Here is a 144,179-nt window from a genome sequence, read left to right on the forward strand (position 1 = left end):
AAACTCCTTTATATATTTAGCATACCCGTATATGCATGTCTGTCCGTGTGTGTGAAAAAAAAACTAAAGAACCACTTCCTGGACCATCACCAATTTGGTCAAAATATAGTGTCAAAAGTCAGGAATTGAGTGTGTTCTTAAAACCATGTACTCAAACAGGAAGGGTTTAAATAATCCATTTCCGGTTTGATCATTGATCACCATAAATCGAAAACGATAATATGTAGTGAGATCCGGTTTTGTGCTTTGTAAGAGCACATTATCTCTACTACTAACTCTCTACCAAAACCGAAAATGATTCAACTTAACGATAATTCATGGTTTCAATAAATATTGATCTACCAAGACCAAAAACGGTAAAAAAAAAAGATAGATGAAAGCGGTTTCCTCCAATCGAGTAGCTCTCAAGCGAGTAGTATTGGCCCCACTTTACCGCACTCTCGATTATCCAATTTTGGGTCCCCATGGACCATAGTGAATGAATCAGGGATGCTTTGGCCCGGGATTGCGTCACCTATTGAAATTTTGCTTATGCTTATTCAGGGGCCACACGTTGGTGTAAATGAATCAGAGGTACCTTGGTCCTGCTATGACGTAATAGAATTGGGAGTATTGGATCAGAGGTCATGATGATTCTTTAAAGTTACTAAAAATATGGTCTTGATGATTCATTACGTTATGAAATAGTACAGGTTTACGAATGCTTTCGCTCCCTTTTATGGCATAAAATTTGGAGATTGTTATATCTTTGATGAGATGGACTAACACGGGTGCAAATGAAAGTGTGGGAAAAATGTAGCATAATGTTGCCCTTCACAAAACTATTTCGCGGGGGTTTGAACTAGGGACCCCATACATCAGAGGTGAACGCTCTACCACTGAGCCACCGCACCTTTACTGGTATGAATGAATTAGAGGTAGTTGGTTCGAACTAATATGTTCGTTTGACGTCACTGAACTGGGATTTTTAGCTTGGAGCTTATGATGGCTTGTTTCGTTCCCTTTTATGGGTATAAAATTACCAAAACAGGGTTTGATCTCTTTCTTGATGATCTATTACATTATGAATTAGTAGACCCCAGTAATAGTATAAATTAGTATTAATATGAAACTCGAAAATTTTGGAGTTCCTTTGTGGCTAACCGGTTAGCGTATGCGCCTTTAACGTGGGAGACCAGGGTTCGATTCCCGGCAGGAGCTCATGCGGTTCGGATTGTTATCCCTTTGATGTGATGGACTAACACTGGTGCAAATGAAATCTTTAGTTGTACGTCCCACGATTGGGCTAAAGGAGACGGTGACGATGAGAAAGGAATGAAAGTATGGGAGAAAATTGAAGCATAATGTTACCCACCACAAAATTACTTTCGCGGAGTTTGAACCAGGGACCCCATACAGCAGAGGTGAACGCTCTACCATTGAGCCACCACGTCCCTTATTGGTGCGAATGAAGTAGAGGTATTTGGTTTGAGCTAATGTGATTGTTTGACGTCGGGGTGACCCTATTTCACTTTTGGGACCCCCCCCCCACATGGAGTATAGCGAATGAGTTAGAGATGCTTTGGCCCGGGATTGCATTACCTATTGACATTTTTGCTTATGTTTACTCAGGGGCAGGGATCACTCAGGACACATAAGATCACATTGATTTACATCAGGAGTTGGGGGAGGGAGGGGAGTATCGCACCTCGTACTCTTTGATGAGTATAAAAATATTAAAATTTGGACGTTTTTAACTTATCCTATTATCTTTCACGAGACATTTTTTGTTGTATAATAGAGTACAATGGTTTATTTTTGGGGAGTTGTCGTTCCCTTTGGAGCCTTATTACGTTATATGGAGGCATATTTAAAATGATTTCCTTAAATTTGATAAGTACTTTGTGATCCATTTTGTTCCGCTTAAGGTGTGAACATGGATACCTTGCAATCGTCCCGAGGTCGATTCTTGGTGCTAGTTTAGGAAATGTTGAATTTAATGTCCCCCCGTGAAAACGATGGTAATGAGAAATGGAAAACATGAACTTCCTTGACTGAGGATTGAAGCAGGGTCCTCACACACTAGAGGGAAGCGCTAAGCGACCGTACACGTGTGTTGATTACTATGCAATGGTCCCGAGTTTGATTCTTGGTGTTAGTGTTAGAAAATGTTAACGTCCCACTTGAAACGATGATTAGAAATGATGAAATGAGAAAACATCATAAACTTACTTGCTTGCGGATTGAAGCAGAGACCTCACACATAAGAAAAAAACGCTGAGCCACCATGCCAACTTCAGTGCGAGCAGTTTTGCGTATGAAAAGAACATGGACAGATTATGTTACATTACTACACATTTCTGATCGTTGTTAAGCATCGAAGTTTGTTATTGTGAAATTGCAGAATCTGCTTATACTACATCAGCATTTTTTCTCAGCTGACGGACTTTTAAAGCTTAACTTTACATTTATGTCAAAGACAGTTTCGTAACATATCGATGAGTGTTACATTTTTTCAATCAAGTTTAAGGAAAATGAATCACATTTTAGATGTGGTAATTTGAATGTCGTAAGAAACTAACGAGTCAACGGTATGATGTCATGATCAAAATTGCGATACTAGATGTCGTAACGAATGATGTGTAAGGAGAAAAACGTGAATAATGTCACAACCAATCAGATTGTTTCTTACATCACGTTTTGGCTCATGATACATGATGAAAGCTGTGTTTTCATTGGGTCCCCGTGATGTCATTGATTCATTTCCTCGTTTTTGATTGGCTGATAGTGTTGTCACTTTATAGTTGAACACGTTTTAGATCTAAATAAAATTCTTAATTTCATTTTCAAGTCCTACTTCCACGAAGATCGTGAATGAACGAAGGTGTACCTCTTGTATCAGCGTGACTTTACTCCGTTCCTTGAATTTGAGGTAAGTATCAACCGCGTTTCTTAATATCAATGGAGTGCTTTTGCATGAGGATAACATTGTCATCACTGTTTTTATTTTAGCATAAAATATTTAGCAAATGGAAGAATAACCCTCACTTACTTGACCGGGGATCGAATTAGGAATCCCACACATTAGAAGTTAGCACAAGAAATTTATTGATTTTGGTTTAGCGTCCCTTCAGTAGTGAGGCTAGGAATACAGCTTAATGTTGAATTTGAGCGCATACTCGGTGTTGAACCCGGGCCACATCCCACACATTAGAAGTAAGCACGAGAAATTTGTTGATTTTGGTTTTAGCGTCCCTTCAGTAGTGGGGGGCTAGGAATACAGCTTAATGTTGAATCTGAGCGCATACTGGGTGTTGAACCCGGGCCAGAAGTGCGTAACGCTAACCACTTAGCTCAGTTTCTGAAAGTTACCATTAACGTAAACAAAGAAACTACGCACAAATTTGTTCCCTACAACGTGAGACGTGGACTTGCAGTTTAATGTGGGATCTGATCTCCCGCCGAGAAACGAATTCGAGTCTTTCTTGTCTTAGCTCGAGAAAAGCAAGCACATGAGATTTTGTTTCCGTTTCATGTTCGTTATACGTTTTAAAGTTCAGTGTCAGGGGAAAATGCTTACTACAATGATTTTCTCAGCTGAGTTGGAAAACAATTTCATTCATTCTTTTTATCACTACACAATCTTAGGTCAATTACATGTTGATGTTGGTCCCGGGTTTGATTTCCAGTATAACGACAATAAAAATTTTTAACAGTAGAACTATTTGAGATATGATAATTCTTTTAGGATTGATCGTGTAGTCATTTTGATACAGTTAAACGTGTTAGCGATCTCTGAATTCAATTTTAATTCGTGTTTTTTTTCTTTCTTCTCGTTTTAGATAATTGTTTTCTTTGCCTATTCCTTTTTGCTTACCTTACCTTTTTCCTATTTGAATATGGCTACTTCTGGCTTTACTGTCTTGCGAGAAATCAATAGACATTATCGGCGTTTTAATCTTGAAGGACGAATGCTGGAAATTCAAATTAATGCACCGACCAGTGACACCGATATTGTTGAGTGGGTTCAGACCTCCTTTCAACAGATGTTGGATTACTTATTGGAAAATGTCGACGAATTATAGATGGTTGGATTATCAATTTTATCTCATGATGAGAAGAACAAACCGTTTTATTTATCTTTTCGGCGTGCAAGTAATTTGACACTGGAGACTTTATGGGCTTCCTTTGATCGCATTCTTCAAAGTAACGATAGTTTTCTCATGAACGAACCGTTCATTGTACATTTTCATCATGTGGATGTGCCCCGTGGATTTGGATTAGTGCGTCGAGGTCTTTTATCAAACGACGAATTATTAAAGTGCAAGAAAGGCATCCTACAAGTAAAAAACACCGACAAGAATTGCTTGGCTTATGCGATTGTGATTGCTATTGGTTTAAAGAAATATAAGGATACGAACAAGAAACTGTACAGACAATATAACGACCAAAGAAAGTGTGTCGTTCTCCCAGCCGTACATGAACTTTTGTCGAGATCATCAGTGAATTTAGAGCATGGGGGATCCGTGGAAGAATTGCGACAATTGCAACGTTACTTGACAAATTATAAACTTACCGTATACACCAGCTTTTCAGGAGAAGATATTCTGTATGAAGGGCCTGGTGGCGAAGACAAAATTCCAATCAATTTAATGTGCATCAATTCTCATTATGAAATCATCACGTCATTAACAGCCGTTTTTTCTACTGATTACTATTGTGTTGCATGCCACAAAAAATATGATCATCTTAATAGACACGTCAAGAACTGTTCGGCCATATGTGAGAAATGTTTGCAGAAACCGCCATGCAGTAAGACCAATACGGAGAAGCAGTGTCCAGAATGCAATCGTGAATTTTATGGTGAAACATGCTATACAAATCATCTGACTGTACCATACCATAAGGGCCAGCCAATATGCAAGATGGTGAAACAGTGTTCCAAATGTCTACGCATTTATTCGTTTGTCCATACAGGGGAAAGAAAACATGATTGTACAGATTATTTTTGTAATGTGTGTCGTAAACACGTTACGTCTACCCACCAATGCTACATGAAGCCTGATACGACTCAATTAAAACCTGGAGTTCCATCAGTGTTACATGCCAAGAAGGCTATGATTGTCTTCTATGATATCGAAGCCACACAGGATACTTTCTTTGATGAAGACACATTCATTCATAAGCCCAATTTACTGGTGGCCCAACAAGTATGTTACAACTGTGTTCAAGATGAAGATATACATCATCCGTGTGAAGTTTGTGGACAGCGGGAACATATTTTTCAAGATGATCCGATCAGTGCCTTTCTTGCGTATTTACGTCAACCACGACCCAACATCAAACTTATTGTATCTTTGGCACATAACTCTAAGGGATATGATGGTCATTTTATTCTTAAATCTTTAGTGGAAGAACATGAATTGAAACCTACTTTGATCTTGAACGGAGCAAAAATTTTAAGCATGAAAGTGAATCACTTATCGTTTATTGACTCCTTAAATTTTATGCCAATGGCTTTAAGTAAATTATCCAAGGCATTTCATTTACCAGCGACCAAAGGATATTTTCCACACTTTTTTAATACTGCTGCAAATCAAGCGTATGTGGGAAAATTACCGGACATCCATTATTATGGTGCAGATGAAATGAAAGTGGATGAACGAGAAAAATTCATGACATGGTACAACGAACACCAGAACACCAGAGGGCCATCCAATTTTGCATGCGGCAAAAGGGAAAGAAGTTTATGTTGCTGGTTTTCATCTGGACGGCTACTACAAAGATCCCGACACTAAAGAGGAACACGTGTATGAGTTTCAAGGTTGCAGAATTCATGGCTGTACTCTATGTGTCCCTACAGGCCGTGATCAGCCCATTTATGAGAACTCCGAAGAAACGATGAACTATCGCTACGAGAGAACACAGCGTAAAATGAAATTATTACGATCCATGGGATATAAAGTACATGACATGTGGGAATGTGAATTTCGTCAAGTGTTAAAATCCAATCCAGCATTGGCCTCTTCTTTAAGCACACATCCTTATATTAATAAGACACCATTAAATCCAAGAGACAGTTTCTATGGTGGTCGTGTTAATGCCATTAAATTGTACCACGTCGCAAATGAAAATGAAGGCGAAGAAATAAAATTCTTGGATATCGTTTCCCTGTATCCTTATGTGAATAAATGTGGACGGTATCCAATAGGGCATCCACGAATATATCTACAGGGAGATCCAGAAATGCCCGACATTCAAGATGTCAACGGATTAGTCAAGTTGAAGATTTTGCCTAGCAGAAATGTGTTTCATCCAGTACTGCCATTTCGCTCAAATAAGAAGTTGTTGTTTCCACTTTGTGCTGCCTGTGTCACAGCATTAAATCAAGATTCTGAATGTGCACATTCGGACAGTGAACGAAGTCTAACAGGAACGTGGGTGTCCTATGAAATTCAAAAAGCCATTGAACTTGGGTATCAAGTCATTGAAATTTACGAAATTTGGGATTACGACATCACCGTATATGATCCAGAAACCAAGACTGGCGGATTATTCAGCGAATACATTAACACATTTTTGAAATCGAAGCTGGAAGCTTCTGGATGGCCTGCCAATTGCGTCACCGAAGAAGAAAAGCAGCAGTATATTCAAATGGTACAACAACGGGAAGGCATAACTTTGAATGCAGCAAATACAATGACAAATTCAGCACGTCGTAGTCTTGCAAAACTCTGTTTGAATGCCTTCTGGGGACGACTCGCTATAAGAGACAATTTCAGCCAAACGACCATCATTAACGACCCCAAAGAACTGTATCAGAAATTAACTGCTCCAGACATAAAAGTCAACCAAATTTTACCTGTTAATGATTCGTTGTTATACCTTTATTGGCAGTATGAAGATGATGTTCCAGTACAAAGTAACAATGCTAATGTTATCCTTGGAGCATTTACAACGTGTCAAGCTCGTCTGGAACTCTACAAATATTTAGAATTGCTGCAAGAAAGAGTACTATATTTCGATACAGATTCCGTAATATTCACGCAGCGACCATCACAGCCCACAATAGAACCAGAAGTATTTCTTGGTTCAATGTCAAATGAACTGGAATCAATTGGACCAAAAGCATACATTAAAAAATTCGTGTCTGGTGGCCCAAAACAGTACGCCTTGGAAATCTACGACCCCGACACGAAATCAACCAGTTATGTATGCAAAATTCGTGGATTCACACTCAATTATACTGCAAGTCAAAAGTTAAATTTCAATAGTCTGGAGCAAATGATCATAAATCAATCGAGTGAAAAAATCTCCATTAGCACGCCGCACAAAATTTACAGAACCCACGATCATCATCTTGTCACAAAACCTGAAGAGAAGAAGTACAGTTTCAACTATAAAAAACGCCGATTAATACCAGACACATACGAGACATTGCCCTATGGGTATAAAAAAGCCAGAACAGAATAACAGCCATATTTTTCCCTAATTCCAACCAACATCACCTTTCAAAGATGGCAAAGAATCAAGACGGTGCACGGGACATGCTTCAACGATGCACAAACGGAGACAAACTCAGATGACATCACCTTGCAGAAACCAGTGGAGAAAAAAAGGAAATCAGGTACGTCACATTTGCTTTTCTTTTTCTCACCTCACTCTCTCTTGATCAGTTAGTTCGATATTAATAATCTGTTTTTCTTCTTTCACAGGAAACAAAATAAATATTATCATGTATATTCATATGTTTTTATTTTCTCTTTACAGAATTTGTACCCGTCACGGACACGTCTTCCTTTGAAGAAAAAGAAATTCTGTATTCTGTTTCACATGCTAAAAATAAATGTACAAAAACATGATTCTGTGTTTTATTTCACATCCTAAAATCAAATTCTTTTCCTGTACTGCGATTTCAATTTCTTTTTTTCTGAATCAGTTTACCGATAAAATAAAATTTCCAAAAAATGTTTTATGAAAAAAAATCAAACTAAATTTTTTGTTTCAGAACTTTTTTTTCGTGTACGAAATAAAAAAATGTGTACAAAATAAAATTCTGTTTCAGAAAATTTTTAGTGTACGAAACAAAAACTGATTCAGAAAATTTTTGTACGAAAAAAAATGTTTACAGAAAAATTTTTGTGTACGAAAACAAAATTCTGTTTCAGAAATTTTTTTGTATACAAAACAAAAACTGTTTCAGAAAAAAATTTTTATGTACAATCAAAATTCTGTTTCAGAAAAAATTTTTATGGACAAACAAAATTCTGATTCAGAAAAAAATTTTGTGTGCAAAACAAAAATCAGTTTTCGTCACGAAACTGCTCTGACTAAATGAATCGATTCATTCTGATAGTGTTGGCAACACTGGAAAATTTCGGTAAGTATCGCTCAGGCACTGAGTTACAGCGAACACAACTAGATTCGAACCAACAACCTTAAATGTCTGATTCATCTCTAAATACAGCCAACTAAACAATAAGATTATGTGTATACGTCAATGCTTAGCACTGAGTCAGCAAGGTTTTCTTCAAGGTCAAAGTCGCACACGAAGTAAAAAGATGACAACACAGATCTTCTATCTTTCTATATGAAACATAAACCTAGTGTAATCTGCTCGCACTGAAATGTGTAAGGTAACATAATCTGCTCGTCTTCTTTTCATACGCGAAACTGTTCGCACTGAATGGAGTACGGTGGCTCAGCGCTTGTCTGTAACGTGTGAGGTTCCTGCTTTAATTCACAATGAAGTAAGTTCATGTTTCCTCCTATCATTTTTCATCATCGTTTCAAGGGGACGTTAAACTCAACATTTCCTGAAACTAACACAAAAAATCGAACTCGGGACCATTACATAGTAATCAACAAACTGAACTTCTCAATGAAGTATGGTGACTCAGATGTGTGAGGTCTCTGCTTCAATCCGCAAGCAAGTAAGTTTATGATGTTTTCTCATTTCATCATTTCTCATCATCGTTTCAAGGGGACGTTAAATTTCCTGAAACTAGTACCAAGAATCAAACTCGGGACCATTGCATAGTAATCAGCACACGTGTACGGTCGCTTAGCGCTTCCCTCTAGTGTGTGAGGACCCTGCTTCAATCCTCAGTCAAGGAGGTTCATGTTTTCCCCCATTTCTCATTACCATCGTTTTCACGGGGGGACATTAAATTCAACATTTCCTAAACTAGCACCAAGAATCGACCTCGGGACGATTGCAAGGTATCCATGTTCACACCTTAAGCGGAACAAAATGGATCACAAAGTACTTATCAAATTTAAGGAAATCATTTTAAATATGCCTCCATATAACGTAATAAGGCTCCAAAGGGAACGATAACTCCCAAAAAATAAACCGTTGTACTCTATTATACAACAAAAAATGTCTCGTGAAAGATAATAGGATAAGTTAAAAACGTCCAAATTTTAATATTTTTATACTCATCAAAGAGTACGAGGTGCGATACTCCCCTCCCTCCCCCAACTCCTGATGTAAATCAATGTGATCTTATGTGTCCTGAGTGATCCCTGCCCCTGAGTAAACATAAGCAAAAATGTCAATAGGTAATGCAATCCCGGGCCAAAGCATCTCTAACTCATTCGCTATACTCCATGTGGGGGGGGTCCCAAAAGTGAAATAGGGTCACCCCGACGTCAAACAATCACATTAGCTCAAACCAAATACCTCTACTTCATTCGCACCAATAAGGGACGTGGTGGCTCAATGGTAGAGCGTTCACCTCTGCTGTATGGGGTCCCTGGTTCAAACTCCGCGAAAGTAATTTTGTGGTGGGTAACATTATGCTCCAATTTTCTCCCATACTTTCATTCCTTTCTCATCGTCACCGTCTCCTTTAGCCCAATCGTGGGACGTACAACTAAAGATTTCATTTGCACCAGTGTTAGTCCATCACATCAAAGGGATAACAATCCGAACCGCATGAGCTCCTGCCGGGAATCGAACCCTGGTCTCCCACGTTAAAGGCGCATACGCTAACCGGTTAGCCACAAAGGAACTCCAAAATTTTCGAGTTTCATATTAATACTAATTTATACTATTACTGGGGTCTACTAATTCATAATGTAATAGATCATCAAGAAAGAGATCAAACCCTGTTTTGGTAATTTTATACCCATAAAAGGGAACGAAACAAGCCATCATAAGCTCCAAGCTAAAAATCCCAGTTCAGTGACGTCAAACGAACATATTAGTTCGAACCAACTACCTCTAATTCATTCATACCAGTAAAGGTGCGGTGGCTCAGTGGTAGAGCGTTCACCTCTGATGTATGGGGTCCCTAGTTCAAACCCCCGCGAAATAGTTTTGTGAAGGGCAACATTATGCTACATTTTTCCCACACTTTCATTTGCACCCGTGTTAGTCCATCTCATCAAAGATATAACAATCTCCAAATTTTATGCCATAAAAGGGAGCGAAAGCATTCGTAAACCTGTACTATTTCATAACGTAATGAATCATTAAGACCATATTTTTAGTAACTTTAAAGAATCATCATGACCTCTGATCCAATACTCCCAATTCTATTACGTCATAGCAGGACCAAGGTACCTCTGATTCATTTACACCAACGTGTGGCCCCTGAATAAGCATAAGCAAAATTTCAATAGGTGACGCAATCCCGGGCCAAAGCATCCCTGATTCATTCACTATGGTCCATGGGGACCCAAAATTGGATAATCGAGAGTGCGGTAAAGTGGGGCCAATACTACTAAGCGTCTCAAGTCTACCTTTCATCTCCTCTTTTGATCCTCAATTGAAACTTGAAGTCGTAGAAATTAACCACTTCCGGTTTCAGTAATGATCTCCATAGAACAGGAATGGTAAAAGCGAGAAGCGGTTTTTTACTTTCTATTCAGCGTTCTAAAAATAACTACTACCTTCAGTCTTAAGCCTATATTCAAACCAAAAGACCGGTTCTAACGGTGATGGCTATAGAATAAAAACTGTAATAGACAACAAAAGCGGTTTTCTGCAGTCAATTAGGCGTCACAAGAATCTATTTCGTCTCTAGTCTAGTTTATCTACTAAAACCGGAAGTGGTAGAAATCTACTACAATTTTGCAGTTTCAATGTTAATTGTGAAAATATCGTACCACAGAAACCAAACTGCTTTGCGTGGTATACACGTGGCACTGCTACTTGTTTTTGAACCATTTTCTTTACCTTATGGATAATCGTGGCCTCTATTTTTTAAACGATAAAATAAGTCAAACTCAATGTCATACGTAAACTAGTTGCCAGTAGAGCACAAATTATTTACTAGTCTGCCCATTCACCACTGTTCAAGATTGACTAAGCCGAACCGAGTAGCGCGTCGGAACAAGGAACGGAAACTAATATATAAAATTATTTGATTGAAGTTAAATCTACTTTAGATTTGTAATAAGGGATAAGAAATTGTAAACATCTGAGAGATTATTTGGTTCATACAGTTACAGTTAAGAAATAGATAAGAGCCTAAGATAGATTGGGTTAGAGCTAAGTTAGAATAAAGCTGGAAGTATAGAATCTTCCATTATGCTATTCTATGACAACCAATTAGGTTACATAATCTTCAATAAAATTCGTAAGCGCTTACACATTTTTGTAATGAAAGTCTTGATTCTGAGCGAAAAGAGCTAGTTGACCTTTGACCTCGAGTTGGACCGGTTTGCAGTTATTAATAAAATATTTTTTTAACAAAGTTATCGAAACTTATTTTCAAGAATAAACTACGCTGTGGATTATTTGTAGGACAAATGAGTTACACTATACTGTCAGGTTACAAACAGAATGGCCTGTTTTTTTTTTGTTTTTTTTTTAATCGTCAGAAAAGAACAGCCAAAGTCTGAAATACTTTTTTTTTTTTTAAAATAACTTATAACACAGTATAGGGTTGGAAATACAATTGATGTATGAAACATAAACAAAATCCATTGGAGACGTTTCCGAGAAAATCTTTTTCTCCCTAATTTTCACCCTTTAGGAAACTAGTCTTATTTTTAGAGGTACAAGAAAATGCAACCCCTTTCCTGGAGAATCCTGGAAAACTGGCACACTCCCTATATCCACTAGAATCTAGGCTGAAAATAATCACTTATCCAACATTTCGCTCTCTAGTTATTTCTTTTTTGTACCATTAGAACCAACTTTCTGCGGACTGTGTCTCTGAAATAACGCATTTGTGCACCAAGATTGGTCTATAGGCTTTTTCACGTTTACGTGTGAGGATTCACTTCCCAAAGTTATTTCCTAACACCATGTGTATATATTACACTTACTTACTTTGCAGTAACAAGAACTAGAAATGTTCGAAGCCCTAGTTCCACTCATATTTAGACCATAATCTGAAACATTATAAAATTGCCCACGTAGTCTAAATTATGGTGACATTACTGCGTCCGTCCTTTATTAGCTTGGTTGGCTTTGTGGATTTAGAGTTTAGCTTCCTTTTCTGTACCAGTGTTGTAAGAGACTGGAGATTACGGAGCCTTCAGTGGGATCCGTATCCTTAGTAAGGCATTGAAATTTCAAGGCTCTTCCACCGGGTATTGAACCCGAGATCTGTGCTCCAAAATGTGCGAGCTAGGCACTATACCAACGGAAAGAGCTGCTGTATTTTTAAAATGTTACTTACGTATATTTATTCACAGGCAATTTGGTTCCTGGGGTTCAGTCCAGCGTTTCTGTTAAATGGATCTTGAAGTAAAGTTGATTTTTTCATTACTTCCTGAAAATTTGAATAATGTTGCCAGGAAGCGGAAGTAACTACCCGCCACAAATTTCAAATCCTGGTCACTAGACTAGAGGTAATTAAGTATTTTGTATTCATGTAAATGTCTCATACAAACTTAGTGCTGCAAAAGAACGCTAAATTTCAGCCATTATCTGTATCGAACTGTTGAGGTAGTGAACTATTGATCCTACTACCCAAAGTATATATATATATATATATATATATATATATATATATATATATATATATATATATATATATATATATATATATATATATATATATATATATACAGTAGAGCGTCGATTATCCGAACGTCGGTCAACCGAACGACCGCTTAACCGAACTGTGTACTCGCTCGCACCTGTTACTCTACCATCCTACCGTCCATCATCCCCCTCACTCCCAAACCAAGTTTCCCATAGTAGTCGCCGCACTGAGCCACCGCTGGCGGAACATTGCTTCTAATGGGGCCTTCATAAGGCGCTGCTGACCGGCCAAGCCGCCAGTCGCTGTGTTCCAACAATCAGCACACTTCTTTTTATAAATAAATTTACTGTACAGTACTTCTTTTTGGCAAACAAACATGTACAGTTCGATTATCCGAACAAACCAGTTTTCCGAACACCCATGTCCCCCAATTACTTCGGATAATCGACGCTCTACTGTATATATATATATATATATATATATATATATATATATATATATATATATATATATATATATATATATATATATATATATATATAACATATATATATATATAGTTATAGTTGAGGCAGTGCTATTATAAAGTTGGAACTAACTAATGCAGCAGCACGAAATCGTAAGAAGCAAAATGTTCAAATTGTGTTCTTTCTTTCTGGCGTTTACCAGAAAATCTACCTGCTCTGCAGAAACGAAGGAAACAAATAGGATTAGGATGGCACCGTGTCGCCACGTTTTGCCTAATCCTCGTTTCGCCTAACCAATTATCTGACACTTTTATGACAGATAAATGATAAGATTTCAGTCCGCCATTTTAGGCGAAAAAAGGATCCTCGTTTGGCCTAATCCTCGTTACGCCTAAAATGGCGGACAATAAAAAAAAATCACGGAAATTCAAGAAGAGGGAAATACAGAAGAAAATTCCCTACAAAGAAATGCATTTTTTCTTTATTAATATTTATATTATATTAACCCGCGGTCAATATTTTCAAGCAGTTAGGATTAGCAAAACTCCTTTATGTATTTACCACGTCCGTACATATAATGTGTGTGTGTGTGTATCTGTATGAGAGAGAGAGTGAGTCCGCCCGGGAGACAAAAAGATCACTACTATTCAATAAGGATGTTAGATTCACTATTATCCACACCAGTTAAATTTGATTGAATCATATATGTCTTCAACTCCGGATTATTCTTAACTAATATCATTAAAATTTGTTCAATTTTTACATCATCTCCGAGACGTAGCAATCTTAATCAGAGACTTATGCTAGGGACGTTCCGGTACTATGCCAAACGAGTGAAATTTGAATACAAAAGTTATTATTTCACCAATGCAAATAAAAAAAAAGCTAGTTGATTAAGTGCTTTGAGAAGATTCAAGTTGTAATGTATTGGGATGACAAAACTATAAATGAAGCAGAGACGTATAAAAAACTGCTAGAATATAAAGAATACTTGTTTATCTTGAGCTTCTTTCAGATGTGTTCTTGCACATCTGACCTTAATGTAGTTCAGAACATTTTGCAATAAAAAATACAAATGTTGAAAGTACTGGAAGAGCTTTGTAGTCATTTCCTGCATTCGAATTTCTAAGATTTGAGCAAATACTATACTGAGAAACATTCCAGTATCACGTGAAATTCACTTGCTACAAAGGAAAATCTATAACGGAACATCATATGACTGAACAATTACACAAATAGCAGATATGTTTGAATCGAATGAAATACAATGTTCAAGTACACGTTACAAATTTTGTGGTGTAAGGGTTATCTTGGGCTTCATGCGTTTCCTTCCACTTTCTTCGCCCCACCAGTTTCGTTCATTGTCATCATCACCGCCTCTCTTAGCCTTGGAGCATAAAAATGAGATTTAAACCAAAAGAAAAAATAAAATATTACGCTTATTTTCAATAGTGAATTCTCAGCAATGTTAAAAGGAAAACGAGAAACCTATTATTTTTTCAGAATGTATTTCCCAAAATTTTATGTAAAATGAGTAACTAAAAAATAAAGTTTGCATTAAAAGTAAACAAGTAAAACACAACTTAGCATTTCAGTCATCTAAAATTCTAAATGAATGCAATGCGACATACCAACCAAATAAGAAACTAACTAACTCTAAGGCTTATGGAACCCGGAGGTTCAATGCCGCGTTCACAAAAGCTCTCCACCAACTTCTATCCTTAGCACCCCGGGGCGTTCTACCACACCCATTGGAAAAGGACTTGAGAGGGGGAGGGAAATTCTGCCTGTCAGCAACACATCTGTTAGTGAAGACCAAATTGGAGCAGATACATTCAACCACTATGTAATATATAGCCCATTACAATGTTACCAAAAAAAATGTTCATTACTCGCGATCTACGTCATTAAGCGTAAATTGAAACAACAACTTAATTTCTATTGGTTTTCTCTATTCATATGGAAAATTTTGAGTTGTTACGTACCATATTTCGTTAGATATTCATGAAGTAAAATTTACATGTTATCTAATGGGAACTGAGAAACCAGTGGTAAAAGGTATAAGATCCCCTTAAGTTGTAAAATTATATTCATTTAATTTTCACTAATATAATCTTAACAATGTAAAGCATTCGCTACGTACGTTATCTTGTTTAAAAACAGAAAGCCTAGCTCTTATGTTTCCGTCTCGGGGTTGGACTGCGGGATGATAGAAATCCGAAAGAGATGTATTTATTATATTTTGTACAGTAGATCTGCTCCTTCATAATCTCCGTGTTTGATAAGAATGAACCTCCCTGGCTCACGAAAATGTATACGTAATATAACAAACCATGCACATTAAATGCCAGACTAATATAGCAAACATTGAAGGTGCCCCCCTAGAAAATTTTCTTCGACCGCCCATGTCTGGAGGTACACAATTTCGCAACTCAGTGGATACGATGTGGATGTATTCAAAATCTACTGATTTACCCATAAAATTTAAATTTTATAACAATATTCTCAGCGAATACTAACCTGAGGAGAACTATTTTTTAATTCGATCGCTAAAGGAGTTTTTTTTTTTTTCACCAGGTCTCGGTAATAGTCCGGCACGTCAATTCAGTGTAGAGCCTGATAATCGACGTGTTTTCATCTGGAGAGAGTGTGGAACACTACACAATCCCATGTTTGTGCGAGAAAGATCCCAGTATCATGGTGGTGGACTGATGGTGTAGGCAGGAATCAGCATTGGTGGGCGTACTGAGCTCCACATAATCCGAAATGGCTCTTTGACGGCTCTCAGATATAGGGATGAGATCATAAAAACTCTTGTTCTTCCTTATGCTGGTGCCATTGGTGATTCGTTCCTTTTTATGGATGACAATACTCGTCCTCACAGAGCTCGGTTAGTGGATGAGATGCTGGATGCTGAGGGTATCGCTCGGATGAAGTGGCCAGCATGCTCTCCGAATCTCGTTCCAGTTGAGCATGTCTGGGATATGCTTGGCAGACGAATTGCCGCTAGGCCAGTAAATCCAACAACCATTCCAGAGCTGGAAGTCGCTCTTCTGGATGAGTGGCACAACATCCCCCAAGAACTCATCGATAATCTGATTGAATCTATGCCACGCAGGTGCGAGGCTCTGTTGGCTATTCGAAGTGATCATATGACATATTAAGGAACAATCAGCGTTGTTGCCTTGCCTGTTTGTGAGCAGTTCGAGAGGTGCACACATAACCGTCTTGTGTCATGAGGCATATGAACAAGGTTTTCCGTGCCCCAACACCAGTATGTGCCCCATTTTTCTAGTGTATCTTAAAGCATTTCTTCTTGTATGATATATATGAGTCAAACACAAGCTTATTCATACACTATTTTAAGGTCTTGTGTAATATTTCAGCTGAACCCCTAATTTTTTGAGCATTATATACAGTATATATATATATATATATATATATATATATATATATATATATATATATATATATATATATATATATATAGTGGCGGATCCAGGATATGATCAAGGGAGGGGCTAAACCATAGTTTGCAGTTTTATCCAGTGTAAAGCAGGATTGAAGACCATTTTATGCAGTGTATACTTGATTGTAAAGGGGGGCTATAGCCCCCTTGGATTCGCATCTGTATATACATACAGTGGCGGATCCAAGGGGGGCTATAGGGGCTATAGCCCCCCCCCTTGACGCTCAGATATACACTGGATAAAATGGGCTTCAATCCTGCTTTACACTTGATAAAACGGCAAAATATGGTTCAGCCCCTCCCTTGACCACCTGGATCCGCCCCTGTATATATATATATACATGATCGAAAATGGCCTCGAATCCATACTCGCTGAGATGAACAGTAGATGCCATTTAAATCCACAAATTCAGCCCTGTTAGTACTCTAAGGAGGATGGTGCAGAGATGGAGTGGGTCGGTGGGTCAGTAGGTCAAGTTTTCTGAGTGGGTCAGTGGGTCGTGGGTTAACAGCATGTGACCCACTGTGACCCACCACCCACCGTGACCCACTGCGATCCACCACCCACCATGACCCACTGTGACCCACCACACACCGTGACCCACTGCGACCCATCACCCACCATGACCCACTGTGACCCACCACCGACCGTCACCCACCTGCGACCCACCGACTCAGTATGATCTACCGACCCTCTCTGCTCAGTGCATTGTAGAGAGTATCTTCTGAAGGCTGGTAAATTTGTCTCCATTTTATTTTCAAGACCTTCATTTCCCTTTCTTTTCCACTTGTTTCTGTCTACTTACCTGAGGTGAGTATATCTAACCAAGTGAAAAAAGAATTTCAGGCACTTTTGGATATTGATATTTTTAATAGTAATAATAGCAATAGGACTTACACTACAATTTGGCTTTCGAGACCTGTGAGTTTTTAGAGTTAACTACTGGAAAAAATACATTTTTGAATCACTGTAATATATAAATTATTTATGAAAAATTGAATGTAACTATGTGTGCCTGATCATCACGGTCAAATTGCAAAGTCAAATGAAATTACTTTTGGTATATAGTTAGGCCTTAATCCAAATTGGGATGTTATATTGCTTTCATTATAATGCATAATATCCTAAGGAGGTAGTGAGGATCCGAATTTTTGCGAAAACTAATGAGTATCTCGCAACCCGTTAAACTAACGGAGCTGAAATTCAGTGTATTAACTCTTTATTGAAAATAAACAGAATGTGTCCTAGCATTTTTTTAAAATTCTCCTTTATGTGGGGGGGATCACTTTCTATATATGGAAAATTGGTAGTGAGTTGGTTTGTAAAAATGATCGAAAACGATCGATGTTATTTCAGAAAAAAATCAGAAACAAAAAAATACAGTGCTTGGCTTCATATATCCATTGCTTTCTGTTATAATAATTGCTGAAGCTTATGTTTATTATATGGAGCGCTCACAGCACAGGGCAATTAATCCATAAAGTTGTGAGAAAAATAGGCATAAAATTTGTACTGTAAGCTTAATTACACGGAAATTTGAAGTTTGGATTGTACGCATAATTGTATGGAAAATTTTACACCTTTTTTCCCTTTACGTTGGTCTACTTACTTTGATTTGGAACTTTGAAATTTCATCCTTTTTTCCACTGAAAAGTATTGATAATTCAACAAGGAAATAATTATACTATGATAATTTAATTGAAATTCATCGTAATTTGGCACATGGCAAACAGCAGTGTGGTAATTGAAGTTGAAGAAGGAGAGAAATTCTCATTCACCTCTGAATACTTTCCAGAAACCTCGTTCCCTTTCGCTTTCTAGAGGGAGGGGGGAACTTGGTAATGGTATCAAACCTTCATGTGTAATTACAAAAATTAAATTTATAAACAAATAGAAATTCATCAGTTTATCAGGCTTTAATTAATAATTTATTCACAAGATTCCCTATCAAAGGCGTGGTAGATGAAGTTTCTGTTCTACATGGGTCGACATTGCCAACTAACATGTTCGATATGGAAAAGATGTTGTATGGTGATAGAGAGATGATACTTCTTGCTGAATATTTCAAAACTGACCGAGAAAAATCGTTATCAGACTTAAGTTTAACAAGTAGATTGTCGATGAGAAGTTGCAGAAATCGGGTAGAAGTATTATCAATTTCTACGACAGAGTGCGAACGGGGATTTCCCCTTATGAATTTACAGATGACTGATATTAGAAATAGATTAAGTGCTCAAACATTGTCTAACTTGTTGCTCATCAATGTTAATGGCCAACCGCTAGACAAGCTGAAAGTAGACGATCTAGTTATTTCTTGGCGGAAGGATGGACATCATTCTACTGCGGATGATTTACCGCCAAAAAGTTACCAACAGGAAATAAATCCGATTTCAGATTTGTTTTAAGGTGCAAAATTACGAGTTACGGAAAATGTATACTTGTATTACTAATGGCTTATTTGTGTTATTCAACTTTGTACCTACTTTTTACTAACTCTCTTCTTTGCTTTAGGTAAACTACTTTTCATAAAATATTCATAATAATTGTAATTATGCATATTTGTAACTTAAATTTAACGTGGTGTTTTAGTGATTACACAAATTACAATTATGAGCATACTTTATGGAGATGCTCTCACATAGGGTACCAGAGCACCTTTATACCCTATGAACAACTGATTTTTCAAGTCTTTTGTGAGAAAAATACTGTGAACTGAGAAACCATAACCTTTTCAATATTGTACAGGGGTATTTTCCTGCGAATAGAAGGTTTTTGTGGAATGCGTTCAGAAATTAACACTTGCAAGAATACTATCTTAGTACAAGTATATTTTAGGCACACACTAATTTCCCCCCACCTCAAACTGTTTCAATTTCCTCACTGACAAACACTTTACCATTTTATATCGTAAAGGTCAGATCCACCGTTATTGGAACAGAGTGGTGCTTGAGCGACTGACTAGAAATTCGAACTCCGATTAGTGACAATTTCACAGTCTTGTTTTATTACAAATGTAAACTCTTCAGTCAGTTCAGAAGAGGCCGTGGATCGTGTTCAGAGTTGATGACGATGGCTTTTGTGAGTCAGAGTAGGTCAAAGTGGATGAGAGTGGTTCATGGTGGGTGGTGGGTCAGAGTGGGTCACCGTGGGTGGTGGGTCATGGTGGGTCATGGTGGGTGGTGGGTCACGGTGGGCCGTGGGTCATGGTGGGTGGTGGGTCAAGTTTTCATTGACCCACGCCAACTCTGGGATAGTGACATATAAAGATAATTGAAAATTATTGATATAAATGTCAAATTCATAGTTTTGGGGCTCCACAAGTTCATTGGTAACAGTTTTGGTATGCTTGGTGTCCAAAATGAAACGTATTCTCCCCGTGCGAGGAGCGTATATTCTGCTAGTCTGTAATAATAACTAACGGAAGTTTCACTTAATATATTTCTCGCTGCTAAAATTTACTCACTTGTGCGGTATATGTGTGTAAAGTAGAATTAAAACCTGTTGCTTTAAGTATTTTTCCGTTAACGAAATACATTGTATATACAGTAGGACGTCGATAATCCTAACGTAAAAAATCCGCGGTCCCTAGAAACTTTTTACATTTTGTCTTAACGCTAGCGATAAACAAATAATAGCGTGTCCATCGACATTATGTGAAGTCAGTGTTTTTACAAAAGTTCATTTATATGTAATTGTTTGTAATGTATTTTTATTTTTATTTTTTCTTAGGCCTATAAGTTTTAAGCGTGACTTACGAGAACAGTGTTATTTAGAGTACAAGCAAGTTCTTCAGAAACATGAAATGTAAGTAGCCTTACGTACGGTATTGTAATTACTGTACGTACTGAATAACCACTGTATCGATACAAGAACATACCGTACAGTATATGTAAGCCTAAATGGCATTTTCTTGGTCATTTTCGAAAATCCGAACAATTTGAATATCCGAATACCTGTGGTCCCAATTAGTTCGGATTTTCGACTTCCCACTGTATATGTTGCAGACATGTTACACCAAGTAAGATTACTAGCATCAGGCCAACAAATAGTTTTTAAACTACATTTTCCTGTTTTTGCCAATATTTCCGAACAAATGATTTTTTTAATGGTTTCAAAATTTCCGGAATTTTACATAGAACAATGAAGATATCTCTATGAAATATATGTTTGATTTAACATATTAAATAAAATGATTATGTGATTAACAAAAATGATAATTCTGATAATACCCAAATTTTCCTTTTTTTTCCAGCTCGGGAAAACAGTAAAAAAACTGTTTTTTTAACCCAAAATTTCCGTTTTTTCACAGGCCTTCACAACACTAGTCTGAACACACAGTGCACCGAACACTCCTAACGATGGCGAATGTTAAAACCACGACATCGGCAACTATAATTGAAATGAACACATGACCATCGCCACTAGACCTTGGCTCAATGGCAGAGCGTTGCATTGTCTGATGAATCCCGATATCTTCTTCATCATGATGATGTGAGGGTGCGAATCCGTCGTGTTCAAAGGGAACAGCTCCTTGACATCTGTACTGCGGGACGGAGACAAACTGGCTGCGGCTTAATTATTATCTGGGGAACATTCAGGTGAGCATCCATGTGTCTAGTGAAGCTCGAGCAAGGCACCATGACGGCCGAGGCGTCGCACGCTGCTTGCAGACTACGTACATCCCTTCATGACGGCCATGTTTCCCATCGGTAGTGGCATTTTTCGACAAGATAATGCACGAATGTGATGGAGTGGTTCGAGGAACACAGGAGCGAGTTCCAAGTGGTGTGCTGGCCTCCAAACTCTCCGGACCTGAACCCAATCGATCACATCTGGGATGTGATTGAACGTGACGTGAGGGCGCATCACCCCCTCCCCGGAATTTACGGGAATTAGATGACCTGTGTGGGCATATGTGGTGCCAACTCTCTCCAGCGACCCACCGAGGAACATTGCGACCATGCCAAGACGCGTTGCCGTTGTTATTCGTGTCAAAAGGTGGACATACTAACAATTAGGTAGGTAGTAATAACGGTCTGGCTGATGTGTGTGTATATTTTAACTCGTATGTTTTGTCTCGACTCGAATTTCGAGATGTCTCGACTCGAATTCGAGTCGAATCTAGACCGAGACTGTCGAGTCGAGACAGCAACATATTTTTGAGTCGAGACAACATTTTCTCGAGACGAGTCGAGACAGGCTTAAATCTCGACTCGACTCGACTCGTGCGCATCCCTAGTGAGTTTGCCTTACAGAGTATGGAAGAACTTGATTCGGTAGCAGATTGCCTCGACCAATAGAATAATTGGTTAGCAGTCAGGACTTGGGTTTGGCCACACAGTAAATCATTCTTCTCTATCTTCCTGATTCCATAGATACGCTGGAAGAGAGTTATAAGAGCACATCTTGGTTCAGAGGTAACCACGGACAAATAAATCTTTACCATTAAGGAGTTCTTGATTACCCAAAATGACTCCGTGTGTACCCTACATTGTCCTAGGAAGACACTATGATGATTCTCATAGTGTATCCCGCCACGGCGAGATGTGGTAAGAAGTCTCATTTTATGGAATCAGAATGCTCCACTTCTGCGAAACTGGAGTGAAAATACGAGTTGTGAGCTACCAGTTTGACCCCTTGTTCAACTTCTCAGTCCTACTCTCTTAGTCAATATCGACTGAGTCTTCGGCATTAATTACTGGCCTACGAAACTGTGTGACTGCAATCTTCGGATTTTTTAAGAATTTGTCGCTTATGCACCTCACAATGTGCAATACATCTCTGTGTAAACACACTCATATTCGTGCATACCACCTACCGATATGTACAGATAGTCACCGCGTTGCATCAATTCGACAAACGTAAATTCTTATTTACGTAACAAGTTTCTGATATAAATAAAATTTACATCTGCAGTAAATAGTAGTATTAAACTTCTAAATTCTATTTTGAGAGGCATCTAGTGACTGAGGCATGAACTACGTGCTATTTTCGTATTTTCTATTTTCTATTTTCGTATTTTTTTTTCGAAACTACGTATGGTTTCGACTTAAATAACTCTCTACCTGAGCAAAGTCATGAAGCCTATCGACGGAAGTTCAGATTATTGGTTTATCAAAACTTTTGTCTGTTATATCCATTTTAAGCAAATTCTAATGCTTATAGAGTGTTCATGCTATAAACAAAGGTTGGGAACTGTTGTTATACTATGACCATGCAAGTTTACATGGTCCTAGTCTATCGTTTCAAAAGCATTATAAATAATAAGTCAATTTTAGCAACGGTTTTCTTTAATATTGTATTAGACCAAAAATTGTGACAAATTTATCGCAGATGTTTCATTTAAGATGGTATGAGATCAGCAGTAACGATTGATTTTCTTTCTTCCCTTTTTCCTTTCTTTTTCTTTCTTTCTTTCTTCATTCTTCAGCTGAAAAATATTCTAAATATTACCAATAGAATAACTCGCCCCAATACTTCTCCAAATATTCTTCAAAGATATAATGAACGTTCCAGAAAACTTTTATCCAGTTATCAACTCTCCATAACAATATCAGATTCTTCTAGCCTTATTTGTCCGCTGCTGTAAACAAGTATTACTTCGAAATATAAGCATTTTTCCAAAAAATGTTCCCTTTCTTCACTACTACTCTATATGGGCAGCCACATGCGTATCACAAAATATCCTTAATACATTAAACCACCAATACATTAAATAATTAGAAACAACGTTTCTTCACAAGCAGAGTACTATAAAACAGACTACAATGAAAACATACAATATATATAACATTTACACATGTGGTAGACCATACATATTCATGAAGAAATTTGAACCATTTCATCGTAACTAGATTCAATTGCTTTTTATAATTTCAAACAGAAGAAACTGATGTCCCACTTCGTAGTTAGAAACTTCTCTTGTTCATCATCCTGTATCGTTTTCTTTTCCTTTTATGATTAAATATCTTCAATATATATAAAAATGTTTTCATTATTTTTTCTTTTTTTCTTAAAGAAAATTTGTGCCAAGGCACGGAAGCTACAAGTAAAAATTTTCTTTTGTTTGGTTTTCCGAAAGAGTAAAGTGCGTTAAAGCATCTAGTAACAATCAGGGTTTTTTAAAGGAAACATCAAACAGTGACAGCACAAAGGTGTAAAGAGCTGAAGTTTCAACCCTGTTGCAAGGGCTTCGGTAGTTGTTTGAAGAGCCTCTTAATGTTCATCGATTTCCTGTGAAGCAACACAGTAGGCGCCGCCACCACGATCTTTTCTTCCTTGGATGTTTGGAAGTTTCAGGAAAGGAATTGCGTATGACTGCATAAATTTCTGATTCCGGGATGTCATCTAACCACTGTTTCTCAGGAGAGGAATTGAATATGATTCCATCGAGCTCTGATTCTGGGATGTCACTTAGCGTATCATTGTCTGAGACATCGCTTTTAACATCATCTGAAGCTATTGTTGTAACTGAATTGCTGCAATGTATTAGATGCTCAGGCATGTTGTTGACGAAATCGAGTTCTTCACCGCCGCATAGTAACATGGCCCGTTCGCTCTCGTCATCTCCAGTAGCATTTGGATCGCAGGAAGCATCTTCTGGAACATACTCAATGGAAGGCTCCTGATGAAGTACAAAGGATCGTAAATCAGTGCGGATACTGACATATGGCAACATGCATTTTACACACATGTCATTAACACAGAACCATGTAATTGAATAAGCACGCAAGGTGTATATAAAAACACGAGTAACCACCTCTTCATCATACTTATAAGTATATATTATATTTCCATTCGCATCCTTGCTTTGGTACTCTGTACAGCGCCTGTCACAGCTGATGGTATTCCTAGGGTTATCGATGAACGGAAATCTAATTTGCTTTGAGTAAAGAGCAATAAACGAAGTCTTGAAGTAGTCAGCCATCATAAAATTCAGAGCGTTTCTCTCATACGTTTATCTAGATTGCTTATTGACACCGCACTAAATTTTCCAGCTCTTAGTAACTACAACAGTGAATACAAGAATCAAAAATCTAGTTTTATCAACAATGATTTACGATTAGATATAATATAAACAAGAACAGAAATAAATAAAAAATATGTTCAATAATTGTTGGTATACTGAAAACATTTAAACGTAAAATTGTTGAAATTTACGTATATCTTTATGTGTGAATATTCTTTCGGAAAGCAAGTTTTATATCTGTGCACATTTTCATTCACTTCGGATCACTTCTTCTGGCCTTTCGGGCCTCATCTTTCAAAATTTTGGATGGAGGCTATTGCCCCCTAAAACCGTTTTCCGCAGAAAATATAAAACATGTATTTGTTTATTTTTTGCCTCTTGTCCCTACACAAAGTTTCGTTGCAATTCTTCATGTTCTTTACATACATCTAACATACAGCTATTAGCTCTTGATATTACGTGATCAAAGGTTTGGAGGGGTCCGTGCTCCACCTAATCGTTTCTTTCCAGGAAAATACGAACCATGTATTCCCTCATTTTGCGTCTACAATATGTGTGCACAATTTCTTTCACTTCGGTCCACTTGTTTTTGCCTTTCGGGCGCCAAATTCCAGAATTTTGGGTGAGAGCTTCCTCCCCCCCCTAAAACCGTTTTTCCACAGAAAATAAAAAAGTATTCATTTATTTTTTGCGTATTGTCCCTACACAAAGTTTCATTGCAATTCTTCATGTTCTTTACATACATCTAACATACTGTTATTAGCTCTTTTGATATTACGTGATCAAAGGTTTGGAGGGGTCCGTGCTCCACCTAACCGTTTCTTTCAGGAAAATACGAAACCCGTATTCCCTCATTTTATGTCTACAATACCTGTACGCAATTTCATTTACTTCGGTTGACTTCTTCTTGCCTTTCGGGCCTCAACTTTCAAAATTTTTGGTGGGGTCTTTTGCCGCCTAAAACCGTTTTACCGCAGCAAATAAAAAAAAATTCTTTTACTTTTTTGGGTATTGTCAATACACAAAGTTTCGTTGCAATTCCTCATGTACTTTACACACATCTGACATACTGTTACTAACACTCTTGATATTTCATGATCAAAGCTTTGGAAGGGTCCGTATCCCACCTAACCGTTTTTTCCAAGAAAATACGAAACACGTATTCCCTCGTTTTACGTCTACAATATCTGTGCACCGAACACTCCTAACGATGGCGAATGTTAACACCACGACATCGGCAACTATAACTGAAATGAACACATGACCATCGCCACTAGACCTTGGCTCAATGGCAGAACGTTGCATTGTCTGATGAATCCCGATATCTTCTTCTTCATGACGATGTGAGGGTGCGAATCCGTCGTGTTCAAAGGGAACAGCTAATTGACATCTGTACTGCGGGACGGAGACAAACTGGCTGCGGCTTAATTATTATCTGGGGAACATTTAGGTGAGCATCCATGTGTCTAGTAAAGCTCGAGCAAGGCACCATGACGGCCGAGGCGTCGCACGCTGCTTGCAGACTACGTACACCCCTTCATGACGGCCATGTTTCCCATCGGTAGTGGCATTTTTCGACAAGATAATGCACGAATGTCACAAGGCCAGGAGTGTGATGGAGTGGTTCGAGGAACACAGGAGCGAGTTCCAAGTGGTGTGCAGGCCCCCAAACTCTCCTGACCTGAACCCAATCGATCACATCTGGGATGTGATTGAACGTGACGTGAGGGCGCATCACCCCCTCCCCGGAATTTACGGGAATTAGATGACCTTTGTGTGCATATGTGGTGCCAACTCTCTCCTCGACTCGACTCGACTAGTGCGCATCCCTAGTCGAAACCAGCACTGCACCAGAAGAAAGTTCTCTTGTGTGTTGGGTGGAGTGCTCGCTGCATCGTGCATCTTTAACTGCTACAAGTTAGTCAGAGCATCAATGCAACTGTGTACTGTCAGCAGTTTAGCCGTGTCGAAGGAAAACTCAAAGATGTGGAGCCAGCAGTTCTGAATCGCAAACGGGTCCTCCTGTTACAGGATAACGCTAAGCCCCAAGTGGTAAGGATGGCCTGGCACACCATTCTACGCCTTGAATGGGAAACACTATTGCATAGGCTATACTCCCCGGACATTGCACCGTACGATTATCACCTGTTCCATCCCTTGGACAGTCACCTTAGAGGATGCCAGTTCAAATCCCTAGTAGAGATACAAAATTCACTTGATATCTTCTTCGCTTCACGCTCCACGAAGTTCTACCGCGATGGAATCCATGGTCTCCCAGAACGTTGTCAGAAGATCGTCGATGCTGATGGGGAATACCTTTAATTTTCCAGATAGTCTTAGCCAGAGGTAATACATCGATGTTCGAAGGTGGTGGGTGAAAAAGCGATATAACTTTCTTGGTAACCTTTATAGATAGGTTGTGTGTTCAAGGGCTTAAATTGAAATAGTTATACACAAAGGTATAATGTTTGGTCCGGTTCAGTAGTTCTTGATGAAACATAATAAAAACTACCTGGAACATAATTTATGGAGAAAAAGCAATAATAATAATAATAATAATAATAATAATAATAATAATAATAATAATAATAATAATAATAATAATAATAATAATAATAAAGCTGAATAACAGTGTTTTTACTTTTCCGGAAGGAAACAAAAATTTTCCGATTTTTCAGGTCTCAAAAAAACTAACTGCAACACGTTTTTTTTTTTTTTTTGTCTGTTTTATGCATTGTACCGTACCTGGCCCCTCTTCAAAAACGAAGGTCCCCTCCTACTTAAACCTGCTGTCTACACCCCTAATCTCTTAAAAAAAGTAACCTTACTTTTGCCTTCGAAAAATGTTAATCATATATACAGGTATTTTAAAATTAGCTTACACGGGAACCTGCGGCTGCTTTGTTCGTCATGGCGGTCACTGGTGTCCTTATCAAAGAAAATGCCGTCAGACGAACACCGTTACAAATAAATAACGATTAAATATATTTTAGTTCTTTCCAAGCAAGCTCAACAATGTTCTAGATAGAGAAGAAAGTAATATGGATAGCGGTGGCGGCTCGTAAGTGAAAGATATGATGGTTTGCACTTGCCACACTTAACATAGTGTATAAATTATAATACACTATATACCTATATATATATTGGTAGAAGTACTCGGTTTAGCACGAGAAGAATAATGTTTATGTAAAATCTTTAAAAGTACAAAATGCGTAAAAATATATAACTCTGAACAACGCCTTCGGCATTGCTTTTGTATTACAGTAGTGCAATCTGATATAAATTACATACATCAATATGAAAAGTTAAGTTTTGAAATAAAATAGCAAAGATAATAGCATGCATTTTTGTATATAATTTCCAATGTTTGTAGAAACTTCCAAACATAATTATTGACAGATACTAAGAGAGGTGTAAGTTTCGTCTAGGTGAAAGCACCGAAGTGGGCGGGGAGGCAAGCGACGCCGAAATATTTGTCGCCTAAGGTCTCGAAATGTCTACGTCCTTGGGCACACAAGTACCTAAACGTTTAGAGTTTGTTAGCAGTCCACACAAGGAAATTATACAGAAATAAGTAAGAAGTAAGCAAGAGTAGATGTACAGTCAGAAACAATATTAAGTATAGGTTGGACCTATTGTTTCTTATACCTCCACCTTTACTTATTGCTTCCGACTGTACACGAAAGATCACAATCAGGCCCGTATCCAGGGGGTCTAGGAGGGCCGGGACCCCTTAAATTTTTGCGGGCCTCCTCTAAAATTTTCACGGTAGGCTTGCAAATGAACTATAATATAGTAATGAACTATAATATGGTTGGATTGGGTCCCCCCTAACTTCAGCCGCCCCCCCCCCTACATTTTTGGGCTGGCTACCGGCCTGATCACAATACGGTATTTACCGTAAATTGATGCATGAAGATGCTTCAGCTATTATTTGATATTGCTGGTTCAGGAGTTTCTTCACTACTCCATGGTCCAAGAGAATTAAAAAAAATAAAAACACCTCTTTTCATGTTAGTTTTACATACCTATCTTGACTCCCTTTGTCTCATTATTGTGAAACAACGCGCTATTTGAATCACTTGAAACGAAAAGAAGAGAATTTATACTCTCCAACATTCTGCACTCATTTTTCTTCAGGGAAGAGATTTTTATTGGTCCAGCCTCTTAGCATACAGAATTCCGATTTACTTTAATTTTCTGCATAGGTAGATACACTGGCGAAACTCCGGGGGGATGAGTACCCTCCAATCTTGGAACTGAGAGGGACTGTCCCCCAATAATTCGATTTGAAATGTGTTTTGGGGAAAAATATGATTATTTGTGTCCGATTACCACAAACGAAAGGGAGAAGAAATGTATGTCCTCTCAGAATAGCCTCAAGTCTGCCCCTGCAGGTCTCCCAATGTTGAAGACAATTTGGGATGTGCACGAGACGAGTCGAGACAGGAATTTCCTGACAAAATTCGAGTAAAGACATGGCTCTTCCAATAGAAAAATATACGTTTTTCGAGTCGAGACATCACTTTGACAGAACCTTTTCGAGACGAGACAGCCACATATCTTGTCTCGTGCGCATCCCTAAAGACAATTCTAGTTTTCTGATACTCCATAGCATAGTTTTTCAACTTCATAAATATTTTAAACATCTTTAAAAAATTGCTAACGGTCTTATCCGTCCCTCCCCCCTCCCCTATGTTGAATACAGATTTGCGTCGCTGGATAGTAGAGACCTGCACGGGCCGGGCTTGGGCGGGCCGGGCTTGGGCGGGCCGACACTGTTATTTCTTTGGGCCGGGCTGGGCTTGGGCTGGCTAACACTGATTTCTCTTGAGGTCGGGCCGGGCTGGGGCCGATCAATTGCAATTCTTTAATAATTATTGACTTTCGTTAAACGATAATTGGAATAAAGCCAAACGTTGAAGAAGTGTGTCCGTGAATAATGTTACAAAGAGTGCAATAGCTATTTACAGTTTGTGTTGCTTAGCGGCTCCACTTTCACTATAGATAGGGTGACCAAATCATTAACTAAAAAAAACGGGACAACTTTTTACTTTTGGATAGGTTGCTCCCCTAAATATATATTTTTGCCTCGCCGTTCTCTCTCTCTCTCTGTATCTATCTATGTATCTATCTATCTATCTATCTATCTATCTATCTATCTATCTATCTATATATATATATATATATATATATATATATATATATCACAAAAAGGGCAAATTTACACTTTTTCGTTTTAAAACCTATTGAAAAGGTTGTAAAATTAACTAATTAAATAACAAGTAACTATCAGCAACTAACAAAACATGAAATTTTAAAAACATTAGCTCTCCCAAGCGAGAGAAAAGTTTTAAAATATTCATGATGCCCACCAACCTATGGTTGAGGTGAACAAGAAGACTAAAAATATATGAAATATTTATCAATATCTGTCAATCAACAAAATTTGTCACCGGCAGAATTTATAACGAACTACTCTCAACATCGGATTCCAACTTCCTTTATTTTCTTTTTCTTACTTTTAAACATTATTTTACTTACAATTAGTTTATGTTTTTCTTAACTTTCAGTTTTATAGTTCTTTACTTTGTTCTCTTTCGTAAATGACAGTACGGAAACACTGTACTGTACTGATGACAGTGCCTCAGTTTTCCACCGCCCGAAACAGAGAGTAAAAACAGTTTGTTTTTCATAAGACTTTCAGCCCTTTGCACTGTCGTCTGCGGAGTGAGAGTCTTGGAAGGAGAGGCCTAGGAGGGAAAACAATGCAGCCACCCCCACCATATCCAATATCGCAAACGTCGTAATGATGTTGCTCAGTAATTAGACATATTAAAATATAATCACATAGCTTACAAAATAATAATATAAATTAGGAAATTTTAGATTGGAAAGTTTTTTGTACCCAATATACGTAAATACGGGACATTTTGGCGTCCCGGGAAAATTTTTCGGAACACCGGAAATGGTAGTGAAAAAACGGGACAATCCCGTTTTTACGGGACGGTTGGTCACCCTAACTATAGAGGATTGCAGGCATTATACGGTAAATGACCTTGACCTTCACTGAACTCAAAATATAAAAAGAAGGGGTGAGAATGTTTTGCCTGTCGCTAAACAATATTGCCATCTTCACTTTATGCTAAAAATCAATTAAGTTAGATTTTTATTACAGGGAATGGAGTTTTTGTTCTCTCGATGACAGGCAAAGTTCTAGGAGGCAATGGTACCATTCGGGAGGCAAGCGTTAGGTTGTGAACCACAGTTTAGAAAATGTTTCTGAGGGTTAGATCAAATTTAATACTAAATTTTGAGAAAGATTCGGGCTCGAGCTAATTTAAAAAAATATATATCGGGCCGGGGTCGGGCCAAAAACTTTAAAAATTTATCGGGCCCGAGCCGGGCTTGGGCCAAGAATTTTGAAAAACCTATCGGGCCGGGCCGGGCTCGGGCCGAAAATCTCCAAAACCTTTCGGGCCCAGACTGGGCCGGGCCTAGGTACGTTCTGGCTGTATTGAGCTCGGGCCGAAAAATTCGGCCCGTGCAGGTCTCTACTGGATGGATAACCGAATGTTTCCCCTGGTAGGTGGCAATTTATCATTGTTTCTTTCTCAAACTTATCTCACTTTTATAGCTCTGTTAGTAAAGTTGATCAAACGTTAAAAATTGTTGATCATACCTGATCAAACGATGATCAAACGATTGACATAAGAAAAAGTCGAATCGGAGGTGAAGGGGGGCTGGCCCCCCATTTTGGAACCCTTATATCTCTGTTACTAAAGTTGATCAAACGTTGAAAATGGTTGATCAAACCTGATCAAACGATTGACATCAAAAAATTTCGAATCTGACGTGAAGGGGGGGCTAGCGTGTAGTTAGCCCCCCCAACTAAATATCGCTTATATTTATGTTAGTAAAGCTGATCAAACGTTAAAAATTGCTGATCATACCTAATCAAACGATGATCAAACGATTGACATAAGAAAAAGTCGAATCGGAGGTGAAAGGGGGCTTGCCCCCATTTTGGAACCCTTATATCTCTGTTACTAAAGTTGATCAAATGTAGAAAATGGTTGATCAAACCTGATCAAACGATGATCAAACGATTGACATCAAAAAATTTCGAATCTGACCTGAAGGGGGGGGGGCTAGCGTGTAGTTAGCTCCCCCTACTAAATATCGCTTATATTTTTGTTAGTAAAGCTGATCAAACGCTAAAAATTGTTGATCATACCTGATCAAACGATGATCAAACGATTGACATAAAAATAATTTTAAATTTATCATGAGGGGGGGCTAACTGCACGCAGGTACCACATCAACTATTTATTGATTTTAGAAAGGTGTACGACTCGGTTAGGAGAGAAACGTTATACAACGTTCTTACAGAACTTGGAATACCGAGAAAGCTAATTAGATTAATTAAGATATGTTTAAATGAATCCCAAAGTAAAGTCCGGGTAGGACAATTTTTGTCCACGGGCTTAACATGTGGCTTTGAAAATGGCCTGAAACAAGGAGATGCGTTGTCGCCATTATTATTTAACTTCGTTCTGGAATACGCTATAAGGAAAATCAAAGATAGCAACCAGGGCCTACAGTTGAACGGTATTCACCAGGTTATGGCATATGCTGATGATGTAAACTTAATAGGTGATGATAGGAGAACAATAGAAAGAAATGCAGAGATTTTATTAAACGCTTGCAGGAAAATGGGTTTAGAAGTAAATGCAGAGAAAACTAAATACATGGAAGTGCGTCGGGACAGGAATACGGCAAATGATGGATGCGTTAAAATATTAAATAATACTTTTGATAAAGTGGATACTTTCAAATATCTAGGATCAATATTGACAGAGGAAAATCATATTTACGGAGATATTAAATGTCGACTAAAAACAGGGAATTCGTGTTACTATTCGGTTCAAAATCTCTTGTTGTCGCGAATTCTCTCGAAGAATTTGAAGCTTAAAATATACAAAACGATAATCATGCCTGTTGTTTTGTATGGCTGCGAAACATGGTCACTTACTCTGAGGGAAGAACATAGACTGAAAGTATTTGAGAACAAGATCCTGAGACGAATATTCGGACCCAAGAGGAACCGGAATGGGGAATGGCGGAAACTTCATAACGAGAAACTACATAATTTATACGGTTTACCAAACATTGTTAGGGTCGTTAAGTCTAGGAGATTTCGGTGGGCGGGTCATGTAGCTAGAATGGAAGAAAGTAGAAACGCTTTCAAAGTCTTGACAGGAAGGCCAATCTTAAAACGACCATTAGGAAGACCTAGGCGCAGATGGGAGGACAATATTAAGATGGATCTCGCAGAGATTGGAGTACAGAGTAGAAACTGGATGCAGTTAGCTAAGGATAGAAGTCAGTGGAGAGCTTTTGTGAACGCGGCATTGAACCTTCGGGTTCCATAGGCCATAGAGTTAGTTAGTTAGTTTTAGTTATTATATATATATTTATACAGGGTGGTAAGAAACTATTTGAACAAACTTCGGGAGCTGATTCCTGACACCGAAACAAGTAAAAAAAAAAAAAAGTCCTCTGGAACTTTGGTCAGTGAGGGATACTTTCGGCGAGATAAGGTGCCGAAAACGTGGGAAAAAATGAACTTCAGAGGGCTGTAATTCAAAAAAAACAACGCAACGTAGAGAGTGTGGTTTAGAACATGGCACTCGGAGCCATACCTACTCGATCGAAAAATGTATGCTTCAAACCTCCGCAAGATGTGTGTGAGGGATTCCCCAAAGAAACGTAGGGACCTCCTATAACCTGGCAAGTATTCTCTACTATATATATAGAGAATGTTTCAAAACAACTCCGACAACGTTTGTGAGGTGATTCCTGCCACCAGGATTAGACGAAAAGTATAGATTAACCTGGATGCATAAATGCTTCCTTTTGGAGTTATAGGCTGCCGAAAACATGAAAAAATCAACTTTAAAGATCCATAGCTCCAATACTATGGAACCTACCGCAGTCGGATCAAGACTTCACTAAAAAACTAACATGTGTGGTATCCAAAAATGCAGGTTTCAGAATTCTAAGGTACTCACGCAACAATTTTTAAAGATGCAGTTTGGATACCGACATATAATTTGAAGTACCCATCAACTACCTCTATAAAAATGTTGCGAAAGTACCACAAGGATCTGAAACATGGATATTTGGACAGGATAACTACTAGTTCCTAAATAAAGTCTGGATCCGACTACGGTAGGTCCCATAGTATTGAAGCTATGAACATTTAAATTTGATTTTTTTCACGTTTTGGGCAGCGTATAACTCCGAAAGAAAGCATTTGTGCATCCAGGTTGGTCTATACTTTTTGTCTTATCTTGGTGTCAGAAATTACCTCCCAAACGTTGTCGGTGTTGTTTTGAAACACCTTATATATATATATATATATATATATATATATATATATATATATATATATATATATATATATATATATATATATATATATATATATATATATATATATAATAAAATTATTGTTCAAATAGTATTAAAGTAGAACTTAAAGTAAAGCATAGCCTAAAAGACAAACATGTAAACTCCGGTGCAACGACATTGCGCAAATTTTTCTAAAGATTAGATCGTTGATAATCTAAGTACCGGTAATTTATGTCTTATTAACGAGGAGCAGAAAGTGCTGAAATTGCGCAAATTTCCGCCGCGACGTTGCCAACAACAGGATTTAAGGAATTGTGTGAAATTTTGCATCGAAATGAAATGTATAAAGCTATTCCTTTATGAGATATATTTTATTGCATTCTAATATTTACAAAGCAACATACTTATTTACAGAAAATTTCATTTTACAGTTTGAATGCTTGAAATTTAAATCCTACAGCTTTTAAAAATGTCATACGTGCCTTCTCATAGTTTCTCTGCGAATTCCTGAACTCAGCATACTTCCTCATGACAAACTCGCTCCTTTTGACTTCTGCTGGTCTTTGGGCCTTTGAAATTCCTTTTAATATGGACGTTATTTTCATGGCAGTTTCCGTTTGGATCTCTAACAAAGCAGAAATCACCGTATGAATATCAGGAGCAGGGAAGTAAAATTGACTATTATAATGTCTGTGAAAAGCTTCTGGTCCATTTGTCGTCCGACGCATCGTGGATGGTATAGACGCCCACATGACAGGTGGATACCTAAAATTAATAAAATAAAAAGATCCTTAGTTCATGCACACAATTATTGACAATTTATATAAAACACTAAAACATTTATAACACTAGATTCAAGAAATATTTATAGTCTTGGTCCGTAATTTGTTTACAACTATCAAAACCTGCATTTTAATCTACGTCTTACATGAAGACAGAAGAAAATTTCACTATAATTAAGTTGCATTGAGAGAAAATACCATATCAGCACAACCATTAATGTTGTGTTCAAACTAGGACAACAGTTTTTGCAGTATTAAGAGTTATTGAAGCATGTGCTACTATAGATGAAATTCAAAAGGAAGCTACTTACTTGCAACCGTCTTCTATGTAGTTTTCTAGGACGTAATCGGAAAATTTATGCCCTGTATCATCCGGCGTCATTGACTTTTCTGTTCAAGCAACTACTTCCTATTCTACTTCTTGATGCTGTAAATGAAACTCATTTCAAAGTTAATGGTTATAAATGAAATTATACTTACTCGATATTTTTCTTACACGTGAAAAGAATTATATTAGCTTCATCATCAACAAAGATGAATCTTTCTCCGTCAATTGCTATATCATCCTGCTTCTGAACCATTTGCTGTATAGCCTCTACGGTGTTTCTGGGTAGACGAGGAGTCACCTTTCTTCGATTTTTATAAATAACGTCTCGGCATCTTTTAATTTCTTTATGATCAAGTGTGTCATGATGTTCCAATTTTGAAACTTCCTGCCTTATAATTTTATTTGGCTTCTCGTTCAATTGTTCAGTGGCTCGTCGCTTACAATTCTCTCTCTTAATCAATACCTAAGAGGATGGTAAACACTTTGGTAGCAATATTAATTGGTGGCCATTGGCCAAACCAGAACTCTTTAAGTTCGTTGAAAACCGCGGCGAGACACAACATTCGACATGCTGCTTTAGAATTCTAACTGCATGTAGGAGGTACACGTAGATATAAGTTGCTGCATCACTCAAGGGGGCGAGCTTTCTTGCCAAGGGGCCCTATTTATCTCTAATACACTGACCACTCATTCTTGTAACAATTTATACGATAATACCTAGGTAATATATAACAAATGTTTCTCACAGCACCTAAGAACAACTAAGACGCAAATGCAAATCTAAGTATCATTTATAGAAAGGTGAAAGGATAGTTATTAAGATATGTGGTAGACACACCTGAAATATGTATACAAGTGCTTGTTTCTGATTGGCCAAAACTGGAAGATATAGACAAATCTTTATTTCTGATTGGTCGAACGTCTGTTCACGATATTCAAAGAGAACTTCTAGAAATATTTATATATATTGTTTATTTTATATATGTTTGTTTTCCTTACAGTATTTCAAAACTATTTGCTTTCAATAACTATATTCTTACAGTTTTAATCTTACAGTTAGATATGATACGGAAAATGAATGACTGGGACACATTCCCCAGTCACCCTCTCTAACGACGCCATTGCACACATATAATATAGATGACTGAAAATGCTATTGTTATCCATTACTTTGTATTTTTTTTTTTTTTTTTTTTTTTGTTAAAACGACTTGCATTTTGGTGACTGTTTTTATTAGTCGATATACTTATGGTAATGATGGCAACGTTGCACAAGATTTTTTTCGCAATTTCCAATTTTGTTGCCTGCTCATTAAGGCTTTATCTGTGTCAACAGATAAGCGTGGGAAAATTTGCGCAATGTCGGTGCACCCATTAGTTGTGCCTCTTAATGGAAACTTGGCAGACTGAAGGATATTCAAGAATGGAATTATTCACCATTAGAGAGAAGAGATATATAAACTTCCTTTAAAAATATACGAACCATCTTCAACAAGCAGAAAATAATAAAAAGCACATAAAAGCAGAAAATAAAATATCACTGTTATCTACAAAATTTTGTGGCCAGGGCGAACAAATTAATGCTTAATATAAAATTATTTCGATGGTAATTTTAAAATATCCCTGATTCGATTCCAGCTTGCACGAGGTGGGCTTTGTAGTGGACAAACACCATCTGCGTGGGTTTTCTCGGGGTTCTCCCTTTACTCCCACTTTTATCATTCCATCTTTTTCTCTAGTTTCCATGACAACCATGGGACATAAAACGAAAGAATTTCATTTCATTTCCTAAAAGTCCCTTGATTTCTATCTTCGTTCCAAATTCTTGCAGTAATGTTGCCTATACATCGGTGCCATATTAATCTGCACTCAGTGTTTTCCAACCTTCTCCTATTAGTACACACAATTTTGCAAGACGAACATTCACTGTTTTTTTCTTTCTTCTACATATCAAGCATATCGGTATAGCAGGACATTCGTCATTCCATTCTTAGGTATCCTTCGTTATGCAGCTTCACTTTCGTGTTTTTACAATACAGTAAAGCTCCTCTTATCCACGGAATTGTGTGGCAAGGGCTCCGCGGATAGTGAAAATCGCGGATAACCCCTCCTGCCCCCAAAAAAGAACTAAAAATGAGGTGCAAACACGGAAAAATATATTTCAGCATAAATACTATGTTTTATTGTACGGAAAACATAATAAAATTTTAAAATTCTTTTGCCCTACGTCTAAATCACTAAAATAAAGAACAGTAAACAAAGAACAATACTTTACTGTAAACCTGTTAGTAATTTTCGACCTTTATACAGTAAGGCTTATTGTATTTTCCCGGTTGTTTGCCTGGATTATTATTCTTATTCTTATTATTATTATTATTATTATTATTGTTGTTGTTGTTGTGGTTTTAGGTTCTTATTTAACCCTCCAGTGGTCGCCCATGGACTCTCACTCCACAGTGAACATGTAATTTACTACCACGCAAATCACTCTTCGCAGTTTCCGTTTTTCCGCAATACCCTACTAAAATCGGCTTCTGGTTATCAGAGTAGAGCTGCACTTCGGAAGGTGCAATTGATTTTTACAACGCAGTTTATTTTTGTTTTAGAAATACAGTACTTATTTGTTTGTGGACGCTGCATTCGTTGATAATTGGAGTTTTACAGTATTAAGAACAGAGACATCTAGTGCAATCATTGAATGTTAATCGCACAAAACTGTTGAAATCAACTTCTCGATTACGGAGTTAATGCGCTAATAAAAAGAAGGAAATGCTACCATACGATACCTTAGAATATCGCGACAATCAAATTGGAGATCTCTAAAGCTCAGTACTACTCAGTGGCGGCTTCAGAGTTCTACAGGAAAGGAATGGTGGCGAAACAGGCTTTGCACCCCTCCCCCACAAAATTAACCCCGACTTTGGTGCCTCCATTAATTTTACTGACTTTGAAGGAATTCTTTAAATTATGAAGGATGATACAAGTATTACAAGAAAAAACGACTTTGACATTGCACAACTATATATATCTAGCACATGTCCTACATATAGATGTATTTAACTTAAGGTGGATTTTCATGCATGCATCTGTTGTGTTCTTTGCTTGCAATTTGTCTCAACCTCCAATTGAGAAAGTTGTTTAAGTACAATTCTACATGTAACACAACTTTCTGTTAGCTACAAATCGCAAGTAACGAACGCAATGGATGCTTGCATGAAAATCCGCCCTTAATTTTAAATATTTTACTAGCACAAAAAATGTAAACTATTCAAGAAGTGGAAAACTGATGCTGCCAACACAAACTGTTTCTTCAATCTGAATTTCTCAGTTGACTATGTAAAAATCATTTAGTTATACACCCATTAACATATACAATTATTAACAGTCTAATTTGAAATTGATACAAAAAAATTTCGATAAGAGTTAACTAGTCTCATTTCTCGTATATTTAGGAATGTTTATTAACTTGTAAAATAGGGACATAATAATATTTTAACGACGGTTCCAGCTCGACTAAAAGTATTTCAATAAATTAAACGATTTTTATTACTTTTAAACTTTGTATTTCCTTAATACTTATCGTTCATTTTGCAGAAATTAAAAATACACTTCAATCACTTACGGCTTCCTCATTTATTATATCTTTCACAGCATACATAAAATAAAGTTTAAACAAGTCTGGTCAAGATTTGTTATCAGCGTTGCCACAGTCCTAGCTCTGAAGTGGGCTGAAAAATAGTACCAAATTGAAACAAAAGGGCCAAATTCATTATTTTATACCAGTGTGATATATGGCTCTATAACACGAAACTAAAAGAGGTAAAATTCTAGAATACTTCCCCTCCCCGCCGTCTTCCAAAAGTCTAAATCAAGAAAGTGCTCTTTTTAAAAATTACTTTTTAAAAACATCCAAATAGGAGGACCCGAACAAACTTGGTGTAGAATCTTTGCAGCGACACATAAATTATACTTACTTGAGCACACACTGGTCTTCTTCAGAATATTCAACACTTAAGTCAACTTGTATGTGCCCCCCCCCCTTTTCTTTTTAGATTTCAAGCAAAAATTTCTCGTCTCCTTCATGCGCGGCGCGGATGCGCCCATCTTGCGTTGTTTTCCAGTGCAGTTTGAATTACGAATATTCGAAACATAGTTCGTAGCGTTATGCGGTACAACGTCACTGAATGAATGTTCAACAGCATTTTTTAAGAGCCCAACACACAGTATGAGTAACATGAGAAGTAGGAAAAGTTTTACTGACATTTTTGAAAATGTGACAAGTATTTGTTAAATGGTGCTGAATTGGGTAGAATTGTACCAACTTTTTCACAAAAGGGGCTGAAAATGCCAGCGTGGTACCAACGGGCCGATGAATGACAAAAAGGGCTGAATTTGGTACAATTGTACCAAGTGTGGCAACACTGTTTGTTATCATAAGGTGCCGAACTATTTTCCTTGTTGCCTTATAACTAAGTATTCATTCGATTTCGATCGTTTGTAAAGCAAATGACATTTCATTTAACCATTCATATTCAGTATCAAAACGTAGAATCTGAGTCACATGTGCTCCTACCGCAAATCGAACCCTGATTATAGCATGCAAATGAGTGTTTTCTAATCATATGTCCACGAGGAAGCTCCAAAATATACATGGAATTCCACAAGTCTAGAAAAGATCAAATTTAGAACTATTGCACGGACCATGAGTGTTCCCCATTACTTTGCTTATTGATACTTTATAAATATGATTTGAATTACAAGTCTAACAATTACATATTTGTCTGTGGCTTTGCATTCTTACTTTCACAGTAACATTCCAGGGGCAAATCAATCAATAATATTCATTCGTTCCTTAAGTTATCGATATATATACAATATATATATATCACGTGTTAGTCGATTCTGAAATTGCAAAGTGCATTAAGAAAAAAATATTTTTTCTTCACAATAATTTGTACATGAACATCGCAAAGAACGCTTCAAAAATGTACTGCGGTGTTGTCTTGTCCTTAAAACAGTATGAGTCATTCTTTTCCCACGATAAGCAAGATAGCAATCAGAGTTGCAGACTCCATACTGAAACAACTAAATTTTTTGTTCGGTTGCTCTTACTATCTATGCAGGATTAAATGACCATAATAATTATTTTTATAAGTTATTAATCCTCGTATTAATTGGAAAGGAATGTGACTTTGTGACTGGATTACATACCCACCCCTTACATTATTAAAATACAGTTCTAAGCCAAAAATTCCAATTTCAGCGACAATTTTCGAAATTATTAGTATTAAATTCACGCTACGTGTTCCAGGGCCTCTAACTACAGGAAGGACTTACAGCAACTTGCACTTGCTCCGAAGGTTTTTAGAAGATAGACAGAAAAGAATATTCAAAGTGAAGATTTTTTTTTCTCTTGCTGAACTCCATTCAAAAATACTTATTAGAGAAGAAGAGAAATGTCACGAGGCAAGAAACACTTAAAAGAAATGTTCAAGGAGAAAGTTAAATAATCCAGAAGATTTTAAATTTGACAAGATTTGACGAGAACCAGAAAGGAGCCCATTAAGAAGAAACCTGAGAAAGTATCAAATAAACGGACAGAGAATTTGGTTTATGGAGATTCCTGGTGAAACAGCAAATCCAAAGAAATGTCGATCAAATACTTTTCTCGCAATTTGTGGACCAATTAGAAGTGCACCACGGGAAGCTCAAGCTTGGGTTATGTTTGTGACTTTTACAGAGTGAAATTATTGTGATTTGAGACAGTGTTTTCATTTCCATTGTATACAGAACTTGGATTTGACACTTTCATATGCAAAAAATATTATTGATTTGTAAAATAATACTATAAAACTTCATAGCCATCTTTAAACCATATTTAAGAAAGTAAAACCAATTTCTTTCGAGAATGTGTAATTCATAGTTTTAAAAATAAGTATGAAGTTAGTAATAAGAATAGTTGTAGCTCCTTGACCCACGCTGTGAGGTAACAAGCGCTAATCGCAGAACTATATTATTTAAAACATGTGCTAAGATTTTGTACAAGTGAATGGCTTCATTATATAACAAAGACATGTCTTATAAGTTTCCAGTAAAGTTTCAGTTCAATGTGTGTAGTGGATTTTTACAGCATTTTTCTGAACCCGTGTCACACATTGCCACACATTACCCTATGTAGGGGCTATGAAATGTTCAAATCAGTTAAAATCTCTTTTCGATTTTCCCCACGATCATTATACTTGCTCGAAAGTTAGAAAAAAAAAGAAGAAAAATTCAAATTCAGTCATTATGGCAACCCGATAAGGGAATAATTTTACACGTGGTGCATTTAGTTTCCGATACATAAATCCTCATTTTAAAGTACACATAAGACAATTTTAGGTTGTAGCTATCGAAACTGAGGCAACTATATTTATTATCCAATAATTGTTATAAACAAAAAAAAAAAAATAAATAAATAAAAATAAATAAATAAAAAAAATGACTAGACACTTTCAAACACATCTCGTGAATAATATTTTGATCCTCTTATTTGTTAAGATATATTTAAAAATATGAATTTTAAAGAAACAAAAATAATTAATCATATTACTTTGAATAAAATGAAATAACCAACTACAATAAATATTTAGGCGCATTATCCTTGATTTCTGTTACGCTCGCCGCTTGTCAGTTGTTTCCATACTGCAGTGAACACAAGAGCATCGCGAGGCGAAAATGATGCAGATGGTGTTTTTTTTAAGGTAAGAGATAGTGTTATTTATCTCATTATAGATATTTATTTATTGCAATTCCACGTAATTAATCATTCTCTTTTCTCCTCAGTGGGAAAATAGAATTATCAACTCCTGTAAGTTTTTATTCATAACTTCGTGCGTTGTATCATTTGTTTTAAACGGGAAAATATCTGCAAAGAAGACGTCGGATGACGCTGTTTGGTGCGTGTTCTAACATATTGATTGACAGCATACATGTCAGATTGTGCTATTTTTGGCAATAGTCTTGAATCAATAATGTCAATTGTCCTTCACTGCAGGGTACAATTTTCAACACAGATATCATGGTTGAATATATCAAAGGTTAAGTGTTGCGGAACCTCTCTTCAAGTGAGTTGTCAGTGCACGCCAGGACATTGAAGTGCGGCAAAATCTAATTTTATTTTACATCTAGATGTAATATTTGATATGTTGTAAGGTAGGAGGATAATTAGGGTATATACTAGTACATATTATTACTATTTTATATATAATTTTATATTTAGTGCCAATTTCAAAATATGCAAATATGAGACACTATTACCCAATAATGCATAAATATATAGTGTTAAAATACGTTCTTGTGTTCAGTGAATTACTGCTTAAAAAACGAAATGATAATATTAAGCGTGTAGGCCAAGTTTAGGCACACCATTCGAAATAATTGATGAAAATTTATAATTCCTTTATTAATTCCCGTATTGTTTAAAAGATTTGCGCTAGCCAACATAGAAATACACCACATTTTATAACCTACGTGAAGTTCAACTGAGCCACCAGAAGTACTTGTTGAAAATTTACAATTCTTTTAAGATTTGCGTATAAATACAGCATCCGGAAATATCCTGTAAAAAGTACAGTGGCAAAGGTATAAACCAACCTGTGCTAGGTCGCCACTAAAAACAAATTTCATGTCACCAATTTAGGTTGGGGTGAAACCGTTGAACCGGCGCGGTAGCGCGGGGATGCGTCCGAAAGTAGCGGAAATACAATAACTTTCGGAAAAAATTAAAGTATTGGATTTTGGTACAATATGACGTATATCTTTAAAGGTTCCCACTTATCCCCCGGAGCAGGACGTTTGGGCACAAAGCCGTTTACATTATAGTATGACCTATGGTAAACAATCACTGAAAGTCTCAGTTGCATTAAATGCTTGGTTTAGTTCAAGTAAATTTTTGTATAACGCGGAACGAAAAAAAAGCAACGTATACCAGTCTAATTATTTTGTTTCTAGAATAACATATCCTAATTTCAGGAAAATCGGAGATCATGATCCACAGTGTTTTTCCTTTTTTAAGCATGAATCTTTATTGGACTGAAATAAAATTTGCTGTAGGTATCCTATGACACCCCAAAATAAACTTGGTAATAGTTAAGAACAGCTACTTCTCATCTCCCGTGCACGAGGATACATCTTACTGTTGCACTACCTAAACACCCTAAGTAGAAGGGCAAGAACTCAGTCTATTACCTACTTTTTAACATCCTAGATAGTCAATGAATAATGCCTGAAAGTATGGCGTTTCTCGTCCTTCCCTAAATGGGAAGTACGGCTCCTTAACTATAACCATAAACTTCAGTGAAGTTACCTTTATATCATCTCTAACGTAAAGGAATAGGCATTTTGGATATTCATAACTTCATAGCTATTAATAACATTGTACTACCGTGTATTGCTATATTTACAACAGAGATAATTGGAGAGGAAACAACAGTGAAATATAATATAGATATTGAACAATTTATTTTTGTCTTGTGTTACACTAATCATGACATTATCATTCCATGACGGAATTATGGGCCAAAGCCCGCAACTATTCTACAATGTCAACAGTTTCAAAATTGTGTACAATACAGTAAATCCTTTCATCTGTCTGAATATATTTTCTTCGTTTCTTGGGCGATTCTTCTTCTCGAAACGTTGCATCGTACAGTAAGTCCCGCTTTTTTGTGTCCTAAGCAGTGTTGCCAACGGCAGCGGTTTCCCGCTAAATCTGGTGGTTTTACGATCGTGTCTAGCGGTGAGAATTGGCTGGCAGCGGGAAATCCAGCTTTAAAAAAAAAAGAAAAAAAAAGAATTGCAGCGTATTTCAAAACATGTTAGTTTTTGATAATATGTGTTACTGTTGTATTTTTCTTATCAAGGTATTGTACGAGTGTATTACAGATGCTTGCGAATTACCTGTGTACAATAGAAGTGGTATGTGGCAATGTTGCTCTCGGGACGTGGTATGTGACAATGTTCTCTTTTTTCGAAATCAACGGGACAATCCCGTTTAATCGCGACGTATGTTCGTCCCTTTCGTTCCTTCACTGGATATGATCGTTCCGAATTAAGCATCCGAGATGGTCTAATTTTGTTCGAATGAGGATTCTGTTCCCGCTACCACTTCCCGTTAGTGATGTGAGGTGGAAAATTTTCCGTTCTAAAAAAAATATCAGTAATCAAGTAACAATTCCTCAGCAATCATAAAATTGATTGAAATCATGTATAAAAATGTTAAAAAGTGAAAGATCGTTTAAAGAATCTGAAAATTTTCATGGCTCACACAATTTTCAGTACTATGTAGGAACAAGTGAAACAGTTTTTCATGAATCGAAGAATTGTCTGTCCTGTACAGTGATGAAAATTTCCGGAAAATTTTGAAACGGAAAATTTTCCGATTTATAAAAACATACTCCAATTATTCCTACATCGTTGTTTAGCCGTGATGTGCGGTGGAAAATTTTCTTCTACATTTTTCCGTTGTTAACAAATATCAGTGATCAAGTAACAATTCCTCAGTATTCATAAAATTGATTGAATTTATGTATAGAAAGGTTAAAAAGTGAAAGATCGTTTAAAGAATCTGAAAATTTTCATGGTTCACACAATTTTCAGTACTATGTAGGAACAAGTGAAACAATTATCATGAATCGAAGAATTGTCTGTCCTGTACAGCGATGAAAATTTTCCGGAAAATTTTCCGATTCATAAAAACATACTCCACGTATTCATATGTCGTTGTTTAGCCGTGATGTGAGGTGGAAAATTTTCTTCTATATTTTTCCGGAAAATTTTCCGTTCTTAACAAATATAAGTGATCAAGTAACAGTTCCTCAGTATTCATAAAATTGATTGAAATCATGCATAAAAATGTTAAAAAGTGAAAGATCGTTTAAAGAATCTGAAAATTTACATGGCTCACACAATATTCACACAATGTTTCATAAATCGAAATATTTTGTGTCTTGTATGGAAAAATTGAAGAACATTTTATGAGTCGGAAAATTTTCATCATTTTGAAGCAATAAGTAAAACAACTTTTTGTGAATCGGAAAGTTTTATTGCTCTGTAGAAACAAGTGAAAGGAATTTTCATAGATCGGAAAATTTTCATCACGATGTAGAAACAAGCGGATGTAGTGGAAAATTTTCCACCTAACATCACTATACATAATATCCAAAACTGTCCGAATTATGAAAAGTGTTTTCACTTGCTTCTACATCGTGATGAAAATTTTCAGATTCATGAAAATTCCTCACATTTGTTTCTACAGAGCAATAAAACTTTCCAATTCACAAAAAGTTGTTTTACTTTTTGCTTCAAAATGATGAAAATTTTCCGACTCATGAAATGTTCTTCAATTTTTCCATAAAAGACACAAACTATTTCGATTTATGAAACATTGTTTCACTTGTTCCTACATAGTACTGAATATTGTGTGAGCCATGTAAATTTTCAGATTCTTTAAACGATCTTTCACTTTTTAACATTTTTATGCATGATTTCAATCAATTTTATGAACACTGAGGAACTGTTACTTGATCATTGATATTTGTTAACGGAAAATTTTCCGGAAAAACATAGAAGAAAATTTTCCACCTCACATCACGGCTAAACAACGATGTAGGATAAGTGGAGTATCTTTAATGAATTGGAAAATTTTCCGGAAAATTTTCATCGTTGTATAGAACAGAAAATTCTTCGATTCATGAAAAATTGTTTCACTTGTTCCTACATAGTACTGAAAATTGACTGAGCCATGAAAATTTTCAGATTCTTTAAACAATCTTTCAATTTTTAACATTTCTATACATGAATTTAATCAATTTATGAATACTGAGGAATGTTACTTGATCACTGATATTTATGAAGAACGGAAAATTTTCCGGAAAAGTATAGAAGAAAATTTTCCACCTCACGTCACGGCTATACAACGATGTAGGAATAATTGGAGTATGTTTTTATGAATCGGAAAATTTTCATCACTGCTTCCCGTCAATTAATAGTTGTTAGTTGACAGTTCTGTGGTCGGTCGTTTGTTTTTCCGGTTTGTGCGGACTTGTACTTTTAGTGTTTCTCGACTACAATTGTCATTGTGTGGTGTAACATGGGGACGAACAAGAGCAAGTTATTCTCAAAAATTTAGAAAAGACTGGCTAAATGATCCAAATTTGAAAGACTGGGTGTTGGAAGTTGAGGAAGATCGTACGGTATCTCGATGCAAAGACTGTTAAGTGCAATTTGAAAGCAAAATTTTGTGATCTTATAGCACATAGCAAAACTAAAAAACACGTAAGTGCAGCTGAACCTCTTAGTTCAAATAGACAAAAGAAAATAAAATTACCGGTGACAAACTTTTCTTTTGACATTGCTCGAGTCGAGGCAGGGTTGGCTTTATTTACCGCGTGTCATTGTTCTATTAGAAGCATTGACCTTCTTAGTGAATTGTGCAAACGCTATATCCAGGTAAAAGAGGTACACTTACATCGTAGTAAGTGTAGTGCTATGATCAAGAATATCTTATCTCCATACTTTAAGGAGAGCCTTCGGAAAGACATTGGTGACAGTGACTATAATATTCTTCCTGATTAATCAACAGATATTGGTGAAGTCAAACAGCTAGGTTTATGTATCATTTACTATTCTGATACACGTTCTACTGTCGTGTCTACTTAGAAATGTACGAGTTACAATCGGCTGATGCTAATTCAATTGTGAAGGTACTAAAAGTAGCTTTGAAAGATTTCGGGCTTGATTTGAAGAAACTACGCGGTTTAGGGACTGATAACGCTAATGTCATGGTGGGAGTTAACAATGGTGTGTACCAATTTTTTTTTTTTTTAAAAAAAAGGAAATCAATCATCTCGTTTTGTTTGTCATTCTGTACAACTAGCTGTGTCCAAGGCGGCCTTTGAATCACTCCCGAATAATAAGTATATCCTCCAATCAAACTAATCTGAATTGCACAGAAACCTCTTCGATGTTTGGAATTTATGATTTCCGAAACTTATAATTGGTTTGTTCGATCACCTCTCCGGCAACAAGTGTACACAGAACTGTACAGAACTATAAATGAAGGGTCTAATCCACTTAAAATTGAACAAGTGTTCCATACTAGGTGGTTATCAATAGAAATAGCAGTGAAACGGATTCTTGCGCAATGGCTAGAGTTAAAACGCATTTTCAAATAGTGCGGAATAGTGAAAAGTGCTACACATCTGAATTGCTTTTCTAAATGTACAGTGATCCGAATAATGAAGTGTATTTTTTTTTTTTTTTTTTTTTTTTTTAATTCTATCTTAGCAGAAACCCAACACGCAAATCAGTCTTTTCAATTGAACTCTGTTGACCGAAGTAAGCTACTGCAAGATCTTGTCTTGCTTATTGAAGGACTGGCAAAAACAATAGTTGTACCAAATTGTCCAGTTAATTTGTTAACGGAGAATATTAAAAACTATGTGAGTTTCAAACCTAATCTGGGTTATGATGTTGAGAAAAGAATAGGACAACTAAAAACGGCTGGTGGACTTACGATTGAAAATGAAAGCACAATTAGGGAAAGATGTGCGAATTTTATTGTTAAGCTGGTATCACAGCTTCAACAGCGTTTACCTGCAAATGTTGAAATATTGAGAAATATTTCAATGTTCGCACCAGAAAACTGTTTGAAGGTGTTAAAGGATCCGATTATTCCTTTGGCGGAACTCATGGGCTTTCCTAAGGATACCATAACAAAAATTGACTTTCAATGGCAAAAACTGACGGTAGTTGAGTGGAAAAGAACGGAAAATTGTACAGCGTTTTGTAGTGAACTTCAAAAATATAAGGATGCACCGGAGAAAACCCTCTTCATGCACTTTGTAATCTCGCTTTGTGTCTCCTTGTTTTACCATGGTCACATGCAGAAATAGAGAGAGCTTTTAGCCAGCTCAATCTCGTGAAGCCGAAACATCGAAATCGAATGGGAAGAGAGATGGTTGACGTTATTCTTACTACTCGTGCAGGGTTGAGACGACTCTGGAAGTGCTGCCATGATTTCTTTTTATCTATTTCCATATTGCAAAATATTAATGCTATGACAAGAGCAACGTACTCCAATGTACAAGTTGAAGACGACGAATCGGAGGATGAATTAGCTCCATTAATGAATTAGTAGTAAGTACTTCTGTGTTTTAATGTTTTTAGTGCATAGATTGGAATTAATTAAAATATGCAGTTTTTTCAGGTGTTGCGGGATTTTTACCAATATTTGTAGCTCGCGATATTTTTGGTGGAATTCTGGCGGTTTTGGTTTTCAAATTAGCGGGATTTTGTGCAAACTCGTTGGCAACATTGCTCCTAAGTGCATCAAAAAAGCGTTAAATCGACGGATGGCCCATTTGGAGCTCTAATTACAGTCCACGATGACTGCTTCGGCGTAGTGTTCGTTCTTGACTATGGTCTTTGAAAACTCTATCATACAGATTCCACATCCTTATTGGAAATAATGCTGTTACTCTTGTATCATGCGTTTTAATAATTTATTATAGAAAATGAAAGTGTAGAAATGAAAATATGTACAGTATTGTACACATTTTAAGATAAATTCTATGATGTCTGACTGAAAGAATCAAATACACGGTGCAGTATAAATACATAGTTTCATCTTTAAAATAACTAAACATTGATGAAAAAGTTTTTTTTTTTTTTTTTTTTTAATACACAAATTACATTTCTTTATTACATCTCTTATTTTATTAAAAGAAAATTTCTTTTAAAACTAAACCAGTACAGAGTACGGATATCGCGACCCGGATAGTCGAGAGTCTGCTTCAGTTCCTTCCTATTTTTTTTCAACTGATAGAGACAAATTGTGCATGACTTGCAGAAACTTTGCTGTGTTAAAGATTCTGTTTTTTAGTTTTTGCAAAATTATTTGTGGAAGAGTTCCGAAATTCCCAGAGCCTAAACAACCAGGCTCTAGTTATGAAATTCACTATGACATATATATAGGTAGGTAAACCTATTTGGATAAAAGATTTTGCGCCCAAACGGCCGCGCACAAATGTCATGAACCCTTTATCCCCATAACTTAAAATTGAAATCGTTTAATAGTTAGTTGACTTAGCACGCTTCCCCATAATTAAATAAATAATGAGAGTTCCCCGAAAAGATTATCCGATTTTTTATGAATGTTTCTTTGGGATTAGAGATTCATTTATATTGTTTGGGGTAGAAATTAGTCAAAGGAAAGAACGATTTCACTTTTTCTTGTGAAAACATATTATAAATAAGTATCCTAAAATTGACCCTATTTTCATGAACTAACAGTAATTTTAAGAACATATTTCAGAGTAACTCGGTCTTAAAATGTTTTATGGAAAAGTCGAGTTTCCTGGGAAACTTAGAAATTAAGATGACGTGTGAAAGTAAGGCAAGGGCCTATTGTTTCTATGTATTTCAGTTTTATAGCTCAATTCAGTATAATAAGTGTTCTTTAGCATAACACCTGTACAAGGCAAGCATAATTCTTTTAAAATACTGATTTTAGTAGCTGTAACTTTATCATTTCATTTCATCATAATTTTATTTGATGCACGGTAATACGGAGGCTCAGGAGCAAGTGCTCTCGATTCCATGTCATGTAAGTTTGTGGTGAACATCATAGTATCTGTGTTTTTTTCTTGGATTTCCCGTTTCTTCCCACATTCTCATTTCACTTTTTTTTTTTTTTTTTTCATAATCATGCATTTCATTAGTTGTTCATCTCCTCTAACTTAAATTACGTCAGCATTTGAGAAAGAAATTTCCATCCGCATACTTTACTATACTAGTAGTTCGTAACGATATTGTCTTATCTAAATATTTAAATGGTGAAATCTAAGGATAACATGATTGTTTCTTGTTATTGTGCCTATATGCTTTCAGGCCGGCGTATTAGTTAGGCAAGGAGAACAGTACATTCTAAGTACAATTGTGTCATCATTTTGTTACTTCAGAACGTGCTAACCCTAACCTAAATGGCATAATCGTGATATTAAAAATTTCAGTTTTTATCTTTTTGTTTTATGCACCAAAACTTGTGCTGTTACTTATACTTGCGTTTGTGGAATAAATATAATTCTTATGTCATTAATTTCAGACATGAGTGAATTCAGTTAAAGGAAGCCGAAAATGCCTCCGCGAGGACGAAAGTCGGTATCGTCTTGGCATTTGTGCGATTCCTGTCAAGTTCTTTTGACGACCAAGGACTTGCCTCAACATGCAGAATCTTCGTGTCCACCTCCGAGAAAAGGGCAATTAACTTATGGTTACATAAAGCAGAAGGTGTTGCACGGTGTGATTCAGGAATTAAAATCAGAAGGTGAGTTTTAATACTATCTTGAGAACTAAAGTACGATCATGTACGAATCAAAGGAAATATGACTATGTTATGTCATGAAATATGAAATAACGCATATGTGTTTTTGTTTTATCTACCTTTATTTTGTCCTTTACCTTCTAGCGTTGGTTTCTTTTTTAGAACTTTTGCGCTTGATGGCAGTCTATAGTGCAGGCCCATTTGATCAGCAATATTAATTGTGATGGAGCAAGTGGTCAAGTTCCTGACGTTCCCATTCTCTCCCCATATTAATAAACAACCCAAATTTAAGGCACATGTATTCGTTTAAGTAAATTTATAGTCTTCTATTTGAAATATTTAGGTATCAGTATTTTGGTCTTTTTTTTTTCCGTCACTTATTCTCTGTAATTGACATGTATTAGCTGCTGTTTCTTTGTGAAGCTATTTTCCATTTCCTCTGATTGTCTTAGTATGATATATATCCGGATTTCAGAAAAACTACACTAGGAGGAAATTGGCCGAGCACTAAGCGAAGTTAATGTACTTGAGGATGAGTTCAGTCTATGGTACTGTAGTCAAATAAAGGAAAGAATTAGTAGAGTAGGCGTACTACTCCAAATTGATTAAAATATTTAATTCTAGGAATAAATAAACAAATTGAATTTCAAACTTAAGCTCTTTTGACATCTAAACAGCATTAATCAAAAATATTTGTATCCTTCCGATAAAATCTGAGTACTGATGCATACTGAGGTAATTTTGATTCTTATAGAAACTTGAAAAAGTCTCTTTTAAAATGAATTTTTCTTTCGTTTTAATTTCCTCAATAAGCGCTGATTGTAACAACCAATATGTTGAGTGTATGGTGTTTTTCACCACACTATGTTGAAGTTCCTTAGTTGGCGTTCGCGATAGTACTCGCAGATATGGTTCAGTTTGTTGATGGATCAAAAGCAAATTAGTGTCCCTTATCCTATATATATATATATATATATATATATATATATAAGGAATATCTTACACCATGTCCTTCAATGAAATTCAAAGAATTTGATTCGCACCCCAATCGTACTTTTTCACTCTGAATTTCGGTATTTTTAGTTAACAGAAATGAGGCGCAATAAAAAAAAATAATAAATTTCTTTGTATTGTTTCTCTCTTACTTCAGTAGTTTTGGCATGTGATGCCATTATCATCATGTATGCGTATGACGTAAAAATAAAGTATGTTAAATAAAAAATGTATTCTACATCAAAAGTGTGCACCACAATACAAAAATGTGGTCTACATCTTTATGTGGGATCTTGCTTCGTATTGAGTTTTACCTGATTTTGTCATGCAATATCTACATCCTTGTGGTGAAACAATAAATGGGTGTGTTCCCTCTTGGCTATATGTGTAGCATACACGTCTTCGGTGTGGGGAAACCTAAGTTCGATTCCCGGTGGGAGTTCATATGGTTCAGGTCCCACATTAAGCTCGTATATCTTATATAACCACAGTATTGAAAAGGGACGGTTAACTCCAAGCCAACGACAAACAAATATTGGCTTATTGATATTTTAGGATAGAGTTCATTTTGTGTATGTATGTTTTAGTATTTTCTACGAAATAAACTGCGAAATATAAAACTTAAGTTGTGAAGTTGTTTATAACTATGTATCAGAGATTAACTTAATTGTAAAATTTGGTACCTGCTAAAGAATACAGATTACAACGAACATTTTTTTTTATCTCACAAGTTGTCTATTATATACCATTACTTGCTCTTAATTTATATATTCTCTTAATTTATATATTGGCTTCATTAAATGGACAGGAATATTTTATACCTCATTCTTACAAGATTGATATGTACTAATATGAGCAAAATAAATGACGCGTCTCTTTATTTTGAAGTTTTTTGAAAATATCTCCGTTTTCTTTATATGTTCGAAATTTTAGATGGTTTCCCCAGGAGGACAGGTTGACAACAAACCCGTTTTTAATATTTGTGTTAGATATTAGCTTAAAATAAACAAATTAGAAGCGAAAAACATTAAATCGACCGAAATTACGAGAATTACCAACTCTGCTAAAGTGGGAAATTTTCAAGAACGCGAGGGAATTCTGCAGTTCAACACGAAGCAGCGACATCTATGTCATTGAGAGAAATGTTGATTAAATCTACAAACGAAACTTTTAATGAAACATTTCTAATGTGTCTTATTACGTGCATTATCTGCAAACTCCAAATATATGAATCTATACGAAGTATTAACGTATAGATAGAGCAAATAGTGGAAATTGCCTATGGAAAAGGACGAATTGGTAGCACGAGCATAATGAAAAATCGCAGGGGTACAACTGTCATTTTTATTACTATGGTTATTTTATTTATTTTTTATGTGGGAAAGAATCAAATTGTAACATATGTGTAAAACTCATGACGATACCAAAAAAAAAAAAAAAAAAAAATTTGTCGCACTTGCATTAGTGTCCCTAATTTTGTTTGCAAACAGTTTCGTAATTATTTTCCCTGTGCTCGCTGCTCACAATATGCTCGCTGGTGCATAATGAATGTTTTCCAGTAAACGTTAATTCTAATTTGAGACTTTTATAAAGTTTCACAATGTTTATCATTAAATAGTCTTCTATCTACTTGTCTGGACACTTTGATAACAGATTTCCCTATTAAATGTATTATTTTCCCTAGATGTTTAATTACGGAAAAGTTTAACAATGTATTTGTTTTGAATTGAAATTGTTTTGAATTTACCCCATGAGGTAAGTAGCCCGAAGGAGGAGAACTCAAGTAACTGATATCCTACGTAAAAGCAACCAATTTTAGATTGATGACGCTTCTTACCTTCAGCACATAATCTTTACGTTAGAGAGTCAGACAGAAAAATCCTGTTTTTCCTCCTCTATGACCACCCATCTTAAAATTCTACATAATAATAATAATAATAATAATAATAATAATAATAATAATCCTGTTTTTCCTCCTCTATGACCACCCATCTTAAAATTCTACATAATAATAATAATAATAATAATAATCCTGAATATGCCTCCCTTACATAATGTAGTAACCTTAGACATCTTAGTTTAAAGTGCTTTCAGTACCCTCCCAACAGAAAGTAATTTCTGATAAGCAGGGCAGACAAAATTATAAGAAATATATTTACAGCATCCTCTCCCCCTTCATGATTGGAATATCACGTAGCATTTTTATTCTACCGAAGATGGCCCTGTGCGGTTAGGGGTAGGTAACTAAAGAAATACCTAATATATAGGGCCCCTTGATTGTAATACGAAAGGGCTATATATTAGGTATTACTGCTTCTTTATTTGTTCGAGGGAGCCCCTACACAATCAAGGGTGACAAAAAGATTAGGAGAATTGTCTATTGATTCTAGTGGCGGATCCAGCACGGACTCCTGGGAGAGGCGGTGAAGTGAAAGATTCTTTTGATGATGTGAAGGTGTCACAAATTACCACTTAACTAAACTAAACATATAGTGGGGTGAACCGGAACCCACTTAGTTCAAATTGATGTAAAAGTTTAATTTTTGGCTTCATATTAAAGTTCTGGTTGCAAATGAGAATTTCAGTCCGAGTGATCAATGGTCAAATCTCGGGTGCTCTTCGGTGTAGATGTTATGACCCCCGTATGGTAAAAGGCAAAAATATTAAAATTCTTAAAACTTTCAAAGTTTTCATCTGTTTTAAAGGAATTTTTGGCTTCATATTAAAATGTTGGTTCCAAAAGACAATTTCAGTCCGAGTAGACAATGATCAAATCTCGAGGGTTCTGAAATGTAGGAAAAATAATAACGTCTATATCGTGATCCTGTTGGTGACATCACGAGTCATGGCGTAAATATAGCACAAAGTAAACGCCAGTTACTGTCGGCTCTCGTAGTCGACTGAGCTAGCGCAACATGATAGTAAGGAAAATTGGTTTTGGCGTGGGTTCAAACCCTGCCTATAGAAAGTTATTATTTGTATAACACTTCTTTTGTTAAAATAAGATTAAAAATAATATTCAAAAAGTGATTTAACGATTATTTTTTAAAATTTTCATTAAACTCCTTTCATTAAAATAAGATTGCTCCTGTACTATACAGATCCATAGCAAAAGTAGTAGTAGGAGGAGGAGGAACGGGTTAGAATGCAATTCAGCATTCATTAGTTTCCATGCGATGTTGCCAAATGTAACTCGCTTACAATGCCTTCTGGCTAGGGCTGAGTGTATTTCGAAAATATGCTTGCTGTTCGGGGTGAAGTTCCAAGATTCAGCATTGACTAGGAGTTTTTGTTATTAATATCCCTTCAAACAATATTGGCAGTGGACAAAAGTTAGCCCGTGTTGAAGCTTTTTGCTCCTAATTTAGTTATTTTACTTTATTATTTAACGAATATATTGAAAATATATTTGTAAGCAGGCACGTATGCAGGAACTTATTTCGGGAGCGGTCCAAATCTATTTGGGGGGGCGACTTCAATATTAGGATAAATTATAAGTTTTAAAAATAACCCCCAAAATTAGGTTAAATTTACAGAAAAGTTGGGATTTCAAAGGGGGGTCCAGACCCCCTGGACCCACCCCTAAATGCGTCCTTGTTTGTCAGTAATATTTCCTCATTTTGAAACCCTCAGAAACTTCGAATATATAATGGGAAACTAGTTATTTTCGATAAAATATCACTTCAGGGTGACGCGACATTTTTATTGGACATGGTGATACCCCACGTTAACAAGGGCAAGAATTCCTTCCCGTTGGTTCTTTGCCATTGCGCTCTATCGAAAGATGAGGTTTGTAAAATGTTGGCAGATAGCAATACTGAACAGAACTCCACAGAAATGCATGCTGAATTTTTGTTTATAGCTACCCTTTGGTGATTTGCCCTCAAGGTCAATCGAGTGATAACCCAGTTCCGTCCCTGTTCTTAAGCCGTGTTCGTATTACTTCGAACAGTTTTGACGTATTTGTTTCCCGAACTCCATAGGAAAAGACAATCAGGGCCAATCATAGCATACATTTAAGCAAGTATATTTGTCGTGAAATTATTACACACATTACCCAAAGACTCCTAATATATGAATCTATACATTTATTTATATAGATAAAGCAAACAGTGGAAATACCTATCGAAAGAATAAATTAACAGTACGATCGTAATGAAAAGCATGCCTCGTAATATAACAGACTTCTTTCGCGTAAGAAATCGAAACTCAGTTGGTCAGAACAACTAATCTGAACGAATTAGTTTATTAATTCGAGCGCAGTACGAGCAAGGGCTTTTATTACTATTGTTTCGTCTCTTTTATGTGAGGAAAAATCAAATTGCGACATCGCGATATCAAATGTATTTGGTTAGGTAACTTTGTCTTAGCTAAACTTTAAATATCAGTAACCGTCGAAATTATTTCACTAACCGATCAGTTACTGAACATTCCAAATACGTCAAACCAGTGGCATAACATGAAGGTTAACCTCTTCTCTTCAGCCCCTAGTTATGCGTCCGTACTTTCAGGGGTGGACCAAGGGCCGGCAACTGCCCGGGGCTCCAAAACGAGCCTCAAAAAGTAAATTTTATAATGTGTTTTCTACTGACTTTTTTGGTTTATATTCTTGTAAAGTAGAGGCAATTACATAATATTTTTTCATTTCACCATGGAAGAAGAGAGTTTCATAGTACTAAGGAGACTGTATCGACAAATGGAGATATGGCATGTAGAATAAAGAGTGGAGGGAGAGTAAGTATTGTTAGTTTGTTTGCTTGAGTTTAACATTCCACGGTTATGCCTTAATGGCCAAAGAAGATGTGGATACTGATTATAGTGGAATCCGAACCACGTTTATCGTTCAACAGTAACCCACCAGGAATTGAACCCGAGACCACAGAAGGCAGGCGTGCTAGCCACTAGGTCAAGCGGGGGAGCGGAGTTCGTATTGTTTATAGCGGGCCATATTCTTTGTGAAGTTTTCCTAGGTAATGAATGTCTTTTTGAAAAATGAGTTTAAAATATTAAAAACACTATGATAAAATGTAAAATATAGGCTAGTACTAGGGGAAGAGGGCGCCAAAAAGTCACTTTGCCCGGGGGAAAATTTGGCCTGGTCCGCCCCTGCGTACTTTCTATATATTTTTTTGGCTTTGCAGCCTTGTGCGGTTCCCACGCCACAGGGTTGCGGGGACGCTGTTTACGCCTATGCTTCGAACGTAATTCAATAACTGTTTCACAAATTCTACCATCAGCGCGGAAACGGGAATACATATTTTTCTAATAATCCCATAGATCTTTCACCCAGAACACCAGATGCAATTTTTCAGAATGGGCTCTGGCTAAAAATAAGGAGGATCTGATGTTTCCTATAAGTTCTTTTCAGAAAGTTTGCTATTTCTTTAGCGGTAATGTAAATAAATATACTCATCGTTATTAGCCCGACACCAAAAGATCCTGGACAAATCCCTCTAGAGCAATGATCGGCAAAAGTTTATTCTGCCTAATTTTATAAGCGACTCAAGTGTTACGATACTATACGTCGGAGGTCCCTGGTTCGATTCCAACGACAGACTTTTGGATTTACGTCATCTACTTCGCTGGATTATTTTTTTTTCTTTCCTCGGAAAGTTCAATTATGTAGTCTCAAGCTTCCTAGAAGCATATTTGTATACCTTTGTGTTTTATTAAAAGATAAGTGCAATAGCAGATTCCTTTAACCTCATATAAAGTCACTACCCTTGTTTGTTTTCCTACCTTTGTGCAACTTATCAAATTTCTACTTGTGTCTGGCTACGTTTCCATTTCTTGGCAGTGTCACTAATCTGCGTTTGAGGACATTGCTCACATTCAACTTATTTGTAAATATTTCGAGCGCCCAGTTAGCTTTTCTCTAGCTGACTCATTCTATTGCCTCAACTAAAAGTTATTGTCTGGTAACTACGTCAACGATTATTAAGTGTGTATTTTGTATTTTCTACTTTTCGCTGAGGTTTAGCTTTGCACTTGAAATTCCTCAGAATGTACAATTCAGGATCAGGAGGTGAAGTCCCCAGCGTGTGAGGTCTTCGACTCTCAAACGTTTTGACTCATGTGACGTCACGAACACGGTGTTAGGAGAAGGTGAGTTATGGAATGACCATATTTGGTATTGAGGAAATCAGGAGGTGTGGTTTGAGGCCTCAGTCCGGGAAACAAAACTGGATGGTGGGGTTTCTCGGGGCACTTCGTTTGGAGTTGTAAGAACAGCAACGAGCCAACGAGAGGGAAAGAAGAATGGAGTTACTATCTTTGAAGAAGGTACAGTTTATTTCGTCGAAACAATAAGTGACTACGCCAGACTATTTACACTTATACTTAATTTTCCTTTCCTTATCTGCTGCACTTTTAAAAGCTAATTTGAGTATGAGTTATGATTTCTAAATACCATGAGTTACATTTCCCACATGCTTTAGTTGTAGAATTATCTTTCAGATGAGATTTATTTTTATTTTCCAGCGCTAGTTGCTGGTGGTGGAGAAGATACCCCAAAATCTAGTCATCTATCGGTCACATAATGACCAAAGGGATAGATGAAGTCAAGCTAAACATAACTACTATTTAGTCATGTTTCACAAGGGTGAAAAACTTGTTAACGAAAGCAATGCTGTGTATACACTGCCATGCTTCTGACAAAATATAAAGTGTTTTGTAATCTTTATAGACACTTTTCCTATTCTTTTTGCACCCTTGGTTGTGTAGGGCTCCCTCGAACAAATAAAGAAGTGATAATATTACAGTCAAGGGGCGCTATAAATATATTACGTATTTCTTTTGTTACCTAACCATAACGGCCTAGGGTCATCTTCGGTAGAATAAAAAATGCTAAGTGATATTCCATTCACGGAGGAAAGGATGCTCTAAATATATTTCTTATTCATTTTGTCTGCCCTGCTTGTCAGAGATTAAATACTTTCTTTTGGAAGGGTGCTGAAAAGAGAGGGGCAAAATAAAACGTCGTGCCCCTCCTACATTTTAAACTTTGTTACGTGGTTGCTCAAATTATTACTAAAGAAAGCACTTCAAACTAAGATGTCTAAGGTTACTACATTATGTAAGGGTGGCATATTCAGGAATAATAATAATAATAATGCTGAAGGTAAGAAGCGTCATCAATCTAAAATTGGTTGCTTTTACATAGAATATCAGTTACTTGAGTTCTCCTCTTTCGGGCTACTTACCTCATGTGGTAAATTCAAAACAATTTCAATTTAAAACAAATACATTGTTAAACTTTTCCGTAATTAAATATATATAAGGAAAATTAAACATTTAATAGGGAAATCTGTTATCAAAGTGCCCAAAAAAGTAGATAGAAGACTATCTAGTGATAAACATGGTGAAACTTTATAAAATTCTCCAAATTAGAATTAACATTTACTGGAAAACATTCGTTATGCACCATTGTGCATGTTGTGATCAGTAAGCACAGGGAAAATAATTACGAAACTGTTTGCAAACAAAAATTAGGGACACTAATGCAAGTGCGACAACGACATTTTTTTTTGTATCGTCATGAGTTTTACAGATATATTACAATTTGATTGTTTCCCACATAAAAAAAAATAAATAAAATAACCATAGTAATAAAAATTACAGTTGCACTCCTATGAGGATTCGAACCAATTAACTCCGTCATACAGACTCCTTGCTCTAACTAACTGAGCTATTTGTTTTCTTACGTGAACTGAATCTGTTCTACCGTAAAGACGATTTTTCATTACGATCGTGCTACCAATCCGTCTTTTTCCATAGGCAATTTCCACTGTTTGCTCTATCTATATGTTAATACTTAGTATAGATTCATATATTTGGAGTTCGTAGATCGTTTGTAGATTTGATCAACATTTCTCTCAATGACATAGATGTCGCTGCTTCGTGTTGAACAGCAGAATTCCCTCGCGTTCTTGAAAATTTCCCACTTTAGCAGAGTTGGTAATTCTCGTGATTTCGGTCGATTTAATGTTTTTTGCTTCTAATTTATTTATTTTAAGCTAATAGCTAACACAAATATTAAAAACGGGTTTGTTGTTAACCTGTCCTGCTGGGGAAACCTTCCAAAATTTCGAACATATAAAGAAAACGGAGATATTTTCAAAAAACTTCAAAATAAAGAGACGCGTCATTTATTTTGCTCACAGTTGTACACCAGATGACATCTTGTTTTCATCATCTCGAAGTCTACTCCGAAACACTTGTTCCTTTGCTCAACTTCATAGAAAGTTATCTGAAGTGGTTGTGGTCTGGGCTTGGAACTTGGACTACATATATTACTGTGGAAAATGTTCATAAAGCCAGTTCCTAATAGACCAGATACAATCTAGTCTAGTACTGTCTTGAATAAATATTAGTTATTGCACTTCTTCTCACGTGCAAATTCTTGGACACGTAAACGTTTCTATCTTGACACACGTTCGTGTATTTTTGTACTGTTGCAACCGTCTAGAGGTTGCCCTTAATTCCTCTGTAGTGATCGCTATGTCTGTTCACAAACTTCCCTACATGAACTGCAACTTCTCTGCTACTGAGAATATTGTGAGAAAGATCAGCATACTTTCTCGTCACAAATTTCTGGAAACAGTTCTTAGGTACAGTGGGGCTTCCCTTTTCCATACTTTCTCTTTGAGCTGTGTGTTGTGGACGTCGAACTATGTTCGAATATCCCATCTCTTAAAGTGCACTCATTTTTATTCAAGAGCATGACGTTGATAGCTAGCAGTTTTTTGGACATCCGTCACACTGTCTGTAGGCATTAGCTTTCTGTGATAGATTTTAATTGCTTTTGCATCCAGAAAAGTACATCTGCCATTATCATTGATACTCTGCCACTGTTGTCTCTGGTCAACAGACTCCATCTTTCATACCTTGCAGCAGTATTGACAGTTTCCCCGATAGTTAATCGACTACCCGTTTCTCATATGTGAAACAATTCAAAATAAGTACACAAATCATGAAACAATTAATAATAATTAAAAAAGTGATTAGTACCGTACATAATAAAAGTAACACAACGTAAGTTTCATTATATCATTTACATAAAAGTTGAAAATGAGGAGAAATATTTTTTTAAAAAAGAAAAAATGAACTAACATTTATTGAAATGATATTGCTCTCTTCATAGAGAAATGACAAAATAAGCATCAATATGTCCTCAGAAAAAAAAAATTTTAGTAACAGAATTTTGTGTATGTTTAAGTAGCAAAATAACTCTTTTAAAACATTCAAAGTAAATAAATAAAATCCTTTCCTTAATTATTAGGTATTTCGATTGTTTTTACTACCCAGCCTAGAGACTTACTTTTCCATTATTGTGTTATAGTAAAAATGGTATTTGTAATCGTTAATTCTAGTCAATAGCAAATCAAGGCACTTCAGTTACGTGTAGTGTATTGTCGCCGTTGAAAAGTAGTTATATATATATATATATATATATATATATATATATATATATATATATATATATATATATATATATATATATATATATATATATATATATTAGCATTGTTCGTGGGAAACATGGAAAAGTGAGGAAATTTCACGGAAATTTGAAAAACTTATAAAGTCAGAGAATTCTAAGCACAGATTTTTACTTCTCAAAATCCATTTCTCTTTTTGCCTTACCCGGCTATTTGGTGGGGGATATTTTATAAAATAAATTAGTTTGTCTTGCAAAACCATCCAAGATTTACACACACTGTATATATGTACACATAGTGGATGACGAACCTCCTACCTGGAAAAAAGAGTTGCTTTTTAACATTATAATGGACCTGGAAATTATTAATCTTTCAGAGAATTCTTGCTTGCCAAATAAAAGGGAATTCTGTCTAGCATTTGTGTAGGCTTTTGTAGCATTTTCTATTTGAATAAATTAAGTCATACAGTGTTCTGTTGTTTTCGAAGTCCGTATATCTTAGCGTTTTCTCTTTAGTGCTGAAGATTTACGAGTCATCCATAAAAGGAAAAGTTTTACTGTGAAACACGAACAACAAATGTGTGGGAATACAGGATGTGCATAAATAAATATGGTAGTTTTAAAGGTAATCACACTTTAATTAACAATAGCGAAATTCGTGTTAAACGAAAGATTACCATCTCTAGTTTACCTTACAAATGTTAAATGTGAGCCCCGTTTGTCACATGACATACATCTAACCTGTAGGCTAGTTCCTCCCATACTTCAATCACCGTATCTGGAGTGATGGCAGCTACAGCTCCTCGAATCCTGTCTCACAACTCAGGCAGGTTAGGAGGCAGTGGAGGCACGTAAACTCAGTCCTTCAGAAAATTCCAAAGAAAAAAAATCGCATGTGGTGAGATCTGGTGACCTTGGAGGGCATCAGAAATAATCCCTCTCATAGGGTCCATGGCAGCCAATCCAGCGGTCAGTACCAGCATCATTGAACCAATCTCGTATACAGTGATGCCAATGTGCAGGTGCGCCATCTTGTTGCCAAAGGAAGTTTTTGGTTCATCTTGCAGTTGGAGAAAGAACCATTCTCGGAGCATATCCAAATAAATCATTACAGTAACGATATCTTCAGTGAAAAAGAACGATGCATAAACTTTTCGTTGGGAAACAGCACAAAACGCATTAACTTTTTGGGAGTCTCGTTCACATTGTAAGACTTCATGGGGGATTTTCAGATTCTGACAGTGAGATTCTAACATTGTGCGTGTTGGCTTTACCACTAACAAGTAAGATGAAATATTCATTCATCATTGAACATAATACGATCGAAAAGTCATCATTTTCTGCTGTAACATTTTAGCTGCGAAATTGGAGCGCACAGCGTAGTCAGTAGGATTTAAAGTGGTAGGGACGCATATGTAAGTGTTTCCTTAAGAGCTTGCATACTGACATCACTGGCATTGCAAGTTCACGAGTGGCCTTCCTAACAGACATTTTAAGACTTCGTACGAAACACTACCAAACGCGCTCATCATTCTCCTCAGACACTCTTGGTTATCGCATATTTCACCCTTACACAGGATACTGATATCGACGAATGTTGTTAGCATTTGGGGGATCACGATTAAACTCACTACAAAACGCACCGCACGTTGAATTGTAATAACTGCTTCACAACTGGCAAGCTGCAAAACACAAAATGCTTTCTATCGAGGAGTCACGATCTTTGTTACTGTCGCTGTTAAATTATTCATCAAGGTTTCTCCACTGTGAAGTGTAGTAGATACATTGTTAACAATGAATATTATGTTCCCATTTATGGTTAAATTTGTTACTCAGTTGGCAACAACGTTCTACGTGTATAATCATAGACTCAATATAAGACTCTTGCTTTTTGTGTGCGAGCTTATCACTTTGAATAAAACCCAAGACGGATTCGAATACTATTTTAAGCCTATGACATGGAATATTGCATACAACTGGATTTGTCATTTGTGAAATAGAACTAAGATTGCCAGATCTTAAGTTTTTCCTGTAAGTTTTACATTTTTGTGGCACGTTACACGCTTTCATTTTCTCCGTAAAACTATTTCTTCCGAGTTTTCAGATAAAAGAAAAACAGCTGAACATTTTAAGAGGCTTCATCACAGCAAAATTAAAGTACCGCTAATTTTACAGTAATTGTGTGATATCTTCAAATAGACAAACATAATCGAAAAGTGGAACAAGAGCTCGCTAGACAATATTATTTTATATGAGATATTGTTATCACGACTCACTTACCTGCTTTCGATTTGCAGTCATTTAGAAAATCGGCATATATTTTCACGTTTCTAAATGGCTGCAGACAGAAAGCTACTAGGTGACTCGTGATAACAGTACCTCATGCAAAATAATATTGTTTAGAGCGCTCTTGTTCCACATTTCGATTATCTTTTATCTATTTGAACATATCACATAATTACGTAAAATAAACGATATTTTAATTTCGCAGTGATTAAACCTTTTAAATATGTTTTATACTTCTTTTAAGCTACAGGAAGTGATTTCTCACATACTATTAAGAACGCAACCCAACAGTGTAACTTAGTGTTCATCGAGAAAATACAATATATTTTGCTTTTACCTCCTATCTAGTCGGCACCTCAATCTTACGATTAAGAATAATTTGGTTTTTATCTTACCATTCGTTTGTTAACACTCTCTCGATCTACCATAATATACTAATGTCAGAAACAGAAGCTACTGCGAAATATTAAAAGAACAACTTCAAGCGCTTGTGAATTTCGATATATCCTGAAAGGATTCTTGAACGTATAAAAAAAAAGTGGGACTGTTAACAGCTACAATACTGTTAAAAGCAACATAGATTTGTATACTTGGTTGGTTGAATTTGAGAGTAGCGTCTCTTTCAGCATCTGAGTATATAAGACGTGAACCTATGGTTTGAAGTATATGAGACTGAAATCCAAGCCACAGAATGCCCACTGGGAGTTTTTTTCTCCGAAATATGTTTGTTACATGTAAGTCAATAATGTCAAATAGGCCTATCTTCCGGTTTTTTTTTTTTTTTTTTTTTTAATTTCTTTCTCTCTAAAAATCGTAAGATGATTTTTTTTCTCTCTGAAAAAGGTGACATATGTGACATCTCTATATGAAACATTGATCCAACTTTGAGAAATGACTATACACCGTGAGATAGAAGAGCGGAGAAAATACAACGCATTATGGTTTGAAGAAGGACACACAACTCCCAACAAACAAATAAATTAGAACGTAGGTGCTTATATCCATTGAACAGGATGAATTTGCAATTCATATAGCACACTTTAGTTGTTGTAATCACAAGAGATGTAAAAAAGATGTTTTTGCGACGTCTCGCGCAATACATAAATATCAGTGCAATTGCGCTGCTTTTAAATCTCACGAAGGAAAATATGCGGAAAAAATCCTATCTAAGTAAACTTGCACCAACAAATGTTTCTAGAAATGACTACACGAATATATTTCTTCCAAAACAAATACTCAGGTGTAAACTGCAACAGCAGGCATATAGGCAATACAATGTTTCTGATTTTAGTGCACGAACAGGCCTCTAGTTTGTGCTATTCCAATCAAAATATTTCCTATTTAAATACAAGTTTTCTTGCTTAATTAGTTTGGCCGAACAGACTGGAGTTAAACGATGTTTACTATTGCGTCTTTTCGTTAAAATTTATTAAAATGTAACTTCAATCTTGAGTTTTATATGTATGGGTATTGCCTGTAATTTTCAATTAATGTTTTCGCGGCTTCTTTTGCACATACCATACTTAAATATCAAAAATGGCACAACAAATCTTTCCTCCCATCAGTTGAAGAAAGCGGGAACTTCCACACCAACAATCACGCAAAGTGTTTTCATTTGTTTTACCTTAGAAAGTGGATGGAAAATACGATGAATTTTATGATTTTATTTTAGAAAAGCTGAATCAAATGTCCCATGTCATACGAAGATGTCAGGTCACTCGTTATCATACACGTTCAAACTAGAGTCGAATGAAAAATCTGATGTCATACTGGATAGAAAAATGAATCATCTATAGTGGCCTGCGGAAAAATCTCATCTCTAGTAGCTTTGCTAGTACGTAAGGGAGTAAAGGAGTTATTTTAAATAAAACAATTATTGACCCATATGATATACAAAATGTGAAAAAATACATGACTGGACCACGATTCAAACCCGCGTCTTCATCTTACCGTGCCGATGCGTTCCTGAAGTCATACATTCTATCACTCTTTGCTCAGTGCTTAACTACTCAAAAAACATGGACTGCATCACAGCTTCTATTGTACTCGGACAACAACTGCGTCTACGTTACAGAGCGTCTCTGACGGTTGAATTTATATTGCATATAAATGGGGAAGCAACCGATTTTATATCATAGTAAATCCTCAATAAAAGCGAATTTAATTATGTATGACTGTTGAGGAAGTAGACTGGGTAGTGTAGTGGTTAACGCAGTGGTACGGTAAGTTGGAGATCCTTGTTCGAATTTCGGTCTAGTCGTGCATTTTCTCCTCACTGTTTGTAATAATTTAATTTGCAACAGTAGAGGATTTTGTATGTAAGAAAATCGATTATTTTTTCCACATATCATAAGTAACAATTGTTGACTCATTTATCTGCTACATTAAAATGTTTGTATTTGTTTTACTAGTATTATTACTTCAGAAAATAGAAACGCATAAAATTTTAAGATTTAAATGTAAAACTAAAAATATGAATAGGAATTTTAACTTAATGCAAATTTACTTTCCTTGCAGAATCATTGCAGTATCTTCCTGAATCAGAGCATGCGGATCTGTTACTGATGCCCCAGTCAACAATGCAACTATGTGGACTTCCCATTGGAGATCCTGCTGTTCTTACATGTAAAGGAAGAAAAGTTGCAAGGATAGCGTGGCCAACTAATGAAGGTTCTCTTACATCAGTCTTCATGACTAAAGAAGGTTGGTTTGAAAGCGTATCACACAGAGTAGCATGATAAAATAATTTACTTTTTACATTCCAATTGGAGAATCAGTTTGACAGCTAGATAGTATTCGTATTTGTATACGATTTTATTTTTAACGATCGTAAAACCACCAAAGAACCACCATGTTAAGTGACGAAACGCGGACAAGATGGACGTCGTCCATCTCCACACCGACAGACGGACTCTACCATTCAATCATTCTGGAGTAGCGAGTGTGAAAACATATAGACTGCAATCGACGGCCCACCAAGTGTGAACTACGTGATAGTTCGATTTCGTCAGGCGGAAGGGCATAATATAGCCATAGTTCCTCATATAATAGCAAGAAGAACGGCGCAAACTTTGTAAGTGATGACTGTAATCGAATGCTGCAAAGAGTTTAAAGGAAGAGTTACCGACGTACATGAGGGAAGCCAAGGGTGGAAACCTTCAGACGACCTTGATGAATGCACGAACCATGTGATTAATGATTTCTGAAAAGAGTAGAGTATGATTTCTGAATTGTCTAATATTTGAATTTCAGGGAACTCAGCAGCCAGCTATTGAAATCGAATTACGTGACGTAGTTCACATTTGGCGGGCACTTCGATTGCTTTTGATATGTTTTCATGCTCGCCTCCTCACAATAATTGAATGACAAAGTCTATCTATCAGTATTGGAGATGGGTAACGTAGAATGGAATAGCTTTGTCTTATCTCCGTTTCATCATCTTACATGGTTCTTATCGACGACTTAACGGAGTTTTAAAAAAACAGTCATCGTAGTTATTATTATTATTATTATTATTATTATTATTATTATTATTATTATTATTATTATTATTATTATTAGCATCTACCTAACGGTGAAATAAGCCATGGATTTCAGATGCCATGAAAAAACCTTGAATAGGCTGTGGATTTCATTATCAAACCTTGAAAATGTAAACAATTCTAATTAGTGTTTTTACCGTTTCTTATATGTACAGTTGACATTGTAAGACTGAAGGAGGGCAAGTTTAATTATTGCACTACAAGGTACCAGTCACCGTGCCGCGTCTTGAGTCCCGCCCACGCTTTGATCCCACATCAGGCGGTATTTGTTGTCGTTTTGCGGTCACTAAATGTTATTTTGGTAAACTTTTCGACCGTGAAAACCATAAAAAATCCGTGAGTTCTATTAGTTAGTTTGAGTGGAAATCCTGAATGATACCTTAACGTAGTGTCAGTTGTATTAACCAGATTTTTCACTTTTTAACACGTTTTTAGAACAACCACGTTTTCCTGTTTTCCAAAGAAAAAGAAAATCGCACTGAAATCAGCGTAATACATAAATATTTTAAGAGATTTTAGTAGCAGCTGCGATAATGTAACATCTCATTTATGTTTCACAGAAGTGTTATAGACTAAAGTAAGTGAATTAGAGGTAAAAATGTTCAAATAAGTACAGTACAGATTTTAACGGGTGAATCAAAAGAAAACTTGTGATATTTGTTATGTCGACGGGAACGATATATAAATGATGTCTTTCAGAGTTCTACCGCCTAAAATCCAAGGTAACAGTATTCTGCAAAAATGCTTGTTAATATAGGAATCAATAAATATTTCGTCAACGATAAATCACGTAAAAGATTACATATACACACGGGTCCCTGGATAATCTGTTTGGTTCAATATTCATGAAGTGCGTGACATTTGACATGCGATGTCTAGTAAACAGTACAAGCTATGGTAAAACTCAATACACCAATGAATTTCCGAGAAAATTGTTCATGAATTTGATTTATTACATGCACCTATTCCCATTTGAAAACCCGAAAGTTGAATTCAATGTGGAGGATCCAAAATGGCGGCCGGGGTGGGTAACATGTGCCAGAGAAGCAGTACTTGATCCAATTTGTTTTGCATATTCCCATATTCATGTCCAGATATATATATATATATATACAATATATATAAAACCTAAATGCAATTTTGCGTCCGAGCGTTATATTAGTGTATGATTGAGTTCCGGATATATGATAGACCATAAATATGTAATTGGTATGGGCTGCTACAATTAGTACAATAGACATTTGATCGCGTAGAACTTTGCTTTTGAATCAATTTTACACGAATCCCGAGGGAACACTTCGCGAATGTACCTTGTAAGAGTTTGTTATGCTACTTATCTTTCTTTCTTCAAGAATTTTTGTTTTAATCGCAGTAGTAGTCTATCATAGCTGCGGAAATAAGAAGTTCAATATGTATAAAATGTATGTAACTAATAAATTAAGTTACTTCCAAGATTTTTCAAGTGACGTAGAAACTTTCGACCTGACAAATGTGTATTAAATACTACTAAATAAATTAAGAGTTGCTTTCAAGAATTTTCAAGTGATGGAAGCAGAAATTTTGGAGCCTGACAGTTGAAATGATAAGTTACACCTCCAAATTTCTAACTGTCTGTTTATTTAATAGCATTTCGAAAGCGATAGGTAGATTTTTTTTTTAATTCGTATCTGTTATTATATTTGCTTTATTTATGAAGACTCAAACAAGTTGTGAGAATAGCTGTGTGAATCATTATAAGGGAATAAACTGAAATTTTTGGCACTTTTTGAAAGTCAGAAAGTGCTTTTAACCCTTTCCAATTATTTGTAAAAATGTACCGTAATTTGCCACATTATTATTATTATTATTATTATTATTATTATTATTATTATTATTATTATTATTATTATTATTATTATTATTATTATTATTATTATTTTGTAGCTGTTGTCTCTCTCTCTCTCTCTTTTTCTTAATTGAATATTGTAATTTCACATTTTCCTAAAACTAAAAAGCTATAGCAGACTAAACGTATTATTAAATTAAATAAATAAACATTAGAACATAAAAAAGTAAATATGATTATTTAAATTTTGGGTTCTATTCCTTTCCTAGGTATCCAAAATGTTGGTTGTCAAGTTGGCGAACAGGTAACAGTTAGAGCTTTAATGAAAGTTCCATATCCTGCTTCAGATGTGATAATCCTGCCCGAAGTTTGGACTGACATGGACACTACCGAAGATATCGTACAGCTTTTACAACATAAATATCGAGGAAAAGTGCTGAGCATTAGTGATAGGTTGTGTATTAAGTATTATGGTCAAAGGCTGTTATTTAATGTTAAACAAATCATACCAAGAGTCAAGGGCACTTCACCTGATGTAGACCCTGTAGACGAGATTGTGCACGACTTCAATAGTTTGTTACTGAGTAAGCGAGCTACGAACGATAAGCAGCGTTCTAGTCATCTGAGTGATGATTTTGAGAATGTTGAAGATTCAAGGTTCTTCTTCACGGTGAACTGTAATACGAAATTTGTGATCCACAGGAATGTAGATTCAACGGAAGAAGAAATGTCAGAAACACTCCTTGATGTGGGAGGACTTGATGAAACTGTGAATCACTTAAAAGAGCTTATCTCACTAGGACTTAAAAAGGAGTGTCCAGTTCCGGGTAAGTTGATTTTCGTATTATTAAAAATGTAAGTGAAAAATACTTCGTTGATTGCGTTTGTAAGAATTTTTTTGTACGATTTCGACCACTTATTCTGCGCCCGTGTTCAGTAGGTGCATCAGGTCCATTGTATTCAGATATAAATATTGAATGGCAAATTAGGAATGTTCCAAACAATTCTCTCCAGTCTCCTATGCGGTTTTATATTAAGCTTAGCATCCACCGTACAAATACTTCTTCGAAAGGAGAGTTAAAACAAGTAGTGACGGAAGAATGGGCCAAGATCAGCTCTGCCACGTGAACTACGCTTGTCAGTTGCATGTAGCGACGATGTATGGCAGTTATTAAACTCAAAAGCTGTGCCTATTAAATATTAAATAGTATTAAATATTAGTCGAATGTGTGAATAACAAAGTGGCGTAAATTCGGGCGCTTTTACATATTTCCTTTTGTACCTGCATACGATGTCTTTGTTTGGACTACTTTGCGTACTAGATATGTCTGTTACGGTATTGCCTTACCCATCCAGCAACCTGTTGTCATTTTTGCCATAATTTTGATGTAATGTTTTTCTTTTGAATTCGGTTGTGTACGAAAAGGAATGTTCCCATACTATGTTGAGTCCATGTGTATGCTTGTACGACATGGCAATTACTTACCCCCTCCATGATGTATTTCAGGGTACCACAGTGCTTGTTCTAACAATACTATCAACGATGTAGTAGGTATATCATGTCATACCACTGTAGAATCTAAACTCAAACACACATTAATTTGTGTTTTATTTTCTTAAAAAGAATTAATACTTTTGGATCGCATCCTACTACTGTGCCTGAGGAAGCTTGTTCCATCCCACATAGACGTATAAGAAAGTGTAACGAAAAACTTTTATCTCGTGTGGTGTTCCGCAACTATTTGGAATGAGTGGAATATTCTAAAGAAAATATGCACTACATTTTATTGAATTCAAATAATTTTTTAGTAGTTTCTACGATAAAATAGTTTTCTATATGTGAAAACTTGCAGCATGAAGTGGATTTTATTCCCTTTTACTCACTTATTCTTGATGAATTTTCGCAACATCAAATAATATGGTTATGTTAGAAGATTGGAGGAAGGTATATATCAATTGTTACTAAATCGAATATAATTAACAAGAATTATGGTGGAAGAGACAGACGGATGCATAGGCATACAAATGATAGAAACTTGCTACTTGTGTTTCAGATCCTTCCCAATTCCTGTTTGCTTGAAGACAGAACATTGATTGAAATGAGATATTAAAATTCTAGATTTTCTTACAAAATACAATTATGACTTTGTCTCGTAAATTATTCGTAATTTTGACTTCACTTTTCCAAAACTTTTAAAGAAAACTCCCGTTGTTTGTGTATTTATTAAACTTTTGCATCCGTTTCAGCACCGAGGCTATATGAGACATGGACCTACATTTTAAGGGTAATCTAACTACAGTAATGCGTGCAATGCTCTACCATTGGAACATATTAATAAGTTATTATTTTTATCTCTTCATAATAATAATAATAATAATAATAATAATAATAATAATAATAATAATAATAATAATAATAAATGCTATATTGGCCTTTCCGAATATGGTTCCGCATTATAGTGAGATCTTGTGATAGAAAGTAAACGTGTATTTAATAGCTCGTTTGCGTATGCTGTAGAACTGTGCTGCGTCTTAAAAAACATTTGATGGATATTTTTAGTTTATCTTATTATAAGAGTAATTGTGAGACCATTACCCATGTCCCATGCGATTTTTATTCATTGCACGTCATCTTTTATACTCTTGAAAAAAACACAGCTAAATGATGAAAATCTTCTTACATATAAACACTTTTTCTTAATAAGTTCGTAAGGAATATAAGAAGAGTTGTGCGCGCTGGTTTGCGTCATGTTAACTTGGCTGGTATCAATACAAGCTTTTATCCCCCTAAATTTCTTTGGACAGTATAGGATTCTTAACTAAAACTATTTTATACATAAAGTGCGATCGGAGGGAAGGCTAAACCCTGAGAAAACCCATGCATACAATGCTGTTCACTAGTAGTGTTAGGGGATGCAGGCAAGAGAAGCATATCATTTTATTTATTTTATTTTGTTTTATTTTATTTTTTTGTTTGTTTAGTTTAATGTCTCACAATTATGCACCTTGGCTAAGGAAGACAGTGATAATAATACGGATTATGATGGTGAAATAACAAAACTAGAAAGAAACCAGAGAACCTCAAGAAAACATATTCATATATTCGTCCACCACAAACCCTACTTGGCTGGAGCTAGGATCCAACCAGGGATTCCACGTGCATTACCAATGACCCATTGGGCTATTTCAGAATTTTTGTATATCTCAATACGGTAATTTTTATTTCTTTCATAATATCTTGTTCAAGGAGGCTTTGCGTACTCCACTGCTGTTTACTGCAAAATGCATATAGGACGATGCAAGATTGAAGCAAGAATTTTAAACACTTAATTTTTGAAGGTGCATATGCACTCCAACCCGCAGCCACGATGTGGCAAGGGGGTTGAGGACCCTCTTCGACCACTTGAGCTCCCTCGAAACTTTCAGTTGTTTGTTGGTGTGTGTATATGAATGTAAGGTGAACTCAAGTTAGCCCCCCTGTCTTAATGTTCTGGCTACGGCCTGTTGCATTCTACAAACAGTTTCATGAGCATGTCCTCTGATACGACCACCTACTGTTGTTCTTAGAAGCAATTATAAACTATATTAGAAACAAGCTAATCAATTGTAAACTGCAGGAACGAGATTATGACGCAGCATTCAGTGGAAGAACCGATAAATTTACGCTAGGTTTTCTTCTTAACAAATGAACACATGCTGTTCATCTTTTCACTACACAGAACAAAGTTAACAATATAGACACGGGTAGTCAGAATAAAAATATGTGTAAGACCAATCGACAGGCGGCTAAACAATACATTTATTATGAGAAAAGCCCTTTTTTGCTCATTGTTGTAAAGTTGAAAATTTACAGTGTGGATTAAAAAAAAAAGTTGTAATGTAATTTCTATACTCCTATAAAATACATGTTCAACAACAGTTGATAATATCAAGTTCTCTAGAAAGTATTGAGGCTTTGAATGCCGAAATTGAGAATACATTTATTGTGATTTGAAAATAATATTATGAACCACCTATGCACCATTTTGTTTGATTATTTACCATTTTTCCGCCCACACCATAATCTCGTCGGTGTAGAACTTCTGTGGGATCCTGTCAAAAAATTCTGACTCGTGTTTTTCACAAGCCTCTCTTGAATCCAACTTAACGCCATCAAGGAGTTCTGAAGATATCCAGACAAATGATATACTAATGGTGCCATGTCCGAGCTTTACGGTGGATACATTAAAACCTTCCAAGTTCTCTGAATTTCTGACGGGTAATTAAAATGTATGTGGTCTGGCGTTGTCAGCGTGGCATGTAACATCCTTTCTGTTGACAAGATTTGGCCGTTTCTTTCGACGTGCTAGATACATCGACAATACAGTCTTGAGTTCATCATTCAGTCTGGCGTGAACAGCTCGTGATGCAGGATATTCTTCCAATTTGAACAAACGCGCAACGTAATCTTCCTTTGGTATCAGTGTGGGCTTTCCAACAAACTGTGGAACTTCTTCTCCCTTTGACCATGATCGTTTTCGCACATTTTTGTTGTAGGGTGTTCATTTTTGATCAACGCTAGAAATTCGAGCGAGTAAATGTTTTTTAGTCAGACCATGTGGTACCTCAACGTCGAGTTTTTTGTAGCCAGCTTTTTCCAAATAGTTTAACAGTGTTTGGTGATTGATGTATAGGTCGTTGGCTCTGTTATGACTTTTTACATGCCGGCCTTGCTCGACTTTTGCCAGAATTCCATCCACATTTGGTGTGATTGATCGTCCACCGTGAGGAGCATCTTGGACATCGACATTTCCACAACGAAAGCAACAACCATCTTTTGGCTGTTGCTTTCGATAACATAGCTTGCCCATAAACAACAAAAAGTTCGCCATGGATCTGCGCGGTATTTGCGTCTTTATCGACATAAAATCGTAAAATGTAGCGCAGTTTTGCGAAGATTCACTTATCTTCACGGCGCAGTACCTTACGTCTGATTATTAAGATTTCTACACTTTTTGTACACTTAGTAGCTTCAGCTGTCAGAATACTGATTGACCTGACTTGCTGCGACTCATATACTCTGTATTGTGAGACACTAATGTTGTTTCATGCACAAAAGACTCAATACTTTGTAGACTGTGTGATAATAATATTAAACGGCGTAACTTCCGCAATTTCAAGTTCAATGTTTTCTTTCTTTTTAAATGAAGAATTGTAAGGTTAATTCTCAGTTCCTGAACTTTGATCTTACGTCATAAAATGTGTATTTCATGCTTCATATAACTGTGATTTCATAAAATTTTAAAGCCCATTAGCTTTATCCTTTTGTGACTTCAAGGACAGGTTACACATTTTTCGCCGTGGCAATCAATCAATGGATTTTCCGAACATAATACGTAATTAAAAACCTATAACTCGACAACCAGGATGAGTAGCGATCTCTAGTTTCTTTTAAAACAAAATCTAGGCCTTCTATTTCACACGCTTTATATATACACACAAGGTCTGTTCTGAAAGTAAGGAAACAAGTCGTGACGTTACGCGTACGTGCGCTTGATCGAAATACTGCTGGCGGGAGAAAGTCAGGGAACTTTCAGCTTCACAGACGCGACAGACCTCAGTTGGCTTCGAACAGTCAAAGCGAGTGGACAGGCTCGAGAGTGAAGCCCTGTTTTGTCGCTGTGTTAACGGCAACAATGGAGCGATCATTAAAGCTGAGCTACGCGGTGAAGTTTTCCGTTAAACTGAGGAATTCCCCCACCGAGACGTTCGACATGGTCAAGACAGCGTACGACTTGATGCATTTTGCAGATCGCTCAAATGGTACAAAGCCTTTAGAGAGAAGATGCTGCAGATGCCCAGCTGAAAAGATGTTCAGGACGAGAAGCGGTTTAGACCCCCGTCGACGACGGCTACGGATGTTATGTTAATTGTGTACGTGCTTTATTGAACACTGATCGGCGTTTAAGTGTCCGTATGAATGCAAAAGAGTTCGGGACTCTAAAACTGCAAGTTCATAAATCTGTAATTGAACATTTGCAAATGTGTCGCTCGTTGCCAGGGAGTTTGCGACCGGAAAAGGCTTAACCGCTCTTCCCCAGCCACCATACGGTCTCTACCTCTCCATGTGACTTATTCATGAAAACCACGTTGAAAGAACACCGACAGGACACTGTGAAAGACGTCCAAAGGGCCGCGACGAAAGTGCTGAACGATAGTCCAGAAAAAGACAACCAAGACTTCTTATTTTCAATGATAGTTGGTGCGTTGAGAGATTCTGTAATAAAGTGTGATTTTTATATTTAGTCTCCTTGCTTTCAGGACAGACTCTGTATGTGTGTATGTTTAACAGCCAAAAAGTTTCCCACATACTCTAAATTTCATATTGACAGGATATCAGGCTTTCCAATGCTCCTATATTTCCTATTTTTCCTATATATTTGCGTTTTTCCTATAAACTCCTATATTTCCTACATTTTAACGAAACCTCCTATATTTTTTGTATCATTGCTACTTCCACTTTTAAAAATAACATAAGGAAATAAGGTGTAGGTGGTTGGAAGGCCTTTTGTCTCCACAGTATAATGGTTGAATAGAGACTCTTGTGTGTCACGTCCTTTCCTGCTTATTGTCTAAAGATAATTACACCAAACAATATACAGTTAGCGCAAAAAGTATTCATACGCCTACAAAATTGAACAAAAAATAAACTTGTTTCGACATATTCATTAAAAAGTTCTATGGAGTAGGGATTTTAAAGAATTGTAAAGGTGTATCAATGCTTTTTGCACTAACTGTAGGCAAATAATTGTAGAATATGCTACACATAGTCAAATCTTACTTTAAAATCGCCAGTTGCAGAATGTTTACTTTTTTTTACATTTCAGATAGTTGTTCCAGGAAGGCATTTTTGAATTATTATTACTATTATTATTTCTACCTATTGAATAATTGAAATATTTCTTCCAATAGGTAGAAGTGTTGTGATATGAGTTTCTTCGTTCTTTGTTCTTTCAAAATGTTCCAAATGCACAAATGATCCTTCAAAACGTTCCAGGAAGTAATTGAAATGTTGCTTTTTCACAGCTTCATGAAACTTCCTATGTTTTTTGTCGTGATTTTCTATATATATATATTTTCATTAGCATTGGAAAGCCTGGGATATGTTACAAAACAAGTAACTTTTTCTTATTGTTATTTATAATGTTACTTTACTTTTAAAATTACGTATTTTATTGTATGCATGGCCTTTAAGATATTTCAGCGTATAACATACTGAAAATCAAATATTCAAGTACTATTCTAAATGAAAAATCGGAAGCGCAAACATACTCAACTTTTATCGAAAAGGAACTCGAAACGTCTGTTAAACGCACAAGTCCTTCGAATGGTAATTGTGCTCGTATTGTATTAGAGAAATTGAAGGAAAAGATTGGAAGTGGTAGGCCACGCTTACTGATTCTTCCAACTGCGCAGTTGGAGGTAGTTTACTAAGTTATTAAGCTATAACTAACTAGCTCTATGACCTATGGATCCAAGAGGATTAATACCGCATTCACGAAAGATTTCGATTGACTTCTGTCCTTAGCCAACTGAACCCACTTTTTACTTCGTATTTCTGTTTCTGCGAGATTCATCGTAATATTGTTTTCGTATTTGCGACTAGGTCTTCCTAATGGTCCTTTTCCAATTAGGTTTCCAATTAAAATTTTGAAAGGGTTTCTTCCTTCTTCCATTCTGGTTAAATGACCTAGTAAACTTAAGCTTTGTAGATTTTGTGGCTTAACAGTATTAGGTAAACGGTATAAATTATCAGAGTCCCTACTCGACCGTAAAACCCGTGAATCCGTGCATAAGAAAAAAAAAAAAATGAATTTCGTGTCTATACCTTAAAAACTGGATTGTTTTTTAAAATAATAAAAAAAATCAAGAAAATAAGTATCTTTTCGTATTGTATTTTATAAGGACTGACGCTTCGTTCGCGTGAGCTATAAACAGATAAGCTGAGATTTCTCGGCCGCAAGCAAGCGAACTTAGCCAAATAGACGTGACGTGACAGAAGGCTGTTCATTTTATATCTGGCCATATTTGACGGGTACTCACCTTAATAGATACCGCGCTGCCACCACTGTTCATGTTCTTTTGGACTCCCCATTGTGTACTGTCACATGGTATCGCAGTTTCCGTTACAGCAAGCTCTGGCGAGCTTTCCGTAGATCATCTAGGGTGCGCGGGCGGCGATGTTGAAGAAATCATTTCAACAGTCCAAATGCGCAAAAATCTTTTGGACTTTTCACAGGTATGTCTTCAAACGGAATGGCGCGAATTCCTAATTCCTCTGCCATTTCTTGATAAAAAAACACGCAGTGATATTCTGGCGGTAAGACTCGAAGCCTTGTCCATATGGATCTTCACCTGATTCGCGTCCATTCCATACAATTGTGGTATGTCTCTCCGATAGGTAGGTGTCAGAATGGATTCTTGGAAATATCTTGCATTCACCTTTACGTTTTTGTCTACGTTGCGTGTCATCAAATTACCCTCATATCTGAATCCTGTAACGATCATAAAGGCAAGGGGGAAATCTCTGCACTGAAGAACAAAGTTGCTGCGCTCCTTCCCGTCAATGTCACGGTATGTGATCGCCCAAATGTAACCACCAGCAGTGAGATGGACATAATTCATCCATTGGGACAACTGTCTTCCATTTGGAACCCGCCAAGTACTTTTCATACAGTTTCCTGCAGTCGTCTTACGTTCGGCAATGTGACGCGGTAGCAGATGGTGTACACAGGTCTTCCGCACACACGTGCCCCAAATCACGTTGAATCGGGGAATTTTCTTGGCACGCCAATAGACGGATCCTCCTTAGCACTATAGATTTCACTTTGCTTGCAGACCTTCTGGTTGTTTTCTTGGGTGAATGTTCCACAAGGGGAGCCTATTGTGTGTAACGGGCCACAATAACTTTCGCAGTCGTCACCCCGAGTGTTAACCCATTCTCCCGACACTGTTTCACAATTCGTACACGTACATACGAAAACTAAGCATGGAAAAGAACCATAACGTAATCCTCCCAAAACTGGTTGATTTTCAGTGCCATTTGATAATATTCACGCATCTACAAGGTCAGACACAACAGAACAGGATACTCATGATAAAAAGGAAAAGACTTAAAAAAAAAAAAAAAAAAAAAAAAAAAAAAAAAAAAAAAAAAAGCGCCTTGGAGAACACCCTCAACCCTCGCCGGTCGTGAAATTTTAAAATTTTGAACCGTGAAAACCATTGAAAAACCATAAATTTCATTCCTCAATTTGAATGGGAACCTTGATTATGCAATTATCGTTATGAAGTTTCCACCATTCCACATTCCTGTCCCTTCTGGGTCCGAATATTTACCTTAGGATTTTATTTTCAAATATTTTCAGTCTGCGTTCTTCCCTCAGAGTAAGCGACATGTTTCGCAACCATATAGAACAACATGCGTAATTAATGTTGTCTATATTTTAGGCTTCAAATTCTTCGATAGAATTCGCAAAGATAAAAGAGCTTGGACTGGATACAAAGGAACTTTTACCAGTCTGTCTGGCTGGCTGTAGATACAGTCATTTATCTTCCATATTTCTAATACTTCTACTCATGTAGCTTTGGAATAATCACCAATATGTACTTTTCTTTATTGATTCATTTTATTTTCCATTATTCCGTGGACGCTACCTATACATGGTGTCTGCTTCTGTACAATCCGCGGCAAAAAACCTGCAACATGAGGATGTAAGTTTATTGTGAAACTACGCCTAACAGCACAGGGAATGAACATAACGTCTAAGTGGAACGAATCACGCCAGGATAAATCTCGGCCTCCTCTCGTGCACACTTATTTTGGAGTAAAAGACTTCGTCATTTCACAATAAACTTATATGCTCATGTTGCAGGTTTTTTGCCGCAGATTGTACCATTACTAAACAACACCTTCATATCATCTACAGTTTACATATAACCAGTTGGCTCTCACTCAACCTTCTCTAATAACATAATTATTAACCATTGTACTCTTCTACATAAACCTTTCATTTATACCATTTTATGAATTCTCTCACTCCAACGTCACACCGCTTAATCAATTTATGGTATGAAACTATATCTCCAAATATTAACGCTCTATCATAAACAATTATAACTTTTTTTTTTATCAACAAAAGTGTATCAATATGTAATAAACAAGATTAGTATACTATTCCGAAGAACTTTCATCCATGTATATATATAAGATAAACATTAATCGTTAATTACTATAATTTCTGTATCTCAATAGTACCTTGTATTTTAATTTTCATGTGCAAATTGAAATTTCGTTTGCATTAAATGTTACCTTATGTAGTTACTAATAAATGTAAATCTTATTTTCAATAGGATTAAAATGTACTCGAGGTATATTGTTGTATGGACCATCTGGAACTGGAAAGACGATGCTCGTCAGAGCATTAGGAAAAGAGTTTCCAGTTAATTTTTATACGATTCAGGGACCAGAATTGTACAGTAAATATTTTGGAGAAACAGAATCTAGATTAAAAGAACATTTCCAAAGGGCCTTACAAAGGTACGTTATGTAATACGGTGTAAGGTAGAACATTTCTATATGGTATTAAAAATGTTTTCTTGTAATGTCATTCTGATGAGTTTGTATAAAATTTAGAGTAACTTTTATTCTTTTTGATATATATATCTTTGTATTGAGTAACTACACATATATTCTTTAGTTAATAAAACAGCTCTTTTCTATGATAATATTTCTGTTAATATCATTATATAGTCTTTCTTAACTTACATTAAAATAAAATATGAGTTGAGTTGATTTTAGTTTAGCGTCCCTTTCAACAGCGAGGCTATATGAGACGTGGACCTACTGATTAACGTGGAATCCAAACCACATGAGCTCCCGCCGGGAATCGAACCCGGGTCTCCCACGCCAAAGGCGCATATGCTAACCGCTTAGCCACGGAGGAGCTCTAAAAATAAAATATGAATCAGTTAGTCTTTCTTAACTGAAACAAGTGGATAAAAATTATCTGGAACAGTTGCTCCTGTTTCATGTTAATCTTTTATAACTTACAACTAGCCTGAGGAAACTAATGATGCTTATGGATAAAATTAACATGTGATTTTTTTTTTTCCCTCGAAGAGTACTCTAGAACACTAATTAGTGAAGGTGTTTCCGGATATCTGCTCCTTTAAGAACTTGAACTTCAAACTTAGTTTCAAGTGCATAAATTCGACAAGTAATGCATTGATTTTTCACTAGAAGCATCATATTTTCAAGGTTATTACGTAATCTTACGTGCGTGTTACTCTAGAATCATATATATGTATAGTGTGCGTGTTGAGAGAGAGATTGATTGAGATTGTCCATGTTCCATTGTTCCGTCTGTTAAAATCCAGAAAGGAAAAACGAAGTAATAATTTAAAATGTTAGAACTGGAACTTGTATCGACGTGTTAGTGTGATCAGCTAAAGACATTACAAATTTCGTGATGAAGTATAATCTGTACCGGTAAACGTGATAGATACATTTTACACTCTTTTTCCATTATTTATTACGTATGATTTACACCATATATTACATCACATAGTTGAAGTAAATTGTAATGTTCAAGTTCGACATTTTAACTAGCATTTCAATAGGTAAGAGATAGGCATGCGACAATAATGCAGCTTATTAGTAAATTAATTCAAAAGGTACAAGGTGCATCACGGGAAATGAGAGAATTTTGAACCTTCACAAATAGGTGGAACTGGAAATTTTTTATTGGCTCCACGATATGTATAGACATTACCATTGATGACAAACACAGACAGGCTGTGACTGTTGTATATTCTGTATCTTGTACGGATGATATTGGGTCTTTTTTTGACGCACTATTGTCCAGCCGCTCTTACTTCCGACTTGGTCCCACCCATTTGCTTGCCTGCACTGACTTGAAAACATGTGGAACTAATACTGTGTTGCAATTTATCGCACACTCGTTCCCCAGTCAGTTAACAGCTGGGAAAGTATTGAGTGTATGGCGCTGTTTACTAGACATTGCAACAGCCGAATGCTTTCAAGGACATAGTCATCAGCAGACAACGACAGGCGCCCTGTTCCCTGTTTTAGTAGTAGCGCTACGTGATTGGTGGAGGTTCAGTTAGCGACATAGCTATAAAGCTTCGGATATGTACAGTGCTCTTGCGTGGCAACGAGCGGATCTTTGAGGACTAGAACAGTGCATACACCATAAAATATCGATCTTGTACTCCAGACTTTGCAACAAAATTCTAAAAGATCAACTCGTCGTCATTCAAAAACACTACACTTGTCCAAAGCATCACAGCGTCGAATTTTGAAAAAAGATCTACGGTATCATTCATACAAGATACAGATTATCTGTTTAATAATGTTTGTCAGTAATGGCAAAGTCTGTACATGGCTTGACGGCTAATAACAATTTTCCAATTCCACTTAATTATTCTTTTGTGAAGTTTCTAAATTATCCCATTTCCCGTCATGCATTCTGTATCAGCCTTGCTCTTGCTTAATGTGTTAGGAGCTCATGCAACAATCATTATTCGTCGAATTTTCACTACTTTCAATAGCAGCGTTGTCAAGGTCTTCAAGTGCAAAAATCCTCAAATCATTATGCTGCTTTTTTGTAGTTGATGACGAAGGCCAAAGCAACAATGACGTTACGTTATCTCAACTTCTGTTTAGAGTGCTTGTGTCGGAGTTTGATTCCTTTCTTCAAATGAAAATGCCCTCCATGCCTGTCGTTCTGTAGACGAAAAAGATCGTTTTATAATTTTACGTTTTGCGCAAATAAGCATATTTACAGTGGAAAAAAAAAAGAAAAAAAAAGAAAGAAAGAAAGAAAAATATATGCCCCAAGATACTTATAAATTTTGTTAGTGTACGTAGTTGTTACCTGACTCTTGACAATGCTGTCAGTAAAGGCAGCGAAAATTGGATTATTAATGGTAACTACTTAAATCTGTAACACTGTTGAGAAGAGTAACGTGCGTTTGTAGAGTTTATTATTATTATTATTATTATTATTATTATTATTATTATTATTATTATTATTATTATTATTATTATTATTATTATTATTATTATTATTAATAATAATAATAATAATAATAATAATAATAATAATAATAATAATAATAATATAGCTTTTCAAGTTGGATGCGTTAGCAAAGTTTATTAGTATTTTGTTTTGTTCTGAATAAGAAACTGAACATAGTTAACTATACGTCTCATAGTCAATTGCTTTCTTTCAGAGCACCTAGCATAATATTTATTGACGAAATCGACAGCTTATGTCCTAAGCGAAGTACTTCACAAACTGATCAAGAGAAGAGAGTAGTGGCAACGCTTTCAACGTTAATGGATAGTCTGCATTTGGACAATGAAAGTCCAGTGGTTATCCTGGCTGCGACGAATAAGCCTGATCTAATAGATTCGGCACTTCGACGACCAGGCAGATTTGACAAAGAAGTTGAAATTCTTGTACCTAGTCCGAAGCAACGCCACGATATTTTACAAAAACTGCTCCGGAAAGTCACTCATAACATCAACAGACCAGATATGCTTAGCATAGCGAATGCTGCTCATGGGTATGTGGGTGCTGATCTTGCTGCCGTGTGCTCCCAAGCTGCTTTGAAAGCATTAAGGAATGCGACGAATGGAGAGACTAGTGATGAAACTGCAGCGAAAAATGTAAAAGTTACCGCTGAAGATCTGAGGTGGGCTTTAACTCAAGTAAAACCTAGTGCTATGAGAGAGGTGCTTGTGGAAGTTCCAAATGTAAGTTTGATAATTACATTATTATTATTATTATTATTATTATTATTATTATTATTATTATTATTATTATTATTATTATTATTATTATTATTATTATTCATCTTGCTAAAGTTAACTTGTTTAATTTGATCGCATTTCATGCATGAATTGTGTTCATACAATTTGTGCTTTTAAGTTTGAAGCAAAGAGGTTTAAATTTTACGCATTCGTTAGTCCCTACATACTTTTCCGAGTAATTCATGATATTATTAGTTGTCATTATGCATAAAATGTTCACTTTATCATTGGAAAAAATTTAAACGTCTGTAATCATCATTACAACGATTTTACAGCCGTCGAAAAGAGAAAAGAGCTTAATCTTGGGAATAGCGTAATCTTACTGCAAAATTCCATATAATTGCCTGCAGTAATGTTCCACAATTCAGTAGGTAAAGTGATCGGCTATGTTATCAAGTAGGACGTGAACATGTGTGTTTCTCTTTTCCTCCGCGTGATTATTTTGTGATGATTGTCTAGCTTTGTTTCAGTACTCTTTGAAGATAATTGATACTTCATTATACATCTTGCAGATCTCTTTGTTTGCGCTGGAATAACCTCTTCTACTGCTTCACAGTTGCATATGATGGCCGTTTATCTTCACACACCTATGCCATTTACTCATGAATTTGGTTCGGTAATATCTGTTCCAAATCTGAAAAAGAAATGCAGATTTTTACAAAATGGTAAACTTCACAATAGTTAAATGTTACTGATAACCACATGTGTGTAATAAACCGACTGGCATGGTCTGGTAGTTTAAAAAATTAGGATGATGATCGCAAGACCTGTCTATCGCATTTCGAGTTCCGCTTAGTACATGAGTGTTATATATTGCCCTTTCATAACTCACTTCACTACCATCCTTCATTTGTCATTAGCTCCTTTAGTCAGGAGGGTATAAGCATGGGATATAAAACTAAAATAAATAAAAGCCTATGGGTAATACGGGTAAAATCGTAAGGATTGAGGAGTTAAGCCGTGATACACTGCATGAAAAGTAAGCGCGTAATGTTCCGATTTGTGTGTATCACAGTGGACAGTGTCATTAATAGGTTGATAATTACTTATGTTAATACGATGAATTCGTAGATGTTTTTCAGTTACTATTGTAGCTTTTTATATCATATGCTTGCGTATTGAGGAATTGGTGGATGCAGGTTTTTGTGTCGTAATAAGTATAGGTACTTAAAGAAAGGAAAACTTACCTTCCAATTAATGAAAATGTGTTGTTTTCTATGTCACTTCGTATGACTGGTCTTCGTGATACTCAGAGATCATTAACGCTTAACAGAGAAAAATGTACTGTATAAAAGCAATTTATTAATACTGTCAGAAATCTCACTATTCAGGTCAGTAGCTTATTCAGAAATCTCATTTTACTTTAGAATAAGTTGACTTTTGAATTTAGTATATGCTGCATTGTAGTATCTATGATGGTGGCCAACTAAAATAGCAAACTGTAACTACGTTCATTAAATATTCACACATATATAATCGTAAAACATTAACAATGTGCGTACTCGCCTTCGGTACGGGAGACCCGGGTTCGCTTCTCAGTAAGAGCTCATGTGGTTCGGATCTGTCGTTAAGGTGTATGTAGATCCTTGTCTCATTGCCTTGCTACTAAAAGGGACGCATAACTCAAACATAACCAACCAAAAACCATGAACAGAGTGAATGTTGAAAATACTTTTAATATCTTTAAAAAGCATACAAAAGCATTTGAGACATAAGTAGTTTATAAAATCTCGAGTTTCAGAATACATTAGTAAAGGCTGTCCCAGTGTTCACAAATCAAACTTTGCGTGATGATAGAGTAAGGTTTCCTAAAGAATATAAGATTTCTCAACATAATCTTTATTTACAACCATAAAATGCATTTGCGCCATATTTGAACCCAACTCGGAAACTCTGGTTGGCAAAATTTTGATGTGCACTACTTTAGCACATCAAAACTATGCATGAAGATGTATAGTAGGTATATGACTTTTTTCAAATTGAAAAGCCTGGGGTGGCAAACAATGAACATTTGGCTGCAAACCTCGAAAATGTCTTTGATTTTGTTTAATTGTGAAAAAAGGTCCCGCACCTCATTGATGCATTAGAAGAAAATTCGCCTACTTACACAGTCTGCATTTAGCACTGAATATTCTATACAGCACATTAGTAAAATTGTTTTAAATTTGTGAATTTCTGTTATTGAACTTGCTGTTGAGATATTTGTCACTTTTTCAAGTGTTGTGATGCTCTTCCATCACTTTCACAGCTCGCTCGGCCACCATATTTGAAAATGAAATGAAATCTTTGAGTTTTACGTCCCACGCTTATGCCGGTTAGGCTAAAGGAGACGGTGATGATGAGTAATGAATCAAATGGTGGAATGAAGAAAGTGGGAGGAAACGGGAGAACCCAGAGAAAACCCACGCACACGGTGTTTGTCCACCACAAAGTCCACTTGGCGGGGGCTGGGATCGCACCCGGGACCCCAAGCACCAGAGGTGAACGCTCTACCACTGAGCCACCGCGGCCCCACCACCATATTTGAGCCAGGCACATCCAGCATAGAACGTTCTTTTACCCAGTGAGCAGAAAAACACTTTAAAGCTTTAGGACACTTTAGGTCTGAGATAGCAGCATGCAATTCATTGTATATGTCCTCTGTATAGTGTTGAATTGAAAACCATACCTTTGTCCATCTAGTTGCGATGAAGTCGCAAGTACGTTGTAGCTGATCTCTTCATTTTGGAAGGAGAAAAAAGGCAATCATGCATAGATTGCACGTGACTTCCATCTATCATTGTTGAGAAAGAAAGCTTCTGCCAGTTCAACTGAGGCCACCTGTTCTCCTTCCGGTAGAAATTATATCCTTCACGAAGTTAAAATAGAAACCGAAAATCATTTCTCCATTCTGGGTTTTCAGGTGGCGGTACCTTTCCTGTGCCAGAATAGTTTTCTTGTAAGTCCTCATACCCAGCCAAAACATCTTCAATGAATTGATAGTTGAAGCTGGATGACCGTGATTTTATTGGGAATACTGAATCCATCCAGTGTCGCCAAACCAGGTCAAGAATATGGTGCTGACATTCTATAAAGTGAGGCTCATCGAACCCATTTGTTTAAAATGTCTCTGGGATCTAACAACAATACCACTTTTGTGCCCTATATTCAATGCTGTGGTGTCAGAAATAATCATTTTAATATTCCTCCATGCATTATACTCATCCAACAAGACTTGCAGTAATATATAGATATTCTCGGCGGATCTGCTTTCACAAACCAAAACTCCAAGGCGAAGACTTCTTTCACAATTCTGCACATGATATTTTTTTCTTCCTATTCTGGTCCCATCAAAATGCAAGCAGAATTCCTGTTCACCGAAAATTTCTCTAAGCCGGTTCTTCATTGTTTCAGCTTCCTTGATCACTCGACGCAAAATCCCCGATTGTGAAGGTGTAGGTACATTTAGTTCTTCCTCAGCCAAGTTCTGAAGAACTTTCGTTGCTTATCTTGTAGACAGATATAGTTTCGACAAGAGTTTGGCTGCAGATTTTCTTGCTTGATACTTACGTTTCATAGGGGGAGGACCTTCTGAAAATTCAGAGTCACTGCTGACTTTACGTTCTTGAGTATCACTGATACTTACATGTTGCACTTGGCTTGTACACGGACCAGTTGAGCTACTTCGCCTTTTTGAAGGATGGATCGTTGATATAGAGGCAACTTTCTCTGTTGTGTATCCGACTCGGCCAACAGATTCAAGTTGTTTTCCATACAATTCTTTGTCTTCACTGCAAAGCCAGTTTTCTTTTCTTTCTTTTTTCTTTTCTTTTCTTTCTTTCTTTCTTTTCTTTTTTTCTTTTCTTTTTTTTTTTGTAATATCGAAGACACTAGCGAGAGATTTTTCAAGTACCTCATTCCTCCTTTTTCTATATTTTAAAGAAAATTCAGCTTCTCCCAAAGTATACACAGTTCTTAAGAGATTATCTTTATTCTATCCCACTGCCTTTTCAGTTAATCGTACAATCCCAAATATCTACGAACTATGTCTGTGTTTGTAGACATTTTACACATTTTACACACGTTCGTTTTCATTTCTGGTATGCTGGTATGTTGTGTTCACTTTTTTCCAGCTGATTCAACTGCTGATTTTTATCTTTTGGTTTTGAATGACATTTTTTAATCTAAAAATAGAAGAGATCAATTAGAAATTAGGAAGACAATTGAGGGAAGCACTGTTGCAAATACATATAAAAGCAAAGAATACTAAAGTTTTATCAACGGCAAATCAACCTACTAGGCTCGTAACACCAATATAACTGATTTCCAAAAGTGTTTAATGTGCATAGTATAAATTAAAATTTGGAAAATAACTTGTATCTATGTTGCTTACTTATAACTTACAACAAAACACAATGTGTTATTTACATAGGAATCTTTGAATTTCTGCGTGCCTGATGGGTTGATGTGCAGACAAAGATCTGTACATTTTGATTGTAAATAAACGATAAATAGGTTACGTTATCACAATTTATATTATACCAATGTCTATTAAACCTTTCCTAGATGCCCGATTTGATTTCATTATCATGTTTTGCGAATCAAAAATTCTTATCATATATCGTTTTTTTCACTTACCTCGCATATGAAAATAGATTAGGTGCGGGACGTTTTTCCAACCCCGAACGAAAATAACACCAGAGAACTAACGTATAGGCAAAAGTTCATTAAATACAACATCAGGAAAATTAAAATTTTGTAAAAAGTTAGAAAGTCATATCCCTAATGTATAGTGTTTACTACTGGTACAAAGTTGGTTTGTTTACAATAGACCTACTTAAAAGTGAAAATGTTACAAATAACATATAAAGTTCCGTAAGCGTCATACGTATTTCTAATGATACTAGCAAACTCGTAAGCATCATTACCATGTAATGTTCCATAAGAAAAGGAGTCCACTTACTATACACGTTTGAACAGGCTACTTTTACAGTTTTACTTTACTTACACCTTTGACGCTCTGATCCTGTGTGCTAATTGCTTACGTTCGGTCAGGCTCTCGCTCTACCTAGTGGGCCACGAGCCGTATATTCTTTCAAGAAGACATACTGTAAAAATAGAACGTCGTTGTTAGAATAAGTTTTTAAGGCATTTGCAGATTATTATTAAAAAAAAAATCCAACCTACATATCTACATATCTAAACACAAACATATAAAGTTAGGACCGCCGACAGAATTCGATATTTTTAAGACTCCGAGAAACACTATATTTAGAACCAATATATTTATGTGGCCACATATATCAACCTAAGATTAAACTTGAAATACTGCGTTCCAAAAGGGAGCGTACTACAATTTAACGAGCTTAATTCCAAAAAGCTTCTAGAAACTGAATTACTATGACACTTACCGAGCTTGATTTATTAGTGGGAATCTAGGCACCAACTGTAATCTACAAAACAATAAATTTGAGGCAAAATTTCACATAAAATTATTTTTTAAAAAAAAAAATTAAAATAAACTATTTACTTATATGCTCGTTTTATTCAAGAAATTTTTGAAAGAATATTATTACTAACGTTTAATATTGTTACGATCAGTGTAGTTTATACAGGTTAAGAAATGCAAACGAGAAATCCAATTGTATAATTTTAAAGGAAGTGGTAGAATGTAAAGAAGGGAAGAAAAGTAGAGGAAACCTACGTAGATATTATTATACCGTACACACTTTTCTGGTAGAATAGAACCATGGAAGTCTTTGCACTAGAGTTGAACCATCGTGTCTAAGCAGGATTTTCTTCAAAATTCACAGTGAAATATTCATACTTATCACTGTTTTTGTGAAACTCGCTCATACCATGTTGTCCTGCAATCCACAACTTTTGTTCGTTTTAAGTAAAGTTTTCGAGTAAACTATAAAATAATGTTAGCTTTCCCTCAGTCAGATTGAATCAAAACAAATAGCATTTCAAAATCACTCGCTAATCGATCCACATTATGAGCGAAATTTCTATAAGATGGTAAAAAATAATTAAATAAATAAAATGAGAATAATCGTGTATTGTATTAAATGGAAGACTTACCAGAAATATGGTGTGAATTCCTGTTGTTTCATATCCATCGAAGTGTATAGTTTAGATTTGTTAGCGAAAGATCGATCTACTCAACTTTGATTTGTTAGCGAAAGATCGATCCACTCAACTTTTTAACTAAAGAGTAATGTGTGACACTCTGCTTGATCTCCTCTGTTCGCTTATGCCTAGTTGCGTTTTTTTAACTTCCATATCAATGATTATAAGGCTTATCTATGCAATTATATGTAATCCTATAGCAGAGAGTTAGTTTAATTAACTAATCGTTATTTTAATTTAAATTGGATGCTATGAAACATTACATCAAATTATGCTGTGTTTCCTTTCTTAGAAGGCATTGTTGTTGTTATTTTTACTTTCATATATATTTGAATGATTATTTTGTGTAAGTATGCTATTTTGTCTGTAGAAGTAACTCTAGAACATTTTGCTCCAGAAATTAGGATACGGAGGCCAATAGTGATTTGTATTTTAAAAGTTGAGATTCATATCTGTAACTTTTTCTTCTTTCTAGTGTTAATATACATCGTACAGTCGTCAGTAAAAGTTGACATATGGGTAGACATTTTCTTTTATTAGTTCCTTCGTGGTTAAATGGTTAATATCGCCGGTGGGAGTACACATGCTTCGGTTCTTAATAACACTGGTCCATTTCTCTAATACTGAAAACGTATGTTAAACTGTGAATACTCAAACTAACGAATGACTTCGAAACGAATGACTGTTTGGGTATATTTTTCTTACTTAAAGAGGACATGATTGTTTGTTTCAACAAACTGTACTAAAATGTACCTACCGACTGCGAAATTATTGAATAAGCAAATTATATATATCCATATTCAATGTTGTTGGTAACTGTTCAAATAATCTCCATTCTTTAAATAGCAAATCTCTTGTGTCGCTCTCATTCACCACGCATTTTGGTACAAAATTTTATATGGCCATTGAAACCTATATGTTGTTTTTTGCTGAACTTCCCAGTTTCAGTTATTTACTAATTAACATGAAGAGTACAGAAAACTAGATTTGCTCGAATCTTATCTTTTAAAACTCCCTTATTGTTTTTACTAAACGCAGTTCAGGATTAAAGAATGAAAAACAGAAAATATATCGGTAAAAGGCATATTTTGAGTATTGAGGCTAAGAAAAATTTGAATAAGGTGATAATTCCTAAAATTGAGGCTGACATCCTAGTCAAATGTAGTATCAATAAATTATGGTTCTCTCTATTATGTCTCACTGACGTATAATTACGTTTATTATCTACCTGAAAGTACCCTAATTGTTATTTTAATTACTGACTGAATCATAGCTGTGTATTGGTATATTTGTTTCTTATTTTTAATTTTGAACTCGTTTTAAGGACAGGACATTCGATTCATGGTAGAAAGTATCTCGCACCACACCACACAAACTTTCTCTCTCTCATTATACATACATCAATTCAAGTCAAGTATCTTTATCTATAGAATAATGTGTATTTTTCTTTGTATTTCTTGTAGGTTCGCTGGTCAGATATTGGAGGGCAACATGAATTAAAGCTAAAGATCAAACAAGCAATAGAGTGGCCTCTTGTACATCCTGAAGCATTTCATCGCTTGGGAATAACCCCTCCGAGAGGTATTTTGATGTTTGGTCCACCAGGGTGTTCAAAGACAATGATAGCAAAGGCATTAGCTACAGAAAGTGGATTAAATTTCATATCAATTAAGGTAATATAACTGTAGCTTTAAATTTTTATGTCTTCTGTACCTTATTTAGAATTACTATTGGCCAGGGTTGGCAAAAACCATGGTTTTTATTGAAAAAAAAAACAACAAAAAACAGGTATTTTGGTTTAAACCAGGTTTTTTTGTTTTAAATAATTTAATCTATGTATTTATATTAGATATGGACAGAAATTTGTTTCACCTTGATGTTAATATGCAACAACAAGGTTATGCTGGAAGGGGTATCATAAGCTTAAAGCGGAATCCAAACCGCTTCTCTACTTACATCCAAGAGAAATTGTCCATTTGGATACAAAACCGGAACTAATTGGTTACAAATGCGATTGCCGACTCACTCACGAAGGACTTCTGATAAAAATACGTTGTACTGATCTTTACATAGGCCTACTTGTTAATATAATTGTTAAGAGTCACTTCAGAAGGACAAAAAGATAAACAGTTACACAAGTAACAACATTATACCAGAATTATATATAAATCGGGAAACTTCCGCCTTAGCCTTTGGGAAAATCCTATTATTACTTTAAATGTATTTGTATGTAAAATTTTAAGGTCAACGTATCATAATCACTACGGTATTAAATTACAAATTTGGTATGTAGATATCATTCAATAAAATTAAAACAAAGTCAAACCCAAGTTGATGTTGGAAGCTACGTAGGCAGTTGATAAATTTTGCCAATTTCTATCAATATATTTAAGCAAGCTTGGCTTCTTTGTAAAACAACAGGCATTCATTCAAGTAGAAATATATAATTTGGTTTTATTTCGTATGTTTAGGCTTAACATCCTTATGAAATACCAAGGTTATCATAGAGAAGACTTTCGCTTGAAGGGACACCTCGAATCGCTACTTGGTTTACACTTGAAAGATGGGTTGTGGTTCGACCGAGAATTGAACACAGCACCCCTTAATTAAAAGGTGAAAAGTAGATTAACGTAATGCTGATGGTTTGATATGTGTAAACGTCACCATGAAGTTCACACGGTTTAAAGCTTTTTTTTTTTTTTTTTTTTTTTTGAAAAACCAGCTGGTTTAAAACAAGGTTTAAACCAGCCAACCCTGCTATTGGCAACGAAAAGTAAATGGCAGTGGCTCATACTAGTTTATTATTTAGCATTTTTAGTTTAGCCTGTGATAATAAATGTGTTCAGTTTGTTTGAATAATTCTGTTTCCCTTTTTGTCTTAATTTATCCGTAATGTTTTAACAAGTCATCAAAGTCGAGATTCAGTCTACAACATCGTAGCTCATTTTTTAAAGTAATTTCACTGTTGCCAAATTTAACAGTGCTGGGTTGCTTGTTACTATTCATTAGCTTATCTTTATGAATGCTGTAATATTAATAATTTTCGTTTGTTTCTGTTGCCTTTCGTGAACATTTCTAGATGTATTCAGCTTTCTTGATTTATTGGTGTGTCATAGTTTCAACGGTGTTTGTTGAAGGGATAGGACAAAAATAATTTTGTTGTAACTTTTACTGCATGAATTTGTTAACATAGTCAAATTGTTTTGTAATTCATATAAATTGTAAGGGACGACCTCCACCACTAACGTTTTATGAATACAGAGGCTGATCCGTTTGCATAGGAACAAATTAAAGTTGTTTCATACCTAAAATATTCCACTCCATCACCATCTATCATGTTCGACGTGATGGACACACATGTAGACCTTTGCACAACATCACAGTTTCTGCTGTAGCAGTTTTCATTGCAGCTACACCAGAGATGTATTGACCCATTCATACTTGCAGAATTTTCAGAGACTGATTACTGTGCGAACTGGACATAATGAAAAACGCTGTTACTAGCTGCAGATGTCATGCGTCTGAAGAAGTCGAGCGATGTTTTGACTAGACTTGAAGTTTTGTACTGGTGCAATCTACAAGATGGGTGTCGTCGGTATTTCGTCTATGTAAATTGGGTGTAGTACACATTCTTGGCAAGAAGAAGCATTGATTTCGACAGTATTTTTGACCTTATGAAACTTGACCTTCCTTCGGTAGCAAAGACCAGTGACAACCATAGAACCTTTCATTTTTTTTTTTTTTTTTTTTTTTCCATTTCGTTGACACGCAAAGTTACAGCAGTCTTTTTCATGAACACCTAATACTTAACATGGATTACACGATTCACTGTTGATTGGGTTACAGATAATTGTTTAGCTTATAATGCGCTGTCCGCTGTTTGGCTTATAATGATAGTGACAGGCCACCATATCACGAATCTTTATTTTAGCACAGGTCTTGTGAGTTCTACTGACATCGTCTTTGGATTTGATTTCGTTAATGATGTGGATTGAGGACGAGGTGGCTTTGCATAACTTTAATTAGTTATAACACTAACAGTGGCCATTCGGAGCAAAAAGTAGATTCTGACGATGTTCTACTATGCGGGAAATCGTCGCTGCGCCTCAAAGAACCGTATGTGACATTTTTGTCAAAAATGGGTTATGTTGTGCAAATAAACCTAAAAGCTATCAGGTAGCGTCCCTTATAATGTGATAAGTGAATATTCAATTGTTTCGCCATAACAAAGAAAAAAAATAGGAAATGAAAGGCTTCAGGTTCTCATCACGTACGTATTGATTAATGTATACAAATCCTATATGTGCTTATAAAGGCGCAAAAGATAAACCGACATGTGCTACGTAAACACAGAAATAGTAATATAATATTGCTGAAGTAAGCTAACGCAGGAACAATTTTATTATATTTTTCAAGTGTTTCTATGTATATTTTGCAAAATTTTAAGAGTTCGGAATGTTTTTTGCTTCTTCTGAAAAGTTGTGGTTTTAACACATAGCGGTTCTTCGAGGCGCAGCAACGAAATACTAGTTTGCTTGGGAAAAAGCCGTAACGAACCCTTTCCAAAAACTATTTTTTTTTTTCGGTGGCCTTTTATAGTACCTTTACTCTGCTACACAACAACTGAGAAACTGATACACTTGTACGTAGATTTTGTTATATGAAACCCAATTTGACAGATATCGCTATTTGAAAATTAATCTGATGGAGACGGATCAACCTCTTATGTTAATTATCCTGTTTTTATTAATGTTTGTGCAACTAACTTTAACTGTTATCTCAAGGAAATATATAAATTAGGATGAGGTATAATTTTGGTATACACGTGTAATACTTTATAAAGCGTCAATCTTTAAAGTGATTTTGTTTATTTGCAGGGACCTGAATTATTTAACAAATGGGTTGGTGAGTCTGAAAAGGCAGTCCGAGAGGTATTTCGACGAGCTCGCCAGGTTGCTCCATCTATCGTATTTATTGATGAATTGGATGCTTTGGGTGGTGAACGTGCAAGTAGTTCATCCAGTAGTACTAATGTTCAAGAACGTGTATTGGCGCAATTGTTGACGGAACTAGATGGTGTTGAACCTCTGGGAAATGTGACTGTTGTGGCGGCAACTAATCGGCCAGATCGCATAGATAAGGTGAGATAAATGCAGTAGCGTGATTACTAGTAATTTACTTCCGGGTAGTGATTCCGTAATTATATCGTATAGACATGAGTGTTAATATATATATATATATATATATATATATATATATATATATATATATATATATATATTAGAGTATTTTCGTCCTTCAATTTCCTTAATTTTTTTTTTCAAATTAAGTACTTAGTATATATCGTGCCCGGTTAATGAAATTCATCCAATTTGACCAAATTTGGGGCTCGTGTTAGACCTTGATGAGTATAGTACGCGTATGTACTATTATGGTCATCAAATTTGGGGTTTGAACTTGTCAGATTTTAACAAAAAAATTCACAATTGTTATTTAGACGCGATCAATGAAATCGTCTAATTTCGACCAAATTTTGCATTATGGTAGACTGACACAAACTTAGTACACATGGAAAATAAAATGTGCAAATCTTTGGTTCTCGAGTTACTGGCAATATTTTTCCCGTCATAGGGAAACTTACTAGTTTAAGCGAGTGTTAATCACTTGTAAAACGAATAATTGATTGCATATCGTAATGTTAAATTACACCCAGTTGACTATATTTCAAAAGACTTATAAGTAGGATGACCGAAAAGCAAATACTTTCCATAAGTAGAAGCTTTGCTTTGTATGTAATTAAATACACACTAATTATTTGCTGAGCAAAACTATATATTTTCATTAATATCATAAGTATGTGTATAAGATTGTACAGTTACCCTGTATCTCAGTGTCTGATAAAGCCAAAGAGTTAGTTGATGAAACTCTAATACATGTTTAATTTTTAATGAAAATATATAGTTTTGCTCAGCAAATAATTAGTATGTATTTAATTAGCAAATACTTATTATATTTTGGGCTCCTAATACTCGTAGTTCGATAAGAAAGCCTTTATTTAAACTGCTGTTGGAAAAGTGTAAAAGCCTTTTCTGGCCAGCCATTCTAAGTGAGGTTTTTCTGGATTTTCGTCATTCTCACCAGGTAAATGCCGGAATGGTACCTACCATAAATCGAGAGGTGTCAGCCAAAAGGGTATATGTCACTAAAAATTCCAAATTAAGATTTGAATTAGATATTATTTTTCATATGTGCCTCTATCGAATAAGATACACAGTTCCAACCAGAAAGTACTTGTTCCTATATTTTACTACCTAAAAAATTGTAGTTTGCATGCAATCCCATCATGGTCGTAGATTTTTTTTTTCTTCATATTGCCAAAATCTGTTTCAGGTGCACATGTATCTTTTTGGAAGGCAGCTCCTCAAATGGCTCAGGCTGCTTTCTTCCTCGAGTAGTGTAATCTCCAAGGAACGTCATCTTTCATACCTGACGAGCTTAGAAGGTATAGATGCTGGAAATATCCAGAAGTATAATTTCTAAAATTCGAATATCAAAAATTGTGCATTGTTCTATGCTAAATACAGACATGTAACTGCGTTGTCGCATCCTAAAAGAAGATATATATAATGAACAGGTTTCATCTGTCGAAATATAGACAAGCACTGGTTTCCTAAATTATTTTACCTGTTCAAAAGGTTAATTTTGATGTGGGTTATCCATCAATATACAGGAATACCTTGCGTAACGCGATTAATTGGGTCCAAGAAACGTCAGCGCCATGCAGAACCACGTTGCTGGCGGTCTAATTATAATAGGCTTGAATTTGTTCATAACAAAGGTTTGAGGTTATATATATATAAACTAAAAATGTAGACATATAAACATATAAAATATATAAAAGTTGTAAGAAACAGAAAATTGTTTCTTTAATTATAAATGAAAAATGAAATCTTCTTTCAGTTTTACATCCTACGATTGTCCTCTGTAGACTAAACGATATGGATTATTATTATTATTAAAATGAATTGATGAGTTGGAAGTATAGAAAGAAACTGGGCACAATGTGTTTCCACCCAAACTCACATCACCTGGGATCGAACCATGGACCCCCTCGCACTCGAGGTGAGCGCTCTACCACTGAGTCACTGTGTCCATTCATCAGTTGTAGTTAATATTGTCATATCACAAGCCAATACTCAACTCGAATTTTCATCTGTGTGTGCATAATGTTGCGAATTGTTTACTGCTTTTATTTTTTTATTATTATTTTTAAAATTGAATTTGCCAATTTGTGAATGTGTGTACTAATGAAAAGTGCGTTATACATAGTATTCTTAAATTCCTCCAATATGTACTGTCTTATGTGCCAAGTTTTTTCTTCTTTTTTAACTTTCGTGGATTGTAAACATTTTTTTTTTTTTTTTTTTTTTTTTTTTTTTTTAAATCATCATATGCTGGTCTGCGGCTACCAACAGGTTGAAAACTAGTTTTATACAGCGCTATTGAACAAACTTCTCTTAAGTTTAATTTTGGAAAAGAAGAGGATAATTTGAACATCCCGTTATTGGTACTTGATTGTGTAAATTGATATTAAATAATTTAGAAGCTTCTGGAAGAATTTTAGAGGAGAATAGAAGCCATTAAGCAAAATAATCCTTCGCTATTGCCATGTAGGGGAAAGATCGAGTAATCTTCACGTAGCCTGGTTATTCTGACCAAGTTTATTCGATTGGTTATTTTAATTGCTTTAATTGGGTTCTACTTCTTGGATGGCACCTTAATAAAAGTCATGGTCAGTTCCGTCCAGTTACCATCCGACTAATATACCAAGAATAATTGGATTCAAGTGCATATTAACGGTGATATGATTCTTGGTCTATTGGAAAGATACTGGACATTACATAAAATTAGCAATGTAATATGTAACAATACATTAAATGCAACCTACATCCAGGACGCATTTAACATTTTTGCTGTTCCCAATACCCATGGGCCCAGGAATATTTTGCGCCTCTCGTATTTGTTTTGTAGTTACATATAAGCAAAAACAACACTTACATTGTCAAAACATAAACTACCAGCGTAAATCTGTAATAAGCCGGTTTCTTCTAACACCAGTAGTATCGTAACGAGAAAGCTCGGTCGCACTGTGGTACCAATATTGTTTTCAGTATAGACCTCTCTCAAATTTCTCTCGTGGACAGTCTTTTTTTTTTTTTTTTTTTTTTTTTTTGCAGCCCATATTTCAATTTCTTTTTCTTTTTTTTTTTTTCTTTTTAATGTGTCGCTTTGAACTCGGGCCTCTGTGACCCATACTTAAATGCGAACCTTCTATATCATGTTATTTTTCTCCGATTAAAAGGGTTTACTGCACTTAAAAAATCGCTTACTGTTCTTATTTTTTTAGACAGAAATTTGAATTTTGGGCATGTCTAAATTTTCTGCTCTGCATGTCGAATAAAAATGCAGAAAATAAATTCTTATAATGTACCCACTGACGTTTGAATGTGACTAAAGCAAAGAAGGTTGGTTTGTGGAAGATCAAATAATGAAGCTCTCTGAAATTAGAATCTGTTTTAATTATAGGCTCTTCTTCGACCTGGGCGACTTGATCGTATAATTTACGTTCCTCTTCCTGACGCTGATACCAGGGAAGAAATATTCAACCTTCAGTTCTCCAAAACACCAGTTGGAAATGATGTCTCCATTAAAGATTTGGTTTCCAAAACAAGTGGATACTCTGGAGCAGAAGTAAGATATAGTTTCTGTTAGTCTCATGTTTAAGAAAACATCTTTAATGTAATGTTTTAATATATTCTATGAAGAAATGTATATAACTCTCCGTCTCTCTAGATATACGGTAACTTCTCATCATATTGCCATAATATTCGGTATTCCATGGGAATAGTAGTATAAACATACCATTTTGTTCTATTGTACTATAAAACTTACTTTGGAAGAGTATGTCGCATTAGTTCGTTTTACATCTAGCACTAACTACTTTTCCTATTATGGTTCCATCAATGTGTATTATACGAGGGTCATTGCAAAAGTCATGGCAACTTTTTTGTTTCCTCGAAAATGGTAACGAATGGAAAAATTCTGAAATATGCAAATGGAAGGTTAGTTCATATGGAAACATTACATATAGGGAGATGGATGAACACACACACCACCATAAAGATATAGCACGAGAAAAAAGACGATTTTTTTTTTTTCGTTTGAAACTTGTATTAGAGGAGTCGAATGCCTATGATATTAAAGGAGTGATTATGTGCCATTTCGTCCCACATGGACAAACTCTTAATGCACTGTACTACTGTCGCACTTTCCTGCAACGACACCTACGACGGGCTATTCGGGAGAAACGTCCTGAACGTCTACACAATGCATTAATTCTCCATGGCAACTTGACAGCGTGTGTGCGGAATCTGCTCTCGCGATGGGGATGGGAAATACTGGAGCATCCACCATATTCGCCAATCGTACTACTTTGCGATTATGACCTCATACCACAATTGAAAGAGCCATTGCGTTAAACATGCTTTCGAACACGTGAGGAAATTGCCGCAGCAATGACGCTTGAGATCCGAAGATTCGCTCATGTTGAAACCACGGGTATTCGGCGTCTTCCATAGCGTTGCCAGTGTGTGATGGATTCTTTGAAAGACTACTTCGAGGAACTCTTTAAGATGTCACAAGTACGTGTTCCTGTTCTGTACTATTGTGTACTCTTGCAGTTGACAGTAAAACACGTTTGCAACGACATTTTTTTTCTTTCGTCTTTTTTCTCGTGCTATATCTTCATGCTGGTTTGTGTATTCATCCATCTCCCTACATCTAATGTTTCCATATGAACTATCCTTTCATTTGCATATTTCAGAACTTTTTTATTCGTTACCATTTTCGAGAAAAAATAGTTACCATGACTTTTGCAATGACTTCGTAATATGGAGGCATATTATAATATTCCAAATGAAAGCTTCAGTAAAATATTATGTGTCACACGTGACTTAAGCTAGAACAGGACTTAATCGATGTCTTCTAAAGACTATCAGTAATCTTTAGGGTTGAATGATAGATAAGTAGATCAAGGCTTGATTAGATTGAAACAGAAATGTACCTCAACCAATTATCATAAAGTGATGTGAAAACTAGAGTTTGAGTGCTTTCTTTGGATAAAAAGTCAACGATATGTGGTCTCATCAGGAAGTAAATAACCATACTATAAAGATTTCACCATGAAGAAATACACCTGCAAAATAATGATACTCACTTTCAGAATGCATATGAAAAGTGATCTAAGTTAAGTGGTGTATACTGCCTCGATAAACGCTTTAACAATTTCTCATTGTTACTTGGGTGCTGCACAAGAAAAACTCATTGTTTATGGTATCCGGGAAGTGTCTGTACACTGCACATACTGCACACACTCGAAATACACATACTGCCTACTTAGTACCGAATCAGTACACATTATAACGTCACTGTCTAGTTCTGTCTCCCGACTTCTGATTTCCAACTCTCAACTCCCTATAATGAGTTCTGACTTTGTTATACAAATTTGAATCCAACCTTAGTGATGTACCCTGGGAATGTTCATTACCTGAAAGCGCTGGAGAATCCTTTCTTCATTCCGTTCCCTAGGTAAGCTGAGCTTTTTTTATAGGTATGTTGGAAGTAAATCGCTGCTTCTAACTCGAACTTTTTTTTTTTTTTTCGCCTGTGTCAGTAATTGAAAATTTGCTACTTAATCGCAGTCGGCTTTTTACTGATTTTGTGGGATTGGTTGTTGAGTATCTGTTTTGTAAGTGATAGTGTTACAGGTGCGTCTTTTGGCTCGAGGTCTTATGCTTATTTTATTTTCGTCATAGATTACAAGGTTAAATGCTGTCTCCAAGGTGAAGCCTTGAGAAAGTTTTGGGATCTGTGTCTGTTATATGATTGTTATATGAAAACTCATGCGTAGTAATCTATTAGCATTGCTGAGTTTCACAATATTGGTACATATTATACATACTTCATGAAAACGAAGACATCAACAAAACTAGTAGGCGCGAATACTGCTTTAGAAGTACGGTTCTGCAACCGCCTACTTTTACTCAAGAGCAGTTATGATAAAATATTAAAATCTGCCCGCAGTTGTTTCTAATTGGCTGCACAATTATTTAATCCCTTTTAATGTAAGCTAACCCAACTGAAGTTCAACCTAATACTTGCCAAATAGTCATGTATTATGCATTGTATCCTATATGTTCTAGACAAGTCGTTGCCAAGGTAAACGATTTTACAAGTATTATTCGTTAGCTCAAAACCAAAATTATTATTAATTTCAATATTGTACTACTAAGTTCTTCCGTATTATCTTATACTTTGTCTTTTTCAAATTACTTTAATATTTAACTGCTAAATTTTGCAATATATTGTTATTCTGTCGACAGCGTGCGCTGAAATCGTGATATATATACAAACCTAAATCGTCACAGTATATTTATGAAACATAATTCTTCAATTCAGAGCTTATACCTATTTATAAACCCTGGATAACAGCAAAAATATTGGAAATAATGGGGCAAAGAAGACAGTTCAAGATAACAAACAAAGAAGAGGAATACAGAAGGTGCAGAAATCGCATCAACAGAAAAGTAAAGAAGGCCAGAGAAAACTGGATAAGCAACTTGTGCAAAGAAATTGAGCAAAATATAGTCAAAGGCAATGCAGAAATGGCATATAAAAAAGTTAGAAAACAGTTCGGTGAGAAAAAGAAAGGCACAGACATTATCATAGACAAGGACGGAACAACGCTAATAGAAGAGGAGCAGATAACAAGAAGATGGAAGAAATACATTGAAAGAATTCTACAAAGGAGACAAAGTGAACGAAGAAGAGATAAAGAAGGAAGACGTCGATGGAAATGGATTAGGACCATCAATTTTATAGTCCGAATTTGACAATGCTTTGGAGAAAATGCCACATGGTAAAACCCCAGGAATAGATCAAATATCAACGGAAGTGATTAAGAATCTCAAAATAGCAACAAAGAAGAAAGTATTTAATCTTATCAATGAAATGTACATCTCGGGAAAAGTGCCAAGAGACTTCGAGAAAAGCATATTGATACCTATCCCGAAGAGGAAAGGCGCACGGAAACGCGAAGAACACAGAACATTAAGTTTGCTTTCCCATGCATCAAAAATATTGTGCAAACTTATCACAAAACGAATAGAAGGGAAAATCCAAAACGAACCAGTTTGGATTCAGGAGGAAAAGGGGAACAAGGGAAGCAATACTGAGTCTACGGTTGATTATGGAACAGCACATCAAAATAAACAAACGAATTGTGATAGTATTTGTAGATATAGAGAAAGCTTTTAACAACGTAAATTGGAATATCATGTGCAAAGCGCTGAAGAATCTAAAAGTGGATTAGAGACAGAAGAATAATATACCAACTTTATAGGAACCAGACAGCTGTTATAGGAAGAGACCAGAAGGAAGCAAGAATAAGTAAAGGAGTGAGGCAAGGATGTGAACTTTCACCTCTCCTGTTCAACGTTTATATAGAAGAGGCTATGAAAGAATTCTTTGAGAAAAACTAGAAAGGCGTAAAAGTAAATTGTCAGGTTATCAGCACAATAAGGTTTGCTGATGGCATTGCATTGATAACGGAGAACGATGAGGACTTGCAGGAAGCACTTTCAAACTTGAATGGCAGGAAGCACTTTCAAACTTGAATGACCAACTGGAGAAAGCATGCAAAATGAAGATAAATAAGAAGAAAACCAAAGTGATAAAGTGCACAAGAGCAGGACAGGAAGAGGCAAACGTATGGCTACATGGAGAGAAAATCAAAGACGTTAAGACGTTCCCCTGTTTAGGAAGTCTAATATCCTCGGACGGAAGAAGTGAAAAAAACGTAAGTTCCAGAATAGCGCAGGCTAAACAAGCATTCTATAGGAAAAGAGGACTACTAACATCAAGAAATGTGTCGCTGGACGTTCGTAAACGATTTATTAAGACACTGATATGGAGCGTGGCGCTTTAAGGATCAGAGACATGGACATTGAGAAAAGCTGAAATATCCAAGCTGGAAGCATTTGAAATGTGGTGTTGGCAGAATGCTGCGCATATCATGGACCGAAAGGAAAAGGAATGAAGACGTACTAAAGGAAGCTAATGAAGGACGAGAGATCATGAAGATAATAGGAAAAAGGAGAAACAGTATGCTTGGCCATCTTATTCGGCACTCCGATTGGATCACCGTGCTGATAGGAGGAAAGGCAGGAGGAAGACCAAGGAATTACAATTCGTATCTAGATGCAATTACGAAGAAGAGGCCTTATCAAAGTATAAAACAGCTCTCCCAAGCGAGAGAAGAGTTTTAAAATTTCCATGTTGCCCACCAACCTATGGTTGAAGTGAACAACAAGAAGAAGAAATATTTTCCTCAACATTAAGAAAAATAAATAAATAATTAAAATAAAGTATTAAAAGTATTATTTGAAGAAAAGAATATCATTGGTCTTCAGTGCAGAATAGGTTTAGTTCTTCTTTTAAGAAATACAGTGAAACTTGTATGAGACTGTTATGTTTAAATATCATGGGATTGAGTACCGTATTTATTCAATTATAATCCAACTGCCATCCTCACCCCCCCTCCCTTACCTTTCCCGAAAATCAAAATTTTTAAAAATGAAATTTATTAATGATGAATATAAAGCTTAATGAAATAATTTTCCTGCTAGATGCTAATGAATTCTGCTGTACTAGCATGTTTTTTTATATAAAGAAATTTATTTTTCTTGCTGTGAAAATTTAAAATATCTGCTAAATGCAAACATGTGATTCCAGGCTAATTCATTTGTTAAATAGATTGACAAATACCTTTGTATGTTAAAGTAATGTCACAGTCCTGAGTAAAATTTTTATACGAGCATTGAATAATTTAAGAAAAATGCATTTGCATCGATGGGAAGGGGATAGAACTTTGTGAAGAAGATTGTGTATGAAGTGTTTGCTTGAGGACGCAGTATATATCCAGAAATACATAACTTCTAAATACTATGTCAATAACAATTAAATTATTTTTTGTTACTGACAATATGGTATTTATAGTTACAAAAATCGTACATGAAGACTGTCTTTACCCATATATTCATCTATAATAACAAGTTACTTCTACTCGACTATAAACAACAATTACTTAAAAATACGATGATCCATAAAGTAATAGGTGAAGTATCATTTATAGTTCATTCCTTTAATAAACTTGTGTTTGTTAAACCTTTCTGTCCAGCCAGATTCATCTTTGTATAATATTAACTGTTTACTTATTAATTTTAACTTCTTTTTTTCTTTCTTGAAAGTTAAAAAAAATAAAATAACATAAAATAAAGTACTTGCAGTTCCATGGAATGAAGAATTATGATTCTCAATATTTCAATTGCTTTGTTTGTGCAACTGTTATCAAGAATACAAGGCCGCTGCGAGGAAGATGTAACACTTCTTTCCGTCAGCTATCATACAAAGCATTGTATTTTACTGTGTGGTACGTTGGAAGTATTTTTATATTGAAATAACTGGTGGACCCTCTGAAACGTATCAGTTTTAATATATTTTCTTTAACTGTTTACCCTTGATGAATTGAATAGTAGATCTTCAACATACAGAGTAGCAAGTCTTGTATTCAAGATTAATCACTGCACTATCCTCGTTTTCCTTGACTATGGTTTCGATCTCATTCTGCAATCTTCCACTGATGGCCAGTTTCTCCGTACATGTTACTTGTAACTAACTTAGTGTTCACGTTTTATTATTTTAGTCAAAGAAGTTCAGTTGATACGGTTCTTGTATACAAATTGAAGATTTTGGAGAATGTAAATTTTTTAGTAAATTTTAAGAAACTATTTGCAAATATATGTATATACAGATATAAATACTGCACCACCGTTTTTTAAAAATCCATCACGTTTGATATTCTGTTGCTAACTGTCTTTGTTGGCAAATCTTTATTTCGTTACCAACACTTTTTTTTTTTTTTTTTGTTATTTTTTGTAACAATGATTTTTATTGTTTATTTCGGTGAAAAGCAGAGTCAGAAACTTACCGATATATATATATTAATTTGCCCAATGTTTATCCTAATTAATCATGGCAAAATGTACAGAGATGGATTCTTTCTCTAATGTAATGCGATTCAAACACGTCTTTCCATAATTCAAGATGCCTTGTGTAAAATTTATATGTTTTCTCTTATCACTTTCACATCTTACTTTGTAAACACCAGAGAGACTAATTTATATACCTGTTTGGATTCACTCAAATGATCTGACGATTCAGATACTGCTGAATTGCTTGGGCTTCTGTAATGTGTTCTTTAATTGGACATACCGATATAGTCTTATCATGTGTCTGATGAAGGCAATGGTATAATGCCGAAACTAACACTATTATGGGATAATTTGCTTTGGTCAGATTTTATTTTTAATTAAGGCAATGCAATTCCAAAGCTGGAATGAACGGTATTCACGTCTTATCACTTTCACATCTATCTTCTTAAAAACCAGAGTAGACTAATTCATCTACAGAATAGTTCTTATGTCCAGTGAGCGACTTCTGTACGCTTTTAGAGGATTTACAAATCTTAAATCCGTATTTATATCTTCTGAAGTCAGTTCAGTGAACTTTCTTCCTGGGGTTCTTTATTGGTTCGCCACATATCAGCTGTGTCTCATTGGTAGTTGACTATCTGAAGTGTTTTGCATCACAGAAACACCACCGAAGTCATTGTCATCGATGTCTTTTTGGTCAGACACAATTAACGGTTTGAGAGGCAAGCACACAGTATCAGTTTCTGATACAATTTTTTCACTATCCAATTGTTCTAATTAAAATAATGCTTTTTCTAAAGTAAGGAACTTAAAATATGTGTTGGATATCGAAAGAAATTAGAACGTAGTTTACTAAATAAACATTTCACTGCTCACTCGATAACAATATACCATCACTCACAGACGAAGGACAAACGCAAGGTGCAGTGTTCTTACGTGTAAGTAATACTAATAATATCTGCCGTAAAAATATATATTACGTCAGTGGTTCCATTTCGAGAGGTGTAGAATGAAACATACTCGTACATAATAAACACAATGCTGATATTACTGCTGTTTACATGCGTAAACTTCCGAATCTTATGAGTTCCGAAAACTCACTTCCCAATGGTTTGAAAAATTCTAATTATTTAAAATTAGAATTTGTTAGAGGTGAAAATTCCAATTTTTTTTAACAAAATAAAAAAAATAGAGATACGCTACAACATGCATAACATAGTTTAATATCTATTTTTGAATGAAAAAAATCTTAATACATTATAATAATACATGGGCTTTAAATAATGGAAAACATGTACGGGCTACGGTAGCATTGGAATCTAATGAGTCAGACAAAAAGTCCAAACATTGGATTAATTAAAATACACTGATTTATGTCTTCCCTTCTATTCTTTGTATAAATAATATTTTTATTCGTAACTAACGAATTGCTATACATTTCTGTATTGTAGATCTTATAACGTTCCTTGTATGCAAAGTTTATGAAAAGATGCCTCACTTTCTCTCCAACAGCGGTTCCGCCTCCAGTCGAAGAAAACGAATTAAATACGTTCAGTCACGTCTTCACACTCCTTTCCCGAATATTAATAATATTTGTTCCTTAGACAATAGATTTTAGAGCCGAACAGTGACAAATATTTAAATAATTTGTCTCAGAAGTACGAAATTCATAATTATTTAAGTACCCTGTAAGTAATGAATGAACACAAAGTTTGATACCAAGCAGTTACTTTAGGATTAACACATCATATTCGATATTGATTTGGCTTTATAAAATTGAGTGGTAATGAAGCAGTTGTACTCAACAGAAAATTTTAGACTAGAACAAAGTAAATGACAGTACTCTTCAATAATAATTTTAATTACCGTATTTACGCGAATCTAAGACGACCCTCCCCCAAGACAAATAGAAGACGCACCTCCAACTTTTGAAGGAAAAATTGAAAAAATTCCTCGAATGTAAAACGCACACTTGGCGAAAATGAAAAACCTACACTGCATTGGGAAAACTATGTTATAGAAAAATAAAGAAACAATGAACTTCCTCTGGAATTTACGGTATATTCATGTGCATCTGCTGGTACATTTTTTTTCCTAATGTAATTACAGTACGACACTTACTTGCGTCAGTTTTGTAGCAATTCATAATCGGTATCATATTATACCAGTATGTGTGACTCACTTGTTTGTGCTCTTTAAACGGAGAAAGATACCAGCCACAGTATGTGGGAGGGGAAGGAACAATCTCCGCTGTTATAAATTCACAAGAATGATTCCCTTTCATTTGCCACTGGTTTGCGGGCTAGTTTTAAAGGGTTTTTTATGTCGCATCTGCGTTCTGTTCGTACACACAAAATTCACATTCTTTACAGAATCGTGACTAACGGGATTAGCAATTTTTGGCACAACTCCATCTTCTCGGGCCTAATAACTCAAATCTAAGACGTACTTTGATTTTGAAAGCAAAAAATCGACAAAAAAGTACGTCTTAGAGTCTCGTAGATACGGTACATTTGCTCAAGACGATAGATCTGAATGTCATATTTATTATCATTTCTTAGCTTTCTGCTCGAAAGTGGATTAAGTCATTACAAAAGAACAATAATGATATTTATATAAATATATACAGCGTATGGCAGTAAATTGAGCGATTTGGATGTAACTACTTGTTGCGTCAGAAGTTACACGTCACTACTGACATTTAATTGTGATGGAATCGTGGAATGACGCACAGCAAACATTCGCTGGAAAAAAAAAAAAAAAAAAAAAAAAAAAAAGTATTACAAAACCAATGAAATTCCGTGACCACACATCGTAGATTTCGGAAACATAGTGTTCTATGTAATGATCCAGTGCAGTCAAAATATGGATCAAGAATTTTGAGGAAATGAGTTCTACATCGAAGTAAAGAATATGGAAATTGGAAAACATGTAAGTATGACGGACACTATTGTCATAGTAAAAGGTGTTCTACAGAGTAATCCTGCTCTGTCAGTATGTCAACATGCGATGTCACGTGGTATTTCTGATCAGAGCCTAAGGAGGATTGTACATAAAGATCTTTACTATCACTCCCACAAATGTTAGGCGATGAACGCACTGCATGTAGATGACTATATGAGCAAGACTTGCTCTCTCTCAAGAGTTATAGAACATGATAAATGTGAATTCAGACCCTGTATACGATCTTTTGATGAATGGTGATTCTCACGTTCAACTTTCAGCTTTCATCAAAAGGCAAAACTTCCGTAATTGTTCATGTAAAGATCCTCAAAGTCCTCATGATAAGCCTATTCACGTGTGAAGATGATTAGTATCGTGGGCCATATCATCATTTGATGTTTGGAGGTCTATTTTTGAGGACGATGATGGAAATAAAGTTAAATTGACTTTAGAGCGGTATGCTAGCATGTTAGAAGAACCTTCCTCTGACCTGATTTAGCTTCGATATTCTAAGAGCCACACGTTAAGGGCTTCCATAGCTATTGTGAGGGAATTGTTTCCAAATCATGTTAACTCAAAGAACGAACATATTTCTTGATCAACCAGATTTCCGGATCAATGTGCGTATGATATTTTTTTTCTTCTTTCTATGGAAGTATTTGAAAGAACACGCCTTCTAAACAGTCAGTCTGACACATTCTCAGTGAAGTTAAAGATCGGATCCGGGAAGAGGTACTTAAATACATGTACCAATGCTATGTAAGTGATGTGTGACCTACCCGAAGAAACAGATAGTGTATATAAAGCGAAATAGAAGTCATCTTCTTAACTTTGTCGTTAAATCGCCGTAAGTCGATATAAAATTGTAAGAAGTCTATTTTTATTTTGTATAAGTTTTATCAGTATAATGAACATTTTTGAACTTCCTTATGGTATATTCATTTCACTTGATTCGCTGCCGCGCCATATACCAATATCGGTAGTTGAAATATTAAACTCCTAATACCATATGATACCAATTTGATAAGAATTCATTGATCAATGAAATAAGTTGACCACTGAAAGTTTCTTAGGCTTAAGGTACTCGGTACCATCTGAAGTTCGTTTATTTGCTTTTCCTCACAGATAGTGAGCTACCAACTTACCAACCCATTAAACGACAGTAGTATCAGTTTAGTAACTGGTTGATACAGACGTTCATATTTGTAAACACTTTTTCCGGAACTAATTTTTTAATTTGTTATTCTTAGGTACAAGCAGTGTGCCATGAAGCAGCTTTGAATGCATTGGAGGAAGATCTGTCAGCAAAGGAGGTGTGCTGGAAGCATTTTGCAACGGCTTTGAGCAGAGTGACGCCACGAACTCCGCCATCGTTATTACAGCTCTATGAAAAATATCTTCATTGCAGTGGAGGTGATTTGCTGTGAAACTGACAATCTCCAGTCATCAATATTGTGGTATAAAGAGTGCTTCCCTTTCTAAGTAATCGTAAGCTGTGGGATTCTATCATTCTCTGTGATAATCGGTATTTGTGAGTCAGGTTTCTTAATCAAAGATTGTAAATTCTTCCCTTTACATTGTGTATAAGCTTTGACATTAGAAAATATGTCTCCGTGTTCAAAGATAAATTCGCTTGTACTTTAGCTAAGACTTCTTCGAAATGGTTCTTTTTGAATAATGTCCTGTAAGAGGCTGACCATTTATGGACAAAACCATAGTTACAGATCTTAATATCGAATACATAGAAGATAAAAATAACAAAATGAACATACCTTAGTGTTCTCTAAAATATTGACATCATTACTTCATATTATTTAATTTCCAGACATCATTACTTCGTATATTTAATTTCACACTAACAGATATTATTACAAACAGGATATTAAGACTAGAAAATTGGAACAAAAACTTCCTTTTTAATAATAATATATTAATATGTGTTACACAAAATGTTGTTTGTCAACAAATATCAGATTTCTGTTGAAACCAGTAAGGAAGTCACGTCAATAGTATATTGAGTTGAGTTGATTTTGAGTTTAACGTCCCTTCCAGCAGCAAAGCTATATGAAACGGGACCTACTGATTAACGTGAAATCCGAACCAGATGAGCTCCCGCCGAGAGTTGAACCTGAGTCTCCCACGTCAAAGGCGCGTACGCTAACCGCTTAGCCACGAATGAGCTCCAGTAATATATACAGTATATCATTATAAACTAAGAGAAGCATTCTTCAAACAACTCTACATAAGAATTAATATATTAGATAAGCTTTCTTTTACAAAAGCAATGTGACTTTCCTCAAAAGCCGCCGCTGGTTGAAACTCTCATCCCAACATGTCTTCTGAAGAAGTATATTGCTGAGAAGCTTCCTTCTTTTCACTAAAGTTTTACACGTTGTTTACTCCAGTCCTGTCCTCGTTGATCTCAGTGTTTTTAGATGACCTTTAAAGTTTTGTTAATATTAGGCTATTAAAAAAAATATTTAATTCCTGGCAGATTTATTCCAGGTGTACGTTATTCAGAGCAACGAGTAATGAAAGTATTAAAATTCCCAATCCAAAGAAAACTAAAAGATTCTCAATGATTTCTTAATATACGTTTGAATCCCTATTGATTATTACGCACCACTTACAATGTATAGTGTCAGCCCTTGAAGAAAGTCACATGGGTAAACAATATAAATGTTATCGCTAAAAGTTATGTATTAATTCTTGCAGCTGTAAGAAGCTTTCTTCTCTAGTTTGTACCGGTAACATTTATTTATTTTTTTTTTTTTTACCAGTGTGACTTTCCTCAAGAGCCGCAACTGAATGTCGATGTATTTTGTCCTTCTAATATGTGCACTACATTTATACTTAGTTGGGTGAAATAATGTATTAATCAGTAGAGTATCGAGAACAAGAGAAATTGACATACCAAAATCAATCCCTTGCGCAACCAGCAAAATAAAGCTATGCCAAAAGGGAACACAAGAAATAATTTCCCTTAAGATGACATTTTAAAGTCGCTCTAATAAGGATTGTTGTTTTTTTTTTTTTTTTTTTAGACGTAATTTCGTTCTTTCCCCAACTTTTTCGAGTTAACGGTCTTGCAGCGAAAGAAATACATTAGGAGTTGTTAATTTATTTTCTTCCCTTAAATCGTACAACGTAGAGCTTGAAAAGTACACTGGATGAATCAGTGTACAATTAAGTGTGGTAGTCTCATGAAAATGTAACGATAATTAGGGATGTAGCGATACCACTTTTTCACCGATACCCGATACTTTTGGACACATTTCTTATATATTGTCAGGAATTTTAAGAATAATGAAATGATCAACATTGTAGTAGATATAAGGCCAAAATTTGATGTACAAAGGCAAACAGCAGAATTTCATATCGGCTTAAAAAAAAAATAAATAAAATAAAAATAAATTTAATCCAGCTCACATAAAATGAACTAAAAAGCAGCAAATACTTATATAGTGTAAACTTAATTCTAAGAGTCCGTGATTGTTATTTAGAGTGATAATGTAATTTGATACTTACATTTATTTACAGGTCCCTATTACATACATATAATACAAACGGATACTTCCGTTATAAATTTTTATTGTTTACAAAATTATGCATGATGAACCAGGTGTTGCTGTGTATATTATAACAAAAAAAAAGGGTTATTTAAGCGAAGTCGAAAACGACAAAACTATTTATTATCTTTAGAACTAATTGTTTTTAACCAGTGAAACTTTTCAACAGTTATATGCATTGTTATGAACTAATTCTTAACCTCCAGTTCACTTGTCGGAATTCATAGTTTTTACAAAAGGATTGTCCATCACATCAAGGAAATTGGTAACACGTCCGTCTCGCATAAAAACTGTATCATTAAAAAAATGACATACGAGAAACCGAATGAAAACTTTCTTCCAATCCTGAAATTAATGTTATTATAAAATTATATTTTTTGTAAATGCAAAATATTACAAGTCACTTTGATTGTAATTGTAAGACTTTGAAAAAGTAACATAAAAGAATAACAAGAAGTAAATTTTATGTTCTATTCAAATCTTATAAATAGTTAGTAAAAATACAAACAAAAAAATTCTATTTCAAAAGTTTCATTCATTTGTAGTAGTTTCGAAATATTTGAAAACAATTTAGTAATTTGCAACATCTCGTGTTGCACTAACTCTTTTCTAGTAGTTGAAATTCAGTAAATGCAAATTACAATGAAGAAACATAAGTGCTTCAGCTGTTCCAGGTTTCATTCTACTTCTTAAATTATCATATAAATGTCCACCAATACTAAAAAGACGTTCACTTTCAACTGAAGATGGAGGAGCACTGAAATATTTCTTCACAAATTGTACAAGTAAAGGAAAACTATTTGCATATTGTTTCCACCACGATAGAGGATCATCATTTCTTGGAATGCACTGCATTGCAAGATAAGTGTCGAGTTCCGTTAGGAGAGCTTTGGAGCATTTTTTAACTTGAGTATCTTCTGAAACTTGCTTCAAGTCCCAAATATCAAAATGTGTCATTTTAGCAGAAGTGGGATCATCCGGATCTGAATCAGAAGGTTCTTGCGAAGAAAGATTTGGTTCATTGCGTACCACTGACTAACTTTGAGGTGTCTGCAACGCTTCCATTTCATTACAAATCCACAACTTTGTTTCGTCCTTTTGAATTTCACTTGACACATATTTAAACTTATAACGTGGATCGAGAACCATAGCCATGAGAATATTCTTGTTGCCCTTATATTGAGCTAGCCTACTTTGTATTGAACTCAATAATTCGGCACTAGTTGTTTTAATCCCAGAATGACGTTCCTCTTGTTGTAAATACTTCTCTAACACGAAAATTGATGGAAAAACTTGGGAAATGCATGTATGTTGAGTACTCATTTCCCTCATTATTTGATCCAAAGGTCAAAGCAGGTCCATCAACTTTTCGGCAAGTGTCTATTGATTTGGAGTAAGTGAGCACGAAATATTATTGTTTGCACAATACATTACAAGTGCTCGTTTTTCTTCTGATTCTCTCCAACATGTAGAACGTCGAATTCCACCGACTGGAAACATCCTGAATTAGTTCATGTACTGGTAGTCCTAACTGTTCTAATCTTCGCAATTCCTTTTTGGCTTTTTTTTTGGGGGGGGCGGTGGCTCAGTGGTAGAGCGTTCACCTCTGGTGCTTGGGGTCCCGGGTTCGATCCCAGCCCCCGCCAAGTGAACTTTGTGGTGGACAAACACCGTGCTCGTGGGTTTTCTCGGGGTTCTCCCGTTTCCTCCCACTTTCTTCATTCCACCATTTCACTCATCTCTCATTATCACCGTCTCCTTTAGCCTAACCGGCATAACCGTGGGACGTAAAACTCAAAGATTTCATTTCATTTTTTTCCTTTTTGGCTTTGGCGGAATGATGAAAGTGACCGACTAGATTTCTGCACACTCCGAGCATATCAATTATAGCTCTCTGCGATGAAATCGAATCATTAATACATAACTATAGAGTATGTATAAAACACGGAATATCTTTGCTTTGTAATTTACTTGAACGTATGCCAGAAACCATATTGGATGCATTGTCACGCACTATCACAAACGTGTTATCAGTTTCAGTATTCCAGTTTTCTAGTGCTTCGTCAATCTTTTGCGAAATATTATCACTTGTGTGATTACCGGGAAAGAACGTAGCGTTAAGTATTGCAGTCGCTCTTTCAATCGACTTATTCACGTAATGTGCAGTGAGACTCAGACACGGGTAACCCGTGTGATTAGCTGTCCATATGTCCGTCGTAAAGCTGATGAAATTCGAATCCTTAATCCTATTTTTTTATCTTGGAACGCACTCTGTTGTCAAAGTCTCCAATTATTGTTTCAGAAAAGTACTTGGCATGTTGTAGCATAGTTGCAGTTCTTGAATCAAATTTCGAAACTCAGCGTCACTTACGATAGGAAATGGCTGCAAATCAATGCAGATCATTTCCGCAATTTTGTACGATATTCAACGAGCACGAGAGTCATTGATATCCCACACTTTTCTTCTTTCGAACAGTTCTTTCACTGTTTGTTGAGGAAAAAATGGCTGGCGTGTGGAAGTCGATAGAGTTGGAACAGATTTCGCTGCTGCTTCTGCTGCTTTCGAATCTTCTGGAAATTGCTGGTATAAATCTGGATGCTTCATCTGCAAGTGTTTTTTCGAATTGGTGGTATTAAAAGTCTTGATGTCCTTGCGACCACAAGACACTAGTACGCTACAGGTTTTGCACTTTGTCTTAGACTTGTCTTGGGAGAATTCATCGAAATATTTCCACAAAAGACTAGTTCGTGTACTTGACACCTTTACACCTAAAATGAAATGTAGATAACAGAAATTAATTTGACTTCTCTGCTGGTTGAAAAGAAAAATACACTAAATGGGCTTAAAACAGTCCTTACATAATAAAACGGTTAGTTTCTATTTTCAAAAAGATTTTAAAACACCCACATAATTAAACGTCTTAGATTCCTCATGTCTTTCAGTTTCGCCAAAGTTTATTTAAGCCCTCGCTCTGGTAGTTCTTATTCCTATTGACAATAAAGTTAACGTTTTCTTCCAGTGAAAATTATATTACTTAATTTGCTTCTTCCTATGTTAAACCGCTTGTCCCCAAAAGTTACGTAACCCGCTTGTCCCGCTGTCTCGTAGTCCTTTAAACTAAAATACATAAGGATACAGCTATTGTACCGTAATAAAGCCCTCTATACTGCTAAGATACTAACCAACGAAATGTTACTCATCATTGAGGCATCATCATCGGTTGTAAGGAATGTCATTATAGTCGGATTTAAAGAAATGCGTGTGTTGCTTCACAAAATCCATTTATGTGGCAGATTCCAGCATTTCTTTGTCAGAAGAGAAACTACATGGTTACGCATCGAAATGTGTTGAGGAGTATTACTACGTATTCCGAAAAAGTAGGTTTTTAATATTGTTAGTGACCCTTTAACAGTTTGTGGAAAATGGGATCGAAAAATGTGTTTTTATCTGTTAACCTTATTACATCACTTTCCACGAAAAAAAAAAAAAAACTGAAAATGTCCAGATTTTTTTTAACCTCTTCCACAACGATTTATTTTCTGAATTATTTATTTAATTCCTTCTGTTTCATTAAATTTCTTAAAGTATAAGTTATAAAAGTGTATTATAAATGGTTTATCATTATATAACTTACAAAACATCAATATTGTGCCAAAAACAAAACCATTTGTCGCGATGTGCCATCAGTTTGTAGCGCAAGACAATCTCTAAAATACTCATAAAATGATTGTGACAATTGGGGATGAAACTGATGCGTAACACGGTACTTAACTGTAAAAGTTATGGTTGAATTTAAATAAAATTCAAATGTTTCAATTTTGAAAATGACTAGTTGTGGGAAAGATGTGAGAGAGAGAAAGGTTTAAACTATGAAACAAAGGTTTAGCACTAGCCTGATATTCCAATGAGACTGGTGTCGTCCTTGTCATCTGGGTTGATGAATGACTCCCTGGAAGAACCTGGAAACGCTGGAGTCAGCCAACAATTGGATCTCAATACTGTTGAACTGCTAGGGGCGTCGAGTTCTCTCTTCACGATGCGTCTTTAACGATGTTCTTCTTCATCCCCATTCCACTAGTCATGTTAAACTCAAGTGAATCTGTGGCGATGAACCTACAGAATGGTATTCTCGAAACATGGAGTTGGTCGTTCTCCAATGGTGCGATGTGCTTCTCACGACGATCCTGCACCTTTCCAAACCTTGTGGCGTATACCCCTTGTCGATGTGTCCTCCGTAGTTTTGTTTAGCCGTAAAATGATGAGTCTGGCGTTCGGTGAACTGGGAAGTCTCAGGCTAGGCGGAAGGGAATGCGGAAAATCAAGAAGGAAACTAGTCATGTTTATTGGTAATTTCAGTTATGACCATTGAGAAATACATATTTATTATTGTATAACTTTCAAAGCATCACGGCACAATATAGTAATCTTATAGGAAATTCCAAAACATGTGAGCCTTCTCTCACACCACTACTAAAAGGGCAACCCACCCCTTGTTAGGACGATGGTTGGTGGTTGTTGCCAGATGTCCGATGTCATTAGATAGAAGAAGAAACAAGAAAGAAAAAAGGAAGGAAAACAAGTGAAAAATAAAGACATAATGTTATTACTTTTTGTGATAGATTTAACATAGCATTATAATTGTAATTATTATTATTATTCAGAAGTATGCAAGGCGGGTTTTTAAAATAATCAATTGTCATAGCCAAGAATGCATTCTCTTTTAACTGAAAGAGAAAAATTGTGGAAGGAGGCATAAGGAAATCTAGATTGATTTTGTATAGATAGAAATTAGCACTGGCTGCCACGTTAAATAGCCTCCTATTATTTGGGATGTAAATTAGTATGGGTACTTTTATCCTTATTTTCCTTTTTCTCGGGGGAAGGTCCTTTACATTTATTTTGGGTGTAATGGTAAATTTGGGGAATGAATGCGCCCAAGCACTTGGAGAATGGGTACCACTGTTATTATTAAGAGTATTAGTGACTGAAAGTTACTACAAACTCCCTGAAGATACAGCCTATGAATGTGTATGACCAACTAGCCAACTTTTAGTGGATGATGTCAGTACATGACTTTCATCGCCTTTATTTCTGGATCTCTAGACCAGGCTCACCATCTTTTAATTTAAAAATAAAAAGCCATCCACTTGTCTCAAAATGTGAAGTGAATAACGAAAATTGTACGAAAAGTGAATAACGATTGGCTGAAGATTTTCTTGAGAGTGACGAGAGTGTTTTGAATATAATTTTTAATATATTTATATAATATTTTATTGCTTTTGTTATTTATGGCAGGTTAGATGAATTTCGATAAAAAAGGAATTATTTGAAATTATTAATATCCTAAATTCCACTTGTATTAATTGATTTCTTCTAATAATATATATATTGTAATATATTAAGTTAGGGGATGTAGGGTGCTCTGCCCCTCACTATGATTTTATAATGCAAATTATTGAAAGAAATCCTTTTATGCAAGTGGTATTTTGGTTAGTTAATACTTTGAAATAGTTTACTTTATCGTAATTCATCCAACTTGGCCTCTGGGTGGTAGACCTGTGTTCTAGAACCTTGCCCTCCCACTCCCTACGAGAAGGAGCAAATTATACACATAGATTTTGACAATGCTGTCTCGTGTTGTCCAGATACTCAGAGCAGCAGCAGAAAAGGAAGAAAACAAAATTGAAAGATTAAAAAAATTATTTGAATTTCACTGGTAAACAATTGTACCGAGGACCGAGGGCACTCAAGCCAAATGTATGAACTGCAGTGTTTGCAAAATACAAACGGATAGTCTGGCTTGATCAAGAAAGTAAATGGACTAGTTGAACAATAATAATAATAACTACTTCTAACAACAGTAGGAAGGGGAAAGTCATTCACATTTTTGTTATTACATAAAATAATAATAATAATTATTATTTATTTATTTATTATAGATGAAAATGACCACAGCCAAAGCCATAATGGTCATATATACAATAATATACAGTAAAATGTTACAGGAAAAATACAAACAAAACAAAAAGAAATTAAAAATACATGAAGTCATCACGACCAAATACAAAAAAAAAGTAAATAAAATTTTTTACACAAGTTGGATACAAACTAAATTATAAGAATAAAATTAGAAACATAACCACAATTCAGTAAATATTAAATTAAGCAGGATGTATTACTAAGAATTTACATATGTTGAACATAAAAAATAAACAAATTAGAAAAAAATTACTAATAAAACACACAGACAAATATAAACAATATAGGTAAAAGAAAGACAATGAAAATTCAACAGACAATATACAAACTAAAGTTGAATTTTGTATATTTATTAAACAAAACAATCCAAGAACTGTCTTCTAAGCATTGTAAAATTTGAATCAAAGAAATCAATTTTAAGAGACTTTTTATTTGTGTTGTCAACGCAAATAAATAATGGAGAGCCAATTAGTTGACTATTACATAATATAGAACGGTAAACCCTAGACTTATACAGGGGAACTTTGATATATAAATATTCAATTAAGTTCACTCTAGCATGTATTATATCATGAATAAATTTAATTTGCCTTAAATTACGCCGAACTTCAAGAACAAGTAAATCCAGTTTAGCAAGAATCTCCCTATTAGTCAGATCGTATAATTTAAATTTATATTTTAACCAAGCCAAGAAAGAAATCTGGACTGACTCCAGAGCTTGAGTGATACTAGTAAAATTACGGTTCCAGATTAAATTAGCAAATTCCAAGTGGGATCGAACATATGCACAATATAAGATTTTACATGTTGCAACGTCTTTAAAGTCTCTAGCAACCCATTTGATGAGTCCCAGATTCCTTCTAGCCTTGGAAACCATGGTAGAAACATGATGATCAAATAGTAACTTAGAATCCATCATAACACCCAAGTCTTTGTTGCTTGAAATAGATTGAGGATAGAAATGAGATGCTAGACTCCAATTAAACAATGATGTCAAAATTGGTGCAATTATTTCAGATATACCTTTAATTATAAAAATCGGGATTAGATCAAGACCTACAGAAGCTTTAACATTTAAAGATTTAATAACATCAATTACCTGTTTAGTAGAAAAGAATATTTGATCACTACAAAATTGACTGGCCATGAAAGTAACATTATCATCATTCACACTGATATCATCTTTGTGATAAACAGCTACAAATTGTTTGGCCATAGCTTCAGATATCAGTTGAGGATCAGAAAGAAATTCGTCGTCAACTAATATTGCCTTATGTCCATTTTTAGCATTTATTTTATTATTCGTATACTTCCAAAATCTTTTAGGATTATTTTTTAAACTATTCTCAATCTTATTATAATATTTAGTTTTATCAATAGTAAGTTGCTTCTTAAAATCAGAACGAAATTTAGGGAATACATTATAATCTTGAAGAGATTGGGTTCTTTTATACTTCTTATGAGCATTATTCTTTTTTTTTTTTAAGCAAGTAAATTAAATTACGAGAATACCATCTCGGATATTTAGAAATTGATTTGGTTACTAAAGGAACATTATTCCTAATTGCATTCAATGTAAGATCATTAATATTTTGAGCAACAAGATCAATATCTGGATTCAACAAAATATTGGCCTAGGGAAACCCTTGGACTTCTTTATATAAAGAAAGATCATCACCCTTTTGATATAACAAAAAGCTATCACTTGGTATCTCCTGTATTAGAGATAATAATTTAACAGTAATCTCAATCGGTTCGTGATACTGATCAGGCGGAACCAAAGATACTACAGAATTATTAGATTGAACATAAGTGTTGTACAAAATTAAATCAAGACCAGATGTCCCTGAAACAACGTTCAAATTCATATCATCTAAAAAATTAAATAGAATTTTAGCCTTGGTTTTAGAATAATAGTTTATATCATTTGAAAGATGTCTATTCGTCCAGTCAACTTTGGATATATTAAAATCACTAATTCATAGTTCAAAAAGTTCACTTTGGAAACAATATAATTTGACAATTTATATTTGTTTTAACTGCTAGCAAAACACCACCACCTCTGCTACACTGATCAGTAATATAATTCCTATCGGAGCGAAAACATTTATAAGTTTCAGGAAAATAATCATCAGATGCTGTTTATAATTAAACCATGACTCAGTTACAGCAATAATATCAAAAGAACAGTCGGCAACAGAAGAAAAAATATATTACTTTTTGTTCTAAGTCCTCGAACATTTTGATACAAAATATGGACTTCCATATTAAACTAATTATTGTTATTAACATTATTAATTTGATTTTCAGAATTAGTTGTTAAAAGTTTGCCATAAAATGGACCAATTAATATGCCACTGGGCCAAATCATAGGATCATTAATAATCCCAAAGTCAGATTCAAACACTTCAACATGAAAAGAAGCATAAGTATTGTACTTAGTTTTTAATCTAGTACATTTGACATAGGTTACATTTCTATCACTCGCAATAGACTCAACATCACTTTCTTTTACTGATGGATCAAATCTAGTAACAAATAATGCCCTTTTTCTACTTTTAGCAACCAAATCAATTTTATCAGAACCACTACCAGAAGTCAACTTACGTTGATTTTTATGTAAGCCAGTACTGAAATTCCCTCTATTATCTGTCTCTCTTGATCTTTTGTTCTCTAATCTCCTTTTATTACGTGAAATAACTTGAACCCATTGATCTTTGTTCGCATCAAACTCAACTTCTTCCTGATTAGAGTCTACAAATTGTATATTCTCATTTCTAGTTAATTCTGGGAAATGACCAGGATCACTTATATCTACAACCTTAGGATTTTTACGAGAAGGTTCAACTGATACATTCCTCAAACAATTACAGGATTTATTCACAAGTAATTCATTAAGTTTTTTATTTTGAGACTTTAATTGTACTATTTCCTTTTTCAAACTTTCAAGTTCCCTTAGAAATATTCTCTTCAAATCATTCAGTTTATTTTCAAAAATTTTCTCCAGAGAATCTTCAAAATTTGACTTTTCAAAATCTCCAAAGTTACCATCTTTATGAGATATTTCAGAAACCCTTTCGCCCTGTATACAATTATTACATAAAAATTCAGATAGCTGAATGGAACTACTGTCCATTTTCGAATATGATTCAACGCATACAAAATGACACTTTATTAAGCAAGTATTACATTTGATGGACTTTTGTCTACCATAAATGGGCTGACTACAAAAAGGACAATTCTCGCCAGTAGGAGCCATAATATATTGTCTATTGAATAGGTTATATATTCACATACATATATACAAGACAATTCTACACATTACTGGCCCTAATGTGAGAACTAAAAGAAATTAAACAAAATGAACAAAATTACACAAAGTTACACAATATTCACAAAAATTCACTTCTCGACCTGCATTAGGATCTAAAAAAGAAGACCACACGACCCAGCCTACAAAGTGAGATGTAAATAGAGAAAAGATAGTAGTTCCCTTTTAGCCACTGGAAGCCCTTCTGCTACACACTTCCCACCATAAAGGTTGGAAGGCCGACTTACTGCCCAGTGTTACCAGCCCAACCACGAGGAGGCAGGGACAGTCCCTTATAGATGGAAATTGGCCAGAAAAGAAAGGAAGACCTTAAAGAAAATGAGCAACCACGGGGCCAAAGGCCGAGAAGCAATTATTATTATTATTATTATTATTATTATTATTATTATTATTATTATTATTATTATTATTATTATTATTATTTATTGATTGATTGATTGATTGATTGATTGATTGTTGTTTCATGTCTTTTTCCAGCATTGAGCGTATATAAGACAGGGCCTACTGTTTAAAGTGTGATCCGAGTCACTCCTCAAGTTGCATATATATATTCCCACCAAAGTAGAACCCAGGACCATGCACGCAGAAAGCATCCACTTTAAGTCACATGACTATGAAGGGATATTGAAAAAAAAAAGAAGTTGAATTGTTCGTATATAGCATTTACAAACAAATAAATTACATTGTGTTTGAAATATAATAATAACCATTAAACGTCACGAGTTTTGTACTCACCAATTTAATTGTCGTCCTCGTCTTGCAGAAATTCAATTTTCTCTAAATCAGAATCACTTTCAGTCTCAGAACTGGAGTTATCAGTTGTGTTGATGACGAAGCTGTCGACAACAGCGTCCACTTGGTCATCGAAGTCCCACATTTTCTTTTCTTGTTTTATTACGTGCTGAATGCACTTTGTCCAGTCTGCTAGAGTAATTCAAGGCACGGCAGACTCAACGAGAGATCTAAATCACGTAACTTAAATGTTTTGTTGTGCCTGGCTACGAAACCCTTTGACTTATATAGCTCAATAGGGTTTAGATTGTAGTGATATGGAGGCAAACAAACTACGACGTGACCTGCCTCTTCAGCAAGGTCATCTATAACATATTTTTAAATGTTATTTTGAGCAGTACTAGCTGTTTGGAGCAATTAAGCCTTTTCCAACCAGGATACTATCTCTTGTTTTCATCAGACCTTCGTTGGAAATCTTTGAAGTTACACACTGTGATACGGTGGGTTATCCATTATTATAATATTCCCAGGATGCAATTTTCGGAGTATCATTTCAAACAATTTTTTGAAGACATCACCATCCATCTCTTCGTGGTAGTCCCCTGTCTTTTTAAACTCAAACAGAAGCATACCACCGTCAACAAAATCATCATCACTTCCGATGTGTACAAGTATTAATCGTATGTCCTTATCTGTGGGATTTTGGAGCCCTATACTTTGTCCTGATATATATATATATAACTTCTTTGCTGACGTAACCATTGAGTCTGCTTACACTTTTTTTTTTTTTTTTTTTTTTTTTTTTTTTTTTTTTTTACTAGTGTACCCTTCATTTACCCAAGTTTCATCTACGTAATAAAAGTTATACCCCTCTTCCCTGTAGCGACGCTCTTCGCAAAGATAATTCCTTAGCCACAATGCAATATCGTCTCTTTCAATAATAATATTTTTATTACTTCTCTTCACAAATTCGAAGCTGATATCGATTAAAATTTGATACAAACTTTTTCTTTTCAAGTTAGACAGATCTGATTCACTGTTTACTGTTTCAAGAATTTTTTCTAATGTTGGGGTTCGTCAGTGAAGAAAAACCTATGCATTTTTTTTACAGAATCGTCACACTGATCTAACACAGACCTAGCACGTTTTCTTTTCTTTCCTGGTGTTACTAAAGTACCCGTTTAGCGTTTTTCTTTCCGCGCACTTTGAACACTCCACCAAGATACTCCCGTAAATTCCGACGTAAGGTCGTATAAATTTTTCACAGCTAACTCAGGATACTTTTTACTGAACTTGTTAAACACATTTAGCACTATCTGCATTTCACCACTGTGTAAAGGTTTCCTTGTTGGTGTTTCACCACAACACTTGCGGAACCGGGGTTCATGTCAGCAATCTTTCAGACTTAAAAGCAGAACACGCCTCCAGAGTTGAATTGGTACCATAATTACTGCGCATGCTTAGTGTTTATTTCTATTGTTTCATTAACCACACTCGATTGCAGTATTATTAGATAATCCGTATTATATTTTTGTCATTTATAATAATGTAGCAGTTTTATATGGAGCTTCATAGTAAAAGTAATAATCAAATCATATGAACTATTATGCGGAGGAGTACAGGCGTCGGTAGGCCAACAGTAAATCAGTGAGATTTAGTTTCACGTAGCTTTGTTTGTCGCAGTTTAGAGCTTAGGCCGAACAGGATTTAGATGAAAGCTGTGGACTTAAAAGCTGTGAGATATACTGCAAAGCACTCTAAAAAACACACAGTCTGTTGGCTGGCACTGTACAATATCGTAAAGTATGTTGGGGAGCACTTTTGTTAGCCTTGGATAGTATCAGTTCAGAAGTCTGTAATGCAACATTTCCTGTAGATGTTGACTACGGCTGGAGAACTAAACTGGATTCTAACTTAGTCTTGAAATACAGCTTGGGTAATGACTCCAATAATTACAGGCAGGTCTTCATGGACAGCTCTGGATCAGCAGGATTCTAAAAACGTCTTCCTTGAATCGTCGTCTGGAGGTTACTTGTAGAAGTCCTTCTGCTTGTGATTAGTGACGTATCTTGGATGTATAGGTAGTTACGATATGATTATGAAGGTGTGTCGTAAACGGTTAAGAAAAGGGTCTTATTTATTCATGCCAGTTATAATTAGTTCATAGACTCGTGATCTGTATTACCAATAGAAAAGCTTGTAATCGTTATTTTGCGTCGTGGTTCGGATTAATTTCTCAGTCTCATACTGCGCCCTTTTCTTCTCTTATTTTCCAGCTACTTCACGACGTATACGATCACTTGCCCATGCCTACAGTTTCGTTATGCGGTAGCTGGAAACGCAATAAACGAAAGTGTAGACAACGTAAATAAATTTGTTAGGCTACAAGTACAATAGGATTCGATATTAATTATACAAATAACAAAATTACTTTTCGATAAAAGAAATATAATGTTACTATAAAAGCACAAATATTACATACGTTTGCATTTGCAATATATTCCCCATGAACAATCTAACACTGTTTTTACGCTAGTGGCTTGATTTTAATAATAGACGACGAGGTGGCATTAAATGTTAATTAACTCACGTGTTTCTTCGGCTAGCCTGTCGATGTCGCTTCTCCGCTGTCCTGTGTTCGATGATGTGTACTGGTTTTGGCGTTAAGGTCCCAAAATTAATTTATTGCTTCTTCAGTGATGGTTCCCCATAGGATCCGCAAATGTAGGTTTTGCTCCAGGAGTTCGTTACCGCTGTATTGTCAAATAAGTGCACTTATAGAAAAATCACTATGAAAAATATGAACTGTCACTTTGTATATAGAAAACTAGGCAGCCTGAATGCTGCTTTTAGGTAAATGTAATTCGGGCGAGCGAACGTCAGCACGTTCCTCTTGAACTGGTCCACGGCGACTGCCCCTTTGTCCAGTCAACTATTGTGTATAAGTTCTGGGTGTTAGAGCGCTCAGATGATGACGTATACTACTAAGTTCGCGCTCTTTGGCTAAAGAGGTGCGGGCATTTTAACTAGTCAAATCAGCGTTGAGCACTGAAGAGAAGTAAAATGTTTTGCGACTTTCCCGATTTTCCGGAGTTAGAGAACGTTCACAAAGAGAGTCGTTGTTTCTGCGTCGTATGCCCGTATATGGTTACGAAATCTAACGGAAGTCTACTAACACAGATGAACAGACATTCCAAAGCGATGACAACGAGTTTCTAGAACATTTGGGTTTATTCGAGGGTTGGTTAATAAAGTTCAGAATAAATCTATTTTTCTCAATGTTTCTTTTAAATTGCAAAAAATGAGCTGTAGGACGGTGACATCCTATTGGGGCCCGAGCAGTGTCCGAGCAAATTGCTTCAATTTGTGAAGAGAACCCTGGCCGTTGAGGGGTTAATAGTCCATACTGGAATATCACTTGAGGGTCAGTGTATTTTGGGAACGTCCTGTATATAAATCAACTGTCACTGAGAGTTCACCATAACGACTCGATATATTGGGGCTATACTGTATATAATTCACTCCACTAGTGTACGGAAGTGTTATTAGAAGATCACTATATTATGGGACACACTGTATATAAATTGAAAATCGTTGGGGACTCATTATGAAAATTCGACATATTGGGACTGCACTGTATATATAGCACTTCACTTATTAACTGTGAGGTTGTTCACCCTGTATGACGACAAGCCACCTTTGTTAAAGCCACCTATTATGTTCTTTAAAGCCACCTTTTGTTTAAATAAAGCCACCTTTATGCCACCATTAATAAATTGTTCATTATTATTTCATTTATTTATATTTTCAGTTTATAGTTCCTTTTATTTGTTTATTCATTTTTTTTTTTTTAAATATTGGTTTCTCACTATAATTCAATGTACTTTAATATACCTTTCAATTATTTTTCACTAAACACATAATATATTCAAATAAACAAAACCAAATAGATGTACAAGTAAACATTAATATTGAAAATGCTTAACTACTAAACAATAATAAAATATGTATACCGATTTCGAAAATGTAGCCTAACAACGTAACGAACGGTAATATCGAAATTCCTAATATGTAGTTTGTGTAGTGTAATGTGTGTATATGCACCTTCTTACAACAAAATTGATACTTAAATTTTCTAAAATAACATCAAAATAACTATATTAACTAATATATATATTCATAAATGCAAAATATTAATAATCCAAAGGAGTTTTCAAAACAAAAATTTGTAAAATAAGTATACCATAATTCACATACTAATTATTCAAAATACTGTATTTCAACTTATTAAACATCAAAATACTAAAGGAATCTAAATCAAATATGCTATCAAGTTTCAGTAATCATATTGCTCAAACAACAAACAAGAGATTCATCAAATTGTTTCAAATAGATTTAGAATCACATGTCAGCTTACTTTTTTTTTTTTTTTTTAATCAGCATTGCTCACAGCAAACGTAAACTTTTATTTTACTTATTTATTTATTGCAATAAGTATGTGGGCATCAACACTAGTGCACGGATCTTGTATAACATTGGCGAACATATAACTTTTGGCTGATACAATCATTTTCTACTCTCATTTTCAACAAACATCTTATTGGCAAAGGCATATTAAAACTCTATTTTACGGGCATTAAACGCAAACACATATCACATAATAAGAGGGATTTACAATCCACCTCTAAACGCATTAAACACTTAGAAAAGGCATTCCCTACTCGTCTAGGAACAAGCTAGGTATTCGGGAGATAATAAGGAGTATCTACCTCCAAACGTGAGTCGCCCTTTAATGGCCTTTGACATCACGTCAACATACGCGTACATAATAAAAATAAATCCATACAAGGATGCCGCTCTATACAGCCTTTGGCATCTCAAAATAGCCCTAACTTATTTGTAATGCTCAATTGCCATTCAGTTGAACTCAAACGTATGCAGCTCAAAATACTTTGCGCACAATCATTTCGTTCGCTCGATGACCATTATCAATATCAACGTGCCAAATAGATTTAAACCTGATTGCCTCGACATACTATAAGTAATGGAATCTATTACTTACTATTAAATTGTACAATGAACCAATTTCTTTCCATTATTTATTTATTTATTTATTCAAATTTTCAACTCTCAAAAATTTTCAAATTCAATCTAAATTTTCATTACAACCGTGTGAGTTTATTGACAAGTGCTGATTCGAAACGATATTCTCTCCTTTTAAACTTTCGAACACAAAAATAATCGGATAAACAACAAAATACTTCGTTAATCACAATCGTTCTATTCAAATGAACCATGTAGCGAAAGTTCCAACCAATACTTTTCTCATATTGAAGTGAATGAAACTCTAATAAAGTGAATTAAATGAAATTTTTTCACCTGTATGGGTTATTTAAAACAAACGGAACATAATTAGGTGTTCTCTCCTTTGTGTGAGTCGTTGAGCAATAGATAAACTTGTAAAAACTACAAAACTTTTTTTTTTTTAATATATGTTTTCCACATTAAGGCTACTTCTTCATTTCTAAATGTCTGTTTTCCAGAACAATGATTGGAATATACGAACGTAATATATATAAAAGTAATACAATATGTGAATGAAATTCAAATTCTGATTACAGTTTCTCATTAAATATGCAAAATCTATTCATAAACTAGTGAAGTTCAAAACTAAACAAAATTCACCTATATACTAACATTTTACGGATTATATCATAATATGCAAAATAGTTAAAATATCAATCTATATATTTGCATTACATAACATAACTAGTAAACTTTAAAACATTTTAATATATACATAAGTTAAACGGCGGTTAGGCCTTACATAGTGCCACCCTGAGTGTCATTGGTTGACACCTCAGGTCGTAAGTCGTTAATTAAACAAAAATGTAGGTTGATGAATTGGTCCCGAAGACCAAAAGGCACCGACTTACTATTTTCTCACATAACTGGAGTGTGCGGGGTCGTTGAATTCCCCGACGATTTTAAAAAATCGCTCCTGCACCAAATCCTTGTCCCTCCCAGCTAGATGCTTTACGCATCATAGCTATGTCATAATCGAATAACATTTTCCAACCCCAATTGGACTGTCAGTATCTAGACCTACAGAAGGTATTGAAAAAAAATATGAAAAGGACAAGAAGAATACCCTGGGGGGGGGGGGGAAGTTCGATACTACAGCCCTGCATCTCAATTTCATTAACCATTCAATAACTATTAGTTATTCTAGGCCCGCTCATACCTACAAAATTAGTAGGTGTACAAAGTGTTCTTCCATTAAAAGAGCGCTGACCGATTCTGAGTGTGCGGCCTACTGGCAAAGTGCACGTATCAACATCAGTAATATTGTCACATCCGGGAATAAGTCATAGCCGAGATTAAAGTCACAATCGAGAATACTAGCTTACACATTTAAAACTATGATTATTTACAACCTAAGATGACAATTTTCCAGCAGACTGATAAGATTATGAGTGCGTAAGGGAACGCTAATCGGCATCCAGCACAAACATGTCATGCTTATCTTTTCTTTTCATATGAGTAATGAAAAATAAATAACAGAGTTGTAACGACCTTAACGAAACAAGACAACAAGGTCAATACTACAAGTCCGACCATGATAATCAGTGGGTTGAAAATTATACAATGTTCACTTGAGAACCAACGGACTCTTTTCATACAAGAGAAGTTAAAAGAACTGAAATTGGAAAATTTTCACATCCGGAATTAATCGTTACATCCGACAAATATCATTCTTGATTTATTATTCGCATGTTCTATTTCCAAAATGGATTTGTTTCAAAACTTAAAGTAATATTTAGCAAACCTCTTTTTTTTTTTTTTTTTTCAAGAATAAATTTATTTTCAAAATTAAAACAACACTTATCAAATTTTATTCGAAATTACCGACGTTAATGAATTTTAAGGTTGATAATACTTTTGATTATTCAATTTCCATAATATTTCGCGATCACTATATCTATACATATTTTTCATTTTTATAAACCAATTTTATTATAGGTAATCGCTACCTAATTAAAAGAAAACACTTTATATATCGATACCAAATTGTGTCGATGATCATTGGTAGTTCAGTTTCCGCGAACCGTTATTATAAATATGCGTAACAGTTCGTGAAAACTGAGCTACAAGAAGAAAAGAAGAGAAAAGTTATTTGCCAAAATTCCAAATAAAATGCAATTTATTGTGTCTCTTGCGTCAATGAAAAATAAATGTCTGATAAAATATAAAATTTTAAGCGTCAAACTAGATATCTTGTTATTAAATAGATAGATTTAGAATGTCACAAGCCGAAAGTGAATTTAGAAGTGTGTGTGTCTAAAGGCCAAATTCACACACTAGCTGAGGCCCAATCAGACGCTACTCCGATTTCGTCACTGTAATTTTGAAAGAAAGTAGTGACGCCTCTAGGGGTTGAATCATAATTTTCAACCTTTTACCTCTTCTTAACTTGTAGAACAGTTTTCGTGATTAAATTCAATTAAGTTCAAAACTTCATTAGTATCGTAACAAATACCCACTGACTTTACAGAACGAACGTTGTACGTGAATAAATTCGTAAACAGATTTCTTAAATTCAACATTATTTCCAATTACTTACAAAACCATACTAAGTATTATTTAATTTTCAGTATTTCGACGCCTAACCAGTTTTATATTACAAATTCAATATGCTTTTACACATGCTTTTAATAACAAAGTTGGATGAAAAGATTCATCAACTGAAGAACACACATTTTTTTTTTTCAAATCCAAATTTCATAATTAATTGTAACATTCATTAGTATTTCTCTCATTGAATTTTAAAATATCTCTAATTGCCTATCATTTCTCTAAATGCCTAATGGTATGGGGACAACTAAATGTTCATATAATCATACAAGGTAAATGAATAAAACTCAAAAAAAATAAAATAGTAAAATTTTATTAATGACATTTGGTTCCCAAGACTGGAGGCACCTGAAAAAGAATAAAACATACAAAACATAAACATCCTAACAAAATTCAATACAGAAATTCTGTATCTGAAACGGGATAATCAAAGTTTTCAAAGGTGATGGGATCTTGTTAAAATTTTCAAAGTCCGAGATCGCGATCTAAATTGATTACCTATTTAAAATTTCCAATACTGTCCTTCCTCCGGTTTTCCTTTCATCTTTCCATCTCCAAAAACTGTAAAGAAAGAATAAAACATGAGATTTAAATGAACGTACCTGATTATGAATGGATACTGGTGGTTCCTCTGGCTGGGCGCGTCGGTGACAGTGTGCACACACTTGAAGCTGAAAAAGAAATTCCTAACTTTCGAGATTCGGTGGGAAATAATTAAAATAAAAGAAATAACAATCTTTATTTTCATTTCTTATAAAAACTGACGAATCAAATTCGGTATTTAGTTTTACGTCTTTTCCGGGATTTAGTCTAAATTCGGGCAAAGTTCGCGCTTAGGTCGCACTAGAATTTTAATTTTCCACCGATGTCGATTACACTTATACGCCTGCAATTTCATACGCTTACGAGTACTTTTCCAATTACCTTTTATAATTCGCGGGAATTTTCTCCTTTTTGCATCGCACCTATTGAACTTCCACATAGTAACGCGTTTTCGTTTACGGCGCTTAAATTTAGGATCATGCACAACTTTTCTTTTAAGTTTACACTTACTACTATTGTATTTACCATGTAACTTGCTGCACGAGACTCGTACGTATTTACACTTGCGCCTTTTAGCATTCTTCGGAGTCGACATGCACCTTTTTCGCGTCTTGGCTTTCTTACGAGTTTGTTGATATGCCACTAACTTCGATCTACGCTTAAATTTCTTTCTCCCACGATTACTTAGTGCTAACTTTCGTTTTTGGGAACGCTTTTGTTTTACTTTTGCCCTGCTCTTCGCTGCATACCTACTACATAGTTGTGCGCGCTGTGAGTACATTTTACATTGAAGTTGACGGGCATGAACATAATCACGAACGATCAGCTGTTTTCGAGTAGATTTACATTTGAACCTTCGTTTCCGACAATTTCGCAATGATGACGTACTAGCTTGATAAAAGGTGACCATACTAGAATCTATACGCATTGAGACCGAATTCGGATAAACTACCAAATTAGCAAAATTCAACTGGTTATTGTGGACTATCTCACTGTTATTCTTAACCTCGGTATTACATTTTAACTTTTTCACGGGTGACAATTTCCCTTTATCTGCATGCACTTGAGTAAGAATGTTACTTTTAGGCTCAGTTACCGTAAACGTTTCTGACAAGTTATCTACAAATAAAGCGCTTAGCGCGTAAAACACAATTCGCTGGATAGGCCTACACTTCAAATTATCAATCTGGAGTTGTCTCTTACTGCCGTACTCGAAGCTAGTAAAGTCGGAATGGATCTGCAGTATAAAAATGCAATTCACGTTGGCCGTGTATGGTACCAAAGACACATTTGAGTCTGTTAGGTCGCGCAAGACCACTTGCCCGCGACGTAAAAACGACAACACTGTAACTACATCTTCACACAAAAACAACAATTCAACTCTCAAGTCTTCCCTGACTTCTTGGAGAGGATGGGTACGCGTATTCCCAACGCTACCATTCGTTGTGTGAGAGCCATCGGCATCCCTAGCCGGTAAATCAATAACGCTAAGTATACTAGAATCACAATTGTCTACGGATACACATACCAAGCTTTTGCTTACTACTACTTCCACACTACGTATTTCCTTTTCCTGACTAGAACTAACTCTCTGACTTATGAGGCATCTATCTTCCGCAATGGGAACCTGCGCGAATTCAAGAGTATTTACGATTTCACTTTCGCCTTGCACTTTTTTGCATTCAAGTCGTGCCGTCTGCATGCATTCATGAAACTCAACGAGACTTTCCCTACATTTTGCTACACTATTTTTAAACTCAACAGTTCCTGCTTCAACTTGATTGGTCACATCAATTAGTCCAGAATGTACCTCGATAATGGAATTATTGGTGGTTGTAATACCGGTACGCAATTGGTCGAATTTGCAATCAAATTTATTTCCTAGTTCTGACTTATTCTTCATGCACTCGTTTCTCAATTCCTTTATTCGCTCGTTAGTACTATCAATTTTATGCTCTAATTTCTCAGACTGTTTCTCTAATTTCTCTGACTGTTTCTCTAATAATGCTTGAATTTGTTCTAATGTAATACTACTCTCCATGTTTACTTAACTTACAAGTAACTAAATCACAATACAAAACATGCGGCAACAAGCACTTGAAGTAAATAACAATGTAAACAAACACTTTTCTAAAACCCGTATAATTTCAATTACACAACACTTGCTTTAAATTTCCACTAAATGAGATGTTTCACTAGCAAATTACACAAACATAACCAAATATCTTACACAAGATACGTTTTTTCACTCTTTACTCATGAAAGGTGCATATGTGACTACAACTGTGTGTGTATGTGTGTGTGTATGTGTAATCAGCTGTTCTGTGCTTCCGTACTGTGAAAAGTTAGCGGAATAAAAGTTCGCGAATGGACAAAACGTTTTAATCTCGCACAAAACAAATTATGCTACTAATATTTCTGTGGTAATTGAATTTACTTTCTGTTTTCAAACACTACTTTTTATTTTCTTTCCTCTTGCTCTTTTCTTTTCACGAGTTAAAACAATCTACGCATGATTCTGTACTGAGTAGCTATCTGTGACTACGTGGTTCAAATGTTTACTATTTTCGTATTTTAATAAATGAACTCTGAAATAATTAAATGCAGTTCTATCCGAAGATTAAAGTATGTCTTGTCACGGTTGAGCCATTTCGGGTGTAATCGTTATTTTGCGTCGTGGTTCGGATTAATTTCTCAGTCTCATACTGCGCCCTTTTCTTCTCTTATTTTCCAGCTACTTCACGACGTATACGATCACTTGCCCATGCCTACAGTTTCGTTATGCGGTAGCTGGAAACGCAATAAACGAAAGTGTAGACAACGTAAATAAATTTGTTAGGCTACAAGTACAATAGGATTCGATATTAATTATACAAATAACAACATTACTTTTCGATAAAAGAAATATAATGTTACTATAAAAGCACAAATATTACATACGTTTGCATTTGCAATATATTCCCCATGAACAATCTAACACTGTTTTTACGCTAGTGGCTTGATTTTAATAATAGACGACGAGGTGGCATTAAATGTTAATTAACTCACGTGTTTCTTCGGCTAGCCTGTCGATGTCGCTTCTCCGCTGTCCTGTGTTCGATGATGTGTACTGGTTTTGGCGTTAAGGTCCCAAAATTAATTTATTGCTTCTTCAGTGATGGTTCCCCATAGGATCCGCAAATGTAGGTTTTGCTCCAGGAGTTCGTTACCGCTGTATTGTCAAATAAGTGCACTTATAGAAAAATCACTATGAAAAATATGAACTGTCACTTTGTATATAGAAAACTAGGCAGCCTGAATGCTGCTTTTAGGTAAATGTAATTCGGGCGAGCGAACGTCAGCACGTTCCTCTTGAACTGGTCCACGGCGACTGCCCCTTTGTCCAGTCAACTATTGTGTATAAGTTCTGGGTGTTAGAGCGCTCAGATGATGACGTATACTACTAAGTTCGCGCTCTTTGGCTAAAGAGGTGCGGGCATTTTAACTAGTCAAATCAGCGTTGAGCACTGAAGAGAAGTAAAATGTTTTGCGACTTTCCCGATTTTCCGGAGTTAGAGAACGTTCACAAAGAGAGTCGTTGTTTCTGCGTCGTATGCCCGTATATGGTTACGAAATCTAACGGAAGTCTACTAACACAGATGAACAGACATTCCAAAGCGATGACAACGAGTTTCTAGAACATTTGGGTTTATTCGAGGGTTGGTTAATAAAGTTCAGAATAAATCTATTTTTCTCAATGTTTCTTTTAAATTGCAAAAAATGAGCTGTAGGACGGTGACAAGCTCCCACATGATCATTTTACTGAGACAGTTGTAAATCAAGTAAAAAAAAAAAAAAAAAAAGATAATGTCTCAAAAGAGATTCCCTTTAGCTGGGTCGAGGAGGAGAGAATGAAACGATGCAAAGAATAATAATGAAAATAAGTTTTACCGTAATATTTATATCCCATAAATAAGTATATGAAGATTTACATTCTATCCAAAATTATATATATTTATAAAGCTAATCCATATTTTATTATGCTATTGGAGCATCTACCCTTTAAAATATATACAAGGTATACAATATTTTAACTTTAGTAGGGACACAACAGACTAAAATTATCAATATACGGAGGTAGTAGATTCCTTAAAGAGAGGGTGGGCTACAGGTAACGGTGAATTAGGAGGTGTGGGTTGGCGCGGAAGGTTTGTCATCTGTGAAATTGTTGATATTGTGGGATTTTGTAGAGGTGTTGGAAATAGGGGGATCGTGTATAACGCGTCTGTAAGTACGATAAATAATCTATCTTTTGCAGCAGATTAGGCCTACTGTTATCATTAATAGTATTGTGAGAGAAGTAACAACATTAGAGAGATATCAAAATAGGAGAAGCCATAGGTTGGCTGGGGCAAAGAAAGGAAAATAGTGAGAGTGTATAGGCTGGAAAGAAAAAAATAACCATTAATTAGAGTCATGCAAAGGAATGGTTTCCGGAACATAGATAAATGTCTCGGGGTTAGAGCTTCTATTCGTCGAAAGAGAATAATAATGCAAATAGTATTACAAATGGCATAGTGCCTGGAATGAAGTTAGGATAGTTTGAACAGGTATTACAATATCTTGAGGGATCCATGTTGACCAAGAAAGGGTTTAAAATGTAGTATATATAGGTTGTATAGGGGAGATAGGTGTACTATAATTAAGAGGTAACTTACTGAACTTTAATTGAAAGTTCAAAGTACGGTCAGTTAGTAGTGAAACTAAGTTATCATTGATTAGCAAAGCGTGATGTAATACGAGGTGTCTTGGGATTACATCATTCTGAACGCATAAGGTAGTTTGCTGTATAAGAATGCCATTGTTAGAAAGTAGTACAGTTCGGTCCAAAAAAATATCCCCATCCGTATGTTTTCTGGAAAATCTTTGTTCATGACTTTCATGACATTCTGTTTACTCATATTATGCAATATACCTTCATGTTATTGCTTTACAGTCCAGTTTACATTATTTAACATACAAATGAACAGTGTTTCAATATTTTGTGTGTCGTTCATTAGCTTTCTAAGAGCCTGAATTCTTTTTGGCATTCAAGCTACAAGTTTCTCACATGTACCAGGCTCGATTTCATGCTACCAAACATGAACATTCCCCCCCCCCCCCATTAATTCTGTTCTGTTACCCATTAATTCTGATATTTGCTCAATTTGGAAGACATAATAGCCCACAAATTTTCTATGGAGTTCATATCAGATGAATTATCCGGCCACCATAACTTCTGAATACCTAATTCTGACTTACACTGTTGCATAACCTTAGATCGGTGGCACGATGCATTATCATCTTGAAAAATAAATGGTCCAAGTTTTAAACCACTGAAATGGTCCCTAGCCGTATTCAAAAGCTCCTTCTTTAGTATCCCACAGTATCATAAACCATCGATTGGACCTGTGCGAACTTTAATTCTTCTTACGCCTTTGGAACACATTGCTCTCCATAGCATTACACTTTCACTGAACTTGTAGTGCCCTCTTGTTTTAACTCTTCTCCTAGCTCCATTCAGAGTTTTACACACTATCATTACCGCAAACGTTGAATTTCTTCTCATCTGAAAAAATTATCCTTTTCCAGTCATCAACTGTGCATTTTCCAAGCATATCCACGAGTCTTTTTCTGTCCATGATGTGCTTCTGTATCAAACGAGGCTTCCTTACGGCGGTTTCCTTTTAATATTCATGCCCGAGAGACGTCTTAACACTGTTTGGTGTGAAATACTCTCACCTAAGTCCTTCTTTATCTTCGCAGCAACCTGCCTTGCACTTAATTTTCTCTCTTGCTTCGCAATCCTTTTGATCACCCTGCATAATCTCGGTTTTTATTATTATTATTTATTATTATTAATATTTATTATTATTATTATTATTATTTATTATTTATTATTATCTACACTGATGCCGTAGGCTTAACATGCCGGTTTCTGTTTGACATTTTAAAGCATTACTCAGTGTTTTATGGTCAATGTCTAACCTTATTGCGATTTGTTTATTCGATATTTCTTGCGACTTCAGTCCCAAAATCATACCTTGTTTTCTTAGAAACATGTCCTTTATCTTTCTTACGATGTAGAAACTGAAAATATATGACCAAATCACTGAATGTAACGGATATTAACACAAACACAGCTTTGTATTCGCAGAACCCAGCTTTATAATTTAGAATACAGCACCAGCAGTCTTCGAACTTGTCAATATGCACTCGTTTCCCACCACTCTGCCTCCTAGAAAACAGCTAACCGAAAAATGGAGGGAACCGAAAAATTGCTCCATCTAGGGCAAGTATTTTGGAACTTCAAACATATTTCTGCCATCTAGTACCCACACAGTACACTAAATGGCGTGTCTTTGATCTCAATACGCTTCAGTTTCCTATTAAATGAATATTTCCGAGCATCGAAAATTATAGGTTCCCAGGTGAAAGAAACAGGAACCTGTACATGCTGTGTATTACAGGCGCCTATAATACTTTGGAATTTGTTTTCTACATGTAGATTGTATGTACAGAATTGCAAAACATATGCTTCACAGGTGTTTAACAGATGTAAAACAGAGATAAAAGAAATCGATTTTTTAATGGAAACACTCTGTACATCACATGATAATCGCATAAAAATCGATGTACATGGACTGTATAGTGCATGTTCATACCGCATGAACATGAACTGTTACTGACATCTGTACATGCAATGTGCACGCAACGTTAACAGTGGAAGTACAGGATATCACAATATGCAATGTTCGATGCACATTCCAATAACAGTCTTAATGTACATTCCATGAACAGGTATTCTACACAAGCAATGTACATGTTACATGTACATTTCATTTCCTGAGGCACAAAAACTCCTCTGTACAGACCCAATGTACATGCAATGCACTGATGCACTGCATACATATAGAACACATGCAGTGTACCTGCCTTATGTACACTGCATGTACTGAGGAGGAAATGTTGCTGTGTACATGCAATGTAAACGTTCATGACGAACGGACTGACATGTACTTGCTTTACGAGACATAGCCCTCTGCATGCTGGACAGCAATATTACTGTTCATACATAATGACCAAACGCTTCTCAGTGGATGCTGATACGCACTGTTTTTTCAATGCTGCCACAACACATTTCTCTTCTTGTAGTTGCTGTTTCAAGTCTTAACTTTGCTATTCTAACGTTCCACATTGCATACACAAATCGTTTTCATTCGACTTACCTGCTTCTTTGGTAGGTAACTTTCAGGGAGCTCTTGAGGAAAATCTATCACCTTGTACGCAAATGCTTCTTCAAATTCTTGCTGTAGTCTACGTTGCTTTACTTTCGGCGATGAATTTTCATCTTGAGAGTCTTCACTCAAACTTGCATTGCTGTTTTCATCAGCACTTTCTTCAGAGTCGCGCAAGTTTATATACGAAACGCAGAGAAGTTGACTAACTAATTTTGGACGTCCACATTCAATGAAAACTGCAGTCTTCGTGGAACCGTTACGGCGAATTTTGTTATAAACTTCTCAATAAATTCACTTCTTTCTGTGATTACAAGCTGTCGATGGGCCATTGTTGATCACGACCACGTTTTCACTCGTCGCATGGCCAAAAAAAAAAAAAAAAAAAAAAAAAAAAAAATCACCTGTACAAGTGTTTGCTAACAAAGTAAGACATGTAATTGCTGGGAAAAAATCCTGGAGATGTGAGAGAAAGTAAATGTAAGATCCATTTAAATCCCTATTGCACCACATTTCAAACTAACACTGAGCTTCCGCACTGAAGTTTTCTATGCCGTAAAAGTTTCCCATTTCATCTGTAAGAGTTCTGAATGTATGAGCGGAATGTTTCTTCATATTGTTTGGACGTAGCTGTAATAATGCAACGTTATTTTCTTTCGCAAACCGCTGTTGCAATGAAGAAATAACTGAATCAAGGAACAAAAATGGATATACAAAAGCACTCTTCAAGATCAGTCTATAACTCTGATTTGATTTATGTATTTGCTAACTTATAAGTCGTGGAACTTTCATTTCACAAGCAAGCTTTTCTGCAGTTTCTTACATTTTTGCCATTATTCCCCGAAACGTTTCAGCTGCTTCAGACCTGTGGCACTTGATGATAAGTAAAAGTTCTTCAGTATGACCTGCCACTTTATGTAGCTCCATTGACACAGCTTGAAGATCAACAGTAACAGATTCAAACATAGAGCTGTATTTTTCAATAACATGTAAGCAAACTAGAAAAGATTATGTTAACACAGAGTTCAGCAATGTATCTGCATGGTGACGTATTTTTGCGTTGGTATCAGTATCTGAAGCTAATGTTTGTAGCGCATTTACTGAGAGCGAAGTTTTCGAAAATAATAATAATAATAATAATAATAATAATAATAATAATAATAATAATAATAATAATAATAATAATAATAATAATAATAATAATAAATAAAAAATAAGGATACTTTGTATTTCGGCACCCACCGTACTTCACAGAAAAGCAGAATATTGGTACCAATTTTCTCTTGCACACTATCGCTGAAAAAATTGATAACCTCTTTAACAGTCCCCATAGTGTTGTGAATTACCGTAAGTTTGTTTAGATCGTTGATGACCAAATTTAGTCTGTAACTCTAAGAGTGAAAGTGCAATGCTTTTGGGTACAGATATTTAATATACTTTTTTACACCACGTTCTTTGCCTGCCATTGTGCTTCGTCCGTCAAAACTCTGACCAGGGCGTCTTAAACAATAAGCGAAGGAACTGTTGTAGTACTATGTTTTCTCCGCACAGCGGCGCTAGCTCCGTTTGGTTTGAACTTTGTAAAGAACGCTAATTTGATCGAAGTTTTAACAAAAAATAGCACAATACACATGAAAAATATTTGAAAAAAGACTAATCAAGAAACAGTGTTCGAATTAATCTTCCGAACGAGGGGAGGTGTGTGTTTTTTCGGTATATATAAGAGGGAAATGCTCATCCCTGCCAGATATGAAATGTTATTTCTGTGATACGAGCCGGTTATAAACTTTTACAAGAGGGTGATTTCCCCGCCATCCCCCATTAATGTGAACACTGTCAATAAATAATATTGAACAGAAAATTCAACTTAAAAAAAAAAAAGCGTTAAAATAGTAAACTTACCTTTAATGGGAAGCTACTTTCCTTATTTTCCTCGCGCTTTGTGCACTGGATTTTGACCTCAATTCCTTTGAAATCTGCTTGGCATGAAAAATGAAACGGCTTCTTATGTAGTGAAAAACCAGTTTAGGCAGATACAAGAGCACATGATCTTCGGAACATCCTAAATTTCCGTTTGCTGGGAGTTCGTACAACATGTCTATACAGTATGAAAATATAATCCCGCATAGTGCGTTCTCTTTTTGTATTTTATTTTCTACTGTCAAATCAACCCCTGGTATCGAAAAAGGCAAGAGAAGGGTACTTCAGATATTTTTGTTCATTGCCGCCAAAGTCTCGCAATTTGCACAGAAGTTCCACGTCAGTGAGAACAACACCGTCTAATTGTGAATGGCTTTCCAATAATTGCACACACTCGCTGCAATCAACAAGTTTGTTACTTGCTGCATGAAGTACGTTTCCGCACAAGCAATACACAATATTATCGTTTGCTCTCGTTGTATTTCCACTGACAGATCTAGAGGATTTAACTCAGGCTCTAAATCTGTCAACGTGATAGTGTCTTTTATTTTGCTCTCTACACTCTCCTTGATGGTCTTACAAGTGACTTTTGTTCGAGCTAGAGATCGCATTTGTTTTGTAAAGGAAGTGAGTCTCGTCAACTTCATCTACACAGTTGGCTGTAGAGGAAAGCACACCTTTAACTGACACGTATATTGATTGAAGTAAATGTAATTGAAGGAAGTCGATAGAAGTAGGATGATCATCACCGCTTAAACCTCGGATAAGTCTAAAGGGCCTTTCCGCAGGATCTTGATTCAGTTTTGCGGTCAAGATGTATTTGTATCCTGCTTCCCAGAGAGATTCTGACAAGTCGAGAGTGCTTTTGATTGTCACACGAAGTGACTCCAAAGTCTGTTTCGATGCGAATGTGTTTTCATTACTTTCCAGAATTTCACAAAAAGACTTTAAAATTAAATGTTTCCTGTCATTTCTCTGAATTCCCTCTACTGGCAATTTTGCATTCATTGCATCGAACAGATTGTTCAAGTTCCGCGTAAATTGTTGTGTCCCTTCGCTACCTTCAAACCCGTGAACATCAAGTTCTCGATAAAATTCTAAGCCTGTGGCAACCGAATTACTGAGGAGCTGCACAGCTAACTTCACACTCATTTTTTCAAAAGCTCGCGGATTGATGTAAAACGAAGTTAAATGGGGCGTTACTCTTTTACTGCTGGACTTTGTTTCTGTCATAAAGCTTCTCATAGTATACATCTGGACCTGAGATGTAGAGTAGTATAAGTCACATTTTATTAATTTTGCAGGAGAAGCAAAAAACTGTTTTGAAGATGCTATTTTGTTAAATTGCGTAATTTTTTTATTGAACATTTTAAAACTGATACATAACTTTTCTAACATGGTCTTTAAAGTAAACATTTTTGCTTTATTCCGTGTCCTAAAGTTGTACTTTGCAATGTTAGCCATAATGTTTTATACATTAGTGCAAAATGACTTGTAATATTTTACCACAAAACTTTATTTTCGCAAAGTAGTAACTGCTGCTTAAAATGAAAGAAACATTGTAAAGTAGTAATTTCAATGTATCACGCATGTGGTACAATGATATTATTGTTTTACAGGGTGTTTACTCATAGAAATAATTCAGATTTCAATGATTACACTGAGAATCATTCAGTTTCCCTATCACTTGAGTCCCCGTCACCATTACGATGCGGTAGGTTTCTGTAGTACTCATGCCAAATGATGGGGACCCACGTTAAAAGTCTTTGAATATGCTTGTACTTAGCCGAACTGCTGGGCTTCAATGAATCACTTAATTGGGGAACTTCGTCTGGCCACACAGCATATCGCGTAGATTTGTTTAGGTCAACACTTTAAAAGTTTTCACCGAAGTTCTCCTTGTAGTATAGCACTCCACGACTATCTTGACGTACTTGCATATGGACCATTTTTGATATAAATACATCTTGTTTACTAGTACCTTCTCTAGAAAGACGCAAAGGACGTGAGCGTTGTCCACACAATGCCTTGAAATTCTTGAAATTTTCAAGCTCCATGTTAATAACTATAAAAGGTTGTTTGTGTCTGCAACTTCTAACAAGTTGCTGTCAATCTCATGTTGTCATTATAGAAAAATGCGGAAGCGCTTTTCTGGCCTTCTCAATCACAACATATTTGGAATCCACTTCCAAGTGAGTGTGACCTCTTAGAAGAAACTTGTGGTTGATAATCTTCAAGTTCGGAAACTTTCGAAGCAACCACATGTATAAAGACACAATCACAAGATTCCGGTTTTGTCCACTGCAATTGTCAGACCAAACTGTTATCACTTCAACATCACTGTTGGTAAGCTCTATTTTTGCCCACCTGTATAAACCCGAAGCCATTTCATTGGCACCCCTCCCAGACTTTGTTTCATCCCACATAACACAGTTAAGTTTTCTGTATAGTACTATCAAAAATAGTGTAATTGAATGTCCACAATTTCCGTAAGTAAAAACTTTCAGAATTTGTAAACAATGGTGTTAGGAGACACTTTTGTAAGTCAACCATAAGAACCCGTTCTTTACAATTGCCTCTTGCTCTGTTCTTATCTTCCCATTTCAAATTGTATCGTTAATTAGCCTCTTCCAAGTGATTATCATAACCGAATTGGAGCTTATTTTTGTCTTCTTCACTTTGATACTCTTTCAAGCTGACAGCAAAACTCACATGTGTCGCAAGTGTCATTTTCGGGAATTTTAAATGATAAGTTGTATTCTGAATTGAACACCGCTCTATAATAAGAGTCTTTCACAACGTTTGCTTCCGGTACACCATTCTGTATACATTTCTCGCGATACAGTTTGTACATTTTTGCTGAATTTAATTCGGAACCTAAGTACTTGCATACTGATTTTTCACGGGAGTAGTGACTACTAAGTGTTGGAAATCTTGAAATGTGGTGTATTACTTGTGCATGTAATTCTGGAGATATTTTATTTGGAGGCTCATGTTTTCCCCTTCTATCTTCCATAACAACACCTCCGTCTTGAAGTTTTTTCAGTGCAGTGGTCACAAACTGGGCAAAAATATCGAGTGTTGTCAAAAAGAAGCGTTTACAAATTTGTATTTTTCGACCTTCGATTCGAAAGCTGTAGCAAAGATTGTGGTCCTTTGACCACTCCTTTGGCCACTTCTTTCCCATCTGACTTTGATGGGCACCTTCTCCACACAAGACATTATGAACTGCCGTTTTTGATTGATTATTACATTTGAATTCCAAAAGTTTTTATGAATATGTCTCCTTTCACTCTCAGAGATAAGTTGAAAGCAACGCCGGCGACAATTTTCAGGACAACCAGGTCGTACACTTTTTGCGGCCACGATTTTCTTTGTTCTAGAAACATACTCCTCCCCTGCTGTTCTCTTCCTTTGGAGAATTTCAGATTTCCAAGTAGATTTATCTCTACGTCTTTTCCTTGATTTTTTAGTCTTTGTAGTTTCTTCAAGGGGTGAATCTGAAACTGATGAAGGTTCTTCATAGTCGGGATCATCAATATCATCAGCATCCAAAAGATCATCCATACTACATACATCGCTTGGTGCAGTAGGAGTACACTTTAAGCCACTAGGTCCTGGCACACCAGTTCCATCTGAAACGATAAAGATTGAAAAAAAAATCAATAACGCAAGTCACAATATTCTGAGAAGCATATTCATTAAGGGCACAATCTCTGTAGATGGACAAGTAATGTTTTAGTGTGTAAGTTGGCTATACTGGCTTTCAGTGTCAGCTTCTGAGGAACACGGTATCATTAAATCACTAAATCGCTTGTAGTGAACATTTTGTAATATTAGAGAAACAGCCGCGAGAGGGAAGCAAAAGGCTGGTACTGAAAGTCAGTCTAAAAAAATTTCATACAAAAATATTACTTGTCCGCTTACAGGGGTTGTAACTTAGCGTTTGCTTTTGTATCCGAAACTTTGGAATCTAACGGAGGCTTGTTGAGTCCTGCCGAGTCCAAGGGGCATGCGGAACACAGATGAAGAACCGCCAATCTAGACTGAATGACGATCAAATCCAAATAAACGAATGCACAAAGTGAGTTCGGAAAACAAGATTAGAATAATCTACGTGTTTTATCCAAGTTATTAATCCAGATGTTTTAGCGTGTTTACACTTCATTGAATACTAGTCTTTGTATTCTTACTTTTCGAACTCGCCTCGTACATTTTTGTATTTGAATTTGTTTGTTGTTCAGTACATATCAGGAGTTCTTCAACTGTTCTTCGCGGACTCCATGGATTCGGCAGGACACTCTTAGTATTCCAATTAGGTTCAGAAAAGTAATTAATACAAAGACAGCAGCTTGTGATTTTACTGCTTTATGAACCAACAAAAAAAATAAACATTTATGGGGTTATGTATGACATAAAAGAAATAAAGTTAGATTGGCCGAAAACCTAGACACACGCATCGCAAGTTCTCACAGTAACATCATATGTTCTAGCTTAGAACTTCCTTGATAAGCAATGAGAATAAAAATATGTGAGTTTTCATGTATTTTCCCCATCAAAATAAAATGAGGGATGATTAAAATGAGGGTTGCAATATTAGAAAAAAGTAATATGCCAATTCCGTGTTAATTCTCGACGCTTCCTGAGACTGAGTCCTGATATGCGCCGTTTCAAAATAAAAATTAAAAAAAAAAAAAATGTGGATGGACCAGATACGTTTTGCGAGAGTTGCATCGGTCTCGTTGTAATGTATTGGCAAAATCCCCTCCCTGCCCAGCGCATACTGAAAGAATACCACGAAACTTGTATTTTTGCATATAATATCCCCTTTTGTTTAAAAAAAATAAATCCCAAATAACTTTTTCTGAAAGCAACTCGGGAAATACAGATTTTTTTATTTCTGATTAACTCTTTTTAAAAATCAGATGGATGAGTCAGATTTAATTATTATCTATTAAAAGAGCTGAAACCAAAACGTCCTATCTTTACTTATTCCTTCTAAAATTAAAATAAACAAGTACTTACCAATATCTTCCCTATCATCTTCAATTGCTTGTTTCTAAACCATTTGCAATATCATACGATTTCTCTCAGCCATTTTGCAGTGCGTCTGCTCGATTCGACAACCACAAAAGACTAAGCACCCGCTGTTTTTATTTTTTTTATAGAAGCTACATTGTCGCTTATTATGGTAATCGATTGTTGCGCTCCAGAGAGAGTGAATTTAACTCCTATATGCTTAAATACACAAATATGATAAGTCAGAAGTAAAAGATATAATCATATATTTTTGAGAGGTATAAGATTTCAAGTCTGACTTAGATTATTATTATTTGAAAATAAAAAATATTTATATATGTTATTGCAAGGTAGACTATTTCAAGTCTGACTTAGAATATTAGTCTCTGAATATTGATATCGGAGGATAAGCTAAGTGCACATAGCTTTCTTTACCACTTACACAAACTGTGACTTGGATTAGTTTACAACTGGCTACTTCCAAAACTAGCTGCTTTTGGATCTAGATCAATTTACCACTGGAAGCATCGTACTAATGTAAGTAAGAAAAAGGTGGTAACTCAATTTCGACCAAAAAGTGACTTGGCATAGTCTACTTCTCAGGTCCAGACATATTCTACATCATGTCCATCGTAAGTGGCTTTATTTATTTTGCGCAAATGATTCCTGATCCATTTAATTTCGTGACATGTCCCCCAGAACAAAAATCTTTCTAGAGTTACATGGGTTTACGATGAAATTTTTCACAATCCTTGTCTTTCACGAAATACCCAGTTCATTCCAACCTTTTTTATTTGGCTGACTCCCATCACACGTAACTGCCACAACCCTCACATTATTATTCTCTAATTGTAGGATAATTTTCAGAATAATTTTTGCTAGGATGGAACATGGAATTGAATTTTATTGACAAGAAGGCAGCAATAGGTTGAACCTAGTTTTTCATAAGAGACACAATAAAAAATACTAACGCATGGTCACCAAGAACTCCCATATCTTCACTTGGAGTGAATTTCCTCAGATTTATAAACGCATCAAATGTACACCGGCTGAAATTGTATCTTAAGGTAAACCGGGTAATAAGGACCACCATATCTATATTTTCGAAGAAAAAAAAAGTATCAGGAGCTGTTAAAAAAACACAGAAGTTGTTCATTTTAGAATATATATTTTCTGGTTTACATTTTTGACAACACAGACTAGAAGGAATATAATGCAAAGTAAAAAATAAGCATTATTGAAAGTTATGATACATGGTCCCAAAAGCCCCACGGTCGGGGTAATAAGGACCAGTAAGGGGAATAGAGACCATCACGAAACGAATGCTATACAGCACCTTACTGG

General features: G+C 35.6%; 1 protein-coding gene across 3 annotated transcripts; it reads left to right on the plus strand.

Moving 5' to 3' along the window:
- Window positions 1-41,962: 41,962 nt before the first annotated feature.
- LOC145686146 (ATPase family gene 2 protein homolog A) lies at window positions 41,963-108,881 on the plus strand. Of its 3 annotated transcripts, none has more exons than XM_081759134.1 (10): window positions 41,963-42,101; window positions 50,504-50,725; window positions 65,958-66,143; window positions 69,077-69,634; window positions 79,200-79,386; window positions 82,104-82,629; window positions 90,261-90,470; window positions 93,675-93,938; window positions 97,384-97,548; window positions 108,101-108,881. In XM_081759134.1, the coding sequence occupies exons 2-10, from the start codon at window positions 50,536-50,538 to the stop codon at window positions 108,275-108,277; spliced, it is 2,463 nt and encodes an 820-aa protein (XP_081615260.1). In that variant the 5' UTR covers window positions 41,963-42,101; window positions 50,504-50,535; the 3' UTR covers window positions 108,278-108,881. The 3 variants fall into 3 exon arrangements, with proteins under 3 accessions (XP_081615260.1, XP_081615262.1, XP_081615261.1); XM_081759136.1 differs by lacking the exon at window positions 41,963-42,101 and adding an exon at window positions 42,132-42,208; XM_081759135.1 differs by lacking the exon at window positions 41,963-42,101 and adding an exon at window positions 42,330-42,552.
- The last annotated feature ends 35,298 nt before the right edge of the window (window positions 108,882-144,179 follow it).

This window comes from Thermobia domestica, chromosome 5 (assembly GCF_964235325.1).
Source record: "Thermobia domestica chromosome 5, izTheDome1.hap1.1, whole genome shotgun sequence".
Classification (NCBI taxonomy): Eukaryota; Metazoa; Arthropoda; class Insecta; order Zygentoma; family Lepismatidae; genus Thermobia; species Thermobia domestica.

Bases quoted from the DNA above. Each gene is read 5' to 3' on its own strand.
- LOC145686146 (XM_081759134.1), top strand. From the start codon at position 50,536: ATGCCTCCGCGAGGACGAAAGTCGGTATCGTCTTGGCATTTGTGCGAT. The intron at 82,630-90,260 runs GTAAGTTTGATA...TATTTCTTGTAG, and splicing joins TGCTTGTGGAAGTTCCAAAT to GTTCGCTGGTCAGATATTGG. The intron at 93,939-97,383 runs GTGAGATAAATG...TTTTAATTATAG, and splicing joins GGCCAGATCGCATAGATAAG to GCTCTTCTTCGACCTGGGCG.